This window comes from Aquarana catesbeiana, linkage group LG11, assembly GCF_042186555.1.
Source record: "Aquarana catesbeiana isolate 2022-GZ linkage group LG11, ASM4218655v1, whole genome shotgun sequence".
Lineage (NCBI taxonomy): Eukaryota > Metazoa > Chordata > Amphibia > Anura > Ranidae > Aquarana > Aquarana catesbeiana.
Genome location: NC_133334.1, coordinates 139,165,797 through 139,287,981, shown reverse-complemented (window position 1 = coordinate 139,287,981; position 122,185 = coordinate 139,165,797). Strand labels below are relative to the sequence as shown.

The window sequence follows — 122,185 nt, the reverse complement described above, 5'->3', positions numbered from 1 at the left end:
ACAGTATAGTAGTCAGTTTAGTATAGTGGTCAGTGTAGTATAGTGGACAGTATAGTATAGCAGTTAGTGTAGTGGACAGAATAGTATAGCGGTCAGTGTAGTGTAGTAGACAGTATAGTGGTCAGTGTAGTGTGTAATGGTCAGTAAGACCCCTTTCACACTGGGGCGGTTTGCAGGCGTTATTGCGCTAAAAATAGCGTCTGCAAACCGCCCCTAAACAGCCTCCGCTGTTTGTTCAGTGTGAAAGCCCGAGGGCTTTCACACTGAAGCGGTGCGCTGGCAGAAGAAAAAATCTCCTGTCAGCCGCTTCTTTGGAGTGGTGAAGGAGCGGTGTATTCACCGCTCCTAAACCGCTCCTGCCCATTGAAATCAATGGGACAGCGCGGCTATACCGCGGTAATACCACGGCTATAGCCGCGCTATACGAGGGGTTTTAACCCTTTTTCGGCCGCCAGCGGGGGGTTAAAACCGCACCGCTAGCGGCCGAGTACCGCAGTAAAAGAAGCGCTAAATATAGCGCTGTTTTACCGCCGACGCCCCCTACCGCCCCAGTGTGAAAGGGGCCTAAAGGAATCAGGTTTGTCAGTGTTGAAATCAAGTAGGTTAGTGTAGTGGTCAGTATAGGAATCAGGTAGGTCAGTACTATTGTATTTGAAGGGACTCGGGGAGTGCTAAAAGTCCGCAGGTTAGGGGGCGCAAATTACTTGCCTTGCCCTGGGTGCTGACAACCCCCGCTATGCCACTGCCACGGATGATTGCTTTATCCTGGCCGAGCCCACATTTGAAAAGAATTCTGGTTCTGGGCAACCACCCTGGTTAACTACGGCAGACCACCATGACCCCCGGTACCGTGAGACACCCAATGAAACAAGATGTGAGTTCAAAAGATCTGAGTCTGAGTTTATTGAGCACGAAAGTAGCTTATATTCAGTATAGAACAAAGGAGAGGGAGTGGTTAGTTTAATGCATACGTGTCTAGGGTTATACAAGTTTGTTACTTGATGCCTATCAACAGTTAGATAGGACATCTGGTCATTAGTCACATATCTTAGCTGATTGCCTAAGGCTAAACAGGATATACATTCCGAGAACAGGCTTGACCACAGTGAGCACAAAAGGGGGGGATGCTGTGCAAGCATTCTTGCACATTCTTACATAACATAAAACTTACACAATAAGACTTCACATAAGATGGCGAGGGTATACAAAATAAAGTCATGATATATTATTAGTCATGATATATGAAGTTCATTCATATTATTACACACTCCAATATCACACTGCAAATGGCTGCTCTGCGAATGATCCTTTTATAGAGGGGTGGTCTATGAGCAATGAGTCAAGATTGGGCACAGTTATCATTACTTTCTCTAATCATGGCTCTGACAGTGTTCTGTGCCCTGATTTGGCAAATCCTTCATTGCTTCAGCCAATAAGGGCTTCCAATGCACTGTGCAGCACTCAGTGAGCCCAACAAATGGTTGAATGCCCTGAATTCAGGTGTTCGCCGAACGGGCAAACAGCCAATGTTCGGCCCGAATTCATGCTCGGGTCGAACCATTTGCCCAACACTAACTAGGGTACATAAAAGCTGCTTTCCTGAGAGTCCCCATGGCTTTGTTGAATCTCTTATTTTACTTGCTTGTCAGCAAATGTAGGCTGTGCACTGGTTAGTTTTGGATACTTCAAAAGCAAATTCTGAAAGAATTATAAAATAGAATATTCCAACACCTGGGTTCCAAGCTCACTTTCCATGTTGGAGCACACAGGAAGTCTCTGCAAATAGCTTCAACCAGCAATATTTCTTTCCTGCAGCAGATGGGCGATCTTATCTTATTGCAATCAGGCCCAAAGTGATGTCCCTTTGGAAAGATATGCTACATAATCTACCTTAACAAGCCTGAACATCCCAATTTAGACCGCTTTCACACTGGGCACTTTTGGGCTAAAAATAGCACCTGTAAAGTGCCTGAAAAATGCCTCTCCTGCATCCCCAGTGTGAGAGCCCGAGTGCTCTCACACTGGGTCATTGTGCTTGCAGGGCGTTAGAAAAAGTCCTGCAAGCAGCATCTTTCGGGCGGTGGAGGAGTGGTGTATACACCACTCCTTCCCTTTGAAATAAATGGGCACACTGCCGAAGTGGCAGTGTCGCTAGACAGGCACATTTAACCCTTTATTCGGCCGCTAGTGGGGGTTAAAAGTTGAATAGTGCTGGCTGAAAGGGGTAGTTAAAGGGTGCCACACTGTTAATGCTAGTAGAGAGGAGAAGCATGACACCTTAGGCCACACTATAATAGGATTAGAGTGAAATTACCTACCTCTTGTTTTATTTTGCTGATCACCAGAGCTTGCAAGACTGCCTGGATGCCTCATCACTCCCTCTAGTAAAATCTCTGATACTGAAGGTTGACTCATACCCAGCCAACTGCTGAATGCAGTTATTGCAAAACGCCAATGCTCCCACAAACTAGGTATTTTACAGGAACAATTTCTGCATTTTTTAGGTTTAGCATACAGGTGCTTTGGAGTCTAAAGTAAACAGCAGGGCTCAGCCTTTAAATTACTGAGGATTGGTGTCCTAAAGTGCCTCCTCTCAGCACTGGAATTGATGATGGACCCTGCCTGCTCCCTCCTCACCTGTCAGATTTAAAGTGGTATTAGCCCAGGTTCACACTGAGCTGCAGGAATGAAGCCGTGCGAGTTCAGCTGAACTTGCCCGGGAATGAAGCCGTGCGAGTTCAGCTGAACTCGCACGATTTCACTCCTGCATGTCAGTCCCAACTCAGCCGTGATTTCAGAGACATCTGTGCAGGTTTCTGCACATATGTCAATGTAAATTGCAGCCCAAAATCGCAAAAAGTAGTACAGAAACGACTTTTTGAAATCAGTGCAGCGCGGCAGATGCGCCATCACACCAATTAGGACAGTGCCATTGACAGCAATTGCCAATTTGACATGTCAAAATGCTCCAGTGTGAAGCAGGGCTTAAACCCCAAAACAAAAATGTAATAACATCTTACCAATTTTTAAGGCTGGGTTCACACCGTTGTGAATTGGATGCAGGTTCTCTGCATCCAATTTGCAATAGCAGGAGATTTTGACCAACTCTCTGTGCGTCTTTTGGTCTGTTTCAAGTCCGAATTCAGCACAAAATTCAGGCTGAAATCGGACCTGAAACGGTGAACCAGGATGCACGGACCCCTGCTGTAAGCCGCTCGAGGGTAGTATTAGATGCACTAGCAGATGGATGTAGATGGACTTGGCTAACAAATTAACCTCCTTGGCGGTATTGCCGAGTGTCGATCGGGGTGAAATTTCAGTACCATTAGTGGTAACCCTGAGCCACACTCAGGATTGCATAGCTGGATCTTGGAAGAGGTGACTTACCTTGTCCCCACAAACCCACATGTTCTCCCGCTGTGTCAGCGGCCGGATCTTACACCCTATGATCTGTGTTTCGGCTTCCCTTCCTTGCGAGCATCGTGACGCAGGGGGGTGGAAATGGTGCCAGGTTCAAAATGTATAAATCACAACACACACAATACATTGTAATCTTATTGGATTACATTACTGTATCAAATCATCTGACCTCAGTTTGTTCTTTCTGCCTGGAAACTGGAGAACGACCATGGCATCCAAAAAGCATGCCTCTACATCAAAAGTGGTCTATAACTTGCTGGAAAACAGCGATAGCAATACAGAATCACTTGCAGAATTGAGTGATAGCGATTCATGGGGAAAGTCGTCAGACACAAAGTGATTTCAGCGATGATCTTGCGACTGAGCTCAGTGATGTGTGGACTTGGTGCTCTATTGACTGCAGTACGGATCACGCAGCACCCCCAGGATTCCCATTTACTGGATCACCTGGTATGAAAGTGGATGTTGAAGATGACAAACCTTGGCATACCTACAACTACTTTTGACCAATGAGGTTATTGAAAAAAATAGTTATGGAGACAAACCGGTACCAGGAGCAACAAGCTGCTACGCATCAGAAGTTTTCAAGAAGTAGAAAGTGGGAACCAGTGACCAAAGAGGACATTTGGAAATTTCTGGGCCTAATAATTCTTCGGGGAGTGGTGGGGAAACCCTCGCAGAAGTGGTATTGGACAACCAATAAATTACTTGCCACTCCATTCTTTGGCACAGTCATGTCAGAGTACAAGTTTTCCATGATAACGAAGTATTTGCACTTTGAAAACAATGAAGAATTTGATGAAACTACTCATCCAGCACCAAAACTCAAGACAATTTGGAAAGTATCAAATGATTCTGAAGAATTTCCAACTGAGCTATGTGCCAGATAGAGACATCAGCATAGATCAAAGTCTAATGGCCTACAAGGGAAGGCTCAGCTGAATACAATATATGGCATGAAAGAGAGCATGATTTGGCGTAAAATCCTTCATGCTATGTGAACAATTGGAATTCTGTCCTATACACTGGGAAAGGAATCAAATTTAACCCAAAATACAGTAATTTGTAATGGCAACATCTTCCGTCCTTTCACTGACTGAGCCATTGCTAAATCAGGGCTATTGTGTAACTACAGACAACTTTTCCATATTTTCTGAACTTTATGAGTTCCTTCTGCACAACAAAACGGATGCCTATGGAACCGTTAGGGCTAACCGGCGTGACATGCCGCCAATCTTTGGCAATAAGAAGCTCAAGACTGGGAAATGGTTGCCTGGCAGAAAGGCAAAATTATGGCACTGCAATGGCGTGACAAAAAAGATGTGTGCCTAATGAGTACAATACATAATACCTCCACTGTCATGGTACGCACAAAAGGTGGGAAAGACATCATGAAGCCACAGGTAGTGATAGACTACAACACCATGGGAGGTGTTGACAGAGTCGACAAAGCAATGAAATTTTATCCAGCAATGAGAAAACAACAAGTATTACAAGAAGATCTTCAGACATCTTCTTGAGCAATGCTTGTGAAATAAAAAAAAAAAAAAAGAAGAAGGAAGGAGTGACAAGCCTGTGGTTCATGCTGGCTTTGGAAAGTTGCCAAACTGATCTTTCTGAACCACCAAACGCCAATGGCTGTGAATAGAGCTGGACGTTGTGCTGCTGGCGTTGTCAACCTGGAACGCCTGACTGGTCGTCACTTCATGGACTATATCCCACCAACTGAGAAAAAGTCAGCACCCACAAGGATGTGCGTGGTTTGTTGCTCAAAGCGTGATGACAGTGGAAAGAAAATCTGTAAGGAAACCAGGTTCCATTGTCCCGATTGTGACTTCGGACTTTGTGCCGTCCCAGGTTTCAAAATTAATCATACCCGGGATGTTTACTGAAGCAATATGACTAGTAATATTGCACCCTTGTTTGGACAAAAAAATTTCTGTGTTTTTGATTTGATTATATTATTGACTCAAATTTATTGAATAAAATGTATTGTAATTTATGATTTTGTGTTTCAAACTTTATCATACCCGGGATGTCTGCTAGACTCTAGTTTGGACAGATTTAAGCGAGTTTTTTTTTAAGAATTACAGGCTTACAATATAAAACGCCAAATTTCCATGCAAAACAATTGTACCGCTTTCAGCATCAAAAATCTGACATAATCATACCGCCAGGGAGGTTAAAGAAAAACTCCATCTAAACACCTTTTAAGCAGTTACAGCAACAGTTTGTTTACCTTTTGGGATAAAGGTTAAACCATTGTAAGCACCCCTGTCAAATTTAAATCGTTCGTCTCAACCCTCTGACACGTTTGCTGGACAGCTTGGTCTGCTAAAGGAAGCTGAAAAATAGCAGACTTACTGGCAGGATCACCAGGTGAGGCTGGGTTCACACTAATGCGAATTTCCCAACATCCAATTCGCATGACAGGAGAGCGTGACCGGCTCTCAATGGAGCAGGTTCACACATCGCCGGGGCAGCCGCGGAGCGGATTGCACAGGGGTCCTGTGCATCTTTGGATCTGTTTCAGGTCTGAATTCAGGCCCGATTCGTCACTGAAATGAAGAACAGGGACGCACCGTACCCCTGCTGTGAGCCTCGTCCGCACACAGTGTGAACCCAGCCTCCAACAGGAAAAAAAATAGAAGTATGAAAACTAACGCATTTCAATTAGTCTACCACTATTATTACGAGGGTGTACATATGCTTCAAATTCCAAATAATTTTTATAAAGATCTGTTAATACACTTCTTCAATCCTTGTGTTTATCATAGGTGTCTGCAGTGTTCTGGAGGATGTGCATAGCCCTCCCCTTTTTCTACTGGCCCCACCCAGGTTGTCTGTGGGGAGACCTACACCATTGCTCTCCATGTATAAGTATAGATGAGGGGTGCCTCTGGGCATCATTCGTGTTATAAAGATTTGTTATAACTTTCGCATAAATCTTAATAAATATTTTTTGATCTGATCTGATTTTTGATCTTTTTTGAGTCCGCAAAATATGTTGAGCAACATGTAGCCTATCACAACCGCTATAAAGGGATTGCTTTTTAGGGGAACCCATTATGTATCATAAAGGATTCTCCCAAGTGGAAGACCGAGCATAATCTATCTGGAGAATCACTGTTATCTGTATTATCTTAAAATTATGTATGTAAAAAATTGTATGTACAAATAATTTTTTTTTTTTTTTTAAAGAAAATAGTTGCGACTGTGTGGTGCCTTAAAAGTCCTGCCATCCAAAAACTTTATATAGTGGTGGGAAGGTGCTTCCTCTACGCTGAATGACAGAAAATGGGGCAGGGAGCGCATAACACTCCCAGCAGGTGACACGAAAACTCGGTCCCTCAATGATAACCCATTCTACTATTAACCAACGGAAATCAGGACTAGTAAATGGCACCCAATGGTTCCAGTAACAGGGAACTGCTAGTACTTAGCCCACAAAGCCTACTCACTAAGTCTTTAGAGAGAGGGCCACACCTGGGGCTGTGCCATAGCTCTGGACCTGGAATTGCTGCATAGCTAATTAATTAGTACACTCAGCTCTGAAAAGTGCCAATTGCAGAACCCAGTGCCTACATTCATCATGCATTGCTTATTGTTCTCTATATATGTCAATGATAATACTATGTAAATGCCCAAAGACTCATGCATCTCATATACAAAATATATATTTTTCTGAAATTATCACTTCTGATTTTGGTGTATACTAACCCTGATTTCTACAATGTTTCACATATTGTACTGTAAGTGGACAAATTAGGGCATATATTATTTATAACAAAGCCCATTTGTTGTTTTCTATATTTGGTTTAAAAAGTATCCTGTGCATTGCTGTAAACACACAACTCCACTTTGTACTGTTAAGGCAGTAAATATGCTTTGGAGCAAAAGCACATGGCTCCATAATTACATCAAAAGCCCTGATTAAATGTACACATCTTTGTTTGGCTGAGATTGCTAATCACTTCCTTTATATGGAAAAAATACTCAAACAAATCTTTTAATCACTTTTTTTTCCTGCAAAGAAAATTAACACATTAAGGTGGTGAATGTACAGATCACGGTTTGTGAGAGATCTGCATGGATATGGTCACTGTTAGATTGGAGGCCATGAATCTCGCATCTATTTTTTGCCCTAACTGCATCCAATAAGTCTGAGATACATTAAGTACAAAAGCAAATTCACCAGGTTTATTGAATTAAAATGTAAATGGTACAAATATACAAGTTGGTCCATCTTGGTTACTATGATACAATCTGCAGACACTGGCTTCCATTTTTAGGTATTGCTTTCCTTTCTTGGGTATCTGCTGGAAAAACAGAGCACGTTTGTAACTCCTGATATAGCATAACACACTACACATTTCTTGTGAATAGGTAAATATATAAACATCTAATTGATTATACCCAATTATACATGACTATATAATGAGAAATGGGAATTGAACTAACTGTTACCAGTGAGGGAAAAAAAAAACAAAAACAAAACAAAAAAACAGAAACAAAATTAATATAAAAAATAACACAAACCTGTTGTCAAATCAACTACCATGTCTTCTGTGTCCACATATGGGGCAATGATTCCCATTGCCTTACGTATTCCAGAAACACTGACAATGTCTCCTGGGTGCACTTGCTGGGTCAGTTCTTTCAGATTCTCATTTACTTTGTCAGCTAAAACAAAAAACAAAAAACCCCCCAAGGTTTTACCAAAATTATCATATTATTTAACTTAAGGTTCATGAGCTCAAAGTAATGCAGATAAAGCAGTAAAGACCAATCTGTTAATAACTGGCTTACACATATGAAGAGCCATTATTTGTCAGCCTTCACCGGTAAAAATTCTTTCAGGAAACTGATTTAGACTGCTGATAGACATTCTTTCAGATGAAATGAAAAGCGCAGGCCCAGGAGACAGGTATTTCCCGACAGGCTATATTTGGGATACTATTAGTGGTTTTTAACATTATGTCTTCTGCACTAGGCATGCTTAACCACTTCAGCCCCGGACCATTTGGCTGGCCAAAGACCAGAGCACTTTTTGCGATTCAGCTCTGCGACGCTTTATCTGACAATTGCGCGGTTATGCGACGTGGCACAAAATTGACGTCCCTTTTCTCCCACAAATAGAGCTTTCTTTTGGTGGTATCTGATCACTTCTGCATTTTTAATTTTTTTGCGTTATAAACAAAAAAAAAGCGCGACAATTTTGAAAAAAAAAGCAATATTTTTTACTTTTTGCTATAATAAATATCCCCAAAAAATATATAAAAAACACATTTTTTCCCCTCAGTTTAGGCCGCTACGTATTATTCTACATATTTTTGTTAAAAAAAAAAAAAAAAAAAAATTATATATATATATATATATATATATATATATATATATATATTGCAATAAGCGTTTATTGATTGGTTTGCCCAAAAGTTATAGCGTCTACAAAATAGGGGATAGTTTTATGGCATTTTTATTAATAATTTTTTTTTTTTTTTTTTTTTACTAATAATGGCGGTGATCAGCGATTTTTATTGTGACTGCGACATTATGGCAGACACATTTGGCGCTATTTTGGGACCATTCACATTTATACAGCGATCAGTACGATTAAAAATGCACTGATTACTGTGTAAATGTGACTGGCAGTGAAGGGGTTAACCAGGAGGGGGCGCTGCAGGGGCTAAGTGTGTCCTAGGGATGTGTTCTAACTGTGGGGGGGATGGGCTATGTGTGACATGACACTGATCAGCGCTCCCAATTACAGGGAGCGGTGATCAGTGTCACTAGGCAGAACGGGGAAATGCTTGTTTATATCAGCATTTCCCCCTTCTTCCTCTCCATGAGACGATCGTGGGTATCCCTGCGGACATCAAATCCGCGGGACCCGCAGTCGGACTCACGGAGCCTGCGGCAGGCGCACGCCTGCTAGTCAGACCTCGCAAGATCACGTACAATAACGTGATTTCGCACAGCGGAGCCAACCTGTCGCAGTAAAACTGCGGTGGCTGGTTCACAAGCGGTTAAAAATGGAGAAAACATTTAAAGCAGGGGTCAGCAACCCATCGATCGGGGGCTGCCTGTCGACCGCGGGTAGGTGACCGGGAACAGGTCTGCACTGCCGACCCCCACCTCCTACTGCTAGCTCAAGAAAGGAAGGGTAACCCCTGGAAGTCACACATCTGGTGTCCTACTGCAATGAATTAGAGTGGCAACCTCAGCCTGGAATCCGGCCAGGCCACGACCCCAACACATTTAACTCCACCTCCGAAGCCTAGTCATGGGGATCCTACTGCTAGCTGCCGGTCCTCTCTCCGTCCTCAGCCTCCTCCACTGCACCTTCGGTCTTTCACTCTCCCTCCCCCCCAGCCTCCTCTGCCGCTGCCATCAGTGAACAGTGGAAAGCAAGAGGCAGCACAGCTCAGAATGGAGGGCGGGGGGGGGGGGGGGGGGGAGAGCTGGCGTTGTGAGGGTAACGCACTCCTGATCCCTGCGTTCTGAGCGTAACGCACTCCTGATCCCTGCGTTCTGAGCGTAACGCACTCCTGATCCCCGCGTTCTGAGCGTAACGCACTCCTGATCCCCGCGTTCTGAGCGTAACGCACTCCTGATCCCCGCGTTCTGAGCGTAACGCACTCCTGATCCCCGCGTTCTGAGCGTAACGCACTCCTGATCCCCGCGTTCTGAGCGTAACGCACTCCTGATCCCCGCGTTCTGAGCGTAACGCACTCCTGATCCCCGCGTTCTGAGCGTAACGCACTCCTGATCCCCGCGTTCTGAGCGTAACGCACTCCTGATCCCCGCGTTCTGAGCGTAACGCACTCCTGATCCCCGCGTTCTGAGCGTAACGCACTCCTGATCCCCGCGTTCTGAGCGTAACGCACTCCTGATCCCCGCGTTCTGAGCGTAACGCACTCCTGATCCCCGCTTTCTGAGCGTAACGCACTCCTGATCCCTGCATTCTGAGCGTAACGCACTCCTGATCCCTGCATTCTGAGCGTAACGCACTCCTGATCCCTGCATTCTGAGCGTAACGCACTCCTGATCCCTGCATTCTGAGCGTAACGCACTCCTGATCCCTGCATTCTGAGCGTAACGCACTCCTGATCCCTGCATTCTGAGCGTAACGCACTCCTGATCCCTGCATTCTGAGCGTAACGCACTCCTGATCCCTGCATTCTGAGCGTAACGCACTCCTGATCCCTGCATTCTGAGCGTAACGCACTCCTGATCCCTGCATTCTGAGCGTAACGCACTCCTGATCCCTGCATTCTGAGCGTAACGCACTCCTGATCCCTACATTCTGAGCGTAACGCACTCCTGATCCCTGCACTCTCTTGTAATACTTTTTTTTTATGTCCACTGTGTTTCATATCTACATTTGGTGTTAACAATGCATTATCACCCGCAGTAGATCACAAAGGCAGTGTGTTTTGAACACCGTGCAGGAAACACACATGGAACATGCCTTTCTGGCACCGCGTTCTGGTGTGAACTGACCCTAACAAAAGGACACTGAGCTTTGACTTCATCAGTGTTGTTTAAGTAGATCTCTGTCTCTCAAAGGTTGCCTATCCCTGATTTAAAGGACTAAACTTCCCCAGCCCCCTCTAAACCCATTTGTGACAGGGCTGGTCTACCACACAGTGTCTAAGCATTAATGCATCACAACCAGTGGTCTTAGCAGTAACTTCCAACAAACTTGAATGAGGCACCTAGATGTTGGTGGGGCATAGAATAGGTCAAAGAGAGCTAGAGGGTTTTAGTCTAAAGTGAATGTGTGCTTTAGGATTAGGATTTTTACTTACAAATAGCTGGCTACATTTTCATTTTTTGGCAAACTGCAGTGTCCATCGCGACAACCAATTATTGATCCCAGGGGGGGGGTCTTTAATTTGGATATATACATACTAGAATTGTTTAAGTAAGGTAGAAATTCTGCTACCCTTCCCAAGCATTTGTTTTACACAAATGGGCAAATACCAGATACATACTCAAACTATTTTGGGTACAAGGATATATCACTAAATTCTGACTAATTATGTAGCAGATCAAACCCTCTGGGACACGTAGCCTTAGCCCCGGTTCACACAGGGGTGGCGCGACTTGCAGGTCGCCTCACCGAGGCGACCTGCACACGACTGCCACGGCGACTTGCAAAACGACTTCTGTATAGAAGTCTATGCAAGTCGCCCCCAAAGTAGTACAGGAACTCTTTTCTAAGTCGGAGCGACTTGCGTCGCTCCTATTAGAACGGTTCCATTGTACAGAACGGGAGGCGACTTGTCGGGTGGCTAGGTCGCCTGACAAGTCGCCCCTGTGTGAACCGGCACTTATGCAGTCATTGTTATTTTAAAAACACTGCTGGGTTTGACAGAAGCTTGATCAGTATTGCTTTTAAATGACCAAACGGCTAAAGTGGTTAAATAATTGTATTTGGTAGGTAGACAGCTTACAGGGTATGCCACTCTGCGTCAAAGATTGCTGTGCTACAAATGTACTTTAACTGCTTCAATACTGGGCACTTTCACCCCCTTCCTGCCAGGGCCAATTTTCATCTTTCAGCGCTGTCACACTTTGAATGACAATTGCGCAGTCATCCAATGCTGTACCCAAATTACATTTTTATAATTTTCTTCCCACAAATAGAGCTTTCTTTTGATGGTATTTAATATTTAATCAATGCTTTTTCTATATTTTGCTAAAAAAAAAAAAAAAAAAAAAAAAAAGGACTGAAAGTTTCAAGAAAAAAAAAAAAAAAATTCTTAATTTCGGTCAGTAAATTTTGTAAATAAGTAATTTTTCTCCTTCACTGATCTGCGCTAATGCGGCGGCACTGATAGGATGCACTGATGAGGTGGCACTAATAGGTGGTACCGATAAGCACTGATGGGCAGGCACTGAAAGGCAGCACTGATTGTTACTGGGGGGGCTACATTGAGAATTAGGTATGGCAATTTTTAAATAGCAACATTGGTCCACCAGCTTGTATGTAAATATGTGTATGCCACACATGGATTCCAGTGGACACTGGAAATGCCCAACAATTTTACAGAAAATATAAAAACGTGTTTTGCTTCATCTTTATTTTAGTAAGTTATAAAACAAATCTTAACGAAGAACAAACTGTTTAAAACAGTTCCTGGGCTTGAAAGATTTTACCATTTACATACTTGGCAAAGACACACAGATATGAAGACTATAAGGCTGATCTGGGCAAAAGATGTTTAACTTAACAATACGGTCATTTGAATTATGAGTAGAAGAGTTCCTTATACCTAATTCACACAGACATCCACTTGTATAAGAGCAGTGTGAACATCAAGCTTTTGCAAAGCTTTCAGCAAGCTTTGTTGAAGCATTTAACCACTTGCCGACCGCCGCACGCCGATGTGCGTCCAAACTTTGCCGGCGGATATCTTGTTATGGCAGCAGCTAGCTGCCATAACCCCGGTATCCCCGTTTTCGTGCGGCAGTCGGCTTTCTGATAAAAGTGGTCCCTGCGGCGGATTCGCCGCGAGATCACTTTTATCGGTGGCAGGAGAGGCGCCCCCCCCCCTCCCGCCGTGATCCAGTGCCCTCCACCGCTTACTGGAGCCGTCGGTAGCACCGGAGGCGATCGCGTCCTTCTCAGTGCTGTGCCTGGAGACGAGTGAGGCTAAGATGGCGCCCACTCGTCTCCATGACACTGTTGGGCGGAGGCGACGTCAAAACGTCACTTCCGCTCACGCCTCTTAAAGGCATATTTTTTTGAATTACTTTTTTTTTTTAATTGCATTTTAGTGTAAATATGATATCTGAGGTCTTTTTGACCCCAGATCTCATATTTAAGAGGTCCTGTCATGCTTTTTTCTATTACAAGGGATGTTTACATTCCTTGTAATAGGAATAAAAGTGACACAATTTTTTTTTTAAACAGCGTAAAAATAAATAAAATAATGTAAAATAAAAATAAATTTTTTTTTTTTTTTTAAAAACCCCCCGTCCCGACAAGCTCGCGCGCAGAAGCGAATGCATACGCAAGTAGCGCCCGCATATGAAAACGGTGGTCAAACCACACGTGAGGTATTACCGTGACCGGTAGAGCGAGAGCAATAATGCTAGCCCTGGACCTCCTCTGTAATGCAAAACATGCAACCTGTAGAATGTTGTAAACGTCGCCTATGGCGATTTTTGAGGGTAAAAGTTTGACGCAATTCCACGAGCGGGCGCAATTTGGAAGCGTGACATGTTGGGTATCAATTTACTTGGTGTAACATTATATTTCACAATATTAAAAAAAATTGGGCTAACTTTACTGTTGTCTTATTTTTTTAATCAAAAAAATGCATTTTTTCCAAAAAATATGGTGCAAAAAAAAGTATTGCAACGACCGCCATTTTATTCTCTAGGGTGTTAGAAAAAAAAACATATATATATATATATATATATATAAATATATAAATATAATGTTTGGGGGTTCTAAGTAATTTTCTAGCAAAAAACCCTGTTTTAAACATGTAAACACCTAAAATCCAAAACGAGGCTGGTCCTTAAGTGGTTAAAATGCCATTCAGCTCCAGTTTGTAAATGTTGAACACAGATTTTAACAGGAGTGCAGATTACCACTTTACACAAGCTGCTAGCAGGCTTCAGCACTACTTGAAGCTTGTTGAAAGTCTGCTGAAGCTTGTGTAAAGTGTCAATCAGCACTCCTATTGGGATCGGTAATCAACATTTACAAAATGGAGTTGAAGGGTGCTTTAAAGGCTTAGAGAAAGCTGCTTGAAGCTTTGCAAAACTTTGCCTCTCTTATACAAGCTGAAGCCCATGTGAAATTTACAAAAATATTGGAACACCAAACTTCCATGTAGACAGTGTCCCTGGTTGGAACTGAAACCAAGACCAGAGCACCACAAGGTAAGAAGGTAAATACATGTATTTTTAAACATTGTTGCAAAATTACAAAGTGCTACTGCTTCAAATTATTAAAACATGCCTTGTCTAAGGCCCCAATCACCTCTCACAAATTGTCAGAAGGCACGACGCGCCTTTAGGTGCCATTATTCTCTAATGGCACCCCCAAACACAATGCAATTCTGCCACGATTGTCATGCAACAGGCTTATGCAGCAAACTGTGCCTTTGAAAATCGCTTGAAACTTGTAGCCCGAAAAGGAGCAGGAGCTTCTTTTCGAATGACAAATACACATAGGGCAGCCCATTAAAGTAAATTGTCTGGCCCTATACAATATTCAAAACTGCACGCAAATCGCTCAACCAAAATCGAGAGTGGGAATGCTTGTTTCCGCTACACCAAAGTGTGAATGCAGCTTCAAGGATTAAGGCCACTCGCACACGGAAATACAAAATGCCACTTTTTTACTGATCTAAATAAGGATGCATTGTCTTCTATGGAACATTTCACACAGCTGTGTAAAGATCAGCAATACAGCGATGAGTAGGGAGCAGTAAAGCAAATACAGGAAATTTTACGTTTAAGTGCAGTAATTTACACACATGCGTGTTTATGCATCTATAGACCTTTACGTACATATACAGTACTTGCGTATATTACAACACTGGCAATAAAAGAGAAAATCTATATGCGTGCAAAGGTCTTTACAGAACATTTTACTAATGCTCTTTCTTTCAACAAGATCCGGAGTATAAACATCAGTAAATTATTACGTCTGTGTGCAACTGGCCTTAATACCTTGTTTACAAAAATATTTGGGTAGAAACTTCAAGTCATTTCACAATTTTTGAAAAGCTGTAGTGCTTTCAAACTTTGCATTTGATATACAGAAACAATGTTTTGTAGTTCACTGTATTGTTGCATTTCCAAAGGGGATTTTGTAATGTCCAATTAAGATCTGGCTAGATAACAATAGCAAGAAATTTTACTTGTTTAAAATTAAGTATGTGTAGCAAGAACCGGCCTTTAGGTGGCTAAAAAATGTATTCGTATACATTTTTTGCAATATAAAATAAATGGCAAAATATATTTTTGTACAATTATTTTTTTTTTAATGAAGTAGTAGATTTTCAATACATAAACAGTTTTATTGAAACTTACCAATCTGAACCTCCTTTACAGATGGAGCTAACAGACAAACCATATTAGGAGGAGGCTTTGTGCTTAGGCGCTCATTCTGAACCTCTTGTAATTCCCAGAGTAATCTAGTGGTTTCATCCAACTTCCTCTGGAACTTCTCTGCTTCTGTAATTATATTGTGTTAATACAGAATTTGTAGACGCTGATTATCAATTTCAGTTTCCCAGCCATAACTACTTTAATAAAAAAATCTTCTAGAGTCCCAGTTTTTTTTTTTTTTAATTTCAGTGATGTCTCACTTACACGCATCATATCTTTTAGAATTTGTTTAGAACTTGTAGTCTACCCCAACATATTACTCGTTAGATTTTTTTTTTAGACTGATCGGAAGTCAGCAGTAAATATGGATACACATTTATTTTCTTTTTTTCTTGGGAATAAATTGCATATTTAAAAAGAAAAAAGCCTGTACATTTTTTTCAACACACCATTTACAGAATTAGCACCCCCCCCCCCCATATTGATTTACCACATAATATAATCAACAAAGTCCTCTGGTTAAAATGATATCACATTAGTGTGGCATTTATGTAACTCAGGGAATCTGTAGAAGCATAAGAAGCCCGGGAGTTGATGCTTTCAGCTTTTTTGCTTCGTGTACTGGATGCCAGCCATCACTGACAGCCAGCGATTTATGCCTGAACCCCTGCCAGGACCTGCTTATACCCGGTGTGGTTTTAAAACAGCGAAGGAACAAATAGCCACTCTCCCAGTGCCATTTTAAGATCTCACTGGGGAAGCAAGTGGTTAATGTCTTTAAAACACTTTTTTTTCTAAAACCTATCCTGAGTCCTGACTCTCAGCCAGAACAATCTTTACCTTGGCCCCGAGAACCTACTACTGCCTACAGCTTCCTATGAGGATACCGGCTAGTCTATTCTGGGCTCTAGCTTGGAGTACATCTTTCAAACACTGATTCAGCCACAAAAACGAAGCAAACTTTGTTGCAGAAACATTGCAGATGTGTGTACAAGATAACAAAAGAAATCCACTGTGTACAGATGTATACCCCCAGCAGCTGCAGCCTCATAACACAGTCAAACCATAGCTGGAGAGCTGATGTAGTTTTCCCACCTTGAGAATCAAAGGCCTCTTCAAATAATCCCAGACCAACCACAGACTTTAAACTTGCAAACTGGTCAGTGGTGCCAACACAGTCTGACTTCGCTGAGGTTTCACTCACTGCTGCCTGTAAAACAAGTATAGTGAACAAGATGACATACATATACACGGTATACGTAATAAATACATGAATAAAATAATAAATATATATATATATATATTATATATAGATGATTCATTTAAATGCTTTCAGCAAAGTTGAAATATCTTAATATACATAAAATATTAACTATCTATACTATATATCTAAAAATGCTGACTTTTTTGCTCACTGTAAAATCATATTCTTGGAGTCCATTGAGGAATACAGGACATCATACTGTCAGCTTATAGTGAAGCCTAAACACTGAGGGGTGGGATCTGTGTCCCTCAATGAACTCCAATACAGGGGGTCCCCGGGTTACAAACAAGTTAGGGACTGTAGGTTTGTTACTAAGTTGAATCTGTTTGTAAGTCGGAACAGGTACATTTTTTAAGTGTAGCTCCAGCCAAAAAAACTATTTTTAAGCTTTTTGGATAGCATAGGGAAGGGTTATCACCCCTGTAACATTTGTTTTGCTGTCTGTGCCCCTGTTCAGAAGATTTCACCTCACTTTCTGTCCCAATGACAATTGGATTTTGAAAATTTTGGGTTGTTGTGGAAACAAGCCTTGGTGATAAAGCATCAGTGGAGGTACCTTTTCCCCATAATTGCTCTTACAGGAGTGAATTTCCCTTCCTAAGGGTAGATTTCCTCTCACTTCCTGTTGTCTCCCTCCGTTTGTAAGTAGGAGTCGTTTGTAAGTCGGATGTTTGTAACTAGGGGACCCCCTGTAAAAGGATTTTACGATGAGCACAAAAAATCCTATTTTCCTTCTCTTCTATAGGGGAGGCCCCAAAAAACACACAAGAGACATGAAAACTGCCTGCAGCTTAACAAGCCACCCAAAAGTATCTTGCATCTTAGGCCTTTAGCACACTTGCTTTTACAGGCGTTTGAGCTTTTTTTTTTTTTTTTTTTTCCCCCCTCTCTGCCCTTAAACTCCTGTCCTTAATAACCACTTGCTTCCCATGCCTAGTCTGACACTACTCACATAAGCGTAAAATTCAGCTTTTTTTTTGCTATAAAATTACCTAGAACCCCCAAACATTATATATTTTTTAAGCAGAGGCCCTAGAGAATAAAATGGCAGGTGTTAAAATGTTTTATGTTACACAATATTTGCGCAGCAGTTTTTCAAAAGCAATTTTTGGGAAAAAATTAATAAGTTTGAACCAGCTTTTTCTACCATTTCTTGGTGGCTCAGACAGAGCATTATTCAAGCTTATGGTCTCAGGGCCAGTTCACACCATAGAAACACAGTTCAGATGCGTTCCAAGTGCTTTTTTGCATGCACGTTTTTTGACGTGCTTTTGATGCATTCCAGTGCGTTTTTGATGCAGTCCAGTGCTTTCCCCGTCTTTTTTCTTAACCCTAAATAAGGACAAATGTGTTCCAGTCTACGTTCCAGTGCATTTTTGAGGCGTTTTACAGCATTCCAGTACAATCCAGTGCAGGAAAAATGCAGCATGTTCTACTTTTTTTTCTGGAACTGGAACGCACGAACTGCAAGTACTGGTGTGAACTATGCCATTGAAAACCATATAACCTATTTTCCATGCATTTTTGATGCAGAAAAAAAACGCACTGGACTGCATGTGGTGTGAACTGGCCCTTAAAGATGGGATGCCACCCTTTCCTGTCAAGACGCACTCCACTATATCGGCAAGTGCCTCTAACAGGCTACTGTTTCTTAAATTTACATGGCTGCCACTTGATCTTCTGATCACACATTCAGTTTCATGATGATGTTTAGGCCTGATTTTATGGCAGCTTTAAGCCTTAGGCCCCTTTCACACTGGGGCGGGGGCGGCAAATTGCCACTATTGTTAGCGGCGCTTTACCGTCGGTCGAAAGGGTTGAAAACCACCGCAAAGCGCCTCTGCAGAAGCGCTTTGCCGGCGGTATAGCCGCGCTGTCCCATTGATTTCAATAGGCAGGAGCGGGGAAGGAGCGGTGTATACACCGCTCCTTCCCCGCTCCAAAGATGCTGCTGGCAGGACTTTTTTTCCCGTCCTGCCAGCGCACCGCTCCAGTGTGAAAGCCCTTGGGGCTTTCACACTGGAGAGACAGCAGCGGCACTTTCGGGGTCGGTTTGTAGGCGCTATTTTTAACGCAATAGCGCCTGCAGACCGCCCCAGTGTGAAAGGGGCCTTATACACACTGGGGCTCTTCTAAATGCTTTTGTCCTGGCTGGAGTAGTGTACCTGTCACTGCCCATGCTATCACAAGGGATGTTGTTCATCCCTTGTGATAGCAACAAGTTTAAAGAGACCGTGTAAAAATAAAAAAAAAGTAACAAAATAAATACAGAAAAAAAAAAAGATTGAAAGCGCCCCTGCCCCCCTATGCTCACGTGCAATGGCGAATGCATACATAGGTTGAGCACACATATGTAAAAGTTGTTGCACCACACATGTGAGGTACAGCTGTGAACATTCTAGCGAGAGCAAGAATTCTAGAACCAGATCTCCAGTGTAACTGTAAACTGGTAATCTGTAAAGACGTTTAAACCATCTTTTATATTTTACGAAACAATTGGGTCTTATATTGTGTTTTTGTGCATTACAATATATTTAAATGTGTATTAAAAGAAAAAAAAAAAAATTGTCTTTCATAAAACGCTGTGCAAATAACTATGCTGCATAAATTGCAACACCCACCAGTATGTTTAGGGGTTCTAGGTAATTTTCTAGCAAAAAAAAAAAAAAATGTAGGAGAGGAATGTCAGAATTGGCCCGGTAAGCAAGTGGGTAAAAAAAGGCTAGGATTTGTCCCACTAAGAATTTCCTGTGGTGAAAATCTCTCGCCTTGCAAAAAGCAAAATATGCCTTTGATTGATGATAAACTTGTGAGAATGGGACTTTCTTGCTTTTAGCATCATGGAAATAACCAGTTCAGAGAAATCTGTATGAATAATAGGTTAAAAGTCAGCGCTCAGGAAAAAGGAGAGCTGCAGCCACCCCCTAATTAGTTCCCAATGGGAGCTATTAACGTATATGAAGAAAAAATGGGAATTGCACAGGAATTGCACGATTATCTTCAGCGGGTTAATTTTTTATTTTTATTTAACCCTTTTTTGTAATTTGTGTTATAATAGGGCAGCGCCAATTTTCCCCATTTTTTTCTTCATATTAGAGAAATCTGTCCCTAAGTATCTGGACTTCAACAGCCATGCTGTTAATCAATCATTTAGACTGCTTTCACACTGATCATTTTTTCTTCTGTTTTTAATTTTTTTTTAGAAAAGTGGAGGAAAAATGCATGACCATTAAATCCTATGGAACTCGTCACACTGCACAGTTGCAGGTCTGTTGCGTTTTTCAAAGCCCTGCTTACTGCATTTTTGGTGCATGTTTGGTCTGGGGGGATGGAGACCACATCAAAAGCTCAGTGAAAACGCATCAAAAACCGCTCCTGCATTTGCGTTTTTGGTGCGTTTGAGTCATATGTTGCAAGAGGACCACAACTGAGAAGAATGCCTGCCTACTGTCCTCCCTTGGATGGACAAGACTGAAACGTAGAGTTATGCCTAGGACAGGACCTGCTCTACTGTTCTTGCCATGGCAAGACTTCGGTTTCCTCCCTTATGGTTGCTGTAAGTCACTGCCATGGCATTGTCTGGATGATTCTGGATCCGATGACTCTGCAGGTGGGTGGTCCAGCATTACAGGGACAACCAAAATGCCCAAGGTTCCAAAATGTTTACTAGAATAAGAAACTCCTCTGATGCCCCTGCACCAACAGGATCCGATCCAGAGCTGATTTTTGAAGGCCAGGGACCCAACCGAACTTCTGCAAAGTCTGGATGATCAGGGCTATGTTGTCCACCAGAACCCAAGCTGACTGTTCTCTCAGCAGAAGGTTATCTAGATATTCCACAATGGGAAAGCCCTGAGAGCACAATGAGGCTGGGCCAACATCTTCATAAACACTTGAGGTGCATAAGATAGCTTGAATGGCAAAGCAGAAACCCACAGCAAGGTGTAGACTTGGGTCTGGACTTGGAGTTTGAGGCTGTGGAGTAAGGATAAGTTCAGGCCTGTTCACACAGCCCACGTGCAGAGCCCGCCAGGAAGTCGACACTGCGCTGCTCTAATCACAGGTAGTGAGACATTGTCCCGATGCAGAGATTGGGAAAAGTCTCACCGCCTGTGATTAGCGCAGCTCAGTGCCGACTTCCTGGCAGGCTCTGCACGTGGGCTGTGCGAACACGCTCATCCTTACTGTAGAGCAATGAAAAGGACTTTTCTTTGCCTTTCTTGGAGTGAGCTTTCCCACTGAGAGTGAGGCAGCCAAATAATCCAGGGTAGCCTAAAGAGGCATTGCCCCTCAAAGACAATAAGGATCAGATCGGTTTAAGACACAAGATCTGCAGGACAACACTGTAGCCAAAGTGTCCACCTAATGTTTACGGACAGAAGACTAATACAAGACATGAGATATGGTTTTGCCCTATAGCAGGGATGGGTTTATAAAGGCGTCCACCTTTACAAACCCATCCCTGCTATAGGGCAAAACTGCAGGCATGAGTTCTAAATGCTGTATAATCAAGGGATCAACTGCCCTCATAATCAGATCCATTTTAATAGACCTGTCAGTCAGATTTGACAGATCAAGGTCACAGCTAACACAGCTTACACAGGCTGCAGGCAGGACCTGTCAGGGAGAACAGAGAGAGGGCTTTCAGCCCTTAAAGTTCCTAGAGGGAGAAAAGTGTGGGTAGAGGCTACTGGCTGACTCTCTAGCTTTAAAGTGGTGTGTGTTAACATCAATAAGGGCCACAATAGTCTTGCTTAACTTGAGATGGCAGAAGACTGCAGCTCCACTGAGGCAGGTTCAGCATGGAAGGGCAGCAGAGACACGGCATCAGAGTTTTCCAGCTTCCAGTCCTCCTGTAGCTAGCAGTAAAATCCTAAAGTATATGACTTCCCTGTGTGCCTCTATGGACAAGAATGAAAACCATACTACATTCCCACTTAAAAATAAAATATCAACAAAATGATTTAAAAAAAAAAATAAAATTTATAGCCTAGAACACATTCTTAAAATAACAAAGTAATCCACAGTGCACAAGGAGTAAAAATATACCAATCCTGCAGCAGCTAATTTAAAACTCCAATCCTCCGAGAGTATTCACTGTGAAATCAAACATATCCTTTAAGTAGTGCTTGCACTTCTTTATAGAGGTAGATCGGTACTCACAAAGATTGGAGTACCTTACTTTACAGCATAGCAAAAAGTGTTACAGTTAGTCTGGTTAAAACAAAGACACAAGTCCATCCAGTTCAACCAATAAAAAGGAAAAAATAAATAATCATACAATTCAATATACACAATCCTATACCCACAGTTGATCCAGAGGAAGGGAAAAAAAATACCCAGCAAAGCAATTTTCTCCAGCAGGTGAAAAAATTCCTTCCTAATCCCCAAGAGGTAATTGGATATTCCCTGGATCAACTTTACTGAACAAATGTTAGGTCTTTTGAAAGCAATCTACTGAGCTTGCCAGAACCAGCTCTTGAGGGAGTCTATTCCACATTTCACAGCTCTTACTGTAAAGAAACCATTTCCTGTTTGGAGATCAAATTCCTCTTCCTGCAGACGTAAAGAGTGCCCCCTTGTCCTCTGTGATGGCGTTAAATTGAATAACACCACCACATTTAACTCAACACCACATTCACTATATGGACCACGTATGTATTTATACATGTTGATCATATCCCCCCCCCTTAATCTCCTCTTCTCAAGAGAGAATAAATTCAGTTCCTCTAGTCTTTCCTCATAGCGGATACCCTCCATGCCTTTTAGCAGTTTGGTTGCCCTTCTCTGCAGTTCCCCGATATCCTTTTAGTGAACTGGTGCCCAAAACTGAACTGCATGTTCCAGATGAGGACTAATAATTTGTACAGGGGTAAAATGATATCTCTCTCTCTCTCTGGAGTCTAGATCTCCCTTAACACAAGAAAGGATTTTGCTCTCTATGGAAACTGCAGCTTGGCATTGCATACTAATATTAAGCTTATGATCTACCAGAACACCAAGATCCTTCTCCACCATTGATTCCCCCAGTTGAACTCCCCCTAGTATGTATGATGCATGCATATTCTTAGCCTCCAAGTGCATAACTTTACATTTATCAACATTAAACCTCATCTGCCACACTGTTGCCCAATTAAACAGTGCATTGAGGTCGGCTTGTAAATTGGAGACATCCTGTAAGGATGTTATTCCACTCCATAGCTTGGTGTCATCTGCAAACACTGAAATTGTACTTTTAATCCCAGACCCTATATCATTTATAAAGGTATTAAAAGATAAGGGTGCCAACACTGAACCTTGGGGTACACTCCTAATAACCTTAGACCATTCAGGAGTAAGAATCATCAACCACTACTCTCTGAATTCTGTCTTTTAGCCAGTTTTCTATTCATTTACAAACTGATATTTCCAAACCTGTAGACTTTACTTCACACATTAGCTGTGTGTTGAACTGTGTCAAAACGCTTTTGCAAAATCCAAGTATACCACGTCCACAGCCACCCCTCTGTTCAAGGTTTTACTTACCACCTCATTGAAGAAAAAAAAAAAAAAAAAAAATCAGATTTGTTTGACAATGTGTTAATAGACTATCCTCAAATAAGGACACTTGCATGGAAGTAAATTGTTTAGCTACAATATATCACACTTTGCAACAGCAATACTAATACCATAGTTACCTAGTAATACCGTAGTTACCTTATTCTGCTGTCTTTCTGTTCTGGAGTATTCTCCATCACTAAAAGCATCAAGAATACAGTCCACCATCCCATAAGGTTGGTTAGTTATATTATCCATGAATTGTTGTATGCTAAAAAATACAAATTACATTTTTTAGATTTATATATACACACTGAATGCTTTGCATAATAAAAATGGCCTCATACAGATCTCAGTACGGAAGCATTTAGGACTTTTTGTTAGCACAAAGCACAGTTAACAACCAACGTTAAGCAACCTTAGTTTTATTATAAATAGGGATGCACCGAAATTTCGGACGCTGAAACATATCGGCCGAAAATGGCCTTTTCAGCAATTTGCCGAAAGAGAAAAACGGCCGATAATGGAGCCGAAAATGGGGCGGGGCATGAGCGGGGCTCCACCCCACTCCTGGTGCCACCCATCATGGGGGTGTCCTATAGCTCAGAAGAGAGGAGAGCCGCTGCCGCCTTGTTGATTTGAGCGCCAGGAACATCACAGCTTTCAATTCAATAGCTGTGTGTTCCCCGCTGCGCGCCGTTACATACAGACCCTCCCCCTTGTCCGGGGAACTTTGATAGACAGATCACCCGTCCTAGGATTGACGGGTGATCTGTCTATCAAAGTGCCCGGACAAAAGGGGGGGCTGTATGTGACGGCGCGCAGCAGGGAACACACAGCTATTGAAATGAAAGCTGTGATGTTCCCGGCGCTCAAATCAACAAGGTGGCTCTCCTCTCTCTTCCCCTGCACAGGCAGGCTGCAATGGGGACGCAGGCTGCAATGGGGACACTGGCTGGGGACACTGGCTGGCTGCATCTGACGGGCACTGGTGAGGCTGCATTGATCTCCTGTACCATGTCCCCAGTCTCTGACCATCTCCTGTACCATGTCCCCAGTCTCTGACCAAATCCTGTACCATGTCCCCAGTCTCTGACCATCTCCTGTACCATGTCCCCAGTCTCTGACCATCTCCTGTACCATGTCCCCAGTCTCTGACCATCTCCTGTACCATGTCCCCAGTCTCTGACCATCTCCTGTACCATGTCCACAGTCTCTGATCATCTGCTGTATAAAAATATATTTAAAAACAGTCACTTTCGGTATCGGTGCTGTTTTGGTATCGGTTTTAGGCCTAGTGTATTTTTCATTTTCGGTATCGGCACAAAAAAAAAAAAAAAAAAACATTCGGTGCACCCTTATATAATAAAATTCATTTTAAATAGAGCTAATTTAGGAACCTGAATCTATCTTGATATGCATAACTTGCACACATGAACATGAATATAAGAGATTAAAGTAGTATCTGGCATTAAACATTCATTTTTACAGTAAGTAGCAGCTATGCAGACAGGACATCATTAGAGGAAACTTATTTCAACTGTACTGTTCCCAAAAAATTATTCCACTTAATTTGTAGTGTAGTGTGCATGAGATGGGGTTGTGGCAATGTAATGAGGATTGGGGTTCTTCCAACACAACACTAGTTATGCACAAAACCCATTTCAACTTAAAGTTGTTATAAAGATTGAAGTTTTTTTACCTTCATGTATTCTATGCATGAAAATAAAAAACCTTCAGTGTGTAGCTCCCTCCTCAGCCCCCCTAATACTTACCTGAGCATGATCTTGACACAGTCGATCGATTGTAAAGCAACAAAAAGGAGCATTAGCCCACTGGCAGACACAGCAAAAGAGTAGTTGTCTGCTGACTGCAATGTAACTATTGAGAGGAGGGTAATTCATGGGAGAAAAAAAAACAAAGGAAAAAAAAAAAAAACCACTTGCTGAACCAGTAGCACTTTTGATACATTTTATATATGGCATTATATTAACCACTTCCGGACCACCCCATAGCAGATACAGGGTGGCCATTCTGTGCAGAATCACGGCAGAAGCCTATCTATTTGTGCTGGGCAACTGGCACCCGTCGATCATTGGGCAGAGACACAGAATGGAGCTCTGCCTATGTAAACAAGGTAGAGCTCTGTTCTGAAATGGGGAAGTGATACATTTTGTGTCCCTGCGAAGCAGGGGATAAAATCCATCACTTCCCTTAGTAAAAGCAGCACACGGTTTACACAAACACTGGTTAGGTACACAGCTAACCCTTTGATCACCCTTGAAGTTTAACCCCTGCCAAGCCAGTGTTTTTAGTACAGTGACAGTGCATAAATTTAGCACTGATTACTGTATTAGTTTCACAGGTTCCCACAAAGTGTCAAAAGTGTCCGTTATTGTCAGATTGTCCGCCACAATATTGCAGTCCCGCTATAAGTCGCTGATTGCCACCATTACTAATATATATATTTAAAAAAATTCCAGTATATATACACACACACCATCGTTTATAGAGGCTATAACTTTTGTGCTAACCAATCAATATACGCTTATTGTGATTTTTTTTTACCAAAAATATGTAGAAGAATACATATTGGCCTAACTTTATGAGGCGATTAATTTAAAAAAAAAATATATATTTTATTGGATACATTTTATAGAAGAAGGTAAAAAATATAATATTTTTTCAAAATTGATGATTTTGTTTATAGCGCAAACATTTTTTTAAAAAAACGCGGTGGTGATTAAACACCACCAAAAGAAAGCTCTAACAAATGACTAAAATGTTTTTTTTTGGTGCAGCGTTGTATGACCGCGCAATTGTCAGTTAAGGTAATGCAGTACCGCATAGAAAAAAATGGACTGGTCATGAAGGGGGGGTAAATCTTCCGGAGGTCAATTGGCTAAATCTACTTCTTTGGTTACCTAATCAAACAGTAATTGCAAAAGACAAGTACATTATTTAGAAACTGATACACATATACAGACATGAGATAACTTTGCTGTTGTACCTGAAAGTTCCCTGAAGACTAGGGTCTTCTCCATACATTGTGTAAATTAGATCAGAATCATCCTTGCCAATGTTTGCAAAGGTGGAGTCATAGGATGGTGCATAGGAGGTGAATGGCCCATAGTTCAAGTATAACACTAGGAATAAATCACACAAATTTGCATTACTATCATGATACGACAAACTCTACATGCTCTATTGGATATTTACAACTAGGTCTACAATTTCCTTTACAGAGAATATATCTTATGTATCAATGGAAGACCAGGTGGTGGCTTTGCAAAGCCCCCGTCCAAAAGGCCCAAGAAGCACTTACTGATCTAGTAGAGTGTGCCTTAAAAGGAAAGGGTGGAATCTTATTCTTAGGCCTATAGGCTTGTATAATTATCTATTAGAACCACCAAGAAATGGTGGAATGGGAAGCTGGTTGCTACAAAAATCCTTAGAAATGACAAAAAGAGTCTTTCTAAAAGTGTAAAGAGTAAAAAAAAAAAAAAGGAGAAACACAAAGTTCTAGGTAAAGTGGCATTAAACCCAAAACAAAAAATGTAATATACTGCAGCTTACCAAATAGATGTAGTGGCTGCATTGTTTTTTTTAAGGCTTTTTTCTCTTCCGTTTTCCCCTGGTGATCTGGCCAGTAATACACATCCTATATTATACAAGTGGGAAGACTACCTCATGCTGAAAAAGGCAGGAAGAGGTAGTGAAGAAGTAGTGATAGGGCTCATTAGAGGTCAAGTAAAACCAAACTGACAGTCAGTTCTAGTGAGTTTGCTGGTATAGCTGCTGTAACAAATAATACATACCCAAAGAAAATTTTAACAGTTAACTTTAAAAACATACAAAAAAATATATACCGTATTTATCGGCGTATAACACGCACTTTTTTCCCCTTAAAATCAGGGGAAAGTCGCAGGTGCGTGTTATACGCCGATCCCCTGCGACCCCGAGCTGTCAAAGTGTCAAAATCGCCGACCGCGATTTGAAAATGGCGCCGCCGGCGCCGAAATACACAGAGCCGGTCCTCGGCTCTTTCCGGCGGCTCTCGTTTACTTTCGGCTCCACTCGTAGTCCCGAGCGGAGCTATCCGAACCTACTCGGATAGCTCCGCTCGGGACTACGAGTGGAACCGAAAGTGAACGAGAGCCGCCGGAAAGAGCCGAGGACCGGCTCTGTGTATTTCGGCGCCGGCGGCGCCATTTTCAAATCGCGGTCGGCGATTTTGAAGCCCACAAAGCAGGGACAGGGGATCGAAGCCTGCACTGGGGACAAGCCTGCACTGGGGACAAGCCTGCACTGGGGAAGGCTTCACTGACATGGCTGCACTGACATGGCTGCACTGGGGATGGCTGCACTGGGGATGGCTGCACTGGGGATGGCTGCACTGGGGAAGGCTGCACTGGGGAAGGCTGCACTGGGGAAGGCTGCACTGGGGAAGGCTGCACTGACATGGCTGCACTGACATGGCTGCACTGACATGGCTGCACTGACAAGGCTGCACTGACAAGGCTGCACTGACAAGGCTGCACTGACAAGGCTGCACTGATAAGGCTGCACTGGGGAAGGCTGCACTGACATGGCTGCACTGACATGGCTGCACTGACATGGCTGCACTGACATGGCTGCACTGGGGCAAGGCTGCACTGGGGCAAGGCTGCACTGAGAAGGCTGCAATGATCGGCATTTAAATGTAAGTTTTTTTCCCTTCAACTTCCCTCCTAAAAGTTTTTTTTTCCTTAAAATTCCCTCCTAAATTGGGGTGCGTGTTATACGCCGGTGCGTGTTATACGCCGATAAATACGGTAATGCCGGTTTACCTGGAGTAACTTTGTTGCGTTTATCTTCCTTGAATCCTTGCAAGCAATTTACCCCTGTTTGTAGCCGGCCAGCTGTGGACCCAAGAATGGCAGTTCCATGTCCTGGTTCTAAAGAAAAGTGTTTCAAAATCAAGTAAAAACATTAGAGTGGTGCACAGTATTGCAGTCTAGAAATCTACTTGTCTTGCAAATTTGAATAGCTCACTGTAATTTACACCTATGTTTGTATCAAGTAAAAAAGTACACTGAACAGTTTTTTTTCTAATCAGGACACACCAGAAAAAAAAAAAAAAAAAAAAAGAAGGGACATGTATGAAAAACGAAAGATAAAATAAAAAAAACTTACATTATATAAAAACTACATAAAGCAAGTATTATTTATTTTTTTTTTTTTTTACAGTGTACATGAACCTGCAGTGAAATTAAAAAAAAAAAAAAAAAAAAAAAAAAAAAAACCCACAGAAAAAAAATCTGCATGGAAAATAAATAATAACAAAAACTCACCACCCTGAGGCTTTACTATTCTTCCAATGAGAACCCAAGGAATTGCACAGAGCTTGGCAGTCATCATTCGAGATTTTGGATACTCAGAACTTCCCAGGGGTCTTGTGGAAGGGATGTGACCTCATTTACTGTATGGATGCCGAGGCAAGGCAAGTATATTCAAAAGCTGAACTCCAGAAATTTAGCAATTTTGTAAAAAGTTCAGGCACACTATGACTTAAAGTTCTGCACTCCAGGCACTTTATGTTCTGATCTCGGCCCCTTCAATTTAAAGTGACTAAAGACATTTTTTTTTTTTTTTCTTAGTTTTGGATGGAGTGGAGGTGGATTAGAACAGCTGTCAGTTTTTATTGCTCTTTGTGCCCCCGTTAGAGAGATTTACCCTCTCTATTTGTCCTGTTTGCCATATTTATTGAAAGTGAACAAAAATGTCAAATTCCCCAGAAAAGTAAAAGGGAAAATATTTCAATGGGGACACTAGTTCTGGCAACTTGGGGGTCCCCAAGGAATTCCCTTAATTTGCAGGGACTTCCTGACACGTCCAGTTTGGCTATGGGACAGGAAGTGAAGGGAAATCTCCATAAAAGGGACACAGCGAAAAATCTGACACCCTTGCTCTATCCAAAATGAGAAAAATAAAAGTTTTGCCTATAGTTCTACCATAAGTCAATGCAGCTGCTATGTCCGCTCCTCCCCTCCTCCTGCCCAATCACAGAAGCCTTTGTATCATATGAACTGGACTTAACTCACAGTATGCCGTCACTTTTTACACAGTTGCTGAACTCCTGGAATTCAGCTTTAACCACTTCCCACCTGGCCACTGCATAAGTACGACCGGGTGGGCGCTCTCTCCTTCTGAGTGGACGTTCAGGAACGTCAATCAGAAGGAGGGGGATCGCGCACGGGCCCGCGCAGCGGCGCAATCTCGAAGCGCTCATGTCACCTGGACACGGCACATCTCAGATCGGCAGGAGGGCTCTGTGTTTGGCCCTCTTGATCACATGACGGCCGTGTCCAATCACAGCCGTCATGTGATGTAAACAGAGAGCCGGTTGCTAGGCAATCGGCTCTCCTCTCCTCACACATTAGTTGTTGGTGAGTAGAGGTGAGCGGATCACTGCAGCCGGCTGGTGATCAGTGTGTATGAGCTGATTTTTACAGCTTTTTACACACTGATCACCAGCATAGTAACATATGGTGTAAAACACAATGTCCCAAAACAGATGTCCCCAAAATACACGTCCCAAAAACACATACACATGTCCCCACATAGTAAAAACACCTGTCCCCCACATATGTCCCAGTAAAATCACGTCCCAATGATTATCTGCACACATATGTCTGTGATCACCTGCACACATCTCTACATGATCATTTGTGTACATCTGTCCGTGATCACACGAACCAATTATTATACACTTAATGGATTTTTTTTTTTTTTTTTATCAAAGACATGTAGCAGAATACATTTTGGCTTAAATTTATGACAAAATTCGATTTTATTGGATTTCTTTTAAAATAGAAGAAAATATTGTTTTTTTTTTTCGAAATTTCTGCTCTTTTTTCGCTTATATTGCAAAAAATAAAAAACAGAGTTGTGAATAAATACCACCAAAAGAATGCTCTATTTGTTCGAACAGAATGATAAAAAATTTCATTTGGGTACAGTATAGCATGACCGCGCAATTGTCATTGAAAATGCGAGAGTGCTGAAAGCTGAAAATTGATCTGGGAAGGAAGGGGGCGAAAGTGCCCAGTATTGATGTGGTTAATAACGTTTTGAGTGCACCTTACTGCAAGGTTTGATTTAAAGCTTCTTTGTACAATATATGTTTTCAAGTTTCTGCTCAACTCCTGTCACAGAAATCCTGTTGTCTAAGAAGTTCAAGCTGAACTGCTCTTTTACAAAAGGACAAGCTGAACTTCTCATACAAGTACAAAAAGTGATTCAAACCCTCTCCTCCCCCATATAGTTCCACCCATGGTTTTATTTCAAGCCTTTGCTCCTGCAACGACATAACTATTACATACAGTTAGGTCCAAATATATTTGGACACAGGCACAAATTTTCATACTTTTGGCTCTGTATGCCATCAGAATAAAATTAAAATGAATTAAATTCAAAATACTAACAATAAGTTACAAAGCCATCCACAACTCTGCCCCCAGCTACATCACTAACCTAGTCTCAAAATACCAACCTAATCGCCATCTCCGTTCCTCCTAAGACCTCCTGCTCTCTAGCTCCCTCATCACCTCCTCATATATCCGCCTCCAGGACTTCTCCCGAGCCTCGCCCATCCTCTGGAATTCCCTACCCCAATCTGTCAGACTGTCTCCAAATGTATCCACTTTTAGGCGATCCCTGAAAACTTTCCTCTTCAGAGAAGCCTATCCTGCCTCCATCTAACAACTGCACTATTTTCTCCATTAGCTCATCCCCCACAGCTATTACCCTTATGTATAACTTGACCCTCCCTCCTAGATTGTAAGCTCTAACGAGCAGGGCCCTCTGATTCCTCCTGTATTGAATTGTATTGTACTTGTACTGTCTGCCCTAATGTTGTAAAGCGCTGCGTAAACTGTCGGCGCTATATAAATCCTGTATTATAATAATAATAATAATAATAATAATAATAAAAATGAAACAATCCAAATGAATTTGAAGTGCAGACTTTCAGCTTTTATTCCAGGGGTTGAACATAAATATCAAGTACAAATTTTAGGCACTGCAACCATTTTTATAAGCAGTCCCCCCATTTTCAGGGATTCAAATTTAATTGGACAAATGAATATAATCATAAATAAAAAGTTCATTTTTAATATTTTGTTGAGAATCTATTACTGCCAATGACTGCCTGAAGTCTGCAACCCATGGACATTACCAAAGACTGGGTTTCCTCCTTTCTGATGCTTTGCCAGGCTCTAAGTGCATCCGTCTTCGGTTGTTCTTAGTTTGTGGGTCTTTCTGTCTTTAGTTTTGCCTTCAGCAAGTGAAATGCATGCTCAATTGGGCTGGGATCAGGTGACTGACTCAGCCATTGCAGAATAGTCTACTTATTTTCCTTCAAAAGCTCCTGGGTTGCTTTTGCAGTGTGTTTTGGGTCATTGTCCATCTGCACTGCGAAGCGCCGTCCAATCAACTTTGCTGCATTTGGCTGAATCTGGGCTGACAGTATATAAGCACTGCCGAATTCACCTGGCTGCTTCTGTCACATCATCAATAAAACACCAATGACTCTGGTGCCACTGCAAGCCATGCATGCCCGTGCCATCACACTGCCTCCACCATGTTTTACAGATGATGTTGTGTGCTTTGGATCATGAGCGGTTCCAAGCCTTCTTCACACTTTTTCTTCCTGTCATTCTGGTACAAATTAATTCGTTTCATCAGTCCAAAGAATGCTTTTCCAGAACTGGTCTGGCTTTTTTAGATGTTTTTTGGCAGTCTAATCTGGCTTTTCTATTCTTCAGGCTTATGAATGGTTTGGACCTTGTGGCGAACCCTCTGTATTAGTTCTTGTGAAGTCTTCTCTTGATTGCAGACTTTGACAATGATACGCCCACCTCCTGTTGCGTGTCCTTCACTTATCTGGATGTCGTGAATGGGTTTTTTCTTTACCACATAGGAGGATCATGCGATCATCCACCACTGCTGTCTTCCGTGGACATCAAGGCCTTTTTATGTTGCCGCGCACACCAGTCTTCTTTCCTCAGAATATACTAAACTGTTGATTTGGCCACTCCTAATGTTGCTGCTATTTCCCTGATGGATTTGTTTTGTTTTTGAAGCCTTACAATGAACTTCTTCACTTGCATGGACAGCTCCTTTGAACACATGATGTGGGTTCACAGCAACTGATTCGAAATGCAAATACCACACTTAGTTCTTCATCAATTAAGCAGGTAAAAGGTCTGGAGTGGATTCTAACGAAGGAGTAGCCCACACCTGGCCATGAAACAGCTTTTGATTTAATTGTCCAATTGCTTTTAGTCCTTTGAAAAAGGGGGATGGCTATCAAGAGCTACAATTCCTAAACCTTTCCTCCGATTTGGATGTACATACCCTCAAATTAAAACCTGAGAGTGTGCACTTTCAGCCCATATGCATTATAGAACTATAACTTAAATATGTTTTGGTAAATACCTGAAAAAACTAAAATTGTGCCAGTGTCCAAATATATATGGACCTAACTGTGTATATATATATATATATATATATATATATATATATATATATATATATATATATATATATATATATATACATATATACACATACACACACACATAATATATGTGTGTGTATATTATATATACACACACACACACACACATATTTATTTATTATATACACACACATACATTCAGTGGGACGGAAAGTATTCAGACCCCCTTAAAATTTTCACTCTGTTATATTGCAGCCATTTGTTAAAATCATTTAAAGTTCATTTTTTTCCTTATCAATGTACACACAGCACCCCATATTGACAGAAAAACACAGAATTGTTCACATTTTTGCACATTTATTAAAAAAGAAAAACTTAAATATCACATGGTCCTAAGTATTTAGACCCTTTGCTTCGACACTCATATTTAAGGTGCTGTCCATTTCTTCTGATCATCCTTAAGATGGTTTTACACCTTCATTTGAGTCCAGCTGTGTTTGATTATACTGATTGGACTTGATTAGGAAAGCCACACACCTGTCTATATAAGACCTTACAGCTCACAGTGCATGTCAGAGAAAATGAGAATCATGAGGTCAAAAGGAACTGCCTGAAGAGCTCAGAGACAGAATTGTGGCAAGGCACAGATCTGGCCAAGGTTACAAAAAAAATTTCTGCTGCACTTAAGGTTCCTAAGAGCACAGTGGCCTCCATAATCCTTAAAAGGAAGACGCTTGGGACGACCAGAACCCTTCCTAGAGCTGGCCGTCTTGCCAAACTGAGCTATCGGTGGAGAAGAACCTTGGTGAGAGAGGTAAAGAAGAACCCAAAGATCACTGTGGCTGAGCTCCAGAGATGCAGTCGGGAGATGGGAGAAAGTTGTAGAAAGTCAACCATCACTGCAGCCCTCCACCAGTCGGGGCTTTATGGCAGAGTGGCCCGACGGAAGCCTCTCCTCAGTGCAAGACACATGAAAGCCCGCATGGAGTTTGCTAAAAAAACACCTTAAGGACTCCAAGATGGTGAGAAATAAGATTCTTTGGTCTGATGAGACCAAGATAGAACTTTTTGGCCTTAATTCTAAGCGGTATGTGTGGAGAAAACCAGGCACTGCTCATCACCTGTCCAATACAGTCCCAACAGTGAAGCATGGTGGTGGCAGCATCATGCTATGGGGGTGTTTTTCAGCTGCAGGGACAGGACGACTGGTTGCAATCCAGGGAAAGATGAATGTGGCCAAGTACAGGGATATCCTGGAAGAAAACCTTCTCCAGAGTGCTCAGGACCTCAGACTGGGCCAAAGGTTTACCTTCCAACAAGACAATGACCCTAAGCACACAGCTAAAATAACGAAGGAGTGGCTTAACAACAACTCCGTGACTGTTCTTGAATGGCCCAGCCAGAGCCCTGACTTAAACCCAATTGAGCATCTCTGGAGAGACCTAAAAATGGCTGTCAACCAACGTTTACCATCCAACCTGACAGAACTGGAGAGGATCTGCAAGGAGGAATGGCAGAGGATCTCCAAATCCAGGTGTGAAAAACATGTTACATCTGTCCCAAAAAGACTCATGGCTGTATTAGATCAAAAGGGTGCTTCTACTAGACACTGAGCAAAGGGTCTGAATACTTAGGACCATGTGATATTTCAGTTTTTCTTTTTTAATAAATCTGCAAAAATGTCAAGAATTCTGTGTTTTTCTGTCAATATGGGTTGCTGTGTGTACATTAATGAGGAAAAAAAAATGAACTTAAATGATTTTACAAATGGCTGCAATATAACAAAGAGTGAAAAATGTAAGGGGGTCTGAATACTTTCCGTCCCACTATATATATATACATATACACACACACACATATACATATATATATATATATATATATACATATACATATATACACACACACACACACACACACACACACACACACACACACATATATATATATATATATATATATATATATATATATATATATATATATATATATACACACACACACACAGATCAGCCATACCTTTATGACCACCCAGCCCTGACCCGTTGAGGCATGGTTACCACTAGAGAAGGTATGCAGAGGTATCTGGCACCAAACTGTCAGTAGCAGATTCTTTACGTCATTTTAAGTTGTCTGCTGAAAGAAACTACTGCCATTGAGGTTTCAATTAAGGCATGCACTTGGTCAGCAAAAATGTTTATGGTACGTGTCAAGTAACATCCACATGAATGGCAGGACCCAAAGTTTCCCAGCAGAAAATTGCTCAAAGCAGACTTACTTCTTCCCAAACTGCATTCTGGTGCCGTTTGTTCCCCAGGTAAGTGGTATACACACATCTGGCGATCCACATGGTGAAAGAAAACGCAATTCATCAGACCAGGCCACTTCTGCCTTTACTCCGTGGTCTAGTTTTGAAGCTTACATGCCCATTGTAGGTGCCTTTGGCTGAAGATACAAGTCAGCATGGGCACCCCGACAGCTATGCAGCCCCATACACAACAAGCAGTGATGCCAAATTATTTTGCCTTTCAACATATATCAACTTCAGGGTCATAAAGTTATGGAAATATATATATATATATATATATATATATATATATATATATATATATATATATATATATATTATATATATATATATATATATATATATATATATATATAAAAATTTAAAAAAAAAATAATATTATATACACACACACACGCCACTTTATTAGGTACACCTGTTCAATTGCTTGGTAACACAAATTTTGAATCAGCCAATCACATTGCAGCAACTCAATGCATTTAGGCATCTAGACGTTGTGAAGGCGACTTGCTGAAGTTCAAACCGAGCATCAGAATGGGGAAGAAAGGGGATTTAAGTGACTCTGAAGGTGACATGAGGGGCTGGTCTGAGTATTTCAAAAACTGCTGATCTACTGGGATTTTCACACACAACCATCTCTAGGGTTTACAGAGCATGGTCCAAAAAAGAGAAAATATCCAATGAGTGGCAGTTGGGCAGTTGTGTGGATGAAAACGCCTGGTTGATGTCAGAGGTCACAGGAAAATGGGCAAACTGGTTCGAGAGGATAGAAAGGCAACAGTAACTCAAATAACCACGTGTTACAACCAAGGTATGCAGAATACCATCTCGGATCATCTCGCACAACACATCGAACCTTGAAGCAGATGGGCTACAGCAGCAGTAGACCACAGCGGGTGCCACTCCTGTCATCTAGGAACAGGAAACTCAGGCTACAAGTTGCACAGGCTCAGCAAAATAGCACAATAGGAGATTGGAAAAATGTTGCTTGGTCTGACGAGTCTCGATTTCAGCTGTGACGGTGGTAGGGTCAGAATTTGGTGTAAACAACGTGAAAGCATGGATCCATCCTGCCATGAATCAATGGTTCAGGCTGGTGGTGATGTAATGGTGTGGGGGATATTTTCTTGGCACACTCTGGGTCCCTTAGTACCTAAGCATCGTTTAAACGCCACGGTCTACCCTAGTATTGTTGCTGACCATGTCTATCCCATTATGACTACATTGTACCCATCTTTTAATGGCTACTTCCAGCAGGATAATGCCCCATGTCACAATACTCAAATCATCTCAAACCGGTTTCTTGAACATGACAATGAGTTCACTGTACTCCAATGGCCTCCACAGTCACCAGTCATCTCAATCCAATAGAGCACCTTTGGGATGTGGAGGAAGGGGAGATTTGCATCATGGATGTGCAGCAGACAAATCTGCAGCAACTGCGTGATGCTATCATGTCAATACGGACCAAAACCAAAGGGTTAAAACAAGCTTGTTATTTATTTTTTTGCCAGCGAATAGCTTTCATGTAAAAGTGATCCAGTTGGCTGTAGATGGTCTAAAAAAAACCCCTAAATGTCTCCATAAAAAGAGAATCTGTCACCTGCCCATGCTATCACATAGGGGGCTTGTTGGCTCCCTTGTGATAGCAATAAAGTTACATGGAAAATAAATAAATGAGGCTCGACTTGTCTGGTATCCATTTATTCAATGCATTTTTTTTAAAGCCAAAAATGGGTATTCATTTTTACTAAAATTAATTTTAGTGCATCTTTGCCAGTACATTCTGTATCTTGGAGTACAGTACAGGAACACAAGCTGCATATTCATAGACCCTTGGTTATAAAGCCGCTACCTTCAGGTGACTGGACAATGCCAAAGCTTTTGGGCAACCCCGTACCCCACTCTGAGAACTCAGCCAGGAACGCAGTAACACAGCAACAGTACTGTACTCCAAGATACTTGGATGTGTACAAAAGTTTATTTCACTTGAAGGACTTTTTGAAACATTAAAGCAGAACTTCACCTAAAAGGGGAAGTTCTGCTTTTCCACCTTCCCCCATCCTCTATCTAGTATATATTTTTACTTTTTTGGGGAGCGGGTACCTGGTTTTGACAGGTACCCACTCCCACAGGCGATCCAATGGAGAGCTGGCTATGAAGCTGCGAGGAGACACAGTCAGTTTTCTTTAGTAAACATGCTGGTGCTGGGGATCTGAAAACCAGACCCGGGTGAGAACAGGTACGCTTCCTTTAATTAAAAGTCACTAGCTACAGGATTTGTAGCTGCTGACTTACGTTTTTCATATAGCCTGAAGATTCTCTTTAGGAGCTGCAAATACAGCCGTGTTGCACTAGATGACCTGCGTTAAGGGCTTGGTGAAGACTAACAACTCCCGATGGCACTAAAAAAAAGACAGTTTACAGCTCAAGACCTGAAAAAGGGTAGGCTTTTGCCCTGAAATGCAATGGCTGTTTTTGATGTTTATAATTAATAAAGGTTTTAAAAAGCCTTCAAGTGAGATGAACTTTTATACCAGGTGCTCTCGAGTACACATCCACATATTTACCGTACAGTGAGAGCATCTTTGACGCCATTAGGGACGCAAAAGCCTGGGACCAGAACAGCCTATACCTATATTATATTCCAACCACAGACCAGCTTCTTTTAAAAGGAGAAGTTCACCTTTCGGAACATGTTACGTTACATGTTCCACCTGCACTTAGGGTGGAATAAGTTCTAGCTCCTGCAGACTCCCCCCCCCGATTTCCACTTCAGTGTGACACCGGGCGGGGGATCTTTTCCACGCACCCACTGTCACAATTCAAAAACAGTGCGGCAGCGCAGAATTCCGCCCACACAGCTGCATCGTTTATTCATTCACAGTTTCCTGTGAATTAATAGACTACAACTACAGTCAGCCACTGCGACTGACAGCTTGTAGTTCTGAATGAGTCTAGCACTATTGCACACACGCTTCAAGATAAGAAATTTACAAATAAGTCAAAATTCCTTTTATGTTGATTATACAGTACAGGACACAGGCTGGATAGTCTCAAACTTTGGTTTCACAGACCAGTCTACCCCAAATTCTAGTGTCCTGGAGGTAGTTCCTCCTGCTGAAGAAAGTGCCCATAGCCTGCACACTCCTACTATAAGTTGTATCTGTTCTTCGGCAGCGGCCCCTCTCTTCTCTCTGTGGTAGTCTCTAGGTGGGGGAGAGAGGAGAAAGGATAGCGCTGTACTGGATGTTGGGGAGAATTTGGGGTAAACTGGTCTGTGAAACTTTCTGAACTCTGTACCCAGTGCAATCCTGATTCCTGCGCCCAGTATGCAGTGCACTCCTGATTCTTGTATGTAGCCCACTCCTGAACGCTGCACCCTATACATAGCGCACTCCTGAACCCTGCACGATGTATGATGATGAACTCAAAAACAATCAAAGAAAACCAAAGTATTTGCCATAACAGCCAACAGCTTTATTATAAAGATAAAGGTTACACTCACATGTGTTTTAAAACAGTCAGGCTTATCTACATTTTCAAGGGCTGGTACAGGGCAAGCACTCACTGCTCGCAGAGTGCAATCTCCTGCAGGCAGTCTTAGGCAGCATCTCTCACATGCACAATCTCCTTGTTCCATCCAACTAATTTTGTCAATGCAGACATCATCAGAAGCATGAGTCAAAGAGATACTGCTATGCATTTATACACTCCAATACCTGAACACTCATCCTCATAAAGCTAAATACACTGATACATTTGTGTAGCATCTTAAGTTGGCAGAGATGTTCAAAGGGCAAATCCTGAGCAATAGGATATTCCCAGTATGAAGACAGAGAACAGGTAATGCTGTAATTGCTGGAGATGCTACACAGCTACAGGGGGGTCAAACGTGTTGAAGGAATTTTGGACCAGATTCACAGAAGAAGTCGTCTGAGTCAATAGAAATGATGTAAGGTGGCACTGTAATGGGGACACCTGATGTAAGGTGGCACTGAAGGGGACACCTCATGTAAAGGGGTACTGATGGGGGCACCTGATGTAAAGGGGCACTGTAATGGGGACATCTGACGTAAAGGGGCGCTGTAATGGCGACACCTCATGTAAGGTGGCACTGTGATGGGGACACTGGATATAAGGGGATACTCTGATGGTGGCAACTGATTTATGGGGGTAGTCTGATGGGGGGCATCCGATGTACTGAATTACGCTGGTAGGGGCACCTGATGTAAGGGGGAACACTATTGGGGACATTTACATATACAGAATATTACCAGAGTGTGGAGGAAACAGTAAGAAAAGCTCCTGAGAGTGTGGCTTGCGCCAAAAAATGAAAGAAGCGTACAATCTTTCATGGCATAGACTTGTGATTCGGACCTCGGACAGAAAACATTATTTTGTTACCAGACCTCCTTGAATTTAAATTCGCTAACCCTGCTATACACAATTGATAGTCCTTTGTATGCTACTTTTAGAAAGTTGTCAAAAAAAAAAAAAAAAACATTCCTGCTTCCACTCTGAAGCCTAGAAATTATGCAGAAGAGAGGACCGAAAGTCTGCTTTTGGACTGTAATTCATTCACATCAATCCATGAATACATATGAGTCTCACCAAATATCAATATTTTACAAACTGTTGTTATTACAAAGCATTTTTGCCATCTACATACCTAATGCTGTGTCCCCAGGGTTGAGCAGAGCTAGGGTTGTAGTTCCATCCTGCTTCCTTCTCTCAAACTCCAGCTGTAATTATTAATACATTTATTTGTATATTCGCATTAAAAAGTAGTAGAGTAAGATGCCAAGTAAGCATGTTTTCTACATGATAGAGTCAAAGAAATATTTTAATTTACCATAACTTTAGTTAAAACACACATAGTGGTTTGCAATAATGCACTGCAGCTTTAAGGCTTTAAGATAAAAAGGGATTTTTTTTTTTCGTTTTGGGCAGAGTAAAGGAAGATTAGACACTTTGGGGGTTATTTACAAAAGGCAAATCCACTTTGCACTACAAGTGCAAAGTGAACTTGGAAGTGCAGTCGCTGTTCTGAGGGGTAGATCTGAAATGAGGGGAAGCTCTGCTGATTTTTTTTTTTTAATCCAATCATGTGCAAGCTAAAATGCTGTTTTTTATTTTCCTTGCATGTCCCCCTTGGATCTACAGCTACTGCACTTCCAAGTGCACTTTGCACTTGTAGTGCAAAGTGGATTTGCCTTTAGTAAATAACCCCTCTATTCGATTTTTATTGTTTTCTTGGTTGAGGAGGTTACCCCTCTGCACTGGTGACCACTGTCACTGAGAAGGAAAGTGAGAGGTAAAACATAATATTTAAGTGTCATTAGAGCAAAAGGTGCGTGAAAACCCTTCAAAAGGGCAACACCCATTACTGCGACAACTCTCCAAGATGGGAGAAAAACGTACAAGAACCTGGACCTTCTCACTTTGCTTTCATCAGGGCATTTTGTTTCTCTTTCATAGACCAGCAATGTAAAAGGACACAGCTACAGAATTAGAATCACTGCAATTTTTATGTTATGTTGTATATTCCTGACTTCTGAAGGGCTTGTGCAGTGTACCTCCAGGGTGTAGACTGGGAGGTATTGTATTGCAGTCACTGACAGTGTTGGGGCTTATTAATGCAGAATCAAGTTTATAGCACCACTATTTACTTACTAAAATTTTCTTGACTGAGATTGTGAAGTAGGAATTTTGTTTTATATGTCAGGCACACATTTTTCTGCACACTACACTACAAAGTTGCCTACCTCTGCTATAGTCAAACCATGCAGCATGTCACACATACACATTAGACATTTCTGTCATTTATTAGGCTTGAGTTCTTGAAGTTCAGACTTTAATATGTATAGATCATTACATGTACTCTTGATGCTTGTAGTGCTCACCTGACTGTTAGCTGCTCTTTTTGTTAGTTTTCCAAAAGAATCTCTGATTATCTGGTCAATCTGTTCCTGCTCTTTTTCTGAAGCTGCTTCATTTATCCTTTGCTTGTCTTCTGACTGATCCTTATCTTTTCTGTGAAAATATAAGAAAAAAAAAAAGTGTTGTTACTAAAAGGGCATTAAGGAACCACAAAAGGGTGCTTGTGAGTACTGAAACTTAGACTGTGCTTCTCATACTGTTCACGGCAGTAGGGAAACAGAAACTTTACCAGAACCATTCAGATTCATTTGTTTTTACACTGACATTTCAACCAAAGAGAATACAAATTCCAGTGTCATGCACAATGGGCAGTTACCCAGGCTCTTCTGAATGCCTTTTCTCAAGGCAGGATAAAATCAGCATTAAAGATGCACCTAAAGCCATGTTTTACAAAACGCGTTTAGACGCATTCAGGCATTCTGGTGCTTGTTCATTTCACTGACCAGAATAATCATTTATTCTGACTAGGGCTGCGGAAATTAACGATTAATTCCTTGATTAATCGTTATTTTTTTTGATCGGTAGGCTGCCTGCCCTGGGGCCGCTTTGAACCAAGCTGTGGCCACAGCTTAGCGCTCCGCTCCCTCCTCCTCCATCTCTATATGTCATACACAGTCTGCGGGCATCTCTGAGCTGAGTGTGAAAACTTTGGCCGTGCTGTGAGAAAAGTCCCGCCCTCCTCCTAGATCAGCTCGTGCGATAGACGCAGTGTTCTGTCTATCACACGAGCTGATCTAGGAGGAGGACGGGACTTTTCTCACAGCGTGGCCAATGTTTTCACACTCAGCTCTGAGACACACAGCGGGAGATGCCTGCAGACTGTGTAATTCAGGCACAGGCACTGACTACAGTGAGGCTGCGATTATGGGCACGGTGAGACAGCATTATGGGCACGGTGAGGCTGCGATTATGGGCACGGTGAGGCTGAGTTTATGACGTGTGACGTCCTAGCCATGCCCCGCTATGTCTGGCTTCGGCAACAGCGCTAAATCAGCAAAAAGTAGTTGGATCTGTATGTGCGTTATAATTAATCGAAATTAGTCGATTAATCGATTAAAAAAAAAAATATCGATTAATTGAACACAAAAATTTTAATCAGCAACAGCCCTAATTCTGACCATTAAAAGGAATAAAAGCTTTTACTCTCTCTTCTATGGGCCATTCCTCTCTGTCACCGGGCCCAAAGATTCTCTTATTTGTGTTACCTTAATTATATGCGATATCATTAATAACAAGTTCATTCAATGTGGACAATACCTTCCTGTGATGATTGTGGTAGTACATATGTACTTTTTTGATAAAAATATATTCAGGCAGGGGAAAAAAAAAAAAAAAAAAAAAAGACCAAAAACACAAACGCCCTTAAAAGGTGGCTGGATGTCCAGTGCGCATGAGGCCTTAAAATGAAGTTCCACTTTTGAAATCAAATTTCAGAAAACTTTACTATACATTATAATTATATGTTCCTATTCACACAGCATAACAAAAAAAAAAGAAAATGTCCCTATCCACTTTAGCATGTTTCTGATTTATGCTATTTCAGCTTTGCTTTTATATTGACTTGGTTCTTTTATTTTCCATGTTTTTTATCGATAATTTTTATACCTGTGTGTCACTGAAGTTACTTGATTTTTTTTTTTTAATTGGTTGGATACTATGTTCTGATGCTGATTTGGCTACTGTATGAGCCTTTTACAACCTGTGTCTATTCTATGTAACATCATTGCGTTTGCCCTGTATACATGTCACCTGTTACACAAATGATTGACGACTTGACATCTGTTTGTAATACTTTATTTGCAAAGCAAATGTTTGTTTATTGGCTTGCACTTTTTATATAATCGTTTGAATTATTGGTATTTAAAAAAAGGGTTAGCGCACCAATTAGAGTTATATGCTATTGTATCCAGCACCAAACCGTCAGTAGCAGATTCTAAATCCTGTAATTTGTGAGATGGTGTCTCCATAGATTTGACTTGTTTTTCCAGCACATTCCAGTGATGCCAAATTGGATTGAGATCTGGAGAATTTGGAGCCTAAATTAATCTCAAACTCATTGTTGTGTTCCTCAGGCCATTTTTGAACCATTTTCGCAGTGTTTCTCAAAGAGGCCACTGCCATCAGGGAATACAGTTTCCATGAAGGGGGTGTAAGGACAAGACTGATCATTGGAGGAGAGCAGGTTGAGTTCCCAGCACTGCTAAAGAACTGACCATGCTGTGCTCTTCTGGTTAGTGTAATCTGCTTTCCTATTAAAAACTGAGGGACTGGCAGGAACACCAGGGATGCAAAGGAAGCAATAAAAAGAGAACAGGATACTTTTTCATACAAGTACATGGTACAGCAGGCACATATCAGGAATATGAAATGTTGAGTTTACATAATCTTTAACCACTTGACAACTGGGCACTTAAACCCCCCTCCTGCCCAGACCAATTTTCAGCTTTCAGCGCTCTCACACTTTGAATGACAATTACTCAGTCATGTAATACTGTACTCAAATTAATTTTTTGTCCTTTTTTTCATACAAATAGAGCTTTCTTTTGGTGATATTTGATTTTTTGCGCTATAAATGAAAAAAAGACCAAAATTTTTGAAAAAAAACAAATTTTTCTTAGTTTCTGTGATAAAATTTTGCAAATTATTAATTTTTCTTCATAAATTTTGGCCACAAATTATAATGCTACATATCTTTGGTAAAATAACCCAAATTAGTGGATATTATTTGGTCTTTGTGAAAGTTAGAGAGTCTACAACCTATGGTGCAAATCATAAACAATTGATCACACCTGATGTACTGGTGGCCTATCTCATTTCGTGCCACCCTAACAAGTCAGGAAAGTACAAATACCCCCCAAATGACCCCTTTTTTGAAAGTAGACATTCCAAGGTATTTAGTAAGATGCATGGTGAGGTTTTTGATGTTGTCATTTTTTCCCACAATTCTTTGCAAAATGAAAATCCCCCCCCCCCCCCCCCCCCCACAAAATTGTCATTTTAATAGGTTATTTCTCTCACATGGCATGTGTATACCACAAATAACACCCCAAAATACATTCTGCTACTCCTCCTGAGTATTACGATACCACATGTGTGGGACTTTTTCACAGCCTGGGCACATAGAGAGGCAAAACATGCAGGGAGTGCCATCACGTGTTCTAGGAGCATAAATGACGCATCTAACTTGTTGACTACCTATTACACTTTTGAAGGCCCTGGAGCACCAGGACAAGGACACGTGACACTGACGTGGCACTGATGACAGGTGGCACTGATACGTGGCACTGATGACAGATGGCACTAATGACAGATGGCACGAATATGTGGCACTGATGACACTAATATGTGTCACTGATGACAGATGGCACTAATATGTGGCACTGATGACACGTGGCACTGATGACAGATGGCACTAATATGTGGCACTGATGACAGATGGCAGGGACATGACAGTGGGGACAGATGGCAGGGACAGCTGGCATTTTTTTTTTACACTTACCGCTGCAGCGGTTCGCTCTCCCTCCTTACGCGCTATCTCTGTGTGAGGAGGGAGAGCTGGCAATGAGAGATGATCTCATATGTTTACATATGAGATCAACTCTCATTGGCACCGCCGATCGCGCTGAAAACGGCCGCTATGATTGGCCATTTCCAGCGATCTGTGACTGGCTGTGTCCAAGGGACACGGCCAGCACAGAACTTCCCCGATGCGCGCCCGCGGGAGCGCGCATTGCGGACGTAAACAGGAGGACGTCCAGGGACGGCCTCTGGCAATTAGCGTCTGTGCTGCAGCTGTCTTTCGGCTATAGCGCGGGCGCGAAGAGGTTAACTTGCTAGTGGTTATAAAGTTATGGCTGATTGGTGTATACTCTGTGGCCCTGTTTAACCATTTCAGCCCCGGAAAGGATTTACCCCCCTTAATGACCAGGCCATTTTTTGTGATACGGCACTGCGTTACTTTAACTGACAATTGCCCGGGCGTGCGACATTGTACCTAAATAAAATTGATGTCCTTTTTTTCCCCCACAGAGAGCTTTCTTTTGGTGGTATTTGATCACCCCTGCGGTTTTTATTTTTTTCCGCTATAAACAAAAGACTGACAATTTTTTCAGAAAGTAAAAAAACTAAATTTCTTCAGCAATTTAGGCCAATATGCATTCTGCTACATATTTTTAGTAAAAAAAATCCCAATTGGCGTATATTGATTGGTTTGTGCAAGTTATAGCGTCTACAAACTATGGGATAGATTTATGGACTTTTTTTTTTTTTTTTTTAATTATTTTTACTGATAATGACAGCAATCAGTGATTTTTAGCAGGACTGGGACATTGCGGCAGACAAATCTGACCCCAAATGACACTTTTTGGGGACCAGTGACACTGTCACTGTATAAATGTCACTGGCAGGGAAGGGGTTAACTACAGGGGTGAGCAAAGGGTTCTCTGAGTGTGTTTCTAAGTGTATGGGAGAAGTGCTGACAGGAAGACTATAAAGATTGCTGTTCCTGATTACTAGAAACAGATGATCTCAATGTTCTCCCCGTCTGAACTTGTTTACATAGGCAGATTCCCTTTCTGCCTCTCTGTGAAGCGATTGCGGGTAGCCGGCGGACACAGAGTCTGCTGGACACGCATATCGGCTTCTCCTCCATGCAGCGGGCACACACGCCCACACTATTGCATGAAACAATGTACAGGTACTTTTTACATACAGCCTTCCTGCCACAGTACATATGTGGTGGGTGGCCTTTAACTGGTTAAGAGAAATAACAGTGCAAAGTATATACAATATTATATACAATGTCTATTAACCCCTTCCCACCAACTGTACACATATATATAGCCTCACATAAGTAGGTCTTTAGCTGTAAGGCTGCATATTTGCGTACATCTTTGTGCTGGGAGCTTCCGGTCCTGGTCACCTGATTGCTGTGATAGCCTCTGATTGGTTATTGCAGTGATCAGTCACTGTATAGCCCACCCCTGCATTTTCTTTTCTCTTCTGAACGTAGATAGATACACTGTATTACAAAAAGAAAGAAAAAAAATAGCTAGATCAAGGTTTGATCTAGGTCAGTGCCAGGGTTAGTGTTAGGGTCAAAAGGTCAGAGCCAGTATATTTTGGGTAGGATTTATTAAAATTAGTATCAGTCACTGGTATCGCCGTGATCCTCAGGAACAAAAATTTATTTTGGGTTGTTCTTTGGTGGCTAGTTATAGTAATAGCAAGAAATATACAGCTACATTTAAATAATAAAAAAAAGATCTTTTGTTTACTATTTTGGCCAGTTTTCTTGAATAATACATTACAAAATAAAAATAAGAATCAGGGGATAATTATTACCCCTTTACCATCAAAGAAAAGTCCTGAAAAATACATGGTATAATTCACCTGGATATGCAAAGTTGTAGTAATGATACAGATTTACTAACGCATGTGAAAGTTTCAAAATTGTGTTCAGGCATTAACATTGTTTTACCCTCTGTCACTAAGGGGTTAATCTTTTGATATTAACCAATTGCTGACCTCGTAACCTAGTTAGTTATACGGTGACAGAGTTGCTCTCTTGCGCCAGGTCATGTACCTAGTACGTGATGCAGCACTTCCAGGTAGGGGGCGCATGCACACCCCGCTGGTGACCTGGCTGTTCTGTGATTAGACACAGCACAAACCGTTCATCAGGGGGCCAGCCAATGGATGACTGCCAGCACCCGCTGATCGGCGAGGAGAAAGACAAGGCAGAGCTCTGTCCTGTCAGCAGGGATGTGCTGGATTTGGTTTCCCTACAAAGTGCAAAGCAGGAAATAAAAACGAGCACATCCCTTGGTGAAAGCACCACATAGTACACACAAAAACACTGGTTAGACACATATTTAACCCTTTGATCACGCTAGATGTTTAACACCTTCCCAGCCAATGTCATTAGTACAGTGACAGCGCATATTTTTAGCACTGATCACTACATTAGTGTCACTGGTTCCCACAAAGTGTCAGATTGTCCGCCCCAATCTGTGGCTATCAAATGTCACCAAAGAAAAAAAAAAAAAAAATTCTCTATCTGTGGCAAAAAAAAACAATATAAAATTTTGTTGGTGTACAGCATTTCATGACCACGCACTTGTCAGTTAAAGTAATGCAGTGGCAAAAAGCAAAAAAATGTCCTGGTTATGAAGGGGGGTAAATCTTCCAGAGGTCAAGTGGTTAAACGTAATAGGCTTTAATAGCCCTTTTCAAATAAAGTTACCTGCAAAAAAGACCCAATACAAAACTGATATTTTTGTATTTTGATTTTTTTGTTAACACATTTCAGTAAATGTAATGTCTCCTCTATGAGTGCAATAAACCTGTCACATATAGAGATAAGTCCTGGAGGTGATACGCACCAAATTGGATTTAAGGTGGTGTTCCAGCCATTTTTTTTTTTTTTTAAAGTCAGCACCTACAAACACTGTAGCTGCTGACTTTTAATAAAGACACTTACCTGTCCAGCGAGCCCGTGATGTCGGCCCTCCGAGGCCGATCTGTCCATCGTAACGGGTGCCGGCGCCTCCATCCTAAGGGAAACAGGCAGTGGAGCCTTGCGGCTTCACTGCCCGTTTCCTACTGCGCATGCACGAGTCACGCGGCGCTTTGTGAATGGCCCTGTTGTCTTCTGGAACATGTCCCAGAAGGCAGCGGGGCAGCTCACCAAAGAGCAAGTAACCGAACAGCTCAGCGGAAAAGGAAGAGGCAGATTAGGAAGATTGCATAGCAACAGGGGTTTCTGTTTTTTAATTTATTTCAAAGAAATTGTTAATGTATAAATATTTTTTTAGGGTGGACCTCCGCTTTAACGGATAGTGTCCCTGCACTAATTGCAACGTTGCTGAATTCAGCTTTAACCCCCACCCCTCCCTCCTCAGGCTTCAATATGGTATCCTGGGCTACTGATTTACTGTATTCTCTTCCAAAAGAGCACTGGAGGACACAAAACATCCAGGGTAATTCAATGCTTCAATCTAGCTACCTGAGAGCATTGTTCTTGTCCAGGTAATTTGGGCAACACACACCTGGGCAGTGTCTATGCCCACAGAGGATGACCCAGACACACATACCTTTTAAAATCTTTGGCTGGTGTCTTGAAGGCAGCAAAGTCACTAGTGTCCATTGATTCTTCCTTGGGTTCCTCCATTTTTTCAACATTTCCCTTATAATCTGGATTATCTTTGTCCTTCCCACCAATCTGAAGATCCGCCATAAACTCTATACTTTGTTTTAAACTCTGGATCCTCTCCTGTATTGAATAGAGCAGACAAACGTAATCAATTGTTTACGATACACAAGCATTAAAGTGTCATAAGCTAGGTTATTTGTAAACTGCATCTAAAGCCAATTTCATTTTTGTCAGGATTTTACCACTCTTTGTGTCCGCTGAGTTATAGAAATTGTCCCCCCCCCCCCCCCCCCCATTTAGCCAGCGGGTTGAATAAAATAAAAAAATCTAACAGGTTCCTCCATCCACACAAACAAGATGGTGGAGGAATCCCCCCTTGAACTCACAACTGTCAAAATACACCAACCAGTATCTGCAGCCGCTGATCGAGGAGAGTTTTCCAGCATGCCCCTCAGAAGTCGGTCAAAGAATTGACTTGTCAAGCAGGGGTGGCCAACTTTAGGCTCACCATATACCTTACAAACTGACCATACAATCTTTGTACAATCAACATTAGATTTACAAAAACTAATATAATATATTGTAAATGTAATATTAGACCCCATCTAGTTTATCCAATCAAATTGTATCAAATCATGCAGGCCCTTTTTTCTACATACTTGTTAGTGGATGTACAAAAAAAAATGTAGTCAGATTGCAACATGTATGGTGACCCGGTTTAGATTTATTGTTTGATTTACTAAAGGAAAATAGCCTGTTCCGTTGCAAGTGCAGCTTCACCTCTCACTAAACTCTTGGAAAAATGTCCTTGCAGAGTGCAAATTCACTTGCAAAGTGAACAGCCTTTTTGCCTTTAGTAAATCAACCACTTACTCTCTATTTGTTCTGGTGACCAATGACACCATGACAAAGTAACAGAAAAAACAATATACCTTATGAAAAGTGTAGATATATATATATATATATATATATCTCTATGTGTGTGTTTATGTATATAGACACACACACACACACTTTAATTTACACCAATAATAGGACAAACCTGAACTAAAAAAGGATTAGAGACAGCCATCAGCTTGTGCTTAACCCTTCACTCTTTGGACTAACTATGTATGTCCAAAGAGCTGAAGTAAACGTCATAAGCAGTAGGTGTTTAAATCTAGCTCTAAGCCACAGCTGCACACCTTATAAAAATTTTGGGATTCAGAATAATTCACAGGTTCAGCAATAGAACATAAAGTCTGTACCTGACTAAGGATCTTCATTCCAGAGTTCAGCAGCTTTTTGGCAGCCTTAAAATAAATGGTCCCAGGCTTGTTGTAAATCATGGCATTGTGGCAAATTTGCTTGAAGTTTTCCTATGAAAAGTTATGAAAAGTTTATAAATCAGTACGTTGGAGCTTGTAGTGTTGTACCAAACAGCAACAAAATGGGACTGCTGCATAAAATACACATTAGGTTTTGGGATGGTGGTGGGTGAAAAATGGATTTCCAGGACAATATGAAATCCAGTTTGATGGTTTAAAAATGTGTATTTTTGCAATAAGCCACATATCACAGCTAGCAGCAGGCACGGATATGTGCTGGCAGCTGTCAGATTGTGCACAGGTGCACCCTGCTAACTATTAGGAGGTACTATATCTGGACAGCACATATCCTTATCAATCAATCTTTGCCGTTCCCCACTCATGTGAAGTTTAATACAGCTATAACATATTAAAGCACACTCAAGTTGTTAGCATTTTCAAACTGTACAGTTTGTAAACAAACCTAAGCTAGCCTGAACCCCTTCACGCCAACCATACGCAAATATGCAGCCTCGGCCTGAAGGGGTTGTACCAGGGCGATACCTGCAGCTGCACGCATCTGTTTTTTTTTTATAGCTGGTGGTCAACCATGTTTGGAACAACCGATGCAGCCAAGAAGCCGCTCGGCTGTTATCCCAAGCAGAGGGAGGGGACTCCCCCCCTCCTGCAGCTCGCTCATGCTCTCCCGTCCCACCAGAAGGCCCGAGCGACCAGCCAGCATGTCTGCCGGCTGGCCAGAGACTCGAACGAAGCCGAAGTCGGCTTTGATCGGGTCTTGGATCTAGTAACCCGGAAGCGATGTCTTGACACTACTTCCGGTTTACAGAAGACTTATAGGCGCCAAATGTAAAAAAAAAAATGTCAGTATGCAAAAAAGCCAAACTTGGCGTTTTGAAAGCTTTTAAGTGCAAAGGAGGGATTTGGGGTCTTATAGACCCCAGATTCCTCCATAAAGTAACTGTCACTGACTATTACTGTCCCAAGGGATGTTTACATTCCTTCTAACAGCAATAAAAGTGAACAGAAATGTAATTTTATATATATTTTTTTTAAAGGGGACAGTGTAAAAAAAAAAAAAAAAAAAAAAAATATGTAAAAGCGCCCCATCCTTCCATGCAGAAGCACAGAAGCAAACGCATACGTAAGTCGCGACCGCAAACGTTAACAGTGTTCAAACCACACGTGTGAGGTATCACCGCGATTGTTAGAGCGAAAAGTTTTAGCACAAGGCCTCCTCTAACTCTAAACTGGTGACCTGTAGAAATTTTTAAAGCGTCGCCTATGGAGATTTTTAAGTACCGTATTTTGTCGCTATTCCAGTGTGTGCAATTTTGAACCATGACATGTTATTTACTTGGTGTAACATCTTTCACATTCTACAAAAAAAAAAAATTGGGCTAACTTTACCGTTTTGTTTTTTTAAAATTCATGAAAGTGTATTTTTTCCAAAAAAAATTGCGTTTGAAAGACCGTGCGACATAAAATATTGCAAAAATTGCCATTTCATTCTCTAGGGTCTCTGCTAAAAAAACTGTAAATAATATATATTTTAATATTGAATGTCCTTTCTCCAAAAAATGTCTCGCTAAAGGCAACAGTACCAATTTGTTACTGATTGAATATATGCCTTGCTATCCTGTCTTTAACTCTCTGAATGGTCTCTCCGATGTAAAGTAACCCACATGGACATTCCTTTGCATATATTACACGATGACGATTGGCAAGTGTAGTAACCTTTGATTTTAATATCATACCCCTTATGTGGATGGGATATACTCTTGCCTTTTATCATTGAGTTACACTGTATACACGATAGACACAGGTATGACCCCGTGTTACGGGATCCCAAAAAAAAAAAAAAAAAAAAAAAGTTACTAATTGGCTAGGAGGGATATATTGGTCAGATCTGACCAATCAATCCCTTAATGTTCAACCCTTTCTATATGAGGATAAGGGGGGAGCTTGGAATTCACTAATAATCGGATAACTCTCTCTCTTGTTTAAGGATATTGTGAATACAGATGATACTGCCACACAGTTGGAATTCTCCTATCATTTATATGGTGATGCCTATTATCTGCTAAATGTGTACGTTCCCTTTTAAACTAATGAAGCTGGATAACCCCGCTTGACAAGCCTGGTATCCATTTCATTTAGTCTTACTTCACATTAATGTGGATCACTAAGAATTCTTTAAACCCTATACAGCTGGCTCCTAGGTATCAAATTAAACACCTCATGGGGGGTGAAAACTCTTGTAGTGTAATAATGGATTACGATCAGTATTTTTTATAAACAGATCACTCTCTACGTTTGTACCATTTATTTACAGTAATGTATCCAAAAATGAGATCTCCCTATTACTATACAAGACATTAAATTTCAGACCTGGGACTAAATAATTGCTATACTGATCAAACAATAAATTAGTGAAATGATAGTATTTAAGCCATGTGTGTAGCTCTGACCTTAGATGTGTGTTTGATCTGAAGAAGGGCGTAAGCTTGTGAGCCCGAAATGTAATGAACTTTTACACATTATGTAATGTTTGTTTGAACTTTGGTTCAATAAGGAAATTTTAAGTGCAGCAATCTTCTGGACTTTTTCTTATATTTTGGTCAGTGGGATGACCAGATCGATTGAATTCAATTGAAGACTGGGTGCGGCTTTCCTCTACTTTGAGAATTTTTGAAAAAAGGATTATAAGAAGGAACTTAATGACACCACTACATATGAAAAATTAAAGTGTAAGCCTACATTTAAATATAGATCCAGATGTAAAATACTAAATTAATCACCAGTAGGTAGGGTAAACTTAGTTAAAATGATTTATCTCCCCAAATTCCTTTACCTTTTTCGAAATGCCCCTTTGATTCCACCGGCTTCATTCTTCGCCAAAATAAAAAGTATAATATCTTCCTTTGTTTGGAACGGAAGACCCCCACGACTAGCTGTTGCCACCCTTCAGCTGCCCGTCACCCAGGGGGGCCTGTCCCTACCGAATTTTCAAATCTACTTCTGGGTGGCCATCCTGGTGACGGTCAGATGGTGGTTTTCCCAATTACAAGACAACCCAGCAGTGACCTTGGAGGCAGCCATAATGGGCTCATACTCCTCTCTCAGCAATGTGGTATTCAGGGGGGCGAGATCTCACCCTGGCATCACGGAGCTGATGCGCACAACCATCACTGTATGGAACAAAGCCAGGACCCGTTTTAGCTCTCCTGAGACATTCTCTCCCCACATTCCTCTCTGGGGCAATCCCAATCTACCACATCTGAACACCGTCCCAGACCCCCAGGTCTGGTCAAGGAAGGGTATAGTTAAATTGAAGCATATAGTTACCGGGGGTAAACTGAGATCCTTCTCTGATCTAAAAAGTGCCTATGCATTACCGGGATGGATGTTGTTTCGATACTACCAGCTTCGACATGCATATGGGAAACAGTTCCCAGCACAAATCATACTGGGATCAGACCCTGTGGAGGGACTACTAACTGCCAAGATCATAGATAAACCCCTTTCCTCCCTGTACTTCCACTTGTCCATAGCCCCTCCAAAGAAACTTGAAAAAACTCTAGCTAAGTGGAAATTGGACATCCCAGATCTATCAGAGGAAGATTGGGAGACATGTGTGTCTTCCTTTGTCACTAATATGATCTCGGCCAGAGACCGATTTATGCACGTTAAGTTCCTCCACAGGGCCTACTACACTCCTAAGAGATTGACAATTATGAACCCTAGCAAACCAGTAGTCTGCCCTAGATGTGATCAGAGATCTGCCTCCTTCTTCCATATGACATGGTCCTGTCCCCGCCTCGCAGACTATTGGTCAGAGATAGCCGACACCCTCAGCCGGGTTACCTCCCTAGAACTTGGAACAGACCCAAAAATGATGGCACTTAATATTTTTGACTCTAGGGTAAGGGGTAAATATACTAGGCTATTCCTGACTTATGCTACTTTCTATGCACGTAGGGAGATATTCCTCCATTGGAAAGACAATATGCCTCCCAGGGTGTCCTCATGGCGCCTAACACTAAACTCGGTGCTGCCATTATATAAGCTTACCTATGCCAACCGAAATTGCCCTAGCAAATTTGACAAAATATGGTCGGGATGGAGAGATGCCTAGGGCACGGAAGTGGCGGATGACCATTAAGAGATTGCTGTTGGACTTGCCCAGCAACAGTGTAATACTGCAATGATGTTCTGAATGTCTAACCATTGTTTGAGTTTTGTGATCTTAGCAAAGTTGATGAGGTCCTTCTTCCTTCACCCCCTGCCCCCCCCCCCCCCCCAATCCCTTTTCTTCCCCCCAGGATCTCCTTAAATAGCACTGTTGAAACCTACTACTTCCGAACTCATATCCTAATGTGATGTACTTTACCAGCTCTGCACATCTTTCTCCTGTTTGAATGTGCAGCCCATCTCTTTTGTGATAATTCATGCAATAACATCTCTGTAAACAACTGTGTATATACATCGCTTGTACTGTAAAAATTGAATCAAAAAAAATACTAAATTAAAAAAGCCCATAAAAAGGTGGATCATAAATAAAAAGGGAGTTTAGATATCTTATGCCCGATACCCCAAAAATACCAGTAATCTACCAAATCTCCAAGGTTCATAAGAACCAGACTACCAGAATCACCTGGGAGACCCATAATCAGTGGGATAAATTCCAAACTAGGGGAGTATTTGGATACTTACCTACAACCCTTAGTACAACAATATCCAGCTTATTTGCGTGATAGCAAACAATTGATCAACATGCTGGAATATTTTCGAGTAGACGACAACACTATCCTGGCCACAGTGGACGTGGAGTCGCTCTACATGAACAAACGTCAGGATGATGCTATAAGAGCAGTGAAATGGGCCTTAAATGAGAGGTCACAATTCGAACCGGTCCAGCAGACTTATTTTTGAAGCCCTTGAATTTGCCATGGGGAGTAATTACTTCTGGCACGATGGAAGTTTTTTCTGTCAACACAAGGGGGTCGCTATGGGGGCTAGATATGCGCCGAGAGATGGAGGTTTATAAGAGGTATATACATGACGTAATAATAATAATAATAATAATAATACGGAAGGGTAATGAGAGTTTAAAAGCTTTCCTAGAGGAAATTAATATAAACGCGTATAACATTTTATGTAAGGGTGGATGGGATCGTCAACAAATTAACTTTCTGGACCTGGTATTATACAAAAAAGAAAATAAATTGTTTACAAAAACATATTTTAAGACAACAGATAGAAATGGGTACATTCTAACCCATAGCTATCATCATCCAAAGTGGATTGGGGGTACCAAAAGGGCAATTAATGCGACTGTCATAATTGTAGGGATAAAGAGGAATTCAATTACCAGACTGACCTACTAATAGATAGATTTAAAGAAAAAAGATATTAAGATAAATCTCTACAGGATATAAAACAAAGTATCCAATATGGAAAAGGTTGAATTATTAAAGGACAAAACTATAAAGGGGAATGACCAGGGAGTGGTCTTCCTCACCAATTATAATAATTATAAGCAATAATTATAAGCAATCTGAAAAAGTGGTTACTAAACACTGGCCGGTCCTGCTGAGAGACCAAACTTTGGCATCTATATTGCCTAGGAAACCAGTATTTGTGTATAGAAGGGCACCTAATTTAAAGAGATAAATTGGAGGATCTGGCACATTGTGCACCAAAGAAAAGGTTTTTACACCTGCGGTAAATGTAAGCCATGTAGAACATTAAAAAATAGGATTAGACGTACCCTAACATTTCAATCCAATGTTACCCAAAAACAATACCCTATTAAAAAGCTAATTACCTGCCAGAGTAGAGTACTCACGTAACCTACCTCCTATCCTGCCGTATGCAGTATGTTGGCCGCACTACGCACAGGTTGGCAGTTAGATTGGGTGAGCACCTCAATAATATAAAGGGGTTCAGAAAGCATAGTCTTTCAAAACATTTTAGGTATATCACATAATAGAGACCCAAACTTTGCGTATCTTCTGGGGCATAGATAAAATAGATCAGTGTTTCTCAACTCCAGTCCTCAAGGCGCACCAACAGGTCATGTTTTCAGGATTTCCACTATTTTGCACAGGTGATTTGATCAGTTTCACTGCCTTAGTAATTACCACAGCCTTTTCATCTGAGGAAAATCCTGAAAACATGACCTGTTGGTGCGCCTTGAGGACTGGAGTTGAGAAACACTGAAATAGATAACCATTGGAGGGGTATAGATATACGTAAAGCAGTGTCGCAGAATGAAACATGCTGGATTTAAGAATTATGCACTAAGAGTCCACAGGGAATGAATATAAATATTGATATATATTGTTCTATAACCAACTATTAACCCACCGTGCAGATCCAATGGTGCTATAGTTTTAGTCTCAAACCGTGTTGCATGTTATAGCAAAATGATTTGTCTTAATTAAATGTCTAAATCTTTTTCCCCTTTTTGTTAAGTCCCCATTATTTAATATAAATTATATATGAAATTTAGAGAGGATTTGGCTGATTAAAGATTTAATGGTCTCTTAAATAATTATCCTATATTGCCACAAGATGGCGTAAGTAATGGACCACATAAGGGTTTTTTAAACATTGTAGTTTTATGTTTAATATATTAAAAACTTTACTCCCGTGCTATGGTAAAAGTGTATAGCTTGGAGTGCAATCACGTCACTTCCGTTTTTGAACTTTCGATCTGCGCAACGCACGCCGTCCCAGACCTACAGCTGTAACATTGTTACCGATTCTCCAGCACTATTGACAGTGCGCGTTTTAAAGATACTTTTTTGCTTGGGATTGAATAAAAAAACTCATTTATGAATTTACGCTACGAGTATCAATCTTTTCCATTCATCCTTATGTGAATGCACCATATGATCCAATCCACCGCGAAGGAGGCAACCTCATTAGCACCAAGACCAGAGGCAACGCTGCTTGAATGCGCTTTACCCCTGCAAGGGTGCATCTTTTTCTGGTGAGTGTGGAACAGAGAGGGGAGCATGAGTGGAATTCACCTATTTTGCACTTAAAGCGGAGTTCTGCTTAAAAAGAAAAATTAAAAGTCAGAAGCTACAAATACTGCAGCTGATGACTTAACCACTTCAATACCAGGCATTTTCGCCCCTTTCTGCCCAGGACAATTTTGAGCTTTCAGTGCTGTCACAATTTAAATGACAACTACGCGGTCATGCTACACTGTACCCAAACTAAATTTTTATCATTTTCTTCCCACAAATAGAGCTTGCTTTTGGTGTTATTTGATCTCCTCTGCGTTTTTTATTTTTTGCTAAACAAACTAAAAAAGACCGACATTAAAAAAAAAAAACAAAAAAAAAACGTTTTTCTTCGTTTTTGTTATAACATTTTGTTTTCTCCTTTACTGACGGGCACTGATATGTAGAATTGATGGGCACTGATAGGCACCGACAGGTGACACTGACAGGTGGCATTGATGGACACTAATAGATGGCACTGATGGGCAGCACTGGTTGGGCAGGTACTGACAGGTATTAATGCTGGGTACTAATTGGCACTGTGATGGGCACTGGCAGACTATTATTGGGGCACTGCTGGGCACTGATTGGCAGCTGAATGGCACATGCTGATAATCAATGTGCTGATTATCAGCACAGACCCCCCCTCTGACATGGAGAGCAGCTGATTGGCTCTCCCTGTCAGCGCAAACCGAGGAATGCCATTTACCGGCACTTCCTGGTTCTCTCGATAATCAGCTGTGATTGGTCTCAGCTGATCACATGGTAAGAAGCCTCTGTCAGAGGCTTCTTAACACGATCGGAGATGCGGCGTGTCAGACTGACACGTCGCACGCCGGCATGTTATCCTACTGGACATCATATGACGCCCAGTCAGGATAACAGAACCACTTCCCGGCCGTCATTCTGTTATAGGCCGAGCGGGAAGTGGTTAATAATCGGACACTTACCTGTCCCAGGGTCCAGCGTTGTGGGGGAATGAAGCCCCGCTCATCTCCCCCTCCTCTCTGCGGCGCCGGCATTGTAACTGTGGGCGCCCGGCTGCGGCTTCACAGCCAGGCACCCACTGCGCATGCGCGAGCCGCACCACGCGCCGTGACTGGCCGGGCAATCATCTGGGACCTGTGACGTGCCCCAGATGATTGCCGAGGGGGGAGGGGGTTGGGGGCGGCGATCTCCCTTCCGGTGCCACAGTGCGCTGGGAGGAAGTGGGAGCTAGGAACGGAGGAATCTTCTGTTTCAAACCGTAAGCTTGAATGATCAACTGTCGAATCCATTTAGAAATGGTAGCTTTTGACGCTGCCTGTCCTCTATTGGGACCCTCTGGCAGCACAAACAAAACATCCGTCTTGCGGATCTGAGTAGTTGCCCCTAGATAGGCCTTAACTGCTCTTACTACATCCAACGAATGTAGAGATCTCTCTTCCGGAGAACAGGGATCTGGAAAAAAGGAAGGTAGAACAATGTCTTGGTTTAAATGAAAATCAGAAACCACCTTCGGTAAAAAACTAGGTTGAGGGCGTAGTACCACTCTATCCTTGTGTATAATCAAATAAGGCTCCTTACAGGAAAGAGCTGCTAATTCTGATACTCTTCTAGCAGAAGAGATGGCCACCAGAAAAATTAATTTCCTTGTCAACAAGACCAAAGGAATCTGACTTATTGGTTCAAAAGGCTGTTTCTGTAACACAGCCAGGACCAAATTCAAGTCCCAGGGGTTTAGGGGCGCTTTAACCGGAGGATTAAGATGCATCACCCCCTGCATAAAGTTTCGGACCAAAGAATGTGAAGCAAGTGGCCGCTGAAATAATACTGATAAAGCAGAAAACTGGCCCTTGATGGTACTCAAGGCCAGCTTCATCTCTAATCCCATCTGTAGAAAATCAAGGATTCTACCTATGACATATTTCCTGGGATGCCAACCTCTGGATTCACACCAGGTTATATAAGCCTTCCAGACTCTATGATAAATCATCCTGGAAGCTGGCTTCCTTGCATTAATCAAGGTAGATATGACAGGACCTGAGAGCCCACGACTCTTCAGAACGTGGGTCTCAATAGCCAAACCGTCAAATTTAGCGTTTGTAAGGCAGGATGGAACACTGGACCTTGAGATAACAGGTCTGGGCGTACCGGTAGGGTCCACGGGGAACCCACCGTCATCCTTACTATTTCTGCATACCAAGTCCTTCTGGGCCAAGCGGGGGCCACCAGAAGTACCGACTTCCTTTCCTGCCTGATCCTGCGAAGGAGTCGTGGTAGTAGCAGAATAGGCGGGAATGCGTAAATCAGTGAGAACCGATGCCACGGAATCACCAACGCATCCGTCCCGCATGCAAGAGGATCTTTTGTCCTTGCCACAAATCTGTCTATCTTTTTGTTGATTTGGGATGCAAAGAGATCTACATCTGGAACCCCCCATCTTTGGCATCTGGCCCAAAAGACGTCGGGATGCAGAGACCATTCCCCTGGAAGTAACTGCTGGCGACTTAGATAGTCCGCCTGCCAATTTTCTATTCCCGGGATGAAAACTGCCGATATGCATGGCACATGCATCTCTGCCCAGACTAAGATCTGGTTCACCTCTTTTTGAGCAGCTCGGCTCTGGGTGCCTCCCTGATGATTGACATAAGCCACTGCTGTGGCATTGTCGGACTGGATCCTGACCGGACAACCCTGTAGCCTGATAGTCCAGGCTTTTAGAGCTAGATGTATCGCCCGGATCTCCAGAATGTTGAAGGGTAAGGTCCTCTCTGTCTTGGACCATACCCCTTGGACCGCAGCCTGTTCCAGAACTGCTCCCCAACCTGACAGACTGGCATCTGTTGTTACCACCGTCCAGGTAACCGGTAGAAAGGATTTCCCCTTCTGCAGGTTTTCGGGTATGAGCCACCAATTGAGGCTCTGACGCACCGCATGCGACAGGTGCATCGGAAAGTCTAATGCCTGAACCTTCTTGTTCCAGGTCGACAGAATACTGTGTTGCAGCATTCTTGAGTGAAACTGAGCATAGGGAACTGCTTCGAATGAAGACACCATCTTCCCTAGTAGCCTCATACAAAGGCGGACTGAGGGACCCTTCTTGGTCCTTACTGTCAGAATCAGCTCTCTCAAAGCAGTGATCTTTGCCTGGGGTAGAAATATTTTCTCCTGGCTTGTATCTATAATCAGACCTAAATACTCCAGTCTTCTTACTGGTTTTAGGAAAGACTTTTCCAAGTTGAGGATCCAACCCAGGTGTTCTAGATACCCGACTGTGGTCCTCAAGTTTCCATTCAAAGAGGCTATCGACCGGTCTATCAAGAGCAGGTCGTCTAGGTATGCTATGACGGCTATACCCTGAGCCCTTAATCTGGCCAGAGGAGGAGCCAAGATCTTTGTGAACACTCGAGGTGCAGTGGCTATCCCGAAAGGCAGAGCCACAAACTGGAAATGGCGCCCTCCTACCTCGAAGCGCAGAAACTTCTGATGAGCAGGAAAAATGGGCACATGCAGATATGCATCTCTGATGTCTATGGATGCCAGAAATTCTCCTCCCTGCAGGGTGGGAACTACTGTTCGAATTGATTCCATGCGGAAGGATTGAATCCTTAGGAATCGGTTCAGATCCCTTAAGTCCAGAATGGGCCTGACATCCCCATTTGGCTTTTGGACCGTAAAAAGGTTGGGATAGAAGCCCAATCCCTGGTCCTTTGCGGGAACTATCATAATGACCTCCTGCGACAAAAGTCGCTCTAACACTAGAAGGAGCGACTGCTTCTTCTCTGGGTCTCTGGGAACATTTGATCTGAGGAACCGAGGAGAGGGGAATTCCTGAAACTCCAGCTTGTACCCTAAGGTTACCGTGGAGATTACCCATCTGTCCTGGAAGTCCTCCTGCCAGAGCTCTGAGAACTGTCGCAGTCTTCCCCCCCACTCGAGTGAGGGGGGGCGCCCCCTCATGCAGAGGTCTTAGTGTTTTGCCTAGTAGGCTTCTTTCCCCAGGACTTCTTTTGTCCCTGGGGTTGACTCTTGTCTCTGGACCCCGATGGAGGCGGCCGTCGAGACTGCCTGGAGGCTGAAGCCCCCGGCGCTGGGGAAAGAGTCCGTTTGAAAGAGGGACGCTTACTCTTCTTCTTGACAGGTAAGAGAGTGCTTTTCCCACAAGAGATTCTCTTGATATAGTTATCCAAGTCCTCTCCAAACAACCTTGCACCACAAAATGGAAACCCAGCCAGTAGCTTCTTACATGGTGCTTCGGCTGACCAATTTTTCAACCATAGGATTCTACGTATATGCACCAACCCCAGTGAAAGACTGGAGGTTTGCACGATAGAATCTCTAATGGCGTCAACCACAAAGCATAAGGCCGCTGGAAGGTTAGCAAACCCCTGGGCCTGCTGTTCAGGTAATACTTTGATGACCTGCTTAACATGGTCTCTTAAGTATTGACAGACTCCAATCGCTGCTACTGCAGGTTGGGCCACCGATCCTGCTAAGGAGAAAACATCCTTCAATAGGGATTCCATCCTTTTATCTACAGGATCCCTGAGCATCTGAGCATTGTCTACAGGACAAGTCAGGCTATTATTTACGGAGGAAATGGCGGCATCAATAGCCGGTATTCCCCACATTTTAATAAACTTTTCTTCCATCGGATAAAGTGTTGAAAACTTTCTCGGGGAAAAAAACGTTTGTCTGGGTGATCCCACTCAGAATAAATAAGCTTTTCAAGTAAAGTATGAACAGGAAAAGCATGTGCTGCTTGGAAAGGTTTCAGTGACCCCAAAGCAGAAGAGGATTCTTTAGCAGTTTCAGGTATGGGCAACTTAAATGTGGAGCGGACCAATCCAGTGAGGATCTGCACTAAGACTTTCTCCTCTTGGGAAGTCGCAGAGGGTCCCTCTCCACCTGAATCCTCCGAAGAGGAATCATCCATCCCATCCCGATCCTCTGAAAGGGATTCATCTCCTTTATCCCAGAGCTCCTCTGTCTGAGGGTCTTGGGGAACAGAGGAAAGCCTAGTGCGTTTTCTTCCACTGAGTGAAGACGTAATCACGGCCATTAATCTTTCCTCTAGACCATTAATGGTTGAGGAAAAAACCTCTTGTGTAATATATACAGGGGCTGAAGTGCCAGAAGCAGGTGTAGCCCCTGACCCCGATGGCTCTCCTTGGCTAGCCGTCCCTGGCCCATCTTTAGGGGGGGAAGGATGCTGCCGACAGGGGGCCCTCAGAACCTAAATGAGATCCCCTAGTGTCTCTGGTTCCTGGGGTGCTTGAACCTCTTCTACCCATAGTGCAAAGCAACAAGGTGTGAGGTATACAAATGAACACTGCCTGCTGAGCGATGTAGTCTGGCTAAAAGCCTTGCTACCCAATGCTCAGTCTGGTGTTACTTCAGTAAATGCTGCCTAGGAGAATGCCTGTGTCCCACCTTACATGCGACCGTCAGCTCTGTGTCTCTCAGAAGGCTGAGTGCACCTGTACAGAGTGCCTTTAATAGCCTGCAGCTGGCCTGAGTGGGAGTCTAAGCACTCTGTGCTGACGTCCCGCCCCCTCCTCTACCGCCCCCCCCCCCTCGAGTTTTGAAAAAAACGAGCGCTTCCCGCACTGCCGACTCTCCTGTCATGCTTCCGGAGAAAGGCTGGGGATGGGGGGGGGGGGGGGGGGGGAGGGAGGGAGGCTGGTAACAAGATCTGCCTGAACGGCTATCTTGAGAGATGGTGGCAATTAGGCTGCAGAGCCCGGGTGGTATAACCACTTTCTAGACCCCTGTGGCCCCCTCTCTAGCCTGGGGGGGAACATTCAAACATGAGAAATCCCCCTTTCCACCTTACCTGTTTGCAGCCTGCTTGAGACGCTGGGACATAAACAGCGATTACAACACCTGAGACAGAGTCAGCATGTGTAGGTTTGTGCTCTTGGCAGCCCCCCGGTGGTCACAATAGGCATAGCATGCATTTACCTTAAAGGAGAAAAGCCACTAGAACTTTTCACAGACCCAATCTTCACCTCTCACGGTGGGCTCCGTTTGAAAAAAACCGTCAGAGACTGGGGCCCCCATCAGTAGGGGGATCCAACAGTTCTGGGACCGTAAAGCACCTCGCCAGAAATTAGGAAGTTTAAAGCCATTTTCTGATCTGCGGGGTCCAGCTCTCTAAAAAGAGAAGCATTACGGGTAAAACCTCGTTTCTTCGGACACGAGGCCCGGGTACCATTCAATTCGGCCATGAAAAGACACTTTGAATGGATCCGGTTCGCCTGGCTTGCCCCAGTATAGGATCTTAGGATATTCCCTTTGGAGCTCAGCACAGGACATCTTTACACGTCCATCACCTAAGACACTGGCGTAAAAACTGAGGTATCCCTGCAAGGGGGAGGGATTATATAGGGGGTTGAACTTCCTGATAGGGTGTGCCAGTGTCCAATCACCAGTGATACCTATATAACCCATCAGTAATTACTGTGGCTCTGTGTCCCGTGATGTTCGAGAAAGAAAGTATATTTCTGTATGCTGAACCTGCCTAAAAGCTTTTAATAGAGTCAAGACGTTTTTACGCTATGTGGAGCCCATTTTTTTCTGATTGCCACAAGACTCATCTTTGGAGTTACGAATTGTGGTAAGGAGGGATCGATTGGAGCTGGTTGGTGGATTTCCTGGTCACGGAGACCACTTAAGCCCATTTTGACTCCTCTTGTTATATGACACTGAGGGTCAACTACATTCGGTGAGTGGGGACCTTCACTCTACTTTCACGAGGTGTTTGTTCGGGAGCACATTGAACAACAAGTCACTCAGTGTGGGATTTACACGGCAGGAGCCTGTAATCTGGAAAATACGGTTTTCTTCATATTAACCGCCATAGGACTTATGAACACCAATTTACATGCTTTTGTGGTTTTTTTTGTTTTTGTGGTATACACAAATTATTTAAGGAGTTTAATGCTGCCAAATATTAGCATGCGCTGTTTGTTCATGGGAATACGTTTTTTGTGAATCACTATCAATTATTAGGATTTGAAACAGCTGCTGCAACTTCACATTATCAGTTATTCAAATCTTTGGTGTGAGCGTTTATCACATATAATAAGGCTTACCTCTGTGAATTACTCCTAAACTTGCACGGTTTAAGAGATATTCAGAGTGCATGCAGCCAATGACGTCATCGGCGCATGCGCTTTGAAGGTCTGGCTTACCATGCCGGACCTTCAGAGCCCGTGCCGATGACATCATCGGCTGCATGCACTCTGAATATCACCTAAACCGTGCATGTGTGGGAGTGACATCAACTCACAGCGACGGAGCCCGCGAACCCGGAAGAAACACTGGAAAAGATGTCAGCCGTCTCAGTGGTGTGCGGGCACCCCTGAGGGGCTTTGTTCTAAGGTAAGTATTTGATAATGAGCTAGTAAGCGATGCATATTAGCTCATTATGCCTTTGTCTTACAACCTCTTTAAGATGTCAGTCTGCCCCTACTGAACATGGTAATGATCGGATTTTTTTTTAAAATGGACCTACTGAGTACCCAGAATAGCAATATTGAACTCTGCATGATTGTTTTTGTTGCTGAAAGCCTGGCAAGGGACATTTTGGCACTGAAAATAAATATGAATTTTAAAGCACAAGTTCACTTTCATAATGTTACACCCATATTCAGATTCAAACATGTAATATGTTATGAGTAGATCTCCCCCCCGCTAGCTGTCACAGTTTAAAAAATAAAAAACGTGGCCACGTCACTCATTCACAGTGTCCTATGAACTACCATGGCACTGTGGGACACTATGGTAGTTCATTCTCTCTGTCAGATTGTATCTGCTTGTCCGTACGGGATCTGTAGGTACACAGATACACTGGCAGATCTGCATGGCATTCTTACTCTGAATGGTCTAAGGTTATCAGTGATAAATGTATAATGTTTGCAGTTGACACCAAGCTACGCAGTGGAATAATGTCCTTACAGGATGTCTCCAACTTACAAGCAGACATCAATGCACTGTTTAACTGGGCAACTGTGTGACAAATGAGGTTTAATGTTGATAAATGTAAAGTTATGCACTTGAGGGCTAAGACTATGCATCCATCTTACACATTGGGGGAGAGAGAATGAATTTTGCCCCTGCATAAGTCATTAGTAAGACCTCATCTGGAATATGCAGTTCAGTTTTGGGCACCAGTTCACAAAAAAGGATATTGGGGAACTGGAGAAAAAGCAGCAAACCAAGAGGCATGGAGGACCTCAGCTATGAGGAAAGATTAGATGAAGTTAATTTATTCTCTTTTGAGATGAGGAGATTAACCACTTCAGCCCCGGAAGGTTTTACCCCCTTTATGACCAGGCCATTTTTTTTGCTATACGGCACTGCGTTACTTTAACTGACAATTGCGCTGTCATGTGACGTTGTACCCAAATAAAATTGATGTCCTTTTTTCCCCCACAAATAGGTCTTTATTTTGGTGGTATTTGATCACCTCTGCGTTTTGGATTTTTTTTTTTGCGCTAAACACAAAAGAAAAAAAAGAAGAGCAACAATTTTGAAAAAAAAAAAAATATCTATATATATTTTTAATTTTCTGCTAGAATACATATCAAAAAAAAAATATATCAAATTTCTTCATCAATTAAGGCCAATATGTATTTTTATACATATTTTTTGTAAAAAAAATCCCAATAAGTGTATATTGATTGGTTTGCGCAAAAAAGTTATAGTGTCTACAATCGATGGGATATTTTTATGGAATTTTTAGTTATTTATTTTTAACTAATAATGGTGGCCGATCAGGGATTTTTAGCGGGACTGCAACATACAAATCGGACAACTGACACCTGACATTTTTACAGTGATCAGTGCAAAAAACATACATGGTTACTGTACTGACACTAGTAGGGAAGCATCATCAGGGGTGATCAAAGGGGCGACATCAGGGGCGATCAAAGGGTCAAGCGTGTCCCTAGGGGGGTGCTTTCTAACTGGTCCGCCGGACACGCTGATTGGCTCCCCCTCTGGCCAATGAGCGCGCCCCCCCCTCCCCCCAGAGCTACTGCACGAAACAACGTACAGGTACGTCGTTTCATGCAGCCGGGCCACCTTGGCGCACAAAATGTGTGGAAGGCGGTCTGGAGCCGGTTAAGGGGAGATATGATCAACATGTATAAATACATGAGTGGTCCATATAGTGAACCTGATGTTAAGTTATTCACTTTAGGGTCATTACAGAGGACAAGGGGGCACTCTACGTCTGGAAGAAAAGAGATTTATTGTTTTTTTTTTTTTTTTTTTGCCTTCCTCTGGATCAACAGACAGGTATAGGATTGTGTATATGGAGGTTTTTAATTTGTGTGTTTTTTCTTTCCCCCTCTGTTGGTTAAACTGGAGGGACTTGTCATTTTTAAAATAGACTATGTAACAATGGTCTGATTTACTAAGGGTTTATGCCAATGAACCATTAGGACCTTCTCTTACAGTCCTCCATGTTATGTGATAATGTAATGCTGGGATTCTGTACAAGCATAACACTGCTCCCTCCGCCTGCAGGGCAAGTATAGACACCTTACTGGTATATAGCTTAGAGGATCAAGTATTCTGAATATTAGCAACCTTATTTAAACAATGATATAAACTGTTCCACACACAAAAGTTTATATTTTCTTATTAAGTGGAGACTTTTCATGACAACCACCTACAAATATTGTAACCCTTCCATACCTTAAGTTCTTCTATTGAGTCATATGCGTTGTTCCTAATCTTTTCCTTTATTGTGCTGAAGTCCATTGGGTGTTTAATAATCATTGAGTAACCAGGAGCAATAAAATCTGTAACAGGGAATGCAAAAAAAGAGCTGGGGTCCTTTCTGTGTAAGTTAAAAAAAAAAAAAAAAAGGATTAAATGGATATACAATAATTAGAGTGAGTTTTCATACGTGTAAATACAAAAAAGTAATAAAGACACTTTGTAAAGTGCATTCAACTTAAGAAGTCAGAATTAAGGTACTCTACTATATTTAGTAAATTATGAATGCGGACTGCCTGCTGTATGTGGTACTAGATTTTGCACACTGCTGTCTCCCAATATAAATGTAAAATATTAAACTAAAATAAGCACGGTTTTTGAGGATCTGTGAAGTTTAAAAAGGTTTCATCTGTATCCTAACACCATTAATCAATTACTAGATTACACTGAAGCACGGGATATATATTTGGACTATCATAAGAAGAATTATATGAATACATCACATTATTGTATATTGGCACATTCTGTATTTATGTTGGCACATATTGCACAGGAAAATCGATACACCAAGAGATTGGATACAGTTTATATTACATTACTGTTTATTTGCATATTTTGTATCTATGTTGGTATTTATTGCACAGTAATGATACACCAATTCTGGATATTGTTAGTGCAGCACAAATTTACCCACAAACCTTCCTTCCTCTCCCCCTCTAGATCATGTCCCAGTTTTATTTGTTATTGTTTTTGTACTGAGAAACAGCTTTTATTACTGCCTGTGTGATCATCACCAGGCTTGTATAATTCTTGAAAGGGCAGCTGCTGAGAAATCAAGTTCTTACTAATGTAGGCAAGCTCCCAGATCTACATCCCCAAAGCACCTTTTCCCTACAGTGTGTGAGCAGATTCTTAGAAGACAAAAAGCAGCAATATTGTTTTGTTGGGCGAAAAAAAAAAAAAAAAAAAATCAATGTATGCACCTGGAGTGGGACAGAGAGGGGTGGGGTGAAGGCAGAGTATTTATAATCAAGTAAGGCGGACAATGCTTGTTGGGAATTTCAGCACAGAAAAGGCACTACATTGTCAGCCACACAAGTTAGGAGCACATTCGATTTCTGGCAGAAAAACAAATTTTTCTGTTCTTGCTGCATTTTCAGAGAGATGAAACATGAGAAATGGTGCATATAGGAGAGTTCTTCAAAAAGTTTCCGCACTTTTTTTAGACCCCATTTTTTTACCCAGATATGCTTTAAATATTTGCAGGGGCTATTTCCACTGGCAACAGCAATGAACATGGTTTCTAGCCCAGTGCATATCTTATTTCTCAAAGCATATGCAATATTTTTTTTTCTGCGATAACTGCACTAATGTCTGATTCAGAAGACTGACAACAGCGCATAGTACCTCAAGAGGCATGTGTATTCTTACATGAATGTGTGGCCTGCATCTCTTGCAGATCTGTGCAGTATTCTAGTGTGAAATCAGATTTGTGCACAGATTTGCAGGAGTTTCCTGTAACTAATGCCAGTCTGCTGTTCTCTACACTTGTGCAGGGTGACTGGTCTTGTATGTGCTCTCCAGTATTTTTCTGTTGTATGGGGAGCCCCCCTCCTTGTGTCAGTATTTTGTTGAACCACCTTTTGCTTTAATTACAGCCTTTAGTCTATTATGTCTCTACCAATTTTGCATATCTATACTTTGCAATATTTGCCCACTCTTCTTTGCAGAACTGCTAAAGTTTAGTTAAATTTGATGGTGACCTTTTGTGGACTGCAGTCTCTAAGTTATTCCACAGATTTTCAGTGGGGTTTAGGTCTGGGCTCTGACTAGGCCTTGCAAAGACATTCAGCTTTTTCTCCTTCAACCACTATGTGGTCATTTTTGCTGTGTGCTTTGGGTCATTGTCATGTTGGAAGGTAAACCTTCTTCCCACTGACAACGGGCAACAGATTTTCCTCAAGAATTTAACAATATTTTGGCACATCCATTTTTTTTCCCATCCTGACAAGTGCTCCAGTCCCTGCTGCAGAGAAACACCCTTATAACAGGATATAACCACCACAACAGTGTTATTTGGATGGTGAGCTGTATTGGATTTCTGCCAGACATATTGTTTGGTGATATGGTCTAAATTTTAATTATTTGGCCTCAACACCCTCTTCCATGTGGCCTCAGAATCCTCAAGGTGCATTTTGGCAAAGCTCAGTCATGACTGCATGTGGTCTTTCTTGAGGAGTGGCTTTTTTCTTTCAACCCTCCCAAACAAGCCACAATTGTGAAGAATTTGTAAAATTGTTGTCACATGCACACAATGACCACTCTTTGTCAAATTCCTGCAACTGCTACAGAGTTGCTGTATGCCTCTTGGTAGCCCCTGACACCAGTTTCCTCCTGGCTCTTTCATTCAGCTCTTTTCATGCTGAGCTAATCAAAATGACCACAGCTGATCACAGTTAAAAGTCAAATGGCTTTGTATGCCATGGACAAGTTGATTATCTACACCCAATTGAACATACAAGCCACCCGCGATCGCTCCACAGAGAGGCAGAATGATGATTTGCCTATGTAAACAAGGCAGATGCCCGTTCTGACAGGGAACACCACAGTGATCTTGTGTTCCTGCTAAGCAGGAACACAGACCTCTGTGTTCATCCAGTGAGTCCGTCCCCCACACAGTTAGCAAACACCCCTTAAGGACACACTTAACCCTTTGATCGCCGCTGTTTACCCCTTCCCTGCCAGTGTCATTAGTACAGTAACAGTGCATATTTTTAACATTGTTCACTAAGGTCACCGGTTCCCCAAAGTGTCAGATAGGTGTCCGATTTGTCCGCCGCAACGTCGCAGTCCCGCTAAAGAATGCTGATCGCCACCATTACTAGTAGTAAACAAACAAATAAAAAAATGCCATTAAAATATACCATAGTTTGTAGACGCGATAATTTTTGCGCAAACCAATGAATATACGCTTATTGGGATTTTTTTTTACCAAAAATATGTAGCAGAATACATATTGGCCTAAATTGATTTAGAATTCAGATTTTTTTACTTTTTTTTTTTTTATTGGATATGTTTGATAGCAGAAAGTAAAAAATATTTTTTTTTTCCAAAATTCTATAGCACAAAAAATGAAAACCACAGATGTGATCAAATACCACCAAAAGAAAGCTCTATTTGTGGTAAAAAAAGAGGACATCAATTTTATTTGGGTACAGCATTGCACGACCACACAATTGTCAGTTAAAGTAAGGCAGTGCCATATCTCAAAAAATGGCCTGTCCATTAAGGAGGTAACACCTTCTGGGACTGAAGTCGTTAAATAAACATGTTATACTTACCTGCTCTGTATAGTGGATTTACACAGAACAGCCCAGATCCTCCTCTTCTTGGGTCACTCGTCGGCACTCCTGGCCCCCCTCCTTTCTGTAAAGTGCCCCCACTGCAAGCAGCTTGCTATGGGGGCATCCAAGCCAAGCCGCAGCTCTGTGTGTCCATTCAAACACGGAGCCGTGGTTTGGCCTCACCCCCTCTCTTCCTGATTGGCTTACTGACTTTGATTGACAGCAGCGAGAACCAATACCGCCACGGCTGTGCCTCAGCCAATCAGGAGGGAGAGGCACACAGTAGGTTTTTTTATCTTAATGCATAGAATGCATTAAGATAAAAAGCCTCCTGCCTTCACACCCAATTAAAAAAAAAAAAAAAGTAGATCTGATCCGGATGAGTTTATACACGCGTGTTTTAACTAGTTTTTTTGATGCATTACTGGATGCATTCCTGATGCTTTTTTTTCTTCTTTTCCCTTTTTTTCCCCCACTTTACTGGGGTCTGTTGTGTTTTTGATGCATTTTTTTATGCTTTTTACAGTGTTCCAGTACAGTTCTGTGCAGGAAAAAAAGGCAGAAAAGTTGTACTTTTTCTTCTAGAACAGAAAAGCATTGGAACACACTGCACTGGTGGGAACTATGCCATTAAAACCCATATAACCTACCTTCCATGTGTTTTTGGTGCAGAAAAAAAAGCACTGCATGTGAACATTGTGCAAGTGTCCTTGCAATAATTGTCACCACTATACAATTAGTAAATAAATTCGAATGTGTTTTGGGAACACCTTACCTTTGTAGCTGCCTGATGAGCTGATTCAAAGCTTCTTGCAGTGGAGTCTGCTCTTCTACATGGGAGAAAAAAGAAGTAATATACTTTAAATCTAAGGTTCCAGTGCAGAGTTGCTTTAAAATATTAGCTAAAGCACCTTAGCACGATTGCACTAAAGAGGGTGAATGGGAAGTACTATATAACTGGAGCATTCACAACCATATAAGTGGCCCACCTGTCAGCAGCACTGTGTAAAAGGGTAGCCAGATATTTCCTAGGGCACAGATGTGAACCTACAGTAGTGTTACAATGGGTTTGACATTCCTGAGCTTATTTGGATTTTTGCACGCTATACGGGGCACATTGTTAATTATTCAGGCCTGACTGGTTGAATCATATTTAGGGAGGGAAGCTGTACATCACAACCATCGAGTAGCACTACGTAGCAGACCCTGCATCTAATGAACAAAAATGGATATCTGACACCCATTTCTTTCCTTTATTTTAACCTGGTAACCCTGCGAATAACACTTCCTGTCCCTGAGTGGCTATGCTCATTCTTCCACTGAATATATGGAGGAAGTCATTGCTGTATCCCAGGCTGGAGTTGAAACATGTCTTTCTTTTCATCTCCATTAAATGGGGTGGCGAATAAAGGTTTACAAAAGGACAATAACATTTGTACGTTTGGTTCAATTCACAGGAAGGAACATGGTACCTGCTGAAAATATTAGCCTGAAAAGTGAAAGCTAATGCAGTCAATACTGGGTAAAAGGACTGTTAAGCTGCAATGTGTTAAATGCATGCTGTCACAGAAGGGGGCTCAGGGGATGCTTAGGAACATGTTAGCCCCTAAATATGGGTGCAACATTTAACATGTTCCAAAAAGGTGAACCTAGACTAAGTTTAAAAACTCCTTCTGAGGGACTGTGGAAGTGATTAGCTGGCTGCACAACCGCCGCAACATTATCAACTGATAGTAAACATTCAGCTTGTGAAATATGTGTAAAACCCCCCAGCTTCCACCAACATATGCCTTACGTTGTTGGCAGCAAAAGGGTTTAACATATGCACACCGAAAATACACCACACTTTCCAATGCTAACAAAGCACATGACATGAGACTTTGCTCTGCTTTCATCAGGTATGTCCTTCAAAAAAAAGATACTAGTTTAGGCTGTGGATTGGGGCGAATCATGAATTTAACGGTAGTCCCTGCCTGCCTTCATGAACTGCACAAATTGCATGTTGCCTAGAAAGTATCAGACTCGCTTGATCCCTCTGATATACTATGAACCACAAATCAGTTAACACCTCAAGGGTGACATATAGCCAGATTATGGACTTCTGTTGCTAGAATGTATAACTGTATAAATATTGAGAATATTTTTATGGGTAGCTATAATAGTATCGTTCTTTACCTTCTGGTTTCACTAGGGAAGAATCTTGAACAGATATCGCTGGTAAATCAGGTCTAAGTGGTGAATGAAGTGTATGTCCATCATCAGGGTCACTTTCACGTTGACTTTTCTCTTTCTTCTTCTTATCATCCTGGGAACATGATATTGGAAAAAAAAAAAATAAATTGGATTTTAAAATGTCAAAACTTTTTCTTTTTAGGATTTTGCAACGTGGATAATAAGGTGGAACTTCATCCAAAAGGGGAAGGTTCTGCTCTTCCTCCTTCTCCCATCGGCCATCTTTGGATATTTGGATTATACTTTATTTGGGGGGGGGGGGGGCGGCGGGTTTTGACAGGTACCCGCTCGGATTGCCTAGGCAATCCAAGCAGAAGTCTCCCCCCCCCAATCTGCAACCTTCTAGGACCTGTGACGTGTGAGGGACCATCCACAAAGCGCAGCTCGTGCACAAGCAGTGGGCAGTTGGCTAAGAAGTCGCAAGGAGTCACAGCCAGCTGCCCACAGTTAGTATGCCATGGTCCGAAGACTGGTGAAGAAACCAGCTTGGGTGAGGATGGCGCTGGATCCTTGGACAGGTAGGTTTCCGTTTAATAAAAAAGTCAGCAGCTACAGTTTTTGTAACTGCTTACTTTCAATTTTTGCACATCTAACTGAAGCTCCTTATTCAAGTGATTATAAAAGGTTGTTTTTTTGTACAGAGCAGTCCCAATCCTCTTACTGGGTCCCCTGCTGGTGCTCTTGGCTCCTCTCCCCCTACTAAATGTCCCCAATAGCAAGCCTCTTGCTATTTGCTCACTCCCGAGCTGCGCTCCTGTGAATGGACATTGTCTATTCACACAGAGCGCAGCTTAGCCACCTCCCTGCTCTCTCTTCATTGGCTCACTGGTATTGCTGACACTAGAGAAAGACCCAGGAGAGCCACTGCACCCAGAAGGTTTTTTTTATCTTAATCCATAGAAGGAACCATATAAATTAAACAGTGTGTGTTTAGTATCCCTATAATCCATTCTATTTCTTTATGTGGATGAAGACACTGCAATTATTATTTTTTTTTATTAAAACACCACACACACGTAAATTTTCTTAATCGATATACAGCTGTCACGTGACCCAGATCTTTCCCAGCCTGTCTGCAGGGAAACATAAGAAGGAGGAGCTTCTAGGGAGGAGGGAGGAGGTTATCATTTACCACTGCGTATACACCATGTGAGACTCTACAGTCACATGGGCTGCTCAGACATGATAGGGAGGAAATGCTCAACATAGAAATTCACTGAAAACGGAGCATGTGCAGAGTTGCCAAATACCTGAATTGGGGACATGAACAGAAGGTAGGAGATAGAGAGCAGCAGGTTTTCTGCAGAATACAGAAAACTAATCTCCTTGTGAGTGAGTATGAACAGCATGTAATACAGAATTTGATAGTTGATCATCTTCTAGACCCCAGAGCCTAACAGAGTACCTGACACTGCCTATTTCTGTCACAAGGGATGTTTACATTCCATCTGATAGCAAAAAAAAAAAAAAAAAAAAAAAAAAAAAAAGTGATCAGAAATTTAAAAGGGACAGTGTAAAAATAAAAAATGTTTTTTTTTAAAGTGGCCCATCTCTCCGTGCTAGAGTGCAGAAGTGAACGCAAATGTAAACAGTGTTCAAGCCACACATGTAAGATATCGCCGCGATCGTTAGAGAGAGCATGAATTCTAGCACAAGAGCTCCTCTGTAACTCTAAACTGGAAACCTATAGAAATTTTTAAAGCGTCATCTATGGGGACTTTAAAGCTCTGTAGTTTGTCACTATTCCACAAGTGTGCGCAATTTTTTAAAGCAGAACATGGGGGGGGTTGTGTAATATGCAGGGGGGGCCTGTGTAATATGCAGGGCAGGCTGTATAATGTAAAGGGGTCCAGAAGTGCGGGAGCTGTGTAATTAAAGGGGTTCAGATTATCTTCATTTATTAGCAGGTAAATGCGGCCTCCATACATTTACATACATCGAATACGGCCCTTAAGTGGAAAAAGGTTGCTGACCCCTGCTTTAAAGGTAAAAAACCTTCTGCCTTTAGAACCACTTTAATTTGCTCAAACTCCACTGTTAGAATGCAATTTGAATTGGATGTATTAAATTCATGCTCAAAATAGGTAAGACAATTTCCTGATTCTTATGAAAACGCAAAACCACCTTCGACAAGAATGACAGATGATGATGCAGTACCACCTTCTATCGGTGGAGAACTAAAAATAGCTCCCTATAGGAAAGAGCTACCTGCTCCAACAATCAAGTGATTGCCAAAAAAAAAAAAAAAAAAAAAAAACAGCCCAAAATTCAAGTCCCATGGACACGGGGAGAAAAAAGGGAAAGTTCTGCTTTAAGGCCTCCTTCCCCACTCCTCTATGACATTTGTCAATTTTTGACAGGTACCTGCTCCTACTTTCACTTGGCTCTCCTTCCCCGCAGTCTTCTGAGAAGTGTCACAGGTCCCAGAAGCCTACGGGACCATGCGTATGCACAGCGGGCACCTGGTTGCGAATCTGCAAGCTGTCACATCCGGATGGCCACAGTTAAGTTCCCAGCGCCCCTCGGGTGAGCACAGCGCTGGATCCTGGGACAGGTGTCTGTTTATTACGTTTTTGTAGCTGATGATTTTTAATTTTCAGAAAAATTAGCTCCTCTTCAACAGGACACCATATGGACTCCCCACGCACAAAAGTGCATATCAACAAAATGAGAGGCAATTGGTTTCTGGAAAGAAAATGCCAAAGCCAATATCTGGTCCTTAAGGCAAAATTAAGTTTCTATCCCCGACTGGAGGAATGCCAAAATGTGACCAATAGTATTTACAGGGATAAAACTTCCTGGTCTGACACCAGGCCACATATAGTATCTCACAAAAGTGAGTACACCCCTAACATTTTTGTAAATATCTAAACAAATGAAAGTGCAGCGCAAACTGTTAAAAGCATTAAATAAAAAGTCCATCTAGTAAGACATATATTAAATTCTTCTTGGCACAAACAGACTGGTCCCCTTTTCCTGCGTCTCAGATGTCATATACAAAATCGTATGGGTACGCTTACCGGAAAGGATGGACCCCTTAATTACAGGGGGTCAGACACGCCTGGATGAATATCTGATGGGCGGCTGCCTTAGATCTCGTCTGCGGTGGTCGGTCAAACAGTATATCTGAAGTGAAGCCGTAACCTGGGAACTCATCACATGTATCTTCACTGTGCAAATCCTGCATCCTCTGGTGACAGATCTGACCATTCCCATCACTGACTGACGGGAGTCAGCCCACATCACGGAGCTGGTGGATGTTAGAGACCTTGTGTTCCTCCACCTTCTGTTTGAGAATGCCCCACAGATGCTTGATTGGGTATAGGTCTGGAGACATGCTTGGCCAGTCCATCACCTTTACTCACAGCTTCTTTAGCAAGGCAGTGGTCGTTATGTTGGGATACTGCCCTGCAGGCCCAGTCTCCGAAGGGAGGGAATCATGCTCTGCTTCAGTATGTCACAGTACATGTTGGCATTCATGGTTCCCTCAATGAACTGTTGCTCCCCAGTGCAGACAGCACTCATGCAGCCCCAGACCATGCCACTCCCACCACCATGCTTGACTGTAGGCAAGACACTTGTCTTTGTACTCCTCACCTGGTTGCCGCCACACATGCTTGACACCATCTGAACCAAATAAGTTTATCTTGGTATCATCAGACCACAGGACATGGTTCCAGTAATCCATGTCCTTAGTCTGCTTGTCTTCAAACTGTTTGCGGGCTTTCATGTGCATCATCTTTAGAAGAGGTTTCCTTCTGGAACGACAGCCATGCAGACCAATTTGATGCAGTGTGTGGTGTATGGTCTGAGCACTGACAGGCTGACCTCCCACCCCTTCAACCTCTGCAGCAATGCTGGCAGCACTCATACGACTATTTCCTAAAGACAACCTCTGGATATGATGCTTAGCACATGCACTCAACTTCTTTTGTTGACCATAGCGAGGCCTGTTCTGAGTGGAACCTGTCCTGTCAAACCGCTGTATGGTCTTGGCCACCGTGTTGCAGCTCAGTTTCAGGGCCTCGGCAATCTTCTTATAGCCTAGCCCATCTTGATGTAGAGCAACAATTCTTTTTTACAGATCCTCAGAGAGTTCTTTGCCATGAGGTGCCATGTTGAACTAACAGTGACCAGCATGTAGTACCAGTAACACCAAATTTAACACACTTACTCGCCATTCACACCTGAGACCCTGTCACATGACACCGGGGGAAGGAAAATGGCCAATTGGGACCAATTTGAACATTTTCACTTAGAGGTGTACACAACTAGATATCAATTTGATATACTGATCCAAGTCCTCACTGAACAGTTTCCCATGAAAGGGAAAACCCGCTACAGTTTTTTACAGGGCAGATCTGCTGAAGGCCCCTTTGCTCTCTCGGGTTCGGAATCTTTAGCGATAGATTCCACCATCTGACCTTCCTCAAGCTCTACTCCGACCACCTCCTAATCAATGTCCACCCATTCCTCTTTTACCCCTGGAAGGGGTATTGCTGAAGGTGACCTCGCCCTGCTTTTTACCGCCCTTTGACATAAGGTAATCATACTTGCAATTTCACCTTCCAGGCCTGTCAAAGAAGCAGCCAAGCCATCCTTGGTGACATAAGCCGATGTTAATGCCCCTGAAGTGGCTACAATGCCAGAGAATACGCAGTGGCTCTGATGTACCTGCCACCTCAGGTACTTTTGGAGATGCAAACACAGCAGGACTGTGGTTGGTGTCCTCAGGACCTGACAGTAGTCAGGCCCTTCATGGTTGTGCTTCCGCCTTCCTGGAAGACATTCATAAGCGAGCTGGACAATAGGGCTGTGCCTAGCTGGCTTCCCTCCCAGCAAAGGCTAACTTAGCACACACAACAGCACAGAGGATTCCTGAGCTGCCAGCATCCTTCCCTCCCAGAGGCAGTATTCCCATGCAAAGGCAAACCAGCACCTGCTCTGTGATCCTTGCAGCAGCGCTAGACCAGCCTCCTTTGTCCCAGAGAGCCCTAAACAAAAACCGGCTTCTTATCTTGACATACTTCTGGCCATTACAGTGCATGCACACGCCGCCAAGCGCACGCCTCCCTGAGTGCTCGCATGAAACAGTCGGCCCATTAGATCTCCCTTGGGAATAAATAAAACAGGTGCACAGAAAGCCCCACATAACTGGAACAGCATATCAGAGGCACACAGAGCACTACACTGCCCCTACAGATCACATAAGGGAATACCAGCTAGGTAACAACATGATTCCCTCTTAACGGCCAGATTCACCCGCCTCAGGCAACATGACCCTGCCAAGACAAGGACCCAGCCTTCACCCATCATGGTGAGCTTTGACACTCTGGACCTTCAGGGACTCGGTCTCCCTAAAATCGGGGTCCACTGCCCTGGACCTATACAGCACTCTACAGGAGCACCTTGGTCAGTACCGAACTGTGCAGGTTTCTGTATGCGCCGGGTCCAGCGTCAAATAGTCACGTTACAAGCAAGGCCCCACTGAAATCCGACTTCATCGTAGAGAGGCCCAGGTCCCATCCATCTAAGCATCCTAGTCATAAGAATGGATCCGGCCAACCAAATTCCTGATCTGTGCTGGAATCATTTGAGAAATTGGCTATAGCACACAGAAAGTTGTACTTAAAGTGTTACTAAATCAACTAACCCAGTAATATGAAAATAGTTCATCCACCCCCCCACAGTGCCCCCAGCTTACAAATCTTCTTTTTACATTAAAATACTGCCACTATATACCTTTTTGGATGATCTGTATACAACGGTTGTTACATTATAAAACTGCACACTTTCTCCAGTGCCGAGTTCAGGTAGGAAAAAATTTCCACTACAGCCTGTATACACGCCCACATGTGTGATGTCAATATCATGTGACCTGGCTAGCTCTGAGAACAAGTAAATGTTCTCTCCAGCATAAAAAACACAACTGAGCATGTGCAGGGCGGCTACCCTGCCTGTGTTAGCTGGCCTTCCCCAGATAGACAGTGCAGGAGGGGGAGGATCTATGCATGCAGGAAAAAAACAGCCTTTTCACACAATGCAGAAGATTAACCCCTTAAGTTCCACAGTGAGTATAACAAGCAAGCTATACTACATATACAGACTGATTTTACTGTTGTGGGTTTAGTAACACTTTAAGTGACAATTACCTTAAAGACATTGGTGAAAAAGTGGGAGGGGTCTTCCTGTCTGTTTGGTCTGCCAGTGTCCATTCACCTATAGGTGGTGCATAACCCAGGCAGTCATAAATATGGCCTGCTCTGTGTCCCGTGATTTACAAAAGAGAAACCGTAATTTTGCTTTAAAACAAAGTTCAAAGTTTACATTTATAGCTACAGCACATGGTGATGAACTATGGGCAATGACCAACACCGTGGAAGTTGCAGTTACAAATTGCAAAAATTATGTTATTCAGCTAGACTGTACACTCTGTGAGACAGAATGAAAAGTTTGTTGGGGGATTTATGGCGTAGGATAAAATAGGTATAATGCTCCTTAGTAAGCTGGACCTGTCATGACCAACTAAGAAGGTGGTCTCAATATCCAACTGGGAGGACATTACTTGCCAATGTGTGGGGGAATATCTCTCAGAAAGAACTAAATAAGCTGAATTGTGGCTTGTACTGCTCAGCCTGCTTCCCAACCGCTGCTAAATGAAGTAGCCTAAAAAGAATGATGGCAACAAAACTACAGTATTAAATGTCTGTAAAAATGTAGCCACATGAAGGTGTCAAATTTCAAGACGTCACTGAATCAAACAGTGAATTTACATTGATACCCCATAGTGAATTAATACCCACCTTTTTCTTCTTTTTTTCTTCACCCGGCCCAAATGTTTTCTCATTTTTCTTTTTTTTCTTCTTCTTTTTGTCTCTGTGTTTATCATGGTCTGCCTTGTCTTCATGAAAGCCATGTGGAATAGCTGAAGCCCGGGCTGTGGACAGCTCCTTTACCTCTCCAGTCCCAACTTTTAAGACAAGTTTTAACGGCTTTTCTACATATTCTGAGAAGAAAGCATGCCGCTATTAAAAAAACTTACTTTAAAAAAAACAAAACAAAAAAAAAAACAGCAATTGGCACAGCTTTAACGGCAAATTACAATATATAAAACTAATGTATACCAACTGTTAAAGGGAGGCAATACACAAGTACAGCTCATTTGCAGAAGATCAGATTCTGGGAAGGAGAAGAAACTAGATATGCCCCGAGTGTGGAATAAATGGCTTGCAAATAAAAGTGAAACTCTACCTCTTAATAGATTACCACCAATATATTTTCCTTACTTTTGTCTTTTTTCTTCTCTGAATGTCCCGCTTTTCCTCCTTTGCCTGTAAAAAAAAAATGTAATTATATTATACATACATTCACATACACACACACACTCACTCACTCACTTATTACCAAAAGTATTGGGACGCCTCCATTTACACATACATGAACTTTAATGGCATCCCAGTCTTAGTCCGTAGGGTTCAATATTGAGTTGGCCCACCCTTTGCAGCTTTAACAGCTTCAATTCTTCTGGGAAGGCTTCCACAAGGTTTAGGAGTGTGTCTAAGGAACGTTTGACCATTCTTGCAGAAGCATATTTGTGAGGTCAGGCACTAATGTTGGAAGAGAAGGCCTGGCTCGCAGTCTCCACTCTAATTCATCCTAAATGGTGTTCTATTGGGTTGAGGTCAGGCCAGTCAAGTTCCTTCACCCCAAACTCTCTCATCCATGTCTTTATGGACCTTGCTTTGTGCACTGGTGCGCAGTCATGTTGGAAGAGGAAGGGGCCAACCCCAAACTGTTCCCACAAAGTTGGGAGCATGAAATTGTCTAAAATGTCTTGGTATGCTGATGCCTTAAGAGTTCCCTTCACTGGAACTAAGGGGCCAAGCCCAACCCCTGAAAAACAACCCAATGCCATAATCTCCCCCTTCACCAAATGGTTTGGACCAGTGCACAAAGCACTTTAAAGGGCCAGGTAAGGAATAAATGCATCAGCGCTTGTAATAATTTTCGGGGGGTTTTTTCTTCTTCATGGATGCAGCATTGGTCTGATGCTACTAGGGCTGAAACAACTAATATATTAATCGACAACTAATTGATTATGAAAATAGTTGTCAACTATTTTTATAATCGATTAATCGGCCAGCTGATTATTTGGCCTGCATACAATATGCATTATTTGTTTACATATCAGAAAATACAGTGCAGCACACATACAGCTCAGTACACCATCCATACATGTCAGGAAGTGTCTGAGAACTTGTGAATGTGTGAGGAGCAATGCCTCATGGGACATGTAGTCCTGGGCAGGAAGTGAGTGGGTCTAAAAGCAGAAGTTTTTTTACCTTGCTATAGGGGCACACTATACTATAAATTTGCAGCTTGCTATTGGGGCACTCTAAAGGCAGGAGGAGCCAGAGGCATCGGTGGGGGACCCCAGAAGGGAAGAATCGGGGCTGCTCTGTGCAAAACCATTACACAGAGCAGGTAAGTATACCATGTTTAGTTGCCTTTTGGGGGCGGTGACCGGATGTTGGAGTGAGAGGCAGCGTGTGAGATCCTCCCCCAGCCCAATGCCTCCATGACCACTTGAACCAGCCTGAAGGATCCAGCCCGGATAGCCACACTTTTGCCCCCCCGTAAGGTCTGGCGCTTGTTCAGCCGCCTGGCTAGCTCTCATCTGGCTCCCTCTCATCTGGCTCCCTCTCATCTAGCCCGTGCTCGCGCTGGACGCCGGAACACCGGCGCTGCCGCTCGGACAGCGGGACGATTGGAGGAGGAAGACGCCGGGGGCTCCCCCTTTGGAGTGGTGAGCGGGACACTCGCTGTGCTAGGAGAGGTTGCTGGGGCAACGGCTCCGGCATCCGTGGAGAGAAGCAGTGGAAACCGAGCCTGTCAGTCCCTGCGCTGCCTAGGTAATCTGGCAGCATCAAGGTACAACCTCTGTCTTTTTTTTTATTTCTTGCTGTGTTTTTTTTCTCCCCCCCCCCTCTGCTGCTTAGGAAGTAGATTGCTTGTCCTCTCCCCTCAGGAGGCGAATTGCTGTAGTTTGAAGTAGTGAGGGGGAGATTCAGGTGACTGGCCATACAGTAACATGGTGGCTTGCCCCCTGTGAGGGAGAGAGGATCCCACTGGTCTGTGGAGTTATACAAACAAGGTGCACGCGGCTCTATGGCAATAAAGTGAAACCCCAAACAGCATTGAAATATTTGTTGTATTAGGTCGAGTGATAACCCCAATAGTAATTAAATATAAGGACACCATCGGGACTGCGATCATACGGAAGGCAAGGTAAACTTGTCGGTCAATCAAATCTTCTTATATAACCCCCTGGCCTACATAATAAACCATGACCAGAAAAAAGGGTGAGGAGTCGCAGCAGCAGGAGAATATCAGCTCCCAAACAACCCGTACATCTAAAGAGAAGGGGAACCAGGTAGCAGCAGCAGCAGCGGCTAAACTGGAAAAATTTGCGCACCCCTCTACCTCTTCGCCACTTAAAAACACCCAGCAACAGCAGGAGAAACCTTGCGTGGGGGGCCCCGGGGATAGGAAGAGCCTAGGAAAAGGACCGGCTGTAATGCATACCGCAAAAACTGCAAGCAGCAAAAGCTCGGTGGGTGAGTCCTCGGGGACAGCAACCAACAATGTCGCTGAGCAAAACGCACCAGTAACAGTCGAGCCCACACTGAAAGATGTTCTGTGCGCCGTTAACTCCTGCAAGGCCTCCCTAAGCGACCTGTGCGACCAACTGAAGGGACTAAAGGAAGAGCTAATAACAGTAAATCAAGACCTGCAAAGGACTATTGCTAGAACAAGCACACTGGAAGAGAGGTTGAGCCAGGTGGAGGACGATTTAGCCCCAATAAAGCTAGAGCTCAAAGCAATGAAAACGCAGATGGGCCTATATAAAACCAAAATGGAGGAAATGGAAAATAGGTCTCGCAGGAACAACGTGAGGGTGGTGGGCTTACCGGAGAGGTGTGAGGGCCCTCACCCCGAAGAGTTCTTGGAAAAGTGGCTTAGGGGAATATTTGGAACGGAATCTTTTTCTCATCTATTCTCTATTGAAAGAGCCCACAGAGTGCCAGCTAAAGCTCCATCGTCAGGGGGGTATCCTAGGCCAATAATCATGAAATTCTTTAATTATAAAGACAAGGCTATCTTGATGCGCAGGGCCAGAGAGATGGGGGAGATTCTGCACAATGGTGCTAAAATCCTATTTTTTCCCGACTACTCTCCCGATCTTCAGAAACGAAGGGCCGAATTTAGGGACATCAAGCGTAACCTACGGAATTATAAGATCGAATATGCCCTGCTGTACCCGGCACGCCTGCGTGTTACTGCCCTGGGGGCTACCCATTTTTTTGATACAGTGACAGGGGCAACAAAATGGTTCGAAGATAATAAAATGGACCTGTAGAGCTATGGGTTGAATAAGGCTGGTTAGGGGTTCCTTTTTTTCTTTTTTTTTTTTTTTTTTCTTTTCTCTTTTTTTGCTTTTTGGAGCACAAAAGTGGATGGCATGGGGGAAGGGGGGGGAGGGGTGCAACAGACGGAAGCACGGATGAGGGATGCGGTTGCACTAGTTATGTATGTTTTAAGTATTGTTTTGATGTCTTGGAACTGGGCTGTGGGAGGGGGGGAAGGGGGGAGGGGTCTGCAAGGTGGTGCCATGAAGCTTGGTAATAGGGTTGTGGAGGGGGGGGGGAGGGGGGAGGAGTTTGGAAGTGTGTCACAAAGTATTTGCTCAGTGCACGAGCCGGGAGTTTTTTCTTGAATGGATGGGAGGGAAGGAAAAGGTCACAAGTAAAGCCCCTAGGGCTAGCCTAGTTAGGCAGGAGAGGGGGTCGCATACAAGGGCGGGGAGAAAGGGGGTATATTTTGTTAAGGTTGGGGGGGGGGGGGCTCACAGTGAGTTACAGGGTTAGACAATGGGGCGAACGAAAGGTACATGCACTTAGGAGGAGGGGGCTGATAAAAATAAAGCACATTTGCACATGGCGTTTGCTTTTGCAGTTAAACAATACAAGGGGCGGGGGGGTGGTCCCTGGACGCGGGGACCCCTCCCCCCTCCCCCTTTTCACTTTCTTGTTTGTTACAATCACAGAGATGACGTCAAGACTTGTAGACACAAACGCACGAGTGAATTGCCTTTTCCTTTTTTCTTTTTCTTCTTTGTTGTTGTTGTTTTTTTCGTTTTTTTTTTTTTTTCTTTTTTTTCTTTTTCTAACTTTGCTAGATGCCTACTAAAACCCTAAAAATAGGCTCATGGAACATCAGGGGTATGGGTGACCCTGCCAAAAAGGCAGCGGTGTTCTCGGTGATGGAAGCTTATGGTGTTGAATTGGCTTGCTTGCAGGAAACTCACCTTACTAATGAAACTAAATTACAAATTCAGAGTAATAGATTCCAAGAACAGTACCACTCAGTCCATACCTCTTACTCAAGAGGGGTGAGTATTCTGGTTAAGAGAGGTATTTTATTTTTCTGCAGGGAAGCCAAGATAGACACTTTGGGACGTTATATCTTCCTGAGCTGCGTTGTGGAGAACAAACCTATGGTGATAGCAAATATCTATATCCCTCCTCCGTTTAGAACAGAGATTATCTTGGATCTGTTGGAATTTATAGATAGTAGGGTGGATACTCCTATAATAGTGGTAGGGGACTTTAACGCAGTTCTGGATAACAAAATGGACCGGTTCCCGCCCGCCCTACGGGCGGGAGGGATTTCAGAGGGGCGCCTAGGTCAACTCCTCGAAGAGATTGGATGGTGTGACCTGTGGAGATCTTATAATCCTAACACCCGGCAGTATTCTTGTTACTCAGGCTCACACTCCACTTTTTCGCGTATAGATATGGCAGTGGGTAATAGCGAAGCTTTGCGAATAACAGGAAACATAGAGTATGGACCAAGGGGAATATCAGACCACTCACCCCTGACTTTGACCCTAAATCTAAACACTAGATCTAGCCAAAAAAGGTGGACATTAAACCCACTATGGTTGGACCTGATACGTAGCCCAGCAGAAGTAGCCTCCAAACTAAAAGAGTTTACAACATTTAATTCAGGTACAGCACCAGCAGGGGTAATATGGGACACCTTAAAAGCATACCTTAGGGGATTATTACACCAGCAGGTTGTTATAGCAAAGAAAACGTCAAGGGAATGGGAGGTGAGGGCTAGGAGGGAAGCCATGGAATCAGAAGCACAATATGTACTAGACCCAACCCCGGAAAAACAGGAGATTTGGCTTAATAAACAACAAGAATACAAAGAAGTAATTAATAGAAGAGTAGAGAACAAGAGACTTTTTCAGAAACAAAATTACTTCGGCGAAGGGGAGAAAGTAGGTCGGACGCTTGCCCTCTTAATTAAGTCCAACCTATCCTCACCGGCCATCTCCTCAATTAAGACATCGGCTGGAAAGATTACATCCGATCCCGCCGAGGTCCTAGAGGCCTTCTCTACATTCTACAGAGACCTGTATAGGTCACGTCGGGGTTGGAATCAGAGCGAGATGGATGGGTTCTTGGAAAGGGTGAACCTACCCGTACTCTCGGAGAGGGATAGGGACGAGATGGAGTCCCCTCTGACCCTGGAGGAGCTGCAAAAGGCAGTATCGGAGTTGTCAGGCCAGAAATCTCCGGGCCCGGACGGGCTGCCATTGGAGATCTATAGGCGATATGGGGAGGTCCTGCTTCCGGAGCTTCTAAAAGTGCTGGAGCAAACGGTCAAGGACGGAAAGTTGCCCCCATCAATGTTGGAGGCTGACATAGTAGTTATACCAAAGGAGGGCAAAGACCAACTGGAAGTCTCCTCGTACAGACCGATATCATTGTTATGCACAGATGTTAAGATCATTGCAAGGGTGCTGGCATCCAGATTAAATAAGTGTATTACAAAACTTGTGCACCTGGACCAATCGGGATTTATTCCCGGCCGGTCCACTAGCACAAATATCAGAAGGGCCTATTTGAACCTCCAGGTACCAACAGAAAATGAAGGATCCAGAGCTATACTGTCTTTGGACACTGCCAAGGCTTTTGACAGCCTGGAGTGGGAATATCTATGGAGGGTGCTAGAGAGGTTTGGATTTGGCCCCGTATCCATCAGCTGGTTAAAAATCCTATATAACCACCCAAGGGCAAGGCTCAAGATAAACGGCGAATATTCGGAAAATTTTCCCCTTGAAAGAGGGACAAGGCAGGGGTGCCCCCTATCTCCTTTACTGTTCGTCCTGGCCATGGAGCCATTGGCGGGAGCAGTGAGATCATCGCCTGAAATACAGGGATTTCAGCGAAAAGGGGGGGAAGAGAAAATAGCGCTTTTCGCGGACGATGTCCTATTTTTCTTGGGGGACACGACTACCTCATTGGAGAAAGCGATGTATCTAGTGGAGGACTTCGGAAAGTTCTCCGGACTAGCCATTAATTGGGAGAAATCATCGCTCCTGCCGGTTGACTCATCGGCCAATCCTATTTCGACGTGTTTACCCCAACTGAAGGTTACGGGGAAGATGAAGTACCTTGGTGTTGTCCTGTCTAAGGACCCCAGTGCGTTTATTAAAGACAACCTGGTCCCCCTCTTATCAAAATTTAAGAGAAAATGTGACACCTGGAGCAGACTCCCTCTGTCTGTGGCGGGTAGAGTCAACTTGATAAAAATGGTATGGATGCCGCAGTTGTTATACCTACTCCACAACTCCCCGGTTTGGATCGGGGTGAAGTGGTTCCAAAAAATTCAATCCCTCTTCAGGGAGTTAATATGGAAGAAAGGTCAGGCCAGGATTGGCCTACAAAAACTGCAGCGCCCTGCCACAGAGGGGGGTCTGGGGGTTCCCCAACCGTTTATCTATTTCTTGGCAGCCCAGCTACAACAACTAGGGGGATGCGACTCCGAGGGAGGTGGAAGCAACAATGTCAAAATTACTCTGCAGGGGAACCCACACAGCTCACTAGTGGGAGCACTGGAGGCAGATTCACTACAAGGGGAGATTCCCACATTTAAAATGATCACTAGGGTCTGGCAGGCAACCAAGAGAATAATGGGGTACAAAGGGATTTCAGAACTCTCGCCAATGTGGAACAATAAGCGACTGCATGAATTACTAACCGTCGACAAGAATAAGATGTGGGAAAGGTGTGGGATAAATCGACTGATTCAACTATACGAAGGGGACACTCTGAAATCTTTCGAGGAATTGAGACACGAGTATGGATTACCAAGCCAAGTATTCTATAGCTATTTACAGATTAGGCATGCATTGAGCAAACAGTTTAATAGACAACCCCTAGTATGGTGTGGGATCCCGTTATTGCAAACAATAGTTAAGTCAGAGACCACTAAGGGCTTGATTTCAATGATATATACCCAGCTTACAAAGAGAATAAATACGCAGGCAGGTCCAACAGGGGGAAGGGACAAGTGGGAGGCCGATGTGGGGGAGATAACGGACGTACAGTGGAGAAGGATTCTTGAATTTGGATCGGAGGTGTCGGTCTCTCCCTCACAAAAAGCCTCCCACCTGATGTTGCTGCATAGGTCGTATCATACACCAAAAAAGTTATTCATGTTTGGTCACAGAGCCAACGATGAGTGCCCTAGATGCAGAGGAACAGGTGATCTAATTCACATGGTCTGGAGGTGCCCAAAATTAGTTAGATACTGGTCCGAGATTCTAAAGAAAATCAACACCACCTTCAGAGTTAACCTAGAACCTGATCCCAAGACCTGTGTGTTGGGCTATGTGAACAATGGGCCGAGGGGTAGGAATACAGATTTAGCGATAGCAAGATGTTTGTTCCAAGCTAGAAAGCTAATAGCACAATCCTGGCAATCGAGGACACCCCCAACCCCTGAAGCCTGGATTGAAACCATTAACGCTACAGTATGGAGCGAAAGGACATTCTATACTAGATCAGGCAACTATAACACATTTGTGAAATTATGGAACTTGTGGGCCCAAGCAATGCCGTACTCTTTACCAGTGCTATCTTAGTGCCGAGAGTAACCCTCTCTCCACCCGGATAGAGGTGTCGTGCTGGGCGTGGCTTGGGGTTCCGAAACCAAGAAAGAACAACGAAAAAGAACAGTAGTTAAATATAGGGCGTACCTCGGTATTATGTGGGCCCGATAGGGGGGGGGGGGATTGGGGGGGGGGGGGGGGGAATGGTGTATTAGACAGAACAGTAATAATATACAAGCACGTATGATAATAATAAGAGACTATGCGGCCGGTTGGCCTCGATGCACAAACTGGGTGTCTTATAAGTTACACATTTGTATTACTGTAATTATTTAAATATGGAATGCACAATGCAAGAGAAGGAAAGTTTGCAAGGCCACAATGATGTGACTAGGTAAGAGACACACATGAGTACCAAACTGAAAGCTGTCTCCATATTAAGTTAACTGAAGTGGCTGGGAAAAAAAAAAAAAAAAAAAAAAAGTATACCATGTTTGTTTTAAAAAAAAAATGACTTTAAAGACTCTGTGCAAGGAAGATCAGCATCTGAACCCAAAGAAGGTGGAGGCTGATAGACTGGAGGTAATAGAAGGCATTACTATTACATTTAAAGTAAACTTTTACATGGAGGCAAGCCACATTACGTGGGAGCAGGGCACATTTCAAGGAGGCAGGGCACACTACGTGGGAGCAGGGCACATTACATGTGCCCCAGTGTGAATGGGGTCTAAATAAAAAATGTGATCTCTGAGTCTGATGATATTTACCAGATTCAACCTCCAATAGTATATACAGTATATCTCTTCTGTCTGTTATTCTCAGAGTGGATTAGAGATTTTGCTCCCTAATCATAGAGTTGGTTATTTATATTTACCACTGCATATAGATTTTGAAGAATAAATTGCCTTTTTTTTTTAAACTTTACATATTAAATTATACACCACTTTTTTTTCAAGGTTATTATCCGATTAATCAAAACAATCGGCCGACTAATCGATTATGAAAATAATCGTTAGTTGCAGCCCTAGATGCTACATCTGTCCCCCGCCGGCTCTAAGACTGAGAACCGAGCTATAAAAGACTGCTGATCACTCGGTTCTCAGAGCTCCGTGAGCAGAGAGCTGGTGACTGTCAGTCACAGCTGTCTGCTCGGCCAATCCCCCGCGTGCTCACTGGAGCGCTTGGTTGTGGGGGGGGCGGGGGGGTTTGCTTTGGCTCTTAGCAAGTTGCTGAGAGGCTGAGCCATGTGCCAATCCAGGGGTTATTGTCGCGGTCTTGCCCCAGCATGGACTGGCTCTGTGACTTCAGCCCACTGTCTGCTAAAAACAGGTCACAGGATTGCAGAATGAACTGGACTCCTGTGATCCATAGGATCACAAGCTTTGGCTGTACTTCTCCTTTAAGTGTCATAGTAGAAGTCTTCCACTAAGGTCATAAAGTAACATTAGTAATCCACTTTGATCTCCAATTCAGCTCAGGTATACAGCTCTCTTCAGACTGGATATCTCTATAAAATCAAATAAAAACCAAAAAAAGGGTACATTACCTTAAAAAGATTTCTTTTTTAATTCTCCACTTAAAGGGCCGTCCTGAGGTAGCAGTGTTAGCTGGAGTTAAGCCACTTTGTAAAATGCGCTGTACTATTAGGGGTTAGGTCCAACAAGGTGCATGCCACTGTGTAATCTCTTTAACCACTTGCTGACCAGCCTCCATCATTATACTGCGGCAGGTCGGCATGATCCCGCAAACCGTCGTAGCTATACGCCGGTCCCTTTAAGCGAGATAGCAGGCGCGCGTGCGTCTGCTGTACAGTGGGGGTGCCGATGCTCGTGACCGGTGGTCGCGATGACCACTGGCGATAAGCAATCGCGGGCACAAGAGGCAGAACAGGGACATGTGTGTGTAAACAGACACAATCCCAGTTCTGTGAGGAGAAGAGAGAGAGAGGTTGCGAGTTCCTACGAGCTGGGAACCACGATCTCTCATCTCCTATAGTCAGTCCCATCCCCCACAGTTAGAACACACACATAGGGAACACAGTTAACCCCTTGATCACCCCCTAGTGTTAACCCCTTCCCTGCCAGTGACATTTATACAGTAATTGGTGCATTTTTATAGCACTGATCGCTGTATAATTGTCAATCAACCCAAAAATGTGTCAAAACTGTCAGATGTGTCCGCCATAATGTCGCAGTCACAAAAATCGCAGATCGCCGCCATTACTAGTTAAAAAAAATAATAATAATAAAAATGCCATAAATCTATCCCCTATTTTGTAGACGCTATAGCTTTTGCGCAAACCAATCAATATATGCTTTTTGCGATTTTTATTACCAAAAATATGTAGAAGAATACATATGGGCCTAAACTGAGTAAAAAAATAGCTTTTTTAAGAAAAATTGGGGCTATTTATTACAGCAAAAAGTACAAAATATTGTGTTTTTTTTTTTTTTTCAAAATTGACGCTCTTTTTTTGGTTTATAGTGCAACAATTAAAAACCGCAGAGATGATCAAATACCACCAAAAGAAAGCTCTATTTGTGGGAAAAAAAAGGATGTCAATTTTGTTTGGGTACAGTGTCGCACAATTGTCAGGTAAAGCGACGCAATGCTGAATCGCAAAAGAATGGCCTGGTCATTGAGCAGACAAATCTTCCGGGCTGAAGTAGTTAAAGTGAGCCCCGGTTCACACTGAGGCAGCGCGACTTGCAGCGCGACTGCCTCAGGCGACCTGGACACAACAGGGGCGGCGACTTGCAAAACGACTTCTATATAGAAGTCTATGCAAGTCGCCCCCAAAGTAGTACAGGAACCTTTTTCAGGTTCTGTGATTACAGAAGGAGCCAGCCGCCAATGGCACGCATGCACGCCCCCTACCTGGAACCGCTGCATTTTTTTTACTGAGATTAAATTACACACAGGTGGACTCTATTTACTAATTCGGTGACTTCGTAAGGCAATTGGTTCCACTAGATTTTAGTTCGGAGTATCAGAGTAAAGGGGGCTGAATACAAATGCACGCCACACTATTCAGATGTTTATTTGTAAACAATTTTGAAAATCATTTATCATTTTCCTTCCACTTCACAATTATGCGCCACTTTGTGCTCGTCTATCACATAAAATCCCAATATAATACATTTACGTTTTTGGTTGCAACATGACAAAATGTGGAAAATTTAAATGGTGTATGAATACCTTTTCAAGACAATGTACTTCTCAAATTGTAGTTCTTGAAACTACCTAATAAGAAACTGCCATAGAAACACATTAGATACTACTTCATTTGTAAATCGCATGTCACACCTGAAGAAGTCGCACCCGGGGGGACTGGGGGCTAAAGCCAATTTCTAGATTTGCTTTCACTTGTGGTTGAAAACTTTAATCTTTCCCTTGAATAAGGCTTACCTATAGGTACTGTAAATATCTTATTTACTATATATGCAGCTGATGACTTCATCGGCGCATGTGCTTTAAAGGAACGGCCACCTGGGCTGTTCCTTCAGAGTCCTGAGCCCTAAACTACGCCTCCCCACGCGTGCCAGACACACAGCCGGACCCCGAAGGAAGACGAGTGAAGATGGAAGCGGTATCCAGCGATGACAGCGCATCGCTGAAATACTTTTAAGGTTTCACATAACGTGCTAGTACAGGATGCATACTAGCACACCATGCCTTTACCTTGCAGGTCTGGAAACAAATAAATCACCCAGCGGTTTACAACTGCTTTAAAGGGGTTGTAAACCCTCACAGTTTTTCACCTCAATGCATTGAGGGGAAAAACCTCTTAAGTCCACCAGCCCCCCAGAACCCCCCTTTTACTTACCTGAGTCCGATCGTTCCTGCGCCCGGAATGAGCACCCCCGCTCCAGCCAGTGTCTCAGGTCCTGCTTGGATAGATTGATAGCAACGCAGCCATTGGCTCCCCCTGCTGTCAATCAAATCCAATGATGGAGGGGGGGGGGGGGAATTAAAACAGAGTCCTGCTGCTTGTGTCAATGGACAGCGCTTCTCCAATGGGGGACTGGAGGAGGAGCCAGGAGTGCTGCTGGAGGACACCAGAAGAGGAGGATCGGGGCCCCTGCGTGCAAAGCCAACTGCACAGAGGGGGTAAGTATGACAGGTTTGTTTTTTAAATTGAACCTTTAGTTATCCTTTAACTAGTTAGCGTGGGCCAAGCTGGCCTAAAGGAACCATTTCTTACACTAACAGGTAAGCCCGCTGTATACACTGTACGCAGCCTCATACCGTATATAACACACCCAGAACAAAACTGAGCGGCACTTAGCCATTCATAGAAAGCGCCGTATTCTCTAAATGAATACAATGCTTCCTCTGATTGGCTGAGGAGGAGGAGATAATACCATCCACCCACCTTAGCCAATCACAGGAAGCTTTGTATTCAGTGATGGATTAGCCCTGATGAAGGGGGGCCTTGAACCCTGTGCAGTGTGGGGACTCTATCTTGATTCCCAGCCTGTGTACCAATGTAGCTGGCTCTCTCCAATAAAGGCAGGCAGCATGTTCTTCCTATGTTCTGAATGGCTGGATAGAGCAGATCCACTACACTGACCCCAGCTGCTGAGAACACAGCATGCTGGGACTTGTAGTTCCTGGTCCCCTCATCATACAATGCACACATCATTACAGCAACTCACGGCTCTCCGCCGCTCTCTCGTCTTTGCCCTCATGGCCGTGCTTGTCGCCTTTGTGTTTCTTATGTTTCTTCCCCATGTCGACTACAGCGCCTTTCAGGATCTTCTTCCGTATTCCTGTAATGACGTCACGCCGGCGGACCGACAATTCCTTTTGTTGTTGTTGCGGTTCCATGGCAGAAACCATAGAGACGTACATCGGTGCTGGCATACGGCAGGGGTCGCAAAATAAATCACACGAATATGTATTGTTCTCGTGCGCCCTGCCGAGGAGATTGAGGAAGTGCTGGAGGAAAGATTCCGGCCAATCCGAGGCGCGGCTTTGCGCAGTAGTAAGGATACAAAGCGCAAATTTGCTACTAGCGTTCAGCAACTCGCTCGCATCCGTGCTCGTCCCTGAGGGCAGTAGTGCGCATGTGTGGACTCGGCTTATGCGCGGTCTCGAGTCCGAGCAGTTTGGGAGGGAGTTCTGGAGACCGAACTGATGTCATGTAAAGCTATAGGAGTGATTGGTCAGACTCCTCACTGGTGTAATATCTTGTAATATATAGATTCATAAGAGAGAGCACGAGCTGCTACACACGGGGCCACTGGAATCTGACCGATATAAGTCTACATAATGGTAACCGTGTTCAATATTTAATTCTCTAACCTAAACTTGTGTAGCACTGCCTCTCTAGGGGTCGCTGAGCAGTGGCGAAGCTAGACCTTCTTTCACCCAGGGCAAACAATCAGTTCGGCGCCACCCCCCACCTTACCGGGACAGAGTCAGTCAGTGCCCTGGATGAAGATGCCAAAATGCCTAAATAGGCAGCTGCTGCAGGGGGGAAAAATAGGTAATCGGTTCTAGTAAATGCCAACCCTCCTGTCCAGTGTTGCAGGGCGGCACCACGGAAGCATGGGGTTACCATTGCGACACCTGATGCTATTCCCATGGATAGTGGCTTCTCAAGCATTCAGCAATTTGGTAGTGTAAGACCCAGGGGCATTGCTAGGGGGTGGCTTTTGGGGCTATAGCCCCGAATCTGAGGCCAATAGCCCCGAGTCTCTGCAGGGGTCCCCAAGGGGAGGGGAGGCTCTCTGGGGACACTTATGTAAGTGGGGGGCTCTCTGGGGACCCTGATGTAAGGGAGAGGCTCTCTGGGGACCCTGATTTTAAGGCCTAGGCTCTTTAGGGACCCAGATTTAAGGGGGAGGCTCTCTGGGGACCCTGATGTAAGGGGGCCTCTCTGGGAACCCTGATGTAAGTGGGCGGGCCCTCTGGGTACCCTGATGGAAGGGGGAGGCTCTCTGAGGACTCTGATGTAAGGAGGAGGCTCTCTGGGGACCCTGATGTAAGGTGATGTAAGGGGGCTCTCTGGGGACCCTGATGTAAGCGGGGGGCTCTCTGGGGATATATACACCCACACGTATATTACTGTATATACATGTGTATGCCCGCCCAAGCGTTTGACTTTCTTTACTACGCTGCTATGGGCTCTAGCCCCAGATCTTTTGTAGACCTAGCAACGCCCCTGGTAAGACCCCTTTCACACGGGTGGAACGATCTGGTCCGCCTGTCAGTTTTTTTAGGTGGACCCCCCACTGCCTTCTATGGAATGGCAAATATAAATTGATACCTGCCAACATCCAAACCGATCCTATCCGCTAAAAACACATATAGGGGATCTGTTCAGCATCTGTCTGATGGATGGGATGACAGCTAGATGTAAACAGACAGGCAGTAGAGGAAAGTGGGCTGGGTCCGCTCTGCATAGGTGGAGTGGAAACACACCTGTCATCCGCTTACTCAGCAGGGATCAGCGGAGAGATCCCATGTTAAGCAGGCGGATCTGCTGGCAAAGTCTGTCCGCTCGCCCGTGTGAAAGAGATAATGCAAGCAGGGCAGCTGATGCAATAGACAGGGGGATTAGGCAGGAAATTGGAAAAATCCCAGGCCATAGCTGTTTAGCTGTTAAATCAGTTGTCTGTCCCTTCCCCTGTGCTCCTCTGGTCCCCCCATGCTCCTCTAGTTACCCCCTTGCTCCTCTGGTCTCTCCTGTGTTCCTCTGGTCTCTCCTGTGTTCCTCTGGTCTCTCCTGTGTTCCTCTGGTCTCTCCTGTGTTCCTCTGGTCTCCCCTGTGTTCCTCTGGTCTCCCCTGTGTTCCTCTGGTCTCCCCTGTGTTCCTCTGGTCTCCCCTGTGTTCCTCTGGTCTCCCCTGTGCTCCTATGGTTTCCCTGTTCCCCCATGCTCCCCTGCCCCCCCCCAAACTCCTCTGGTTCCCCCTTGCTCCTCTGGTTCCCCCTTGCTCCTCTGGTTCCCCCTTGCTCCTCTGGTCCCCCCATGCTCCTCTGGTCTCTCCTTTGCTCCTATGGTTCCCCCTGTGTACCCCTCTGGTCCCCCCCCCCATACTCCTCTGGTCCCCCTGTGCTCCTCTGCTCTCTCCTGTTCCTCTGGTCCTCCCATGCTCCTCTGGTTCGCCCTTTGCTCCTCTGATCCCCCCTTGCTCCTCCGGCCCCCCTATGTTTCTCTGGTCCCCCCAAACTCCTCTGACCCTCCGTGCTCTTCTACCCCTCCGTTCCTTTGGCCCCCCCTGTGTTCCTCTGGTCCCTTCTGTCTTCCGGTTCCCCCCATGCTGCTCTGGTCCCCCCTGTGTTTCTTTGACCCCCCCTCTGTGCTCCTTTGGTCCCCCTTGCTCCTCTGGTCCCCCCAAACTCCTCTCACCCTCCGTGTTCTTCTGGTCCCCCCCCCGTTTCTCTATCATCCTGTTCTCCTCTGGTTACCCCCTTGCTCCTCTGGTCCCCCCCGTGTTCCTCTGGTCCCCCCCGTGTTCCTCTGGTCCCCCCCGTGTTCCTCTGGTTCCCCCGTGTTCCTCTGGTCCACCCCAAAACCCCTCTAGTCCCCCTGTGCTCGTCTGCCCCCCATGCTCCTCTGGTCCCCCCTGTGCTCTTCCAGTCCCCCCTGTGCTCCTCTGGTTCCCCCTTGCTCCTCTGACCCTCCGTGCTCTTCTGGTCCCCCCGTTCCTCTGGTCCCCACATGCTCCTCTGTCATCCCGTTCTCTAGTTACCCCCTTGCTCCTTTGGTCCCCCCTGTGTTCCTCTGGTCCCTTCTGTCTTCTGGTTCTCCCCATGCTGCTCTGGCCCCCCCTGTGTTTCTCTGGTCCCCCCTGTGTTTCTTTGACCCCCCCCTCTGTGCTCCTCTGGTCCCCTCTGTGCTCCTTTGGTCCTCCTTGCTCCTCTGGTCCCCCCAAACTCCTCTCACCCTCCGTGTTCTTCTGGTCCCCCCCTGTTCCCCTAACATCCTGTTCTCCTCTGGTTACCCCCTTGCTCCTTTGGTCCCCTCTGTGTTCTTCTGGTCCCTTCTGTCTTCCTCTGGTCCCCTCCGTGTTCCTCTGGTTCCTCTGGTCCCCCAAAACTCCTCTAGTCCCCCCTGTGCTTGTCTGCCCCCCATGCTCCTCTGGTCCCCCCTGTGCTCTTCCAGTCCCCCCTGTGCTCCTCTGGTTCCCCCTTGCTCCTCTGACCCTCCGTGCTCCTCTGTCATCCCGTTCTCTAGTTACCCCCTTGCTCCTATGGTTCCCCCTGTGTTCCTCTGGTCCCCTCTGCCTTCCTCTGACCCCCCCCGTGTTTCTCTGACCCCCCCTGTGTTTCTCTGACCCCCCCATGCTCCTCTGGTCCTCCCTTGCTCCTCTGGCCCTCCCAAACTAATCTGACCCTCCATGCTCTTCTGGTCCCCCCCTTTTCCTCTGGTCCCCCCATATTCCTCTGTCATCCCGTTCTCCTCTGGTTACCCCCTTGCTCCTTTGGTCCCCCTGTGTTCCTCTGGTCCCTTCTGTCGTCCTCTGATCCCCCCGTGCTCCTCTGGTTCCCCCCATGCTGCTCTGACCCCCCCCTGTGCTCCTCTGGTCTCTCCTGTGCGCCTCTGGTCCCCCTTTTGCTCCTCTGGTTCCCCCTTGCTCCTATGGTCCCCCTTCTGTTCTCCTCTGCCCCCCATGTGCTCCTCTGGTTTCCCCTGTGCTCCCCTCTGGTCCCCCCCAACTCCTCTGGTCCTCCCATGCTCCTCTAGTTACCCCCTTGTTCCTCTGGTCTCTCCTGTGCTCCTCTGGTCTCTCCTGTGCTCCTCTGGTCTCTCCTGTGCTCCTCTGGTTCCCCCTTGCTCCTTTGATCCCCCCTGTGTTCCTCTGGTCCCCCCAAACTCCTCTGACCCTCCGTGCTCTTCTACCCCCTCTGTTCCTCTGGTCCCCCCATGCTCCTCTGTCATCCCGTTCTCTTCTGGTTACCCCATTGCTCCTTTGGCCCCCCCCTGTGTTCCTCTGGTCCCTTCTGTCTTCTGGTTCCCCCATGCTGCTTTGGTCCGCCTGTGTTTCTCTGGTCCCCCTGTGTTTCTTTGACCCCCCCTCTGTGCTCCTCTGGTCCCTTTTGTGCTCCTTTGGTCCCCCAGACTCCTCTGACCCTCCGTGCTCTTCTGGTCCCCCCTGTTCCTCTCTAATTCCGTTCTCCTCTGGATATCCCCTTGCTCCTTTGGTCCCCCCTGTGTTCCTCTGGTCCCTTCTGTCTTGCTCTGGTCTCCCCATGCTTTTCTGGTTCCCCCTGTGTTTCTCTGACCCCCCCCCCATGCTCCTCTGGTTCCCCCCGTGTTCCTCTGGTCCCCCCAAAACTCCTCTAGTCCCCCCCTGTGCTCGTCTGCCCCCCTGTGCTCTTCTGGTCCCCCCATGCTCCTCTGTCATCCCGTTCTCTAGTTACCCCCTTGCTCCTTTGGTCCCCCCTGTGTTCCGCTGGTCCCTTCTGTCTTTCTCTGGTCCCCCTGTGTTTCTCTGGTCCCCCCTGTGTTTCTCTGACCCCCCCTGTGCTCCTCCTGTGCTCCTCTGGTCCCCCCTTGCTCATCATTTCTGACCCTCCATGCTTTTCTGGTCCCTCCCTGTTCCTCTGGTCCCCCCCATATTCCTTTGTCATCCCGTTCTCCTCTGGTTACCCCCTTGCTCCTTTTTCTCTCCCCCCCCCGTGTTTCTCTCCCCCCCCCGTGTTTCTCTCCCCCCCCCGTGTTTCTCTCCCCCCCCCGTGTTTCTCTCCCCCCCCCGTGTTTCTCTCCCCCCCTGTGTTTCTCCCCCCCCCCCTGTGTTTCTCTCACCCCTGCTGTGTTTCTCTGGCCTCCCATGTGCTCCTCTGGTCCCGCCTTCCCCGTGCTCCTCTGGTCCTCCCTGTGCTCTTTCGGTCCCCCCCTGTGCTCCTCTGACCCCCGTGCTTTTCTGGTCCCTGCTGTGCTCCTCTGGTTCCCCCTCGCTCCTCTAGTCCCCCATGCTCCTCTGCCCTCCTTGTGCTTCTCTGGTCCCCCTGTGCTTCTCTGGTTACCCCTTGCTCCTCTGGGTCCCCTCTGTGTTGCTCTGGTCCCCCCAAACTCCTCTGTCATCCCGTTCTCCTCTGGTTACCCCCTTGCTCCTTTGGTCCTCCCTGTGTTCCTCTGGTCCTTTCTGTCTTCCTCTGGTCTCCATATGCTCATCTGGTTCCCCCTGTGTTTATTTGGTCCCCCTGTGTTTCTCTGACCCCCCCACGTGTTTCTCTGATCCCCCCAAACTTTTCTGGTCCCCTCTGTGCTCTTCTAGTCCCCCCCACTGTGCTCCTCTGGTTCCCCTTGCTCCTCTGGTCCCCCAAACTCCTCTGACCCCCCCGTGCTCCTCTGGGTCCCCCTGTGTTCCTTTAGTCCCCTGTGATCCTCTGCCCCCCTCCTGTGTTCCTCTGGTCCCCCCCCAATGCTCCTCTGGTCCCCCCCCATGCTCCTCTGGTCCCCTGTTCTCCTCTGCCTCCCCCTTCTCTGGTCTCCCTGCAGTGCTCATCTCCTCTCCTTGGCTAGTTGTGCAGTGCGGGCTGTATAATGACAATATCCTCAGCATGGAGAAGTTCATCGTACAATCTGGAAGACAGCCACTCAAAGTTGTAACATAACTTGCCCCAGCACTCGTTCTGCTGGTCTTTCCCTCCTCCATCCAGATTCCCCGTGGCAGCAGACAGGATGGAGAGCGGGGGAAGGAAAGACCAGGAGAACGAGTGGCGGAGAAGGTTATGATACAACTTTGTGTGGCTGTCTTCCGGATCGTACGATGAGCTTTTTCGTGCTGAGGATATTGTCATTATTCAGCCTGCACTGCACAACTAGCCAGGGACCGATCCCTATATTTTCCTCCTGTAGCAGCTGAATGCTAGTGTGAGGTAGTGGAGGAGAAGCAGCCTTTCAGCTGCTGCAGGAGAATCAGTACCAGCTGCGTCGCACCTCTCAATGCCGTGCCCGGGGCAGCTGTCCCACCTGACCCCTCTATTTTCGTCCCTGTTGCTGAGTATAGTCTTCCATGGGCCTCCCTCTGATTATCCTGCAGCCAGACACTTGGGTATTTCCACTCTATCACACGCACACTCTTCCGCTCATTATGCAATGATCAGTCTAGGGCAGTGGTCATCAACCCTGTCCTCGGGGCCCACTAACAGGCCAGGTTTGCAAGATAACTGAAATACATCACAGGTGATATCATTTTCTGCTCAGTGATTGCAGTATTCTAGTCTGCATCTCCCTAAGGTAATACATAAAACCTGGCCTGTTAGTGAGAGCCCTGAGGACAGGGTTGATGACCACTGGTCTAGGGGATTTTTTTTTTTTTGTATTTATTGGTAGAACTTGGTTAGGAGAAGGGATTAGTGGGATACTCCAACTTGAACTATGTACAGACGAGGACAACTCTCACTTGACCCCATTAAATTGAACTGGATAATAGACTCCCTGCTGGACCACACTATTGCTGTGTGGAAGAATAAGTCCTTTGATTGCTCTGGCAGCAGATGTAACGCACCACTCTTCTTCAGGACAATCATCAATATCCCCTTTAGCTGACACCTGTCCACTGACTTCACTAGCCGGGAGGGATGACCCTCACAGAACAGACCCCTAGACGCAGGTCTGTACTCACAGTAGCCAGGAACAGATCCTTCTAGACATGTCTCCCTCCTAGTCAGCTTTACAGGACATCTGGGTTGCAGCTTCTGCAGCTCTGGCCCTCAGGTCGACCACCTGAGGCCACATGGCAGCCCGTACAGAGGAGGGGCAGCACCCCCCTCCCTCTGGGACCCCGCTCTCAAGCTGAAGACCCCAAGCGCATGTGCTCCAGGCATATATACACAGTCACCCAGCATGCCTTGAGGCACCTTCCTCTGCCAAAAGGCCAGGGCTGTAACTAAGCCTATGCTCCCATTTGTCAGGTTTCCTCCCAGTGTCCAATATGCCCCATCCTATACATACCAAGGGAAATTGGGACTTTGTATGAAGCAATCGGAATGCAGAGTTGAGAATAAAAGGGTTTTAATGGTAACATAGTAAAAAATGAATTGCATATATACATACACAACTGTACTTGCACAAAATGTAGGCATAAATAGGATTACATATATATATCATATGTCATAATAGGTATGTAATAGTAATGAAGTTAATTGGATATTACACAATGGCACAGCCTGCAGGTACCAGGTGGCTAGCCCGACACTGCATCTGTGATTGTAATGATGTAAAAGGGTAAATACATAATGGGTGGATTGTACCATCGGATGTAGCTTATAGCTTGACGGGTTTCGTGAATACCTTTCACTCAGGAGCAGATACATTATGTTACCTGTAGAAGATATAGATAGGGTAAACCAACTCTGTATAGAGGAGGAAAAACATTAAGTAATTTGTATTCACCATGTATGTTTAACCAGGCACACTTACCAAAGCAGCAGTGAATACGGCATGTGGTAACCTGCACGAGGTGCATAGGAGGCATGGATCTCACCGCAGGGGCTGAGGTGGCGTGCATATGGGGTTGCAGCAACAGATGGTGTGGGAAAGTGCATAAACGCATGGAGGGTGTCCATGTGGCGGGGGAGCTGATGTAACTCGTCAAATGGGGTATTTGACAATAAAAAATATTAGTGTTATTGCTAAAGATGTGAAAAAAAAAAAATTATAAAGGATGTTTGAATAAATGAGTGGATGAGTGAGTGATGTGTGGATAATGAATACAGTGATCCCATGGGAAGTGTTGATTGAGTGTGTATGGGGAAAAACTAAAATGATGTGGAGTGTGATGAACCCAATGGGGTTGTATGAAATGTGATAATAAAAAATGAAAAGGGAGTATGCCCCATGGTGATTGGAAACCTAGTGAATGGTGGGAGTGATACATGTGAATGGACTCATATGAATGTTGGGGTGAATAAAACACTGCAAAGGAAAAAAATAAAATAAAAAAATAACTGAGGTGAACTAAACGGAAAACCAAAACAGGGAACACTTACCCAAGGGCTGCATCCAATGCAATACCAGCGAAGAATTCGTTGGTACGCAGGAAACCCCAGGAGGAGACCGGTCGTGGAGACAGCCCGCTCCGAATGGAGTATGTATATATGCACACCACCAACGCCACGTGCGTGCCTGGTGGGAGGAGCGGCGACCGCACCCGAGCTAAGCAACCGCTCGGCGACTGGCGCCAATTCCTCCCCACAATAAGCACGTAGGTGGTACTCAATGCGCTAGAGCGGCGGCGCCAAAGGTGACGTCACACGCACAACGCAGATGTCGTGGCGCCGAGGAGCGTCCTCCCGAACCTCCGGCCCCCTGAAGGTATACAGGGATGAAGGGGAGGACCCTCAGGGCGCATCGCAGCCCCCGCGGCAAGACTGGACGTCCCCCAAAAGCAACAACAATGCTCGGTATACCACAGAGGCACATAACCCTGAACCAAGGGAATGAATGCCTGGAACAAAAACATGGTGTTCATGTAGACCACGGGACCAGTGTCAGGAATGCCAACTGGTGATATAATAGGTATAGACATAGTATGATGTAATAGGTATAAACCTAGTATGGGAATACATAATTGAGCAAAAACAATTGATTAACCCAGACAAGCAAAACCCAACAGGGCATGTAGGTCTGAGAACAAACCTCACACGTGGGTGGCAGGGGAACACTGCCAACCCAATTTTCAAACTGCTTCCATCCTTAACTTACTGTAGAAGGGGAGGATTTGGGGACTTTATATGAGGCATGGGTAGGTGCCTCCATCCCTATTTCAGATACATACCAAGGGAAATTGGGACTTTGTATGAAGCAATCGGAATGCAGAGGTGAGAATAAAAGGGTTTTAATGGTAACATAGTAAAAAATGAATTGCATATATACATACACAACTGTACTTGCACAAAATGTAGGCATAAATAGGATTACATATATATATATATATATATATATATATATATACATATCATATGTCATAATAGGTACATAATAGTAATGAAGTTAATTGGATATTACACAATGGCACAGCCTGCAGGTACCAGGTGGCTAGCCCGACACTGCATCTGTGATTGTAATGATGTAAAAGGGTAAATGCACTCATCAGGAGCAGATACATTATATTACCTGTGGAAGATATAGATAGGGTAAACCAACTCTGTATAGAGGAGGAAAAACATTAAGTAATTTGTATTCACCATGTATGTTTAACCAGGCACACTTACCAAAGCAGCAGTGAATACGGCATGTGGTAACCTGCACGAGGTGCATAGGAGGCATGGATCTCACCGCGGGGGCTGAGGTGGCGTGCATATGGGGTTGCAGCAACAGATGGTGTGGGAAAGTGCATAAGTGCATGGAGGGTGTCCATGTGGCGGGAGAGGTGATGTAGCTCGTCAAATGGGGTCTCTGAGAATAAAAAGTATTGGTGTTATAGCTAAAGATGTGAAAAAAAAAAATTATAAAGGATGTTTGAATAAATGAGTGGATGAGTGAGTGATGTGTGGATAATGAACACAGTGATCCCTTGGGAAGTGTTGATTGAGTGTGTATGGGAAAAACTAAAATGATGTGGAGTGTGATGAACCCAATGGGGTTGTATGAAATGTGATAATAAAAAATGAAAAGGGAGTATGCCCCATGGTGATTGGAAACCTAGTGAATGGCTGGAGTGATACATATGAATGTTGGGGTGAATAAAACACTGCAAAGGAAAAAAAATAAATAAATAACTGAGGTGAACTAAACAGAAAACCAAAACAGGGAACACTATACCCCATCCTACTGGACCAGTGTGAAACAGGCAAACAACATGAGCAGCATCTGAGGACACTTGAGCATATCCTATCAGTGGATCACTGCTCCCTGGTAGGCAGAGAACACTTAAATTTACCTGGCAGTCCCCCTGTTAGGCAGAGGAACCCAAAAACTATACTCTCTAGGGGTCGGGCGATTATCCGCGGACGATATTCACTTTTTTTGCAGAATTGGTATCGGTAACAAACGTGCCGATATTGATTCAAGTGGTTGTACCGGGGTGATGCCTGCAGCTGCAGGCATCACCCCGGTACCATTTTTTAGAGTGGACAGTCGGCTTTCTTGTTATAACAGCAGATGCATCTAAGCAGCCACTCGGTCGTTATCACAAGCAGCGGAAGGGGATGTTCCCCCCTCCCGCCGTTACGCCTGGGTCTCCCGTCCCACCAAAAGGCCCAAGCGACCAGCCGGCATGTCCGCTGACTGCCCAAAGACCCAAACAAAGCCGATTGCTTTGTTCCGGTCTCAGAACTAGTAACCCCAGAAGCGATGTCATGACATCACTTCCAGATTACTGGCATACTAAAGGCACCAGTTTTAAAAAAAAAAAATGGAAGGTATTCAAAACGCTGATCTTGGTGTTTTGAATACTTTTACGTGTAGTGGAGGGGTTTGGGGTCTTATAGACCCCAGATCCCTCCATAAAGAGTACCTGTCACTACCCATTACTGTCACAAGGGATGTTTACATTCCTTATGACAGCAATAAAAGTGATAAAAAAAAAATAAATAATAAAAAAAAAAATGGACAGTGTAAAAATAAAAACTTTAAATCTACAGAATATCATCACCTGATATCAGCTATCGGCCTTAAAAGGCAGTCGAAAAATCGGTATCGGCCCTCAAAAAACAATATCGGTCGACTCCTAATACTTTCCCTAGTACCTACCTAAGAGGGTGCTACATCTGTTCAAAAAATACCTCAGCATACCTGTTGTGACCTTATTGGTCTACAACTCTTTACTGTTCCATTCTTGGTTTGGGGTCTGTTCACACTGCATGTGTAATGTACAACAAATAGTGCACCTCACCACTTGGGACAATAGTGCGCCACACCACACAGGACAATAGTGCTTCGCTCCTCACCACACTGAACAATAGTGTGCCGCACCTCACCACACAGAATAGTGCGACGCAACTCAGTATGCAGGACAATAGTGCGCCGCACCTCACCACACCACAACTCCCCACACAGGACAGTAGTGCACCACACCTCACCACCTAGCACAATAGTGTGCCACACTTTATCACTTGAAATGGTGTGCCACACTTCACCACACGATAAAAGTACACCGCACTCACTACGCTGAACAATAGTGCACAACGCCTCATCACACGGATAGTGCACCGCATCTCACCACATAGAACAATAGTGCACCGCATCTCACCACATAGAACAATAGTGCACCACATCTCACGACATATGACAATAGTGCACATCATTTCACCACACAGGACAATAGTGCAACGCACCTCTGAACGTGAACAAATAGTGTTGCACACCTCACCACAATAAACAATGTGCACCAACCTCACCACACAGAAAAATACTATGCCACACCTCACCACCACACAGATAGTGTGTCACATCTCATCTCATGAAAAAATAGTGCGCCACATCTCAGCTCATGAAAAAATAGTACACCACACCTCACCACACAAAAAATAGTGTGCCGCACCTGACCACATAGATAATGTGCCTTATCTCACCATATAGAGCAAGAGTGCTCTGCATCTCACCACACAGGACAATAGTGCGTCGTATCTTACCACATAGAACAATAGTGCGCTGCGTCTCACCACACAGAACAAAAGTGTGCCGCACCCCACCCACAGAACATTAGTGTGACACACCTCACCACAGAAAAAATAGTGCAGCACGCCTCACCACAGAAAAATTCTGTGCCACACCTAACCACAAAAACAATACTGTGCCACACCTAACCACACAGATGCGCTGCATCTCACCAAAGAACAATAGTGTGCCGCACTTCATCACATAGAACATTAGTGTGACACACCTAACCACAGAAAAAATAGTGTGCCACACCTCACCACATAAAAACAATACTGTGCCACAACTGATAGTGTGCTGCATCTCACCACATAGAACAATAGTGTGTCTCACCTCCCCACATAAAACAATTGTGCACCCCAGTAAAACTAGTGTGCTGCTCTCTACCTTTACAAATTACTAGTGTGGCACACCTCAGAACACAAAAAAATTGTTTGCTGCACATTGCTACATAAAAAAATAGTGCACTGCGCATCACAACATAAAATAAAATTGCTCCTTACTACACACAAATATAGTGCAGCATACATAACCACATTGAAAAAAAAGAGCATCTCACCTCACCATACGAAATAATAGTGCTCTGCACCTCACCACATGAAAAATAGTGCAGAGTACCTAACCCCATGAAAAAATAGTGCACCCCACCCACAAGATAAAATGGTGCACCTCACCACACGAAAAAACAATGCTCCCCGCCACATAAAAAAATGCAGCATTTTTGGTAGGTATGCTGAAACATAGGTGCACTGGAATGGTGGAGTGCCATTCAGAATGAATCCACAACAGCACACCGTCACCAAGGTGCATGATACATGTAATACTGTGAGTTAGGGGCATGGCTGGGAAGTGATTGTGACCAGATGCACTTCACAGGAGCTCTGTCCATCCATACTACATCCTGCTGGATTACCAGATCCTGATTCACCTCACCTTGATCCTAATTACCTGTACCCCTCTGTGTGCTCAGGGGTGCTACCCAAATGCCCACTAATTGCCATTGCCAAACCCCAGCGCCAGTCCTTCCTCTCCCACATGTACGTACACCAGCTTGGCTACTGCAGCATAATTTAGATGCACCTCACAGTGGTAGATGGATATCTGCTTAACAGATACCAATGAATCCTTTAGTTAAAAAGAGAGTCATTAGCGCTTGTGTAGGATTGTGTCTGCTCACATGGAACAGCTGGATGCTGGATGGTATTAGACAGAGAACCCTACTTACCCCGGTAATCAGACATGGGATATGTGAAAGACAATAAAATCTTCCATAGTGTAATACAGTTTATTAAAATTGTTAAAAACAAAAGGTAAAGCCAAATGGCTGCTTACATGAATAGGTGCCTACCCGGCACTGGGGCTGCTCGCTCATCTAGGTATGGATCTCAGCATGGATGCCATCACACCACCTCAATGGTCGGCATGCGTTCCACCCGGCGAAAGCAACAACCAGGGATACCGGACGTAGGAGGAGATCAAGTTACCAGGTACCGCTCCGACGTACGTTTCGTATGAACATCTTCAGGGAAATCTTCTGTGCTACTCTGATACTTTTCACTGATTTAAAGTGGAAAATATCTAATTTGGCCACTAAATGGTACTAAGTATCATTGGAATTCCCAGTTTACAGTGTTTACAGTGTTTTTTTTGCCTTTTTTAGTGCTTTCACATCCAAATACTAAAGTAGCACAAACTGCACTAAAATCTTTGTTACAAGTACTAATAGATACTTTCAAAGCCATCATTTCCAGAAAGAATACCTTGTCTCAAAAAAGTTTACATTTTAGGCTTTGCAAAGGTGAAATTTGTGACAGTTCTGAAGTTGCTTGTATCCAGTGTTAGTGCATACTGTCACATAAGTTGGTGTGAATTGCAGAAGCCTGGACTCGAAAAAAATCGAAAAAATGTATATGGTCAGTTGAGTCAATCTTCACTACTTCTTACAGCCAGGGGATTTACTTCTCAATAATTTAGTTTTAGTCATAGTCTTTTGACTAAAATGCCATTTTAGTTTTAGTCGTATTTTAGTCATCTGAATTGTTTAGTTTTAGTCGTAATTTAGTCGACTAAATTCTCCACTTCATTTTAGTCAACTAAAATCTAATGGGTTTAGTTAAATTGTAATGCATTATTTAAGCATTTCTCTAGAATTGCCAAACTCATTCTATACTCCTGGCGTAAAAATCTAATAACATGTTATTTATGGTATCAAGGTTTGATCATGCACTACAGACACAGATTTAGCCATTGTGATATATAACGTCTTTATAAATAAAACCAAGTTTCAAAAACAACCAAAAATTTTGCTTTTTGACAAACAGTACAGCTTAGATTGTAGGAGCACGGCCCTCTTAACCCTCTTGTATTGATTGTATTGTTGCTGTATTGTCTCCCTTTATATTGTAAAGCGCTGCGAAAACTGTTGATGCTATATAAATCCTGTAAAACAATATTAATAACTTTAAAAAAAAACTACAAAACTGTAGACTCTATTGGCTGTAATGCCATTGCACATATAACCTGAATATATTAGCAACATTAAATATTAGGAAAAAAATAGATTTTTCTTTTCTTTCAGCTGCTTAGTTGAGGCCCCCTAATTATTCCTATTCTATGTGGTAATTTTGATGTCACATTTCGATTTAATTTTAGTCATAGTCTTTTGAAATTGTTTTACCTTTTAGTTGTATTTTAGTCAACTAAAATAGTGTTAGGTTTGTAGACAAAAATATTTTAGTCAACGAAATTAACACTGTTGGGAAATCCTTCAGATTTTTATCATTTTAAAAGCAGAGATGATGTTGAAGCCATAGCCCACAAAGAGACCAGCATTTTCTAAAATGTTGGCCTATGCTCTACAGCAAGGGGATTGAAATAAAATTTACGGAGGTTAGATCAATAAAATTTTCTTCCTGATCCAAATCGCAATCCCACCAGGACTGCCCCTTTTACTTCAACCCCCCCTCCCCAGTAGTGTCCTCTGCTCCCATTCATTCTCCTGTCTTAAGCAGAGTAGAGACCGTGAGGCAATAGTAGCAGGATAGTAATGAACAGAGTATGTGAGAAATGGCACAGCACATTGGATGGAGGCCGGGAGCAGGAGCTGCCAGAGGTTAACTTTTCTTATTAACCAGCAAGCGATTGATTGCTAGGAGTGCCTTGCGTCTTAGCAACCAAATATCTACTGGGTAATCTGGGAAGTTAACTCATACAGCTGCAGCTCCCATCCTCCACCCAATGCTGTGCTGTGCCTCCCACACTTAGTTCATTACTATCCTGCCTCCTGCTCTCTGCTCTGTCTTGAGAATGACAGCAGCAGAGGCTGGGGGAAAGAAGAGATGCCTGCTGTTGTGAATCATAGCCAGCGAGCCAATAAGGAGAGAGTGAAGGGCGGGGCCAAGCGGCGCTCTGTGTGTAAATGGACAATGTACTGTATATTCACAGGAGTGTGGCTCAGGAGCAAGCCTGCTTGAGTGCCCCTATAACAAGTGGCTTGCTATTGGGGGCACTCAGCAGGGGGGAGGAGCCAGAACCCCCGGCAGGGGTTCCAAAAAGAAGAGGATCACAGTTGGTCTTTGCAAAACCATTGCACAGAGCAGGTAAGTATAACATGTTTTTTATTTAAGGAAAAAAACACAACCTTTAATACAGTGGCCGCCGGTACTCAATTTTTTGGGGGGGGCGGCAAACAAACCCCCCCACAAGGTCTGTACTCACCACTTCCACGGTCGCAGCTACCTCAGCTTCTCCTCCCGGCTAATCCGGTCTGAAGATCCGCCTCCTGCCCTGATTGGCCGGGAGGAGAAGCCGGAAAACAATAGCGAATATTGATTCGCTATTGTCACAAGTGGGTGGGTTCGAGCGCAGTGCTCAGACAATTAGAGCTTCAGGCTCTATTCATGTGCTTAACCACTTGCCGACCGCCGCACGACTATATACGTCGACAGAGCGGCACGGGCAGGCAAAAGGACTTACAGGTACGTCCTTGCCTGCCCGCGGGTGGGGGGTCCGATCGGACCCCCCCCGGTGCCTGCGGCGGTCGGCAAATCTCCCCCGGCGATCGGTGGTGAGGGGGGGGCCATCCATTCGTGGCCCCCCCCTCGCAATCGCTCCCAGCCAATGGGATAATTTCCCTGCCTCTGTATTGTACACAGAGGCAGACGAAATGATGTCATCTCTCCTCGGCTCGGTATTTTCCGTTCCGGGCCGAGGAGAGAAGACTGCAATGTGAGTGCACAACACACACACACACAGTAGAACATGCCAGGCACACAAAACACCCCGATCCCCCCCCCCGATCACCCCCGATTCCCCCCCCCAATCACCCCCCCCCCTGTCACAAACTGACACCAAGCAGGTTTTTTTTTTTTTTTTTTTTTCTGATTACTGTATTGGTGTCAGTTTGTGACAGTTACAGTGTTAGGGCAGTGAGTGTTAGGCCCCCTTTAGGTCTAGGATACCCCCCTAACCCCCCCTAATAAAGTTTTAACCCCTTGATCACCCCCCGTCACCAGTGTCGCTAAGCGATCATTTTTCTGATCGCTGTATTAGTGTCGCTGGTGACGCTAGTTAGTGAGGTAAATATTTAGGTTCGCCGTCAGCGTTTTATAGCGTCAGGGACCCCCATATACTACCTAATAAATGTTTTAACCCCTTGATTGCCCCCTAGTTAACCCTTTCACCACTGATCACTGTATAACCGTTACGGGTGACGCTGGTTAGTTCGTTTATTTTTTATAGTGTCAGGGCACCCGCCGTTTATTACCGAATAAAGATTTAGCCCCCTGATCGCCCGGCGGTGATATGCGTCGCCCCAGGCAGCGTCAGATTAGCGCCAGTACTGCTAACACCCACGCACGCAGCATACGCCTCCCTTAGTGGTATAGTATCTGTACGGATCAATATCTGATCCGATCAGATCTATACTAGCGTCCCCAGCAGTTTAGAGTTCCCAAAAGCACAGTGTTAGCGGGATCAGCCCAGATACCTGCTAGCACCTGCGTTTTGCCCCTCCGCCCGGCTCGGCCCAGCCCACCCAAGTGCAGTATCGATCGATCACTGTCACTTACAAAACACTAAACGCATAACTGCAGCGTTCGCAGAGTCAGGCCTGATCCCTGCGATCGCTAACAGTTTTTTTGGTAGCGTTTTGGTGAACTGGCAAGCACCAGCCCCAGGCAGCGTCAGGTTAGTGCCAGTAGCGCTAACACCCACGCATGCACCGTACACCTCCCTTAGTGGTATAGTATCTGAACTGATCAATATCTGATCTGATCCGATCAGATCTATACTGGCGTCCCCAGCAGTTTAGGGTTCCCAAAAACGCAGTGTTAGTGGGATCAGCCCAGATACCTGCTAGCACCTGCGTTTTGCCCCTCCGCCCGGCCCAGCCCACCCAAGTGCAGTATCGATCGATCACTGTCACTTACAAAACACTAAACGCATAACTGCAGCGTTCGCAGAGTCAGGCCTGATCCCTGCGATCGTTAACAGTTTTTTTGGTAGCGTTTTGGTGAACTGGCAAGCGCCAGCGGCCTAGTACACCCTGGTCATAGTCATACCAGCACTGCAGTAACACTTGGTGACGTGGCGAGTCCCATAAGTGCAGTTCAAGCTGGTGAGGTGGCAAGCACAAATAGTGTCCCGCTGCCACCAAGAAGACAAACACAGACCCGTCGTGCCCATAATGCCCTTCCTGCTGCATTCGCCAATCCTAATTGGGAACCCACCACTTCTGCAGCACCCGTACTTCCCCCATTCACATCCCCAACCAAATGCAGTCGGCTGCATGAGAGGCATTTTCTTTATGTCCTCCCGAGTACCCCTACCCAACGAACCCCCCCAAAAAAGATGTTGTGTCTGCAGCAAGCGCGGATATAGGCGTGACACCCGCTATTATTGTCCCTCCTGTCCTGACAATCCTGGTCTTTGCATTGGTGAATGTTTTGAACGCTACCATTCACTAGCTGAGTATTAGCGTAGGGTACAGCATTGCACAGACTAGGACACACTTTCACAGGGTCTCCCAAGATGCCATCGCATTTTGAGAGACCCGAACCTGGAACCGGTTACAGTTATAAAAGTTACAGTTACAAAAAAAGTGTAAAAAAAAAAAAAAAAAAAAAACACAAACAAAAATATAAAATAAAAAATAATAGTTGTCGTTTTATTGTTCTCTCTCTATTCTCTCTCTCTCTATTCTCTCTATTGTTCTGCTCTTTTTTACTGTATTCTATTCTGCAATGTTTTATTGTTATTATGTTTTATCATGTTTGCTTTTCAGGTATGCAATTTTTTATACTTTACCGTTTACTGTGCTTTATTGTTAACCATTTTTTTGTCTTCAGGTACAGCATTCACGACTTTGAGTGGTTATACCAGAATGATGCTTGCAGGTTTAGGTATCATCTTGGTATCATTCTTTTCAGCCAGCGGTCGGCTTTCATGTAAAAGCAATCCTAGCGGCTAATTAGCCTCTAGACTGCTTTTACAAGCAGTGGGAGAGAATGCCCCCCCCCCCCATCGTCTTCCGTGTTTTTCTCTGGCTCTCCTGTCTCAACAGGGAACCTGAGAATGCAGCCGGTGATTCAGCCAGCTGACCATAGAGCTGATCAGAGACCAGAGTGGCTCCAAACATCTCTATGGCCTAAGAAACCGGAAGCTACGAGCATTTTATGACTTAGATTTCGCCGGATGTAAATAGCGCCATTGGGAAATTGGGGAAGCATTTTATCACACCGATCTTGGTGTGGTCAGATGCTTTGAGGGCAGAGGAGAAATCTAGGGTCTAATAGACCCCAATTTTTTCAAAAAAGAGTACCTGTCACTACCTATTGCTATCATAGGGGATATTTACATTCCCTGAGATAACAGTAAAAATGATTAAAAAAAAAAAAAAAAAAATGAAAGGAACAGTTTTAAAATAAGATAAAAAAGCAAAAAAATAATAAAGAAAAAAAAAAAAAAAAAGCACCCCTGTCCCCCCTGCTCTCGCGCTAAGGCGAACGCAAGCGTCGGTCTGGCGTCAAATGTAAACAGCAATTGCACCATGCATGTGAGGTATCACCGCGACGGTCAGATCGAGGGCAGTAATTTTAGCAGTAGACCTCCTCTGTAAATCTAAAGTGGTAACCTGTAAAGGCTTTTAAAGGCTTTTAAAAATGTATTTATTTTGTTGCCACTGCACGTTTGTGCGCAATTGTAAAGCATGTCATGTTTGGTATCCATGTACTCGGCCTAAGATCATCTTTTTTATTTCATCAAACATTTGGGCAATATAGTGTGTTTTAGTGCATTAAAATGTAAAAAAGTGTGTTTTTTCCCCAAAAAATGCGTTTGAAAAATCGCTGCGCAAATACCGTGTGAAAAAAAAAAATTAAACACCCACCATTTTAATCTGTAGGGCATTTGCTTTAAAAAAATATATAATGTGTGGGGGTTCAAAGTAATTTTCTTGCAAAAAAAAATAATTTTTTCATGTAATCAAAAAGTGTCAGAAAGGGCTTTGTCTTCAAGTGGTTAGAAGAGTGGGTGATGTGTGACATAAGCTTCTAAATGTTGTGCATAAAATGCCAGGACAGTTCAAACCCCCCCCAAATGACCCCATTTTGGAAAGTAGACACCCCAAGCTATTTGCTGAGAGGCATGTCGAGTCCATGGAATATTTTATATTGTGACACAAGTTGCGGGAAAGAGACAAATTTTTTTTTTTTTTTTTTTGCACAAAGTTGTCACTAAATTATATATTGCTCAAACATGCCATGGGAATATGTGAAATTACACCCCAAAATACATTCTGTTGCTTCTCCTGAGTACGGGGATACCACATGTGTGAGACTTTTTGGGAGCCTAGCCGCGTATGGGACCCCGAAAACCAAGCACCGCCTTCAGGCTTTCTAAGGGCGTAAATTTTTGATTTCACTCTTCACTGCCTATCACAGTCTCGGAGGCCATGGAATGCCCAGGTGGCACAAACCCCCCCCAAATGACCCCATTTTGGAAAGTAGACACCCAAAGCTATTTGCTGAGCGGTATAGTGAGTATTTTGCAGACCTCACTTTTTGTCACAAAGTTTTGAAAATTAAAAAAAGAAAAAAAAAATTTTTTTTTTGTCTTTCTTCATTTTCAAAAACAAATGAGAGCTGCAAAATACTCACCATGCCTCTCAGCAAATAGCTTGGGGTGTCTACTTTCCAAAATGGGGTCATTTGGGGGGGTTTTGTGCCACCTGGGCATTCCATGACCTCCGAAACTGTGATAGGCAGTGAAGAGTGAAATCAAAAATGTACACCCTTAGAAATCCTGAAGGCGGTGATTGGTTTTCGGGGTCCCGTACGCGGCTAGGCTCCTAAAAAGTCCCACACATGTGGTATCCCCGTACTCAAGAGAAGCAGCAGAATGTATTTTGGGGTGCAATTCCACATATGCCCATGACCTGTGTGAGCAATATATCATTTAGTGACAACTTTGTGCAAAAAAAAAAAAAAAATAAATTGTCACTTTCCCGCAACTTGTGTCAAAATATAAAATATTCCATGGACTCAACATGCCTCTCAGCAAATAGCTTGGGGTGTCTACTTTCCAAAATGGGGTCATTTGGGGGGGGTTTGTGCCATCTGGGCATTTTATGGCCTTCAAAACTGTGATAGGTAGTGAGGAGTAAAATCAAAAATGTACGCCCTTAGAAATCCTGAAGGCAGTGATTGGTTTTCGGGGCCCCGTATGCGGCTAGGCTCCCAAAAAGTCCCACACATGTGGTATCCCCATACTCAGGAGAAGCAGCTAAATGTATTTTGGGGTGCAATTCCACATATGCCCAAGGCCTGTGTGAGCAATATATCATTTAGTGACAACTTTTTGTAATTTTTTTTTTTTTTTTGTCATTATTCAATCACTTGGGACAAAAAAAATGAATATTCAATGGGCTCAACATGCCTCTCAGCAATTTCCTTGGGGTGTCTACTTTCCAAAATGGGGTCATTTGTGGGGGTTTTGTACTGCCCTGCCATTTTAGCACCTCAAGAAACGACATAGGCAGTCATAAATTAAAGGCTGTGTAAATTCCAGAAAATGTACCCTAGATTGTAGGCGCTATAACTTTTGCGCAAACCAATAAATATACACTTATTGACATTTTTTTTACCAAAGACATGTGGCCAAATACATTTTGGCCTAAATGTATGACTAAAATTGAGTTTATTGGATTTTTTTTAGAACAAAAAGTAGAAAATATCATTTTTTTTCAAAATTTTCGGTCTTTTTCCGTGTATAGCGCAAAAAATAAAAACGGCAGAGGTGATCAAATACCATCAAAAGAAAGCTCTATTTGTGGGAAGAAAAGGACGCAAATTTCGTTTGGTTACAGCATTGCATGACCGTGCAATTAGCAGTTAAAGCGACGCAGTGCCAAATTGTAAAAAGTGCTCTGGTCAGGAAGGGGGTAAATCCTTCCGGGGGTGAAGTGGTTAAAAAAAAAAAAAATTCATAGAAACCTAAGAGTCCGGCACCCCACATGGAAACCCTTATGGACCAGCTGCCGCTGCTTTAATATCGCCTTAACCCTTGGGGTTTCAGTGGATATGCAGTTCACTAAAGGATAGATACCAGAGTGTGGTTGTAAATGTGGTTCATTCAGAACAGGGACCAGTCACTAGTGGTGTCCCACAAGACTCTGTGCTAGGTCCTGTTCTATTTAATCTATATGTAAGTGATATAAGTAAAGGGTTGTTGGGCAAGGTATGTCTTTTTGCTGATGACACAAAGGTGTGCGATAGTATTGTCATCCCTGGAGGTGTCTGTAATATGGAAAATGATTTGGCATTGCTGGAGGATTGGTCAAAGCAGTGGAAACTGCAGTTCAATTTTTCATGTAAAATTATGCACCTAGGGAAAAAGAATCCCTTGAGAGAGTACAACATTGGGGGGGGTACGGTGTTGGCCACCGCCACAGAGGAAATGATTTGGGCGTACATATTTAAGATGATTGAAAAGGAGCAAACAGTGTGACCAGTTCTGGAAACCTCACTTATAAAAAGATATTGATGAGACAGAACGAGTCCAGAGATGGGTAACAAAAATGATGAAAGGTCTGGGGGGGATAAAACATATTGAGAGCGACTTCAGGAACTTAATACAGTATTAACAGTCTGGAGGAAAGAAGGGAAATGGGACACGTGATTGACACCTTTAACTACTTCAATACCAGGCACTTTCGCCCCTTCCTGCCCAGGACAATTTTGAGTTTTCAGTGCTGTCGCACTTTGAATGACAATTGCGCGGTCATACAACACTATACCCAAACTAAATTTTTATCATTTTCTTCCCACAAATAGAGCTTTCTTTTGGTGGTATTTGATCACCTCTGCGGTTTTTATTTTTTTCTAAACAAACTAAAAAAGACCGGCAATTTAGAAAAAAAAGTTTTTCTTCGTTTCTGTTATAAAATGTAGTTTTCTCATTCACTGATGGGCACTGATGAGGTGGCACCGATGGGCACTGATGAGGAGGCACTGATATGTAGAATTGATGGGCACTGATAGGTGGCACTGATATGCAGCACTGATGGGCACCGATAGGTGGCACTGATATGCAGCACTGATGGGCACTGACAAGGGGCACAGATGGGCACAGACAGGCGGCATTAATGGGCACAGACAGGCGGCACTGATGAGCACTGACCGGCGGCACTGATAGGCGGCACTGATTGGCACTGACAGGTGGCATTGATGGACACTAATAGATGGCACTGATGGGCAGCACTGATTGGGCAGGTACTGACAGGTGTTAATGCTGGGCACTGATTGGCACTGTGATGGACACTGATTGGCACTATGGTGGGCACTGATTTGCACTGTGGTGGGCACTGATAGGGCATCAATTGGCAGCTTGTGGGTACATTTGATGGGGGCTGTGCTGATAATCAATGTGCTGATTTATCAACACAGACCCCCCTCTGACAGGGAGAGCCGCCGATCGTCTCTCCCTGTCAGTGTGAATCGAGGAATGCCGTCTACCGGCACTTCCTTGTTCAAGCGATGATCAGCTATGATTGGTCACAGCTGATCACATGATAAAAAGCCTCTGTCAGAGGCTTCTTATCATGATTGGAGATGCAGTGTGTCAGACTGACACGCCACACTCGTGATCGCTGCGCGCCCCCGTACGTTATCCTGCTGGACGTCATATGGCGCCCAGTCAGGATAACAAAACCACTTTACGGCCGTCATTCTGTTATAGGCCGGGCGGGAAGTGGTTAAATACATCAAGGAGTGAATAAGGTTCAGGAGGGCAGCATTTTCAGTATGAAGTCAAGATCAAGAAAGAACACGGGGACATGACCTCAAACTGACAGAAGGAAAGTTCAAAAATAATCTTAGAAGATATTGTTTTACTGAAAGAGTATTTGATGCTTGGAATAGACTTCCAGCAAAGGTAGTCAGTCAACAGTGAGTGGATTCAAACATGCTTGGGACAAACACAGATCTATACTTGGGGGAAAAAAAGTTTTTAAAAAAATGTATAAACATAACAAAAATGAGGCAGACTTGATTTAGCCCAGGTTCACACCACAACGGGCTGCGGATCGCACAGGAGCACTGTGCGTCCCTGTTCACCGTTTCAGGGACGAATCAGGGCCGATTCTATGCCTGAATTCGGCCCTGAAACGCAGCCAAAGACGCACAGCGTTTTTGTGCAGTGCGCACCGCAGCCGCCCCGGAGATATGTGAACTGGCTCCATAGGGAGCCAGTCACATTCTCCTGCTATGCGAATTAGAGGTGCGGAAACGCACCTCTAATTCGCATAGGTGTGAACCCGGGCAGACTACTTGCCCTTTTTTCTGCCGTCACTCTTCTACGTTTCTATGATTAACCACTTTTTTTTTTTCTACCACTGGGCACTTAAACCCCCTTCCTAACCAGACCAATTTTCAGCTTTCGGTGCTCTCACATTTTGAATGACAATTACTTAGTCTTGCAACACTGTACCTATATGAAATTTGTGTCCTTTTTTTTCACACAAATAGAGCTTTCTTTTGATGGTATTTAATCACTGCTGTTTTTTTTTTTTTTTTTGCGCTATAAAAGAAAATTCTTTGTTTCTGTTATAAAAATTTGCAAATTAGTAATTTTTCTTCATAAATTTTGGCCAAAATTTATACTGCTACATGTCTTTGGTAAAAATAACCCAAATTGGTGTATATTATTTGGTCTTTGTGAAAGTTAGAGTCCACAAGCTATGGTGCCAATCTCTGAAAATTGATCATACCTTAAGTACGGATGGCCTCTCTCATTTCTTGAGACCCTAACAAGCCAGGAAAGGATTTTTTTCATTTTTTTTTCTCAAAATTGTCATATTAGCTGGTTATTTCTCACAAACAGCATATGCATACCACAAATTACACCCCAAAACACATTCTGCTACTCCTCCTGAGTACGGCGATACCACATTTGGAGACTTTTACACAGCGTGGCCACATACAGAGGCCCAACATTGAGGGAGCACCTTCAGGCGTTCTAAGAGCATAAATTACACATATAATTTCTTGACTACCTCTTACTCTTTTGAAGGCCCTGGAGCACCAGGACAATGGAAACGCCACAAAAATGACCCCATTTTGGAAAGAAAACACCCCAACGCATAATCTGTGAGGCATAATGTGTATTTTGAACATGTGTCAGAAACCATGAAATCAGACCGAGACAGAAGTACAGTTAAATCACACTTGTTTAACAATAAAAGTGAAAACAACAAACGTAGTCAAAACATAGCCAAAGTTCAGTAACTGGAACAGATAGTCAGCCAAGCCAGAAGTCAAGGATCAAAGTAGTGGAACAGCAAGCAGGATCTGGAGCCAGAAGGGATGTCAGCAAAGCCTTTAAACAGGAACGCAGGCGATAGTTTCTTGTGATGTGACCAAGGAATAGACAGAGCTCCTCTGGACTGGATGACTTAGACCCCATTCACACAGGGACGACTTGTCAGGCGACCTAGTCGCCTGACAAGTCGCCTCCCGTTCTGTACTATGGAGCCGTTCTAAGGGGAGCGACGCAAGTCGCTCCGACTTAGAAAAAGGTTCCTGTACGACTTCGGGGGCGACTTGGGGCGACTTGCATAGACTTCTATGCAGAAGTCGTTTTGCAAGTCGCCCGGCCATTCGTTTGCAGGTCGCCTCGCTGAGGCGACCGGCAAGTCGTGTTGCCCCTGTGTGAATGGGGTCTAAAGTAGGCAGGACTGACGAGCAGGATCATCAACTGCTGAGTAACTGTGGAGAGAGATGGGAGCTGGCAATTAGCTGACAGTTGAGCGGCCAGCTCAGAGAAGGAAGGGCTGAGCCCAGCCCTGACAACATGTCATTTTTTTCTACAAGTTTTTGGAAAATGTGGAAAAAAAATGAAAACGCTTTTTTTTTTTTTTTACACAAAGTTGTCCATTTATACAATGTTTCTAACACATAGCATGTACATACCAAAAATGACACCCCAAAATAGATTCTCCTACTCCTGAGTACAGCGATACCACATTTTCCACAGCCAGGCCACACACAGAGGTCCAACATGCAGGGAGCACCGTCAGGTGTTCTAGGGGCATACATTTCACATCTAATTTTACTACCTATTACACTTTTGTGAGGCACTGTGGTGGCATGAATGTGGATGGATGAGCCGTGGATTGGGACGGCTGAGCATGGTTGGGCCATAAATCGGGATGGCGGAGTATGAATGGGATGAATGAGTATGGTTGAGTACGGATGGGATGGCTGAGTATGGCTGAGTACAGCTGGGTATGGCTGGGGGTGGATGGATGGATGAGTATGGCTGAGTATGGATGGCTGAGCATGGATTAATGGACGGATGAGTATGGCTGAGCATGGATTGATGGATGGATGAGTATGGCTGAGCATGGATTGATGGATGGATGAGTATTGCTGAGTATGGATGGCTGAGCATGGATGGATGAGTATTTCTGAGTATGGATGGCTGAGCATGAATGGATGAGTATTTCTGAGTATGGATGGCTGAGCATGGATGGATGGATGAGCATTGCTGTGTATGGATGGCTGGATGAGTATGACAGAGGGATGGATGAGCATTGCTGAGTATGGATGGCTGGATGAGTATGACAGAGGGATAGCTGAGCATGGATGGATGGCTGGATGAGTATGACACTGCAAAACACTGCAGCAAGACTGGTAACAGGAAAAAAAACCCTGGGAATCCATCTCCCCATCACTGAGGAGCCTACATTGGCTAACCGTAAAAGACCGGATCACGTTGAAGACCCTCTGCCTCACCCATAAATGCACTCAAGGAAACGCTCCACAATACCTATGTGAGAAAATAAAACACTACACACCTAAGCGCAGTCTTCGATCAACTAACCAAAACCTCCTCCTCATTCCCAAGTCCCGCTACAAATCTAAGGGATAATGAAGATTCGCAGTCCAAGGACCACGGTTATGGAACGCTCTACCCGCCAACATTCGCATGGAAGAAAATCATCGGGACTTCAGAAAAAAACTCAAGACCCATCTCTTCTAAGAAACAGGACCAACAGCACGGATCAAGCGCCTTGAGGAGATTCAGTTCGCATTTTTTTCAGCGCTATATAAATCTTTCATTCATTCATATGACAGAGGGATGGCTGAGCATGGATGGCTGGATGAGTATGACAGATGGATGGCTGGCTGGATGAATATGACAGAGGGATGGCTGAGCATGGATGGATGGCTGGATGAGGCTGCAATGGGCACAGATCAGCGCTGTGGGCACTACAGATCCAGCCCACAGCACTGCTGCACCCGATCTCTCCCCTCCCTGCTCACACTGTACTGATTTGTACAGAGAGGGGAGAGAGGAACCGGACGTGACGCCGGTTTGTTTACAAGTGATCAATCTGTCATTTGACGGAGTGATCACGTGGTAAACGGCCGCTGTCAGCGGCCATTTACCATGATCCGTGAGGCCCCGGCGGTCAAGGATACTCCCGTGTGCGAGCCCCAGGGGGCGCGATTCTGGGAGGACGTCAATGTACGCCCTCCCAGATTTATCGAGCCGCGCTGTAGCCATCATTCGGCTATGGCCCGGTTGTAAAGTGGTTAAAAGACTTGAGTTGCAATGATTTGAATAGCTCCCTTGCCGGCAATTGGGTGCGACTTGTCATGCAACTTTGAACTGTCAAATCGCATGGGTAGGAACCATGGCTTATGCTGTAATAACATTTTATCAAGATAAATAATATTGTATCAAGATATATGACATTGTGTCAGGACAAATAACATTGTATCAAAGTAAAATCCTTGTGAAATAAAGTAAAGTCCAAAACATCCAAGTGAATGTGTCTATTTGCATATTCTGTGTCTTCACACCATTGTGTCAATTTTACAAACAACATGCCCAACACCTGTGCTCCAAACAAGTTTACCATACAATATGAGATCTTACTGCAGATTCAGGTCGAAACACACTGGCATTTGATAAGCAGTGAGGAGGGGTTATATCACCTCCTTGCCCCTTGTTTTAACCCCTTAAACCCCACACCAGTGCACCACAAATATGCACATTGCATGTGGTTGCAGGGCTCCATGACAATGGCAATATTTTCTGCACCTTAATGCAAAGTATCATGGCTGAGGCATATGCACACCCCCCTCTGCTGTCTTTGCAGCTTTAGGGGGAGCGGTTGGAATGGAGCTAAAAATGCAGCTCAACTGCATTTTTACCACCCCACAACCACAAGCGTAAAAGAGGCCATAATTGACAATTAATCCTTTCCAAAATCTTCTGGCAACAGCCAGAACCTCAGGTCATTTTATGCAATAAAACAAATATGCTCCACATAGTATTATTTCATAAAAACAAACTTATTAAAACTTTAAAACAATATCGGACCACTGACATTTAACCGCTTGCCGACCGCCGCACGAACATTGACGTCAGCAGAATGGCACGGACAGGCAAATGAGCGTACAGGTACGTCCCTTTAAATTTGCCGCCATGTGGTCTCGGCGCGCACAACCCTGCCGCGAGCGTGTTCGCGGGTGCCGCGGACTCGATGTCTGAGGGAATCCCGGCGATCGTCTCACGGAGAGGAAGAACGGGGAAATGCTGATGTAAGCAAGCATTTCCCCCATTCTGCCTAGTGACCGGACACTGATCACTGCTCCCTGTGTCACACGTAACCACTCCCCCCCACAGTTAGGATCACTCCCTAGGACAAACTTAACCCCTTCACTGCCAGTCACATTTACACAGTAATCAGTGCATTTTTAATCGCACTGATTGCTGTATAAATGTGAATGGTCCCAAAATGTCCGATGTGTCCACCATAATGTCGCAGTCACAATAAAAGATACACAGATCGCTGCTATTACTAATAAAAAAAAATATTAATAAAAATGCCATAAAGCTATCCCCCATTTTGTAGACGCTATAACTTTTGTGCAAACCAATCAATAAACGCTTATTGTGTTTTTTTTTTTTTTTTTTTTTTTGTTTTTTTTTACCAAAAACATGTAGAAGAATACGTATCAGCCTAAACTGAGGAAAAAAAAATGTTTTTTTATATATTTTTTGGGGATATTTATTATAGCAAAAAGTAAAAAATATTGCGTTTTTTTTTCAAAATTGTCGCTCTTTTTTTGTTTAAACCGCAGAGATGATCAAATACCACCAAAAGAAAGCTCTATTTGTAGGGAAATAAAGACGTCAATTTTGTTTGGAAGCCACGTCGCACGACCGCGCAATTGTCAGTTAAAATGACGCAGTGCCGAATCGCAAAAAACGCTCTGGTCTTTGGGCAGCTAAATGGTCCGGGGCTGAAGTGGTTAAAAGTGCCAGAAAGCACTTTCTTCTCCTTCTTTCTTGTTACAGTGACACAATAGGACGTAAGGGGGAACTCTGCCCTAGAGGGACAATGTAATAAAAATGTGGCCAGATTTTAAATCTTCTTCAAAAACTAACAGCAAGTGCAGTTGTTTTGTGTAATTAGGGCAGTGGAGCACATGGTTGATATCTTGGTATGGTGATATATTTTTGACATGTAAAAAGGTAAAAAAAGGCATTCTGCTAAAACCACCAGGGGCAAGTAAGGCAAATAGCAAATAGAAAGATAGCATAATTTATTTTCTAATATAATCATTAAGTCACCATGACACTAAAGCACTGTGTCATCAGTTTATAGTGTATTATCTTAAGGCCTTTTTATGCTACAACACAGCTGCTTTCAGATAGCAGTGCTTATAAAACACACTATGAATTTTTTTTAAAAACACATAGCGCATTTTAAATGTGTTGCTGGATTATATATGCGTTGAGTAGTTGGTTGTTTAGGTCGTTATTGGGTGCTGGTTCCTTAAAGCGAAACTTCAGACATTTTTTCATTTTTCCTCTATTAAATCTTCTGCCCTTGTTGTTTTAACTTTGGATAGTAAAACATTTTTTTTCTGGCAGTATTTGCAAATACCTTATACAGCCCACTTCCTGTTTCTTGTCTGGAAAAAAAGCCCAGGCTTATGACATCATGCACAGCTCTCTCTCACTCTTGTGAGAGTTTGCCAGGAAGGGAGGGGAGATGAGTCATAGGAGGGCCAATGAGAGCTTGAGGTGTGCCTCTGTGTGTCTGTGTAAGTCTAGGAAGTGAACAGGCAGCAGCTTCAGCTGCCCACAGTTAAAATGGATGCAGCCAGACTCAGTGGAGGGAGATTTCTGCAGCATATTTGGCAAGTACAGAATCACAGTATATATAAAATAGTCTGTAAAGTGGTTGGAGGGAAGCTTCACAATGGCAAAGATGTTTTTATTACAAATTATGTGAGCAGACTGCAGTTCCTCAGCTATTCATTGGTTGTTAAAAAGGAGCTCCAGGTTCCTTCAGAAAAATACTGTAGCTGCTGACTTTTAATATTAGGACACGTACCTGTCCAGGAATTCAGAGGTGTGTTCTCCCCAGCCGATTTTTCAATTGCCTCTCGGGTGCTGCCACTGCCATTTTTTGTAAGGGAACCCAGCAGTGAAGCCTTGCGGGTTCACAGCTGGTTCCCTACTGTGCATGCATGAAGCATGCTGCGCTTTGTGAATGGCCTGGCGGCGGGGGAAGGAGGAGGGGGGTCGAACCTCCGGGTGACTTGGCTGCGGCAAAATCAGCCAGCAGTGGGAGAGGGTACTTGTCAAAACTAGGTACCCGCTCCCCCTCCCCCCAAAAGGTGCCAAATGTGACAGCGAAGGGGGGAGGCAAACTAGCAGAGCTTCCCCTTTTGGGTGGAAGTCAGCTTTAAGGAAGGTGGTTGTTAACCGCTTGCCGACCAGTCACCGCAGTTGTACTGCGGCAACATGGCTCGGCTGCGCGAATCACTGCTATCTTACGTCGCTTCCTTCTTTGGCCACTAGGGGCCCTGCTCGACCGCAGAGCCGATGCGAATGCCCGGAGGTCGCGATCACCACCGGGCTCCCGCGATGGCTCGTGGCACATGGAGAACCGGGATCTGTGTGTGTAAACACACAGTTTCTGGCTCTCTGAGGGGAGAAGTGACAGATCGTCTGTTCATACAGAGTATGAACAGCGATCTATCTCTTCCCCTACACAGTCCCCTCCCCCTTCAGTTAGAAGACACTATTGAACACATTAACCCCTTCATCGCCCCCTAGTGTTAACCCCTTCCCTGCCAGTGACATTTTTACAGTAATCAATGCATTTTTATAGCACTGATCGCTGTAAAAATGCCAGTGGTCCCAAAAATGTGTCAAAATTGTCTGACGTGTCCGCCATAATGTCATAGTCCTGATAAAAATCGCAGATCGCCGCCATTACTAGTAAAAAAAAAAAAAAACGAATAATAAAAATG

At 43.9% G+C, this 122,185-nt stretch overlaps 1 protein-coding gene across 2 annotated transcripts; it reads right to left on the bottom strand.

Moving 5' to 3' along the window:
- Window positions 1-7,598: 7,598 nt before the first annotated feature.
- BRD7 (bromodomain containing 7) lies at window positions 7,599-91,885 on the bottom strand. Of its 2 annotated transcripts, none has more exons than XM_073604990.1 (17): window positions 91,445-91,885; window positions 79,105-79,149; window positions 78,622-78,824; window positions 71,762-71,891; window positions 70,362-70,416; window positions 66,219-66,363; window positions 49,453-49,563; window positions 48,147-48,325; window positions 41,016-41,145; window positions 39,782-39,854; window positions 28,129-28,236; window positions 26,310-26,445; window positions 23,459-23,570; window positions 16,594-16,708; window positions 15,481-15,624; window positions 7,960-8,103; window positions 7,599-7,739 (listed from the first exon to the last, which is right to left on the bottom strand). In XM_073604990.1, the coding sequence occupies exons 1-17, from the start codon at window positions 91,650-91,652 to the stop codon at window positions 7,675-7,677; spliced, it is 2,103 nt and encodes a 700-aa protein (XP_073461091.1). In that variant the 5' UTR covers window positions 91,653-91,885; the 3' UTR covers window positions 7,599-7,674. The 2 variants fall into 2 exon arrangements, with proteins under 2 accessions (XP_073461091.1, XP_073461092.1); XM_073604991.1 differs by having other exon boundaries at window positions 7,599-7,736.
- Between the last annotated feature and the right edge of the window lie 30,300 nt (window positions 91,886-122,185).

Bases quoted from the DNA above. Each gene is read 5' to 3' on its own strand.
- BRD7 (XM_073604990.1), bottom strand. From the start codon at position 91,652: ATGCCAGCACCGATGTACGTCTCTATGGTTTCTGCCATGGAACCGCAA. The intron at 70,417-71,761 runs GTAAAGAACGAT...TCTCCCATGTAG, and splicing joins TTCCCTAGTGAAACCAGAAG to AAGAGCAGACTCCACTGCAA. The intron at 28,237-39,781 runs GTATGTAGATGG...ACTTTTCTTTAG, and splicing joins CCCTGGGGACACAGCATTAG to AACCAGGACATGGAACTGCC.